The sequence below is a fragment of the Aythya ferina genome (assembly GCF_964211825.1).
Source record: "Aythya ferina genome assembly, chromosome: 12".
Taxonomy (NCBI): Eukaryota; Metazoa; Chordata; class Aves; order Anseriformes; family Anatidae; genus Aythya; species Aythya ferina.
The window spans coordinates 2,548,138-2,681,025 of NC_140308.1; the positions used below are offsets into that span (position 1 = coordinate 2,548,138).

Genomic DNA, 132,888 nt, shown 5'->3' on the forward strand with positions numbered 1-132,888 from the left:
GCTTCCAGGGCCGCTTTTGGGGGCCAGGATCATGCTGTGGGGTGGCCCCGAGGGTGGCGAGGAGCGGGGAGCTCCGTGCCAGCCCAGGCACCGTTGCGGTGACTTGCCATGAATGTGGCTGCGTTGAGCATCCCTAGTTTTTATATATATATTTTTAATATCCCTATATTTATAGGTTTTTTTTGCTCCCTAAGCCCCGGGCGCAGCTTGCCCAAGGACAGCAAAATGCTTGAGCAGCACTAAAAAGCTGCCGGCGGGCTGGGAGGCAGGTAGGGAGGCTGCGGGGTGATCGCACGCCTGGCTGAAAGGCGGCCAGCTCCGGCGGAGAACACAGCAGCTATTTAGCAGCGAGCGGCGAGGCGCTGCAGCGTTTTTAGGATCGAGGGGGAAATGGGATCTGGTATCGAACTGGAACGGCGGCCGGGCTTTGAAATGGGAAATAAATTACCGGGGCTGGCCTGCCGTGGGGGCGCCGGGTTAAGAAGGGTGGGTGTTGGTGACATCTGGGGGGACACGGCCCCCATGGGAATTACAGGGTCCCTATAGGGCACAGCCCTCTATAGGGCACAGCACCCTATAGGGCACAGCCCCCCCATAGGGCACAGTGACCCCCTTGGGACATTACCCCCCCCTTGGGACCCATCCCCCCCGCGGTGCCACTTTTGGGGTGCGCGCTGCACCAAGCGCCATGGCACAAAGACGGGGTGCGGGGGGGGAACGAGGCATGGGGACCCCACACGGGCTCGGTTGCTGACACCCCCCGGGGGGGGGCTCGCTGTGTGCCCCCCCAGCACCCCCTCACCATGTCGGGACCCCTCCGAGCCCCGTGGGCTGCGCTTGCGGACGCCTCCCCGTGGGGTCCCGGCATGGGCAGGGGGGGCCCCCCCCGGGCAGGTCTCGGTGGGGGGCGGCGCGGGGGGGGGCGGCCGGGGAGGGGCCGGGCGGGGGCTGAGCTGCGGCCCGACCCCAACTGCTCGCTGCGAACTTTTTGATCCCGCGCCGGTGGCTTTTTAATTATTTATTTCGTTAGGGCTTTTTTTTTTTTTCTTTCTTTTTGACTTTTGCTTTTTCCACCCTCCCACGCTTTTTTCCCCTTTTTTCTTTTGCTTTTTCCCCCTTTTTTCTTTTTCCCTTTTTTTTTCTTTTTCCCCTTTTTACTTTTTCCCTTTTTTCTTTTACTTTTCACTTTTTTTCTTTTTTTCTTTTTTTTTTTCTTTTTACTATTTTTCTTTTTTCCTTTTCTTCTTTTTTTTTTTTATTTTTCTTTTATTCCTTCCCTTTTCTTTCATTTTCCCCAGTTTTTCCTTTCTCTTTTTCCCTTTTTTCTTTTTCTTTTTCTTTCCCTTTCTCTTTCCCTTTTTCCTTTCTTTCCCCTTTTCCTTTTTCTTTCCTTTTTATTCCTTTTTTTCTTTTCTTTTTCTTTTCTTTCCCTCTTTTCCTTTTCCTTCCCTCTTTCCCTTTTCTCCCCCTTTTCCCCTTTCTTCCCCTTTTTTCCTTTTCTTCCCCCTTTTTCCTTTCTTTTTCCTCCCCCCACCCTTTTCCTTCCCCCTTTTCTTCCCCCCCTTCCCCTTTTCTCTCCTTTTCCCCCTTTTCTTCCCCCCCTTCTCTCCCATTCCCCCTTTTCTCTCCCTTTCCCCCTTTCCCTCCCCTTCCTCCCCTTCCCCCCCCCAATTTCCCACCCCCTCTCCCTTCCAACTTTCCCCCCCCTTCCCCCTTTCCCCCCTCCCTTTATATCTTCCCCCTCTGCGGCCGGGGGGGCGGCAGCAGCTCCGCGTGTGTGTGCGCTCTGCGTGTGCGCCCCGTGCGCGCGTGTGCCGTGTGTGCGTGTGCCGTGTGTGTGTGTGTGTGCGCGCACGGGGGGGGGCGCGCCGGGCAAACCCGCCCCCCGAGCCTGCGTGGCCGCCGGAGCCGCGGGATGAGCCGGGGGCGGCGATGAGCTCGGCGGGGCCGGGGGCGGCGGCGGCGCCGCTCTCCCGCAAGCAGCGCCTGATGGCCGCGCTGGCGGCCGGCGAGGGGGGCCCGGCGGCCGCCGGAGCTCCGGCGAGCCCCTCTCCGGCTCTCTGCTGCTTCATCTGCGGCGGCGGCATCAGCCGCGGCAAGGAGCTGAAGCTTCAAGTGAGGCCCCCCCGCGACCACCGGCCCTTTTTCCCTTTCCTCCAGCACCAGGAGCCGGCGCCCGGCGCCCGCGCCGTCTCCGCCGAGGGCTGCGCGCTGGTGTGCGCCGTGTGCCGCTGCTTCCTGGGCGAGCAGTGGGACTCCTTCGAGCGCAGCCGCACGCCGGTGGAGAAGCGCATGTACTGGCTCAAGCGGCCCCACCAGTGCGAAGCGGCACCGGGGGGCACCGGGCTGCGCAGGGGGGCTCCGGGCTGGGACCCCGCCGCGGCTCCGGGACGCCGGGAAGACGAGGAGGAGGAGGAGGAGGAAGAGGAGGAGGAGGACGAAGGGCCGGCGGCCGGCTCCGAGCTCTCCGAGCTGTCCGACGCCGAGCCCCTGTCGGAGGCCGAGGGGCCGGGAGGCACCGGCAGGGCCCCCCCGGCGGCGGGGGGCAAGCGGGGGCCGCCGTGCTGCTCGTCGGAGGACAGCGAGATCAACATCACCAGCGAGGAGGAGGAGGAGGAGGAGGAGGAGGAGGGAGAGGAGGAGGAGGAGGAAGGCCGGCGGCCCGCTTGGGCGGCGGGCACCGCCTGCTACATCTGCGGCAGCCCCTTGGCGCCCGGCGGGCAGCACCGCGTCCACGTGCAGAAGCAGGAGAGGAGCTCGCCGGCGCCTTTCTTCCCTTTCCTCTGGCTTCACAGCCCCCCGCCGGGCGCCCAGCCCCTCTCTCCGGCCGGCAGCACCTTGGTGTGCCCCTGCTGCTTCGCCTCCCTCATGCAGCAGTGGCAGAGCTTCGAGCTGGCCAACGTGCCGGTGCTGCAGCGGCTCTACGTGGTGCCCCTCAACGCCGCCGCCGCCGCCGTGGCCCCCAAGGGTTGCCGAGGGCCGAAGGAGGACGGGGCGAGCGCGCCGCCGGCACCCGAGGCTTGCTACCTGTGCGGGGAGGAGTGCGGCAAGGAGGCGAGGCCGGTGGCGGCCAAAATCACCAACGGCAACGCCAAGAGCACCATGCACTTCCCCTTCCTCAGCCTCCTGCCTTGCCCGCCCGGCGCCAAGGGGCTGAACAAGCACTGGGAGGTGAGCAGCTGCCGCAAGTGCTACGGGGTCCTGCAGGACCTGTGGGCCATGTACAGGGCCTGCCACAACGAGGAGCTCATCGCCTCGGTGCAGAGCTTCCTGGGGAGGTACCACCAGGTTTTCTCCGCCGGAGAGCCCGGCGGTTTGGCCGGCCACCCCGGCGGCAAGCCGGGCCCCGGCTCCGTCTGCTACATCTGCGGGGCCGAGCTGGGGGCAGGCAAGGAGTTCCAGCTGAACGTCAACCCGCCGGGGCGCTTCGGGGAGAAGGAGCCCTTCTTCCCCTTCCTCACCGTCTACCCGCCCGCCCCGCGGGCCCGGCCGGCCGATTCCACGGGGCTGGTGGCCACCTGCGTGCTCTGCTACCACGACCTGCTGGGCCAGTGGCTGCAGCACGAGGGCAGGAACTCCCAGCACCCCAGCAGCGCCTGGTCGCGGCAGTACAAAGTGGAGACCTTCGTCTGCTTCTTCTGCCGCCAGGAGAAGAAGCGATGCCTTGGATTAAAAGCGGTGCAGGTGGCCCGGCTCCCCGTCTTCCTCTACACCCTGCGCGTGGCCAACAGCCTGCTGGTGGACGACGGGAAGCAGCTGACCATCGGCGCCTGTGCCGACTGCGGGGCCGTGGTCCTGGCCGGTAAGAGCGTGGCCCCCCCGGAGCTGCTGGCTGCTGCGCCCCCGGCTCTGCTCCCCAAGGTAAGGCGCTGGGCCCCGAAACCTTCCCTCCACACCTCTCACTCCCCACCCTTTCCCCCTGCCGGGACGGTTCTGGCACCGAGCGGGAGGCAGGGTGGGGACACAGATGGATGCTCTCCTTTTGGGTTCAGTCCCAGGGGGGTGAACCTAAGGGATGGGGTGCCTTTAGCAATGAACTTTTGGAGCCGTCAAGCCAACAAGGAACGGATCAAAACCCTTCCAAGAGGCTCGGGAGAGCCAAGACCTGTCCGCTTGCAGAACCATATATCTGCGCCGCTGGCGCCGGCTCTTTTGGAGCCCCGCGCGAAGGAGGTGGGGTTGTTTGTCCTCCGAGGTGGCCAGAACGGAGGAAATCCTGGTCTTGTACCGCCCGCAGTCCGGGATAACCAGAGAGCCGAGGGCGGGCTGCCCGTGCCCGCCGCAGCCGGCATCCTCGGGAAATTCCTCCGGCCGAGGGGAGCGCGCAGCCAGCCTGCGCCGCCGAGGAAACTTCCCGAGTTATCTCCGGTTTTATAGGGCGCCCGAATCAAAGGGTTTCCTCTCGGAGAAACCCGAGCCCTTCCTGCAGCTGGGAGGCTGATGTGCAGGCTCGGGGGCGAGCCCAGCGGGGTTACGCGGGGCGCCGCGGGGGCACCGCCTGGGAAGTTGCGCGAAGAGCAAAAAAGATTTCCCCTGGAGTTCGCCTTTCTGGTGGGACGGGGAAGCTGCTGCTCCTACCCCGAATTTCCAGCTCGTGGGAGCGTGGCTCCTGGAGAGCAGCTGCTCTCTATCTGCAGGCCAGGCCCCAGACCGGGCTCTGTAAAATACCAGCATCCCAAATCCCCAAATTACTTTTCAAAGCCTTTCGGCTCCGTTCGGAGCCAGAACCCCGCGGCTCTCCGAAGCGCTGGCATTTTCTTTAGAAATGCAAAACAGCCCTCCCGAGGCAGCGCTCCTTTGCTCTCCTGCTCTCCCCTGCCCCATTACAAAAATAATTTCCCTGCCCAGGGCCTCGTGGCTCCGTGTCCGGCCGTGCCAGGGGGACCCCACCAGGACCCCGAGGGTCGGCGTGGCCGTGCCAGGATGGCGCAGGAGGTGGGCTTGGCACCGGCGAGGGGAATCCTCTGGAAACCCGTTGCCTTCAGGAGGTTTCCCCTCATCAAGGGGGCCTGATCCGGGCTGCTCATCCATCGGGGTGGCTCGCTCGTGGACGAGGATGGTTCGTTCCCAAGCTCGCCCTCCTGGGAGGCCGCTCCCAGCTGATGCAACTCGCAGCGCGCAGGGCTTCGAGGTGGAGGCTCGCGGGACGCCGGAGCCAGGATGCTTTTGGGGTCGTGCTTATGGCTTTTTTGTCCATCTGTCTGCCTGTCCTGGTGTCTGCAGGAGCTGGTGGCACTCACCCCGTGCTGTCCGGTGGCCGCAGAGGGTTTGGGATCCAGATGAGGGGTGCCCACCCCGGAGTGCTGCTCCAGAAGGGGCCGGGAGGGTACAGGAGGGAACACCAGCGGGTATTTCCCACCTCTGTCCCTGTAGGGTCCCCAGGCCACAGCGTGGGCACGTGGTGCTGGTGGCCGTGCTGGTCCTGAGCGGCTCTGCCCCAGCTCGGACTCCAGCATTTGGTGCTCGGGGATTTCCTGCCCCTTTCCCCTGGAGCCGGGCATTTCCCGGACACGCATCCTCGTGTCCTCGTCCCCAACCCCAAAACTTCCCCTTGGCTCCTGCCTGCAGCCCCGCGTGTGACCCGAGCAGCTCTGCAAAGCTTTTGTGTGGGGTCAGGAGGGGCAGAGGGGGAGGAGGAGGAGGACGCCCGGGGTGTCCTGGGGTGGGGATGCCATTCAAGTCCTCCCTCTTGTTCCTGGGCGTGCTAATGAGCAAATTGAGGGGCTGATACAAGGGCACGGTGCAGGAGCTGCTTGGGGAGGGCGGGCACCGCTTCAGTTTTTGGGGCTCTTCCAAGTCCTGGGGGGCACTTTTGTGGTCCTCTCACCGTCTCCCTCCCCACCTTTACGCTCTTCCCACCCTGTTAACGTGGAATCAGGCAGGATCCTGCTGGACCAGGGGGCTAAACCCATCGCCCTGCCCCTCCTCGCAGCTCTGCTGCTTTTTTTTTTTTACCAAATCTTCATGGTTTTTTTTTATTTCCCATGCCCAGGACGGACACCCCCTGTACCCGGAGCTGGTGGCTTGCTGCTGCCCTGCCCGCAGCTGGCCGACCCCATTGGTTTTGGGTCTGGACCCCAGACCCGGTACTGGGTAACTGCAGCCAGATGTCCCCGTGGAGGTTGGGTCCTTTCTGGGGCAGCTTGGAGCTGCTAACGAGGGAACCCAGCACCCGGAGCTCATTAGGGGGGAGGCAGCTCATTAGGGGGGTGGGCTGGTGCCTCTGCTGCTGGTGGGGAGGTGGAGAGCGGGGGAGGGGGCAGGTCCTGCTCAAGGAGCCTCTCTTGGTTATCTCCAAGCTCCTTGGGGCTGCCACAGCCCCTGCTTTTGGCTTTTGTAGGGTGGATTTGGGTTTGTGGGGCGGATTGGGGTCAGTGGGGCGGATTGGGGTCAGTGTGGGTGTCTGCTGGCTTGCCACCCTCGGTCCCCTCTGAGGTGCGCACCAGGAGAGCGCATCCAGCTCTGCCCCTTGCAAGGGGAATTTGTGGGGCTGCCTCATTTTGGGGGGGCTGCTGCATCTGGGGGGGCTGCGGTGCTGCTGGATGGAGCCTTACGAGCAGCGAGAGCCAAGCAGCTGCAGGGGGAATTGCTCCGAGCTCACCAAAAACCGTGGCTGTGAAAGCCTCGGAGAGAACAGGGCGCTGAGCACCCACGGACCCGAGGGGCCAACGTGGGAGGGGAGAGGGGAGGGGGCTGCTGGCCTCCAGGATGCACGGAGGGGATTCCAGCCCGCAGAGCTGCGGGTTTAGGGGGAGGTGAGCACGGGGGGAAGCTGGAAGGTGCCATAAAAGTGCCATCAAGCTGCCCCGCGGTGCCCCTGCTGCCACCGGCACGGCGCGGGTGGGAGCCGTGTCCCTCCTGGAGATGGCTGGGGTGGATGGGATGGGGGCAGAGACACACGGGACGGGATCAAAACAGCCACAGGGGGCTGGCAGCAGCACCCACTGCTCTCTGCTTGCTGGCTGAACCGTCCGGGGGGCTCTGCACCCCGCTGTGGCTCGGGGAGAGCCGCTCCTGCTGCCTCCAGGTGCTGCCGACCCCGCACCCGGTGAGCTCCCCGGTCCTTAAGAGGCTTTGCTGCCTCCTCTCATCCCCATCCTCCGTCGGATTTCGGAGCACACTGCCTGCTGTCGCAGCAGGGCTCTGCCCTCGGGTCACCGCCGCCACGCGCGGGTGTCCCCAAGGAGGAGCCCGTCCCCAGGAGGAGGAGGAGGAGAAGATTTGGGTCTGGGCGAGGTGAGAGCCTGAGGCTGAGCTTTTCCCTGCTACATTCACAGCTCTGGGGCACGTCGGGGCTTGGCAAAGGATCCCTGGTTCTCGTTGTGGGGTGGCACCAGACCCCAGCCCCACAGCGGTGCGGATGATCCCGATCCCTGCAGGGTTTTGCCCCTTCCTTTAGGGCCGTGCCACGGTAACCCCAAGGGGAGCCTCCAGCTGCTGGGAGCATCCTCCCCCGGCCTTTTAAAGAGGTTTCGGGCAGACATCAAAGAGCTTTCCTGCCAGGTCCTGAGGAGTGGAGGCAGTAAGGATGCTGCGAAAGCCAAGCCAGGAGGCGGAGGGCGAAGCCTGATCCTCCTCCCTGCGCCAAATTCCTGGGGAAGGGCCCAGATCTCCAGGTGCGTGGCAGCAGGAGAAGGGAGAAAAACCTCTCGGGCCGGGTCACGGGCCGGGGACCTCTGTTTTCCGTGCGTCTTTTGTTCGTTTTGAAGCAAACTGGAGAAAAAAAAATCTCCCGGCAAGCGGGTGAGGTGCCAGCACCAGCGGCTGCGCTTTCCCTGCCAAGCTGGCTGCTTCTGCGGCTCCGTGTGCGGGCTGCGGAGGGGGGCACGCACCGGGGTGCTCCTGGGAGCGTGGAGGGGCAGAGCAGGTCTCGCTTTCACCTTTTTTTGGGGCTTTTTTTTGGAGCCAGCGAGACGTACCCTTGGCTGGTTACGTCTCGCGCCGGTTGTGCCGTCGCTGATGGTAGCAGATAAAGAGCAAAACGAGGCCGAAGGGGTTTTGAGCCAACTTTTCGGGGATAAACTCGTGGTGTTTGCAATCTGTGTGTGTGTGAGAGATGTTCGCAGCGAGGCTCGCACCACGTTTTGGTGAGGAAGGCTTTCTCTGGGGGGTGGCCTCGGGAATATCCGCGCCCGGCGGTTTCGGCCGAGGTCTCCGAGGTGGCACCAGAATCAGACCATGACTTCATGGCTCGGGGCACAGCCTCCCGCTGGGTCGCGTTCCCAGATGGCGAACAAAGAAACAAGGCTGGGAAAATGTGCCTCCTGCTTTTTCCTGCCGATGAGGTCAGGCTGTTTGTCCGCACTTGGTGCGCACGAAGCTGGGCTGGAAACCCGCGCCCCTCCGCGCCCCGTCCCGCTGCTCAGCCCCTCTCCAACCCCCCCCTGCTGCCCGTGCCTCGTCACCCCGGGGTGCTGGGGGCTGCGTCTGGGGGCGAACGTCCTTCAGCCGTGCCCGGGGGGGGGGAGAGCAAAGGTTTTTTTTCCTTTGGCTGGCCTGACCTTGCCGTCCCAGCTGTCCGAAATGCCAGCGATCCCGTGCCGCTGCCAGCCGCGGCGTCCTGCGGGCCTCGTGCTGACTCCACAGCTCACCAGCTGGCTGCTATATATTTTTTTTTCTAATCCCTCCTCACCTTCCCTCTCCCTTTCCCAAAAGCAGCAGCAGCAGCAGCAGCGCGGGGGGGGGGGAACCGAACGCTGCCTCTCTCCTCCTGGGACACGTGGCAGGATTTGGAGATGCCCCCTCCCCACAAAGAGCGAGGGAATGGCTCCTTTCTCAGCTTTCCCTTCATCCTCTCCCCCCCCAAAAAAAAATAAGTATCCCCTGCAATCCCCACCACCACCCCGGGAGAGGGAAGGGCCGGGCCGGGCTCCCTTCCCCTGCAGCCGCGGCGGTGCAAACGCTTTCGCAACCCCGGGAGCATCTTGCAGCAGCTCCGGCCCCCTCCCCGCGCCTCCTGCGGAGCCGCCGCCAAGTCGGGAGATGGGGCAGAGGCACGGACAGCTCTGGGACGGACGGACAGATGGACGGACGGACGTTTTGTCCAGGAGCTTGGCTCTGCTCCAGCCCTGGGGGCTCCTTTTGGCAGCCGTGTTGGTGCCAGCAGGAGCCGAGCGGGGGTTTGGGTTGCTCCCCGCTGGCACCCTCGGTGCAGGGACAGGATTTGGGATCTCCCTGGGACCTGCTGGCACCACAGGGCACGCTGTCCCTGCAAAGGGACATCAGACAAGTGGCTCTCACTGGTCCTGTGCTGCTGGGCAGGATCAGGCCAGGTGCTGCCCTTCCTCTCTGGTTGGGGTGCTGGGCCTGGAGGGGTGGCGTGGAAATGTCCCCTGGGTGTCCCACGGCTCTCCTGGGGGGGTTTCCCAGCTCAGCCCAGCTGGGAGAGGGCTTGGCAGGACTAAATCCGGGAGGGTGGTGGCACAGCAGCATCCCCGGGACGGGGGCTGCAAGCTGGGAAGGGGACACCGAGCCCCCCGCAGCCTGGGGGTGGCGTGGCGCTGAGGGTGGGAGCCTTGGGGACGTGGGGGGGAACAAATTCCCTGTTCCCAAAGCCGTGGGGAGGCCCCGCCGAGCTCAGCAGCGCCTTGTGCAGCACGCACAGCCCGGCCCTGGCGTGGGGACAAGGCCTCTCCGCGGGGAGGGGACCGGCGCGCCGTGTCGGTGGCAGGCTCCCAGCCGCGCCGGGCTTCCCTCCGCAGCGAGCAGCTGGAGGCGGGAGCCCTTCCAGCGGCACAATCCTCCCCGGGCCCCAGCCCAGGGCTCTGACAGCTCCGTGTCCCCCCCGCCGTCGCCGAGACGGGCTGTGGAGGCGCCTCCTCGAGCGTGCCTTGGCCGCGGGGGCAGCGGTTCCTCGCACAGGGCTGCGCCGGCGCCGCCTTGCAGCAGGTGCTGGCCCGGCACGGTTTGCTGCGCCACCGCGCTGCTCCTCGCCTGCCCTCCTCGCTTTGCACCCCGATTTTCCAAATCGCATCGTGCCCCGAGCTGTGGAGAGCCTGGTTCTCCGCCCGGTGGCACCCGGGGAGGACGCACGAGGGGTGGCGAAGGCCCTGGGTCGTCAGCTGCAGAGCGAGGCTGGGTCCGAGAGGGGGATCCTTGGCTTTTTTGATTTTATTTTCCTCTTTCTCCCCCCACCCCGCGGTACTGCGAGTGCTGCTGCTGGGCTTTAGTAGCTCTCGGGAGGCTGAAGTCATCTGTTTATGCGCGGCGCTGGCGTGGTCGGAGCAGCAGCTGCCCCAGCTTCCCTCTCGGACCTGCTCTGAGCTGTGCCAGGGCACGGCGAGCACCGCGGCCACCCCAGGCTGGTTTGTGTCGTGTGCTGAGCCCTGTCCCCCGGGGGGACACGTGGTGGCACATGTGGAAAGTGGCTGGGGGTGCCCGCACTGCCCTGCAGCGTGGTGCTGCAGGTGTAGGAGCTTTCTCCAGCTGGAGGACGGCTGAGTTCTGCTTTTAGGGTAAATGCAGACACCCGTGCTGCTTTCCAGGCTGCTCCCGGTTGCACCGAGGACCTGGCTCGCTCCCAGCTGTGCAGCACAGCCCGGCTCGGTCCCGCTGCGTACCGGCGAGCCAAATTCAGGGCAAAACCCTCAGGGTTTGGCAGCGTGCACCAGTGCAGCTCCGTGCCATCGCCCTCCCCGCAGGAGCTCCCGGTGCTGGGCTCGGTGCCTCGGGATTAGCTCGGCCTCCGGCGTTGACTCAGGCGCTGTGCACAAACTCAGGAAATCGCCGTCTGGCCCCGCGCTGCCTCTGCCCCGCGCCTTCCGGCACGGGCGGCCACGGCACAGCGCTGGGGGGACCCACGACAGAGCCCCCCCCCCAAAGCCGGCTGCTGCTGGGGCTCTGCCTGGGGTTAAAGGGCTCTTGGTGGGCTCCGATGGGGGGCTTTGAGGGGGGGCTGCCCCATCCTTTGGTGACTTTGGGTCCGGGGGAGCGGGCCCTGCTGGTGGGGGGCGGCCGCTGTGCCAGCTCACCTGGAGCGCATCCCTGTGCTCCCCCAGCCTGAGGGTTGCTGGGGACATTCCTGACCCGTGGGGACATCAGAAAGGGACATCAGACCCCGCAGATATGAGGGGGGAGAGGGGCGATCCCCTCCGCCGTGCATGGCCAATGGGGGTACCCGGGGACACCTGGCGGCGCGGCCGGCTGGGATGGGCGCAGCGGGGTGGTTTCCAGCTGCTGTCAGCACGGAGAGGACACGGGGGGGCCAAGCCAGCACATCGTTAGCCACCCCAGGAGCCTGCGCAGAGCCCGTGCGGGCTGCCCCCAGCACCTCAGCCCCCCCCCGTGACCCTCCTCGAGGCCACGGCCTGGCACCGTCCCCGGCTCTGCCCCCGGCACCTGCCACCTCCTCCGACGCGGGGCCGGGCGATGCCGCCGGGGTCTTGGCAGGGACCTCGGAGCCGGGAAGGTTTTGGCGAGGTGTCGGCCTCTCCTCTGGAGGTTTGCAGCCGTGGCGGGGCTGCTGGAACGGGGAGGGATAGACAGACGGCCGGGGAGGGCCGGACAGACGGCCGGACAGCTGCGCCAGGCGTCTCCGGTGCCGCGCGGGGTGCGGGGGCGCGCAGCAAACTGCCACCACCAAACCCCATCTGCTCGCAGCACGCTGCTGGAAGGCACCGGGCACCCGAGACGCTTTCTGTCAGATGCTGACCAAGTGCTGGTGATTTCAGCTATTAGCCTGGCCAGGAAGAAATCCACGTTTCTGTATTGATGCGCGCGCGTCTCCCGCCCTCCCTCCTCGCCCTCGCCGCTCCAACAGCTGCGTTTTCTTCTCCTTCTGAGTCCTCCCGAAGCGCAAACACGGCGAGGACAAGGCCCTTCAGTTTGCCCGGGAGGTCCCGTGCCAAGGTCAACGCCACGCAGGGGGGGGGACGGGGCCCTGGGGCTGGCGGGTCCCCGGGGAACCGGGGCCGGAGCCGCCTCCGGCTCGCCTCCAGATGCCCCGGCTGCGGTGTCTCCGGAGGGGGGGCCGAGCTCCCTCCTGCCGTCTTCTGTTTCCAGTCCAGAACATCTGCACAGTAACTAGGAAATCTGGGCTTTCTCCGTGTTCTCAGCCAGGTCCTGTCACTTCTTTCCTCTTCCAGAAAGGGCTTTGGGCCTGGTGGTGGTTGTTTTTTTTTTTTTTTTTTTTAATTCCTCCTTTCCTGCTGGTGCAGTGTAACCTGCTCCTCCCTCGCCGCTCGCCCTGGGTGTCGGGGCCGTGCCTGGTTTTTGCTCCGTGTGTTTGCCGCAGCTGCTGCAAGGGGGAATCGGGGAGCCCCCGCTGATCCCCCTGCTCCTGGCTCTCCTGCAGCCCGGGCTTTGGTTTCCCCATGGGGCAGATCCTTGGGGGTGCCAGGAGCCGTCCCCACTCCTTCTCCCTCAGGCCAAGCCTTTTCTTCCCTTTCATTCCCTCTGCTATTTCCCCTCTCTGCCCTATTTCTGGCCGTGCTGGCCCCCTGCCCAGCACCCTCCAAGCGGAAAGAAGAGCTCAGGGAGTGGGGAAGGAGGACAAAGCCCGTGGGATGCCAGCAGAGGCTCGATCCCAGCTGACGAGAGGGCATTCGGGGCCACCACACGGCCCCGGAGAGCCACGGGGGTCCCCGCCTGCCCTGCGGGGTGGCTGCACGGGGTCTGGGGCGAGCTGGGGACCGGGGGCACCCGGAGGCACCTCGGAGGAGCCGGGTGCCACCGTCTGCTGGCCGGGCACCTGGAGGGGCCGTGTGCCATGGCACCGTGCTGGGGACAGGCGCGCGGCGCTCCCAGCTGCTATTTCTGGCGGCCAGGGGCCAGCTCCCGGCAGCTGCTGCCCTTTTATTTTTAATTCTCCCCCCCGTGGGACAAACGGGGACGGGGAGAGGGACGAGGAATCCCCCTCCTTCCCCCGGTGTGGGCAGCGAGAGGACTTTTGGGATCTTCCCCCGTTTCTGCCTTGCTCCCATCCGAATCCCAAATCCGGATCCCTTCGGTGGGCGACCCTACAAAGAGCGTTGGGTTGGGGTTAGGGGGTGCCGGGGAGGGGGCCGGGGCGGGGGGGGGAGGTCCGGTTTCTCCCTTTCCTGGAGGAATTAGGGAGGCCACATGCTGCCAGCAGCGTTTGGCTGGTAGAGGCAAGCGGAGGCTCCGAGGAGGCGAGCAGGCGTCCGCACAGATGGAAATTTGATCACCCACGGCTCAACAGATTGTTTGATTTATTTTAAAATCAAGCAGATGGCTGCAACAGGAGTTTGTTTAAGTTCAGCTCCGAGCTGGGCCAACGGCCAGGATACTCGAGGGGAGGGGGGGGGGGGCGATAGGGGAGAGGGAGGGGGGGGAGGCGTGCCAAAAAATGCTCAATGGCTTTGGTCAGCAAGCACCTCGCCTCCTCCTCCTCCCCTCTGCCTCGCTGCAGCTCCCTCGGGCACCCCGGCTCCCCCTCGTATCGCGTCCCTGCCTTCATCTCTGGGCTCGGGCAGGCTGCTTTGCCCCTCGCACACACGCCTGCCCTCGGGTTTTCCTCCCTGACTGCTCGGCGGGGTCGGATTCCCCCCCAGCCATCTCTTTGCCCTGCCCCTGTTGCGCTTTTGGGGTGGTTTCGGGGGGTCTCCGGGCTGGAGGAGGCTTCCCGGGGCTTTTCTCCTGTCCCCTTCTCCTCCACGTCCCACGGGGAGCTTGGGGACGGAGCTGGGGTCCCGGCTGGGTGCCAGCGGGGCTGTTCCCACGTGTGGCTGTCCCGCTGCAGAGGGACAGCTGGGTCCCCACGTCCCAAATCAGCGGTGGAAACAGGGCGGGTTATTGCTTTGGGGGTGCTTGGGGCGAGCTGGGGATGCCCCCAACACGCGGCCGTGTCCCCTGCTCACGGCTCCGGCCACGTTTGTGGCCTCGCTGCCATATGGCAGGCAGGGAAGGGGCTGGGGGAGCTGGTGGGGAAGGAGCCTGAGAATCGCTAAAATGCCATAAACGGCCTCATTTAGGGGCACGGGGTGGGGGGGGGCTTCCCATGCTCAGGAGCCAGCCTGGAGGTGACCTGGGGTCCTTGGCACGCGTGGCCACGTCCCCTCGCCCTGCCAGGGCACAGCAGGGCTGGGGATGCTGTCCCTTTTTGGGGACAAGCAGCTGGTGGTGGCCTCACCGGGGTGACCGGGGGGACGCTTGGAGAGCTCGGGGCGCCCTGGGGGTGTCCCTGTCCCATAAAGGGGGGGGGGCTGCGTGCCCCCACCGGGGAGCGGGGTGGGAAGGGGTTAAGGCAGGCGAAGGAAAACAAGAGTGCTGCAGGGCCTGGGTGGCTGACAAGCCAAACAACTGTTTTTGACTCACTGCTGCTGCCTTGCCAAGCGCAATTGCTTCCACATTCCCAGCCCCTGGCTGGAGGGGTGCGCGGAGACGTTGGCTTCTCTGGAGGCTGCGGGGAGGGAAGGGGGATGCCGGGGAGGGGGGTGGCAGCAAGGGGGGGGTGTGTCGGGGGGGTGCCTGGCTCTGCACCGCTTTTTCTCGGCTCTTCTCGCCTTTTTTTTCCCCTCCCCTGTGGAGCAGCACGGGCAGGCAGGGGGGCGGCGATGCTGCCGGGGCCGCTGGTGCCAGCTCCCCGTGGAGCATCCCCTGACCCGGCCCCAAAGGTGGCAGTGGGGTTGGGGAGGGGGCTGTAGGGCACCCCAGGGGTTCGGCTGCGCTGTCTGGGTGCAGTGGGGCAGCAGCAGCCCTCGGTGCCCCCCCATCCTGCTCCTGGGTTCCCGTCTCCGCTGGGGATGGAGCCCCCTCAATCCCCTGGTGTCCCCATTGCTGTCCCCTTAGGGACAGGGCATGACCCCATTACACCCCACACGGTGATGGGGAGCACTGTGGGGGGAGCCAGGCGCAGGAGGGGGTAAATTTGGGGGGGGCAAATCTGCCCCAGCAGCTCCCAGGCTGTAAAATCCCCAGGGCTCCGGGCGCTGGTGCCGTCGTGCTGCAGGCAGCGAGAAAAAAGTCCTTGGAGCCCAGGCTTGGTCGTTGCAGGGAAGGTTGGAGCTTCTCGGGGTTGCTGCTTTGTGGAGTTAATTATCTTCTGAGTCTGCTTTTTTATTATTTTTTTTTTATTTTTTTTGTTCCTTGGGATTATTTCCTTGGCAAAGCAGGCGTCGTTTCCAAGCGCTGAGCTCTGCTCCCTCCGAAGCCCTGGCTGCTAAGGAGGAGATCCTGCTCTGAAAAAAAAAACCAACTCGTCCTCCAAAAAAAAAAAAAAAGCCACAAAACAGAGGGGATTGGGGCGATTTGGGCCGGTTTGGGCTGTTTTTGTGGAGCATACACCTCTTGGGGGGGGGGAGCAGATGGGGCTCTGCAGTCACCTGTCCGCGTTTTGGGGACGTCGTGCCGGGGGTCTGTGGTGCTGGGGGTCCCGCCTGGGGGGATTTATCCACGGGGGATAAACGGGTGCCACCTGGTTGATCTCACCCTGCTGCCGCCCCAAGGAAGGGATTTGGCGAGCCGTGACCCCTCGGTGTCCCCACGTCGAGGCAGAGGGGTGCAGCACCCTGCGTCCCCGCGCTCCCCGTCCCCCCGTGCCACCCTGGGGCTGGGGGGGCACTGTGCTCCAGGCTGTGCCCTGTTTTACCCCCGGGGAAGCTTTTTGGGGTGCGTGCCCCCAGTTTTCCGCTTGCACCCCCTTTTTTAACAGGATGGATGGGCGAGCGAGCAGGATGCGTGCGGGTTTAGCCACCGGGGCGCATCCCAACCTCTGATTCTTCCCCTTGCGCCCTCCCAATGCTCCACAAATGCCAGGGGGTGCCCACGTCCACGTGCGTGCAACAGGAGGAACCTCGTCGGCTCCTGCTCGGGGCACGAGGAGGCAATTCCAGGCCGGGATCCCCTTCCCGAGGCCGCAGCTGGGGCCGGGGAGCAGCAGCAGCAGCAGCGCAGGGGCCGGCTCGCAGCGGCTCTGCCTCCTAATGTGTTTGCAAATCCTCCCCAGCTGAGGGGATTAAAGCCGGCATCTGGCTTGCTTTATAATATTAAAACAAAGGGAGTTGGAGGCGCCATCGACGAGGGAGGGAGGGAGGGAAGGAGAAGGAGAAGGAGGGAGGGAGGGGGCTGCAGCCCTGCTCGCCGAGGTGTAGCTGCTGGGAAAACATCGCAGGAATCCTCGCGCGCCCCTGCCCCAGCCCCAGCCCTTCCCGGGAGCTTTTCCCGGGCACCAAACCAACCCCGAGCGCTCCTGGTGGCGCAGCGGGGACAGCTCGGGGACACTGGGGGCATCCTCACCCCCCCGGCGGTGCTGGGGGTGCCGGAGACGGGTGGGCTGGGGGGGGTCTGGGGTCTCCACGAGCTTTTTGCAGCCTCCCCTGCGCCGCACTCGGAGCAGCAAGAATTCAGGAAGCCGGCGCGCGGCGAGTGCCAAGTCGGGGCTGTACCGCAGCCAAGCCCCTGCTTGTTTTCTCGTCTCGCTGGAGCCAGCGAGTGACCTTATTAGCTGAGGGGGCAGCCGCCTTATTAACGCACATCTGGCCGCGGGGAGGCCGCACAGGCCCCGGACTGTCTCCCCCCCGCCCGGCCCTAACCCCGCCGTACCTTGCAGGAATGCTGCCGGGGGGCTCGCCCGGGGGCTCGCGGGGTGGTGGCGGGGCTGGGTTTGCCGCTGGGGGGGCAGGATGGGGCAGGCGGGGTTGGTAGATTATAATTTGGGGTCGTAATCCGGGGGACGGGGAGGCTGAGGATGTCCCCCCGAGCACAGAGGATGGGCTGGTGGTGTTCCCGTGGGGGCTGCCCCGGCCCCCCTGCGTGTTGCCACAGCCCTTTTCTTCTTTCCTACGGGGCTGGCTCTGCTTTTTGGGGCCCTGTTGGGAAGATTTTGGGGAGATTACCCCGGCGTGGCATCCTCACATCCCAGAGAGCAACCCGGGGTGGGCAGCGCGCATCCCCTGCGCCCTGATGGTGCCGTTCCCCTACACCCCCTTCCCAAAGGGTTTCCCTCGAGCGCACAGCGGCACCAGAGCATCCCAAACCTTCGGGGTCTCTCTGCTGGCTCCCCCCAAACCTGCCCCATCCCCACGGGCACTCACCCTTCCTGCACCCCTGCCTCACCCCATGCGCAGGACGTGCCCGGGGAGCCACCGACCACCCACCCACCACCCTCCTGCTGGCTCCCGGCACCGCGGCGCTTCCTCTCCCCGGCTATAATTATCCCCGAGCCAGGGAATGGGGTGTGGGGGGGGACACCCTAAATCTGCTTCGCCCCGGTTCTGGCGGAGCCCTCGTGGGGTTGGGGCTGGGGAGCGCGGGTGCCGGGCGCCTTGCCCGCGCCTCCGCCGCGCAGGGCTGCCCTTTGTCCCTCTTGGCGTGCTCGGCAGCTCGGCAGCTCTTGGCTTCTCCCTCCTGTTTTGGAAATTCAAAACATTTACAGGGCGGCCCACTCGCGCCCTCCCTGCCACGGAGCGAAGCATTTGGCTGACTCCCCTGCTTTCCTTGGCCGCCGCTCCCTCTTGTTCAAGCTCTGCAGGGCTTTTTCTCCACCCCCACCCCCTTTTTTCTTTTTTTTTTTTCTTTTTTTCTTTTTTTTTCTTTTTTTCTTTTTTTTCTTTTTTTTTTTTCTTTTTTTCTTTTTTTCTTTTTTTTCTTTTTTTCTTTTTTTTCTTCTTTTTTTCTTTTTCCCTTTCTTTTTTTTCCCCTCTTTTTATTTTTATTTTTTTCTCCCGTGGTGTAAGCTCACAAAACGACACGCAGGAAAAACCATCCCTGGGGAGGGCAGGATGCGGCCCCACCAGCTTGCCCCGTGCGCTCCGACCTTGCTCCTTGCCGGGAAGGGCACCCCGTGCCGGGCAGCCAGGGCAGCACCAGGCAGCCCCAGCGCTAATGAGCTCTGCCTGAGCAGCAGGATTAATTAGCTCGGGGTGGGGGGAGAGGCCGTGAGCATCCCCTGGTGCGCCCCGGTGCAGCCCTGGCACGGCGCAGTGCCATCGGGGCCATTGCTGGGGGCTCAGGGGTGCTGCGGGGGCCTCATCCTGCACCCCCCCCAGCTGCAGGTTTCCTGCTGCCCTCCCCAGGGAGCAAAAGGAGCCAAAAAGAGCCAAAAAGAGCCACGTTTCTTCCCGAATCAGCGCCGTGGGGCCGAATGGGGAGAGGAAATCCCCGAGCAACCCAGCCACTGGGAAGGCGCAGGAGCTGTGCTGGCTCCTGCCCGCTGCTTTTTCCTCTTTTTCCTCTTTTTTTTTTTGCACCAAAGCACGTGGAGGGGAGGGATGCTGCGGCGTGTTTGTCCCTGTGGTGTCACCCCCCCCAGGGATGGGAGCTGAGGATGGCACCGGGATGTCCCCCGTGGGGTCTGAAATGGCCCCGATGGGGACGGGGTGGGAGCAGGGTGTGGGTTTTTTGGGGAGGGGGGGTGCCGGGGGGGTTGGGCCCCGAGGGGGCGAGCGGGGACGTGGTGTGGAGGCCTGGAAGGTCGCGGGGACGCGGAGCTGGAGCTCGGAATTAGCCGCTAATTGCGCCGTGCCTAATTACAGGGAGCGAGCAAATCACCGCGGCGCTTCAGAGAGCGCCTGACACGGAGTAACGAGGATAATTAGCAATCAGGCAGGAAGCTGCCATCCCGCACGCCGTCCCCACAAGCCCTGGGGAGCGCCCCCCCCCCTCTCCAGCCCCGCTGCCTCCCTCCCCACTCAGTGCGCTCGGGGGCTTCTGTCCCCATGTCCCCACGTCCCCAAACAGGGCACCTGTCCCCTGAACCCCCCTGAACCCCCCTGAACCCCCCTGAAACCCCACGGTGACACAGAGGGTGGCACATAGACAGTGGCTGTGCCCCCCCGAGGAAAAAAAAACCCTTTTGGCTCGCCGTTTTTTTTTTTTTTTGGGGGGGGCAGCAGCGGCTCGAGGCGCACCGTGCGCTGCGCGGTGCCGGCGCTGCATTAACGCTGCCTGTCGCTAGAGCGCACCAGCAGCATGCGGTGACACCCGCCAGGGCCACCTGCACCCCCCCTCGACACCCTTGGGTGCCCTCCAGCAGCGGGGCAGGATCCGTCCTCCGGGCCTCCGACCCCATTCTGGGTCCTGGTGCCCCCCCCGGATATGCTGGGGGTCCCAAATTTGCTCCCCGTGGCATCACCCGCGGCACTCCGGGATGGCAAGGAGCGTTGTCCTCTGGATTAGCCTCGCCTTGCAGTGCTGTCCCCTCATTTTGGGGACACTTTGCAGCCTTTTGGGGCTGGGCCGTGCTGGGGGGGCTCACACCACAGCCCCCAGCCCCGTGTTTTTGGAGGAGCATCCTCAGGGCATCGCCACCCCCGTGGCTTCCAGCCCTCTCCCCGCCCGTGCCAGCAGCTCCGTGCCCCCCTCCTGTCCCCTCCTGCCACCGGGGGTGACATGGGCAGGCAGGGGGCTCCGGGGGGCTCTCACTGGGCACAAAAATATCCAGCCCCAAACGCCCCCCCCAAGGCATGTGATGTTTTTTTTGCGGTGGTTTCGCTCCAGCTCCTGCTTTCCCCAGCCCTTCGGGGCCTCCTGCAGAGGTCTCCGTGGGGACAGCGCCCGTCCCCAACCCGGCACCCATGGGGACACCCCCTCTGCCTCCCTCCCAACCCCTCCTGGGGGGGCGTGGGGTGATTTTGAGGGCAGCTCCCCCCCCTTTGGGGCTGCAGGCACCCCAGGGATGGGTGCGGGTGCCGGGAGGGGCAGGACAGAGACCACCCCCAGCAGCCTGTCCTACGTGCACGTCTCCTTGCCTCCTCGACGCCTTTTTTTTTTTTTTTTTTCCCCTTTTATCCCCCCCCCTCTTTGAGCAGCTGCTCTCTAATAAGCTGTTAATGATGATACAGTAAGTAGGAGCGGAGAGTCCTGCGGGAGCTGCCACGATTTGTGTAATTGGTCTCGGAGGAGACAAAAGTATCTAATATTTACATGCCGGTATTAGTCCCCCGGGAGCGCTGTCTGGGCTGGCACGGGGGGGGGTTTTAGGGTCGGGTTGTGGGGGTGGGAAGCAGCTCCCAGCCTCAACCTGTCTGCTCCCAGCTGATGGCTCATGGATGGGAATTGGGGGGGGGGACACCCTGTGCCACGCTGCTGGTCAGGCACAGGGGTTATGGGGGGGCTGGAGGGGTCCCCAGAGCCTGCCCGGGGGTGCTGAGCATCCCCACGGCTCAGCACCCGGCGGGGTTTTGGGGAGCAATGGGGGTTTTATGGGGCTGCGGGGCGGAGGGAGGGTGCCGCGGCTCGGGGGCGCACGGAGGAGGCAGGAGCAGGGGGGTTTTTCCCCCCGAGGGGGGGGATTTGTGGGGCTTTGTGCGGGTTCCATATGGGCCCGGATTAACGGCGACGGGTTCCATATGGGCAGATTAGCCAGGCATGGCCGGGCTGCCGGGGAGGATGGGGAGCCCGTGGCTGTGGGGTGCCCCAACACGGGCAGGTTTGGGGCAGCGCTGGTGTCCCTATTGGAGAGCCACGGGGCTGGCTGGCTGCTGGCAAAGCCGCCTGTGGGGTGGCCTTGATATTAGGGGAAACTGAGGCACGGAGGGGCTGGGAGCAGCCCCCCTCCAGGCAGCCCCGTGCCCTGCTGGAGTTTGGGGTCAGCGTCCTCACCCCGGTGCCACCGGGGCTTTCCCCCATCCCCTGGGACCTCCTAAATGTCACGGCCCCTAAATGTCACATCCCCAAGGCTTTAGGATGCGCAAAATTTGGGGTGGCAGCCGGGACGGATCCTGCTCCATGGGGGTGCTGAGCGCATTAGGACCAAGCTGGGGCCGCGTCCTTATTCCCCCTGCACCAAGCAGAGGACGGGGACCCGGGGGGGTGTCCCAGCACACGCCCCATCCCCGGGGCTCTGCGTTGGAGCCCAGCACCTCGCCGTGCCCCCGCGGCCCTACAGGATTGTGCCCCCCCCTCCTTTCCCAGCCAGATTCCCCCTTTCCCATTGCCGTGGCAACCCCCGGCATGGCAACGCGGAGCCTTCGGCAAGGGGACGTCTCGCATGTGCCCTCCCCGTCCCCAAGGTCCCCAAGGTCCCCAAGGTCCCCAAGGTCCCTGGGGTCCCTTTTGGGGTGAGGAGGATGCTGGGGCCGCTGGCACAGGTGGCCACGGGGCCGTTTTGGGGGATCTGGTGCCAGATCTGGTGCTGAGCCTGCAGGATGAAGGGCGCAGCGCTGTGCGAGGCGTAACGCCGCGCCCGAGGTTTGTTTGGGGTGGCACCCGCCTCGTCCCGTCCCCATGGATTATTTGGGGGCTTGGGGGGGGGACAGCACGCCGAGGAGCACCGTGTGGCCATCCCACAGCATCCCCATGCCTTGGGGACGTGTGGGTGTCACCTGCCCCGTGCAGGAGCAACGGGGTTTGCAGGGGGTCCCACGGTGGCACCGGGCCACACTTGTGCCATTTTGGGGACAGCGGGGGGGCACTTGGGGACGTGGCACCTGGGCGCTTTGCCCCTTTTGCTGCTGGTGACCCTAGTGGCCGTGCATCCACCGCCTCATTTTTGGGGACCCTGTCTCGATGTCCCCCCTTCCCGTGGGGACATCCTCTCCACGGGGAGGGCTCCTGCAGCCCCCAACACCATTGCCACGGGCTCCCCAGCACCCTGGGCACTCGCGGGTCCCCGCTGCCCCCAAAAAGTGGAGGCCGAGCCTCTGCGTCCCCGGCCTCCCCCCGGCCTTTTCCGACACTCCCTAATCCCCGGCGCTGCTGCTGCCACCTCCCCGGTGCCGGGAGCAGCTGCTCCAACATCCCCGCACTGGGTAAACAGGGACCTCACTGCTGACCCCCCCCCCGGCCCCATATCCATGGGGTTAGGAGCGGGGTGGCTCTCTGGGCACGGGGACGAGGCGCAGGTCCCCGTGTGCCCCCCCCTTGCCTTTTTGTCCTCGGTTTTGCCTCGTCCTGTGCGCCCTGCTGGCACCGTGTCCCCCCCAGTGGTGCGTGCTGGGGGGCTGTTTATTGCCCCCTCTGTGCCCTGTGTGTCTGGGTTTTTTTTTTGGGGGGGGAGCGTCCCCCCCTCGCCTGCGTCCCTGCCTCCCGCGTTATCTGCTCAATCTGCTAAGCAGGGGAATCGCTGCGGCCGCCATCTGTGAGCCTGCCAATAATGGGATTAACTCCTTCCCCCGGCTGGGGCCGAGCCCGCCTGCGTCTCGGGCAGCCCCTTCCAGCACCCCCTCCTTGCTGGGGACACTGGGGTGATGGCCCCGGGGTCACTGGGCTCCCTGGGGACCCCCCCTCCAGGCTCTGCTCAGTGTCGGGGTGGGCTCTTTTTGGGGGATTTAGGGCTGGGACCCGGCGGTGGCTTTGGCGAGGAGCTGTGGGGCCATCCTGCACCCGGCAGGGCGCCTTTTTGGGGTGTTTTGGGGAGTGGGGGGGGAAAATAACAGGAAAATCCTTGCAGAGGGTTGTGAGGTCGGACACCGTGCCCTCATACATCTCCATACAGTATTGGCACGGGGGCCACCTCCTGCCTGCCTCAGTTTCCCCTCCTGCCACATCAGCTCCATTTTTTGGGGAGGGGGCACAGGCTGAGCCCCCCGTCTGCCGGCTCCATGCGTGGCCACGTGCCCCCACCCCGATTCAGGAGGATGCTCCTTGAGCCCCCCCGGGTCCGGGCAGCACCCCAGAGCCGCGGCACGGAGCTGGGACGTGGGGGGGGGGCTCTTTTGGACGCCCCCAGCCCCATCCCACCAGGTTCGGGTCTGGCAGCCCCCGCTAATCCTCTTAGGCTGCACCCGGAGCAGCTGGCGAGGCTGCAGCCAGGACCCAGCCTCCCCTCCCAACAGGTGCCCCCCGGGACCCCCCCCCTCTTGGCCGGGGCTCGGGGTTCTCCCCCCCCCCACCCCCTCCCCATGCCGCAGGCAGCCCCCTCCCCGCGCGGCCGGCCCGGGAGCGCTCATTAATTATCTAATCTTCCCTTTATGTTTAATTTACAGCCCCGCGCGGCTCTGGCCATATGCTGCTTTTGTTGTGTCTGGCTCTTTGTTGTGGCAGGCAGCGTTTGCTGCCCAGACCCCCCCCCCGCCAGCCTTTGATCCCCCCCCCCCTTTTATTTCTCCCCCCCCCCTCGTCCTCCCCAGCGCCACCCCGCAGCCACCCCAGAGGCACCTTGGCGAGCCCCCCGGGGCGGGGGGGGGGAGGCGATGCGGGGAGGGGGGGTAAGTGCCTTTTTGTTGCTTATTAATTTTCCCTGCCCCCCCCCTCGCCCCCTTTCCCCCCCCACACCTCCCTCCCAAGCCCGGCTCTCGCCGGCAGCTCCAGATTTGCCGTGCGCCCGTGCCGCCGCCGCGCCTCCTCCCCGCTCTGCTGCCTCCAGCGGGGCTGCCTGGGGGTCACCGCTCGTCCCCGCGCCCCGCCGGGCTCTGCCACGCAGGTAGGTGCCGGGCAGGCACCCCCCAACCCTCCCCAGGGGTTTTGGGGGGGCTCCGTGCCCCCCCCTCGCTGAGGATCCGTGCTGGGGATGGAGGGACGCAGCCCCTCCAGGACTTGTTGCGCGCCCACTGATGCACCGGGGGGGCCCCAGCTCCAGGGGGGGTGTAGGGACGTGGGTTCCCGTGCCCACCCCCCTGCTGGGTGCGAGCCCACGGGGGGGGCACGGCGATGGAGCCCCCACGTGTCCCCACCCCGCTGCGGGCACCCCGCTTGGCAGGGCCCCGCGCAACTCGCTGCGAAGTTTGCAAAGTGCTGCCGGCGCGTCGGGCGATTTTTTTTAATTATTTATCAAAAAAAAAAGGAAAGGAGCAGCAAAATGGTGCTGGGGCACGCGGGCAGGCCCGGCTGCTGCCTCCCAGGGTGCGCCCGCGGTGCTGGGCAGGGCAGGGTGGGTTTGGCAGGGCAAGGGGTGGGGGTTTGGGTCTGGCTTTTTGGGGGAAATTGCGCTCGGGAGGCAGGCGCAGGGGCTGGGTGTGTTTGGCAGGCTCCCTGTGCAGTGCAAAACCCTTTTTATTTTTAATTTTGAGGGTGTTTGGGGGGAAGAAACTTCCCTCCTGTCCCCTCCGGGCGCTCGGCCAGGCGCGCTCAGCACCGAGGTGGGAGCAGCCGGGTCCCCAGGGGATGCTCAAGGCTGGGTGGCCCCGGCAGTGCCAGAGGAAGGATCCTTGGCAGCCCGGGCTGTGCGGGCGGCCCCGCGGCCCCTCGGTGCTGCCTGTGGGTGCCGGCGTGGCCGGGGGGGTGCTGAGCTTGCCAAACCACGGGCTGGCCTCAGCCGCCGGGAGCCAAGCTCCGGGCGCACGCAGGCGGCGCTACGTGAGGTCACCGCGACCGCCGGGGAGGTGGCCCTGCCAGGGGGAGGTGGCCCTGCCAGGGCGAGCTGGCTCCACGCCGGCTCCTCCGTGCTGGGAGCCACGAGGAGGTGGCGGGGGCCAGCTCCGGGGGGTGGTGGAGGAGCGTGGTGGGAACAAACCCCCCCTTTCACGGCCGGGGCGCACCACCACGGCACGGCACGGAGGGGCCCGGGCGCATCCCCAGGGGGTGCGGTGGTGGGATGGGGTCTGGGAGCGGGGTGGGGGCACCCCTGCTGGCTCCCCGTGTCCTGCCCGATCCCGAGCAGCCCCCGTGTCCCTGCTCGCTGTCTCTGCACGCCTGCAGGAGCTGGTTTGCCTCCAGCTGGGCGGCTGGAGCAGAGGAGGGGCTGTGCAGCCGCTCGCGGCAGGTGGCCGCTGGCTCGCGGGGGTCCGTCCCCATCCAAAGCCCCCCCCGTTTCCCTCAGTCCCTCCCCGCTTGCCAAGCAGGACTCCAGGGCTCCCAGGAAATGGTTTTGCAACGCGTGTTGCAAGCAGCAGCCCAGCTCCGAGGCCACCTTCCCACAGGGGGAGTCCTTCCAGCACCCCCTCTGCGCACCCCTGGGTGCTGAGGGCGCAGAGGGGGAAACTGAGGCAGCGGGGCAGGAGGCAGCCGGTGCCCAAAACGGGGAGAAAACAGGATTCTTGGCGCTGCCGCTCGCTCTGCCCGCAGGCGAGGGTTGCTCTTTGCCTCTCCGTGCCGGCACCGCCCCAGCCCGAGCCCCGCGCTTCCCCCTTGGGTTCTCGGCGATCCCTCGCGGCGAGGACACCCCGGGACCCGCTGCCACGTCCCCGCGGGGCTCTTTTCGGATCAGCCCCCCCCCCCGGGTGCCGGCTGCTTGGTGAAAGGGGCGATTGTTCGCCCCCAGGGGGTGCGGCAGGCTCCGGCGCTGTGTGTGGCCGGGCTGCGGGGCTGGCTTTGGCCCCCTGCCCGTCCCCGTGCCCTTTGCCAGAGGCAGCTGCTTGCGGGCACCGCTTGGCTGCCGGCCCCCCGCCAGCCCTGCAGCCTCGGCCGGATGGCAGGATGCGTGCGGCAGCACCCGGGGCCGCTGCCACGGCTGTCACGAGTTCGCAGCGCCCCGACCCTAAAAGCAGAGAGCCTTGGGGGGAGCTCGGAGGGGCTGCGGCGCGGCCAAAAGTCCCCCTGGGGAGGCACCCGGTGGCTTCATCCCTGCGCGAGCGACGCGTCAGCGCTGAAAGCCCCTGGTTTTCCACCCTGCTTCCCCCTCCCCATGAATTTCGGAGGTTTTGGAGGCGCGGGCATCACCCCCGGGGGGCTCACCGTGCGCCCCGCAGCGTGTAGGGCGGCGAGGTGCCCCGTTCCCTGGCTGCCCACGTGTCCTTCCCCTCCCGGCTCGCTTGCCAGCTAATGGCTCGGCTCCTTCCTACGGCTTTTTAAGCGCCTAATGGTGCACGGGGCTAATGGGGCGGCTCCCTCTGCTCGCCCGTGCCCCCCGGGAGATGGATGGGGCCGGGGCCCTGGCGCTGCCCGAAAGGATGGGGATGAGGACGGGGCCGTGCGGGGCCGGGAGCGGGTGCCCGGCCGCCCGCCTCTCCTGCCGCCTGGGCTGCTATTTATCACGGGGTGATCAAAATCTATTTCCAGCGACCTCTTGGAAATGGCCCTCGTAAAAGCAGGCGGCAGCAGGCGCAGGCAGACAGCGGGGAGGGGAAAATCGGCGCTGCTGCTCCTGCTCCCGACCCCGGCGCAGCGCCGGCAGCCGCCCCCATCCCGCAGCTGCCCCTGGGAGCCTCGAGCATCCCTCCCGGGGCTGCAGCATCCCTCTGCGGGCATCCCTCCAGCCGGTCCTGGAGGATCATAGGATCATGACCCAAGCTCTGCCGGGTCACCCAGAGCCCCCCGTGCGCCCCTGACCCCTCTGCACCTCCGTGGAGCTGCTGGCAGCCCCGTGTCCCCTCCCCAGCTCGGGACCACGCTGTCCCTCCTCCTCCAGCCCCGTCCCCTCGGTGCTGATAGCCGGGTGCTGATTCAGCCGTTTCCCTCCCACCGCTAATTACTCAGCCCCTCGCAGAGCCCTGGCCATAAATTCTGTGGCGGGAGGGGGCTGGGAGGCAGGGAGCCTCCTTGGCTCTCTTCCTCGCTGCCCCGAGCAGGGACCTGTAACCCGGTGCCATTCATCGGCACGCTGCGCTGGCCCCCATGCACCCCGGCAGGACCAAACCCCTGAGTTTCCTCCATCCTCCCCACCTGGTTTTTGGGGTGTAACCCCCCCCCCAGTATCCCTCCTCCCTGCCCTGTGACCCTCCTGTCCCTGTGTGTCGCTCAGCCCAGCTCTCCCCAAACACTGGGGCACCCTTGGTGACCCTACAAACCCCCTGTGCCCCGGGCACTGCCTGCCTCCAGCATCCTGGGGGGGTGCTGGGGGGGTGCTGGGGGCACCCTGGCGGGGCTGGGGGGGTTGGATTTGCTCTCGGGGCTGGATTTGCTCTCAGGGCTGCATTTAATTGCACCCTGAGCTAAGGGCATCCTGCCCTGCCCATGTGTCCCCCCCCAGGACTTGGTGGCATAGAGAGGGCCCCTGGTGTCCCCACTGGTGTCCCAATTTGTGTCCCAAAACCCCAAAAGCCGTGACTTGTGGGCTGCCCCATTGGGTGGTGATGGCTTCGTGCTGGGCACCCTAATGAGGGCCAGCTGGGTGTTTTTGGGGTGCTGGACCCGGTTACCCAGGGCCCTCTCGTCCCCTGGGATGCCTGGGGTGGTTTCACTGCTGCGCCCTGCCCGGGTGCCGTGGGATTTGGCCTTTTGGGAATGCCCCGAGAACCTGAGCCGCCGTGGGGCGGGTGGGATTTTCCAGGCTGAAAAGCCCCTTTTTGGGCAGCCCGGGCAGGTATTTAGCGGGGCAGGGAGCCCCACAGGGACAGGACGGTGGCCGCAGCCTGCCCGAGGCTCCTGGGCTGGAGGTGGGTGAGCTCGGTGCCGCCGCGTCCCCGCGAGGAGGATGGGGAGCACGGGGACACAGCAGGTCCTGAGGTGGGACCTCTGGGGACAGCTGAGGCTGGGAGGGTCCCTGATCCATCCAGGGCGGGTGGATCTTTCTCACCTGTTTACTCTGGAGCCTAATGATGGCTGGGAGAGCACCTTGGTGGATTTAATAGGGTCGGTGGTGCGCACAGCCAGCTCAGCATCACATCTCCGTGCGGGGCTGGGGTGCCCACACCTTCCCCTGCCTCAGTTTCCCTGTGAGCAGGGCGGAGGGGACATTTCCCAGCCTGGCAGACATCGGAGCTGTGTCCCCATCCTGGGACAGGGATTGGGGATCTGCCCCTGCCTTGGGGTCCCATCCTGCCCGGCCACCCTGGGGTGCGGGGAGTGGGCTCTGTGCACCGGGGGGGCAGCACCCCTCGTGCCCTGCCACCAAACGGGAGCAGGGGCTCGAGGAAACCCGGGAGCGAGCGGCTGCGCCCTCCCCTTACCTCCCCCTCTCCATCACCTCCCCGCTCGCTCGCTCACAAACGTCTGCTCTCGCCAAAAAAAAAAAAAAAAAAAAAAAAAAGGGAGGAAAAAAAAAAAAAAAAAAAAAAGAAGTGACAGGGGTCGTCTCAGTGCTTTCCACATGACCTGCCCGGGAACAGAGGACGTCTTTGTTAATCCGCCGAGCTGTCAGTTCAGCCTCTTCACAAAAGGCATAAACCACTTATTGCCGGGCTCACCCCTGACCCCGGATCCGCCTGCGCGGCCTCCATTGTGCCGCCTCGAGGAAGCTGGCAAACAATTTGGGCCGCTGCTCCCCTCCCCTCCCCTCCCCTCCTCTCCCCGCCGGCGGCTGCCTCCCGCCCCGCCGGCCGCATCTGCGCGCCCGCCACCCCGCCTGGCAGCTGCTGCGAGGGGACGGGGGCTGCCACAAAGGGGACCCCCCCCCCCAAACGCACACACGCGCGCACACCGGGCTCTCCATCGCGCTTTTAGGGGCTGCCGGAGCAGCTGGCTGCAGCCCCGGGGTGCTGAGCGGGGCTGGGCGCTGCGCCCCTCGCTTCCAACCCCGTAAGGAGGGGGATCAAAGCTCCTTAGGGCCCCCGGTTGGGACAGGTTGGGACGGTGGCTTTAGGGAAAGCCGCTTAGGGCCGGGCACAAATAGCTCTGCCTCCCGTGCCACTCGGGGTTGGAGAGGGTTGGGGTGATGCCGGCACCCCCCCGACCTCGGGGTGCTCAGCTCTTGGTGCTGAGCCCTTTTTGGGGGTGGTATGGGGGTGCTGAGCACGTGCTGGTGCCGCGTCCTTCTTCCCGGTACCCGGAGCCCGCTGCGGGGCCGGTGCGCGCGGGAGCAATTAGCCGCAGTCACTCGGGGGCTATATATAACCCAAATTGCTGCCTGCAGCTCGTTAGCGAGCTGTCACGGGCGCTGTGGCTACGGCGGGTGACATCATGTCACCAGGGGGGGGGACACACGGGAGGGGGACAGCAAAGGGATGGGGGTCCTTGGGATGGGGGCACGGCCGTGCCGGGGTTCGGGATGGGGTCAGGGCGGGTTCCTTGGGTGCCACCAGTGTGGCACTGGTGTCCCTCTGTCCCCTGTCCCTTCCCGTGCAGGTGGGGATGAGCGTGGCCCCCCCGGGGCATGAATATATTGTGTGGGATCACGCCCCGGCGTCCCGCTGGCGCTGCTGGAGGGCTCGGTGCTAACCACAGCCCCCCCCGTGACAAATGGGCCCCGGCCGTGCCCACGCGGGCACCGTGCTGTGCTGCAGGCTGCCCGCTGGCACCGCCGTGCCATAAAACGGGGGGGGGGGATCAGGGGGGTGCTGGTGATGCTCAGCATCACCCCCTGCATCCCATCGCTGCCGGGGACCACCTGGGTTGGGCACGTCCCCACCTGGGGAAGGGTTAACGTCGCCGGCGTCTCCTTCTGGCGCCTTTTGTTTCTTTTTTTTTTTTTTTTTCTTTCTTTTTTTTTTTTTTTTTTTTTTTATTCCTTTCCCCTTTTTTTAATTACGGGTTAGCGCGGCGGTAATTGCAGGTTCCAACTTTCGGCGAGCAAACACGGCTGGGAAACTTTAAACACGGCGCTGGGCGCTCAGCACCGGGCTCCGGTCCCCCCACAGGGTCCCCGGAGAGCGCAGCGGGGCCGTGCCGGCGCTGAGCCACAGCGGGAGGGGGGCATCTTGAGGCTCAGCCCGCTTTTTGGGGAAAATCCTCGGCTTTTCAGGCCTCAGGAGGAGGAGGGAGGCGGCGACTTCCTGGAGGGAAGAGCAGCTGAAACCGTCTGGCCTAACAAGTGGCTGGGGCTGCGCTGAGGGCGGCAGTAATTGCGCTGGGAGGCTGCCGGCTTGCAGCGATAAAGCCCCAGCGTGAGCTGGAGGGCTCGGCGGCTCCGCCGACAAAGGGAGCCGGGGGGGAGCCTGCTCACTTCAGCCGTAAACACTCCAAATGCCTTTTTATTTTTAGTGCAGCCTCCTCGCACGGCGGCGGCGGCGGCGGTGGTGGCGGGGGGAGGATGGCTGCGGGGATGCGGGGGGCTCGGGGGCGGTTTGCGCCCCGCAAGCCTGGCGCTGCGGCTTGGAGCTGCCTGCGGCACCGCTCCCTCTCCACGCCGAGCCTCCTCCTCCTGCACCCAGCCCTCAGCATCCCCTGCAGGCTCAGGATGAGGCCCCCTCCGCGCCCATGCAGTGCTCGGGCGTCCTTGCTTGCAGGGTTTTGGGTGCAAGGTTTGGTGCCCGGTGCCAAAAGGCACCGCGGGTGCTGCTGCGCCCATGCCGGGGCTCGCCGAGCTCCGGGGTGGTTGGTGCCAGCCAGATTTTGGGTGCCTGGGGGGGACCTGGCGGTGCCGGGGAGCCCCGTGGGAGGCGTCACGGCTGCGCCCAGCCACCCGCCCCAGCAGCAGGTGAAGCTCAGGGGAAGTGGAACGGGGAAGCCGCGCTTTCTGGTGTCCCGAAGGCACAGGAAGCGCGCGGCTGCGTCACGGCACGCGGCAAATCGCTCGCCCCACAGCAGCCCTGCGGCGCCACGGCCCTCCTGGGGCTGGGAAGCAGCACGGCTCCGGCATCCCCACGGCACAGCGGCGTGGGCTGCGTGCTGCCCCTGCGCTCACCCCCTTTGCAGTGCTGTTTTTGCAGCGCTGGCACCCCCGAGCTGTGGTGCGAGCCCTTTGCTTCCCCTCTCCGTCACCACCGTCCCCAGAGCCGTGCGGTGCCGCAGGTATTTGGGCCGGTGACGGGCGCAGGAGGAATGCGCCCTCGGCCAGGGCACGGGGAAGGACGGATGCAGGGATTGCTGCTCCCTGCCCTTGCCTCTCCTTATCCCCTCCCCGAGGCCGTGTTGTGACCCGGCTCCAGGTCTCCCTGTTGTTTGCAGAGAGGTTCTGCGGGTGGAGATCTGGTGGCAGAAGTGGCACGGCGGTGTCGGGGGGAGCTCCCCGTGGGTGCCATCCTCGCCGGCTCTGCTCTGAGGCTTTTCTCCCCACCTTTTATCACCCACAGAATCACCACGACGCCTTCCTCCGTATCCCCTGGGCATGCCTGGCAGGGGCAGGGCTGCAATTGCTCGGTGTCACTTTGGTGTCACCTCTCCATGGACGTGAACCCTGCCTGGGGCCACGACCGGGTCCCCAGCGGGGCTGTCTCAGGCTCCCCTCCTGCCTCAGGGAGGTTTTGCTTCACCCCTCTGCCCACCCGGACCCCCTCACCTCTGCCCAAGCACCTCGGGGTGCTGCTGAGCGGCCGAGCCCCCAAATCAGCCCGCTGGCCTCTTAATTGGGAGCGAGACTTTGAGGACACGGCCAGGGAGGAGGCCCCCCTCCGAGAGGGGCTGCTGGGCGGCTTTATCTGGGCGGACAGATCCCTCCTAATTGAGCAGATATTCCATGTTCGCAAACAGATGGCTTCTTTGCATCAATTATTCCTTATCTGGGGAGCCGGGGATGATTTGCTGACAGATAGCGCGGGGTGAAGCCCAAGCGAGGAGGAGGCTCGTGCTCCGCGCCGCCTCTTGCCCGGGGCTCCGGCTGCTCCCTGGGGGGTCCCGGGGGGTGCAGACACCGATAGAGGGGGGGTCCCGGGTGCCTTTTGGGCAGGCAGCACCCGTCCCAAAAGGTGGGTTTGCATCTTGGCATCTCCTGGTAGGAAAAGAGAGGGGCTCGGGGCTCCCCGGGGAGCAGGATGCACCCGTGTCCCCCAAATCCCCCTCCCCACCTCGCCCCGGCTGCTGCTCCCCCGTTGCTCAACGCTGCTGTGACGCATGACCGGGGATGATTAATGTTAATTAATGATTAGTTCCTCTAGGTATCAAAGAGTGCCTCAGCCCTCTCCCTTGCCCACAGGTAGGGGATTGCTGCGGCTGCACCCCCGGGGATCCGGGGCTTCGCCTGTTTTTTTTCCCCGGGCACATCTCCCTCGCGCAGGGCAGCACTCGGGGGGCTCCTGGCACCGCTCTCAGCTCTTTCGGGGTGGGGACTGCTCCCTGGGCTTGTCCCCTGCTCGTTTCAAGAGCCTCTTTCTATTAATCCTCGGGAAGGGAAGGAGCATCCCGGGGCAGGCGGTGGCACGGCGCCAGTTGGAGCCAGCGCACGGTGCCACTCGAGGGCTCGCGGGAGGCGTCGGGCGCTGGCGGCTGCGCGGCGCTGCCATATGGATCCCATAAATTAAACCTTTCCAGGAAGCAAGCGGTAAATTTATATGTCTGCTCACATGTGTGGCTTGTTGAGGCTAAGGGCTTCCCAGCAAAATTCATGTGCCATCCATCTCACTTAGGCTCTCCGGGTTTATAGGACTAATCCTGAGAAAAAAAAAAAAAAAAAAAAGAAAAAAAGACAAAACCAACAACGGGATCGACGTAAAATCCCCACCACCTGCACCTCTGGTCCCAAAACCGGGTGCTGTGGGGCAGGAGGGGATGTCACCCACCCCGGTGGAGCACCGTGCCCCGTGTCCTGCCGTGCCAGGAGCTGTAGGATTGCTGCCCAGTGTGGATGCAGCACCTCGGGGATGTTTTGCCGGGAGCCACGGGGGTCGCCGGGCGCGAGCAGCAAACCCCGCTCACGGCCCCGGAGCGAGCAAAAAGCAACAGATCTCCTTTTATTTTATTTTATTATTTTTTTTGAATGTTTATTTTCAGGGCTGCGAAAGCCACTTTGGCAGGGAGCGAGGGCGCTGGGGGTGTGAAAACCCCGTCCCCACCGTTGGCGGCGCGGTGGCCTCCCCGCAGCCCGCTGCCGCCTCTCCCAGCAGGAAAGGCGAGGGGGAGTTGTTGATCCCGGGTAAACACCGGCCGCTTGAGTAATCGGTAGCAGCCTTCCCGGCCAGCTGCTGCTCGCCGGCAGAGGGGACGCCGGCTTTGATTCATGGCCCCCCCCCGGCCCTCCCTCTGCCCTCCCCCTCGAAGCCTTTTCCTTGTCTCCAGCTGTAGCCCCGCGGCGCGCGGCTCCCCGCGCCGGCCACGTGCATCTGCCGCCAGGAAAACAAAAGCATCCCCTGGCCCCGTGGCCCCCGTGGCCCTCTGCGTCCCCGTGGCCCCGTGGCCGTGCCCCCAGCGCTGAGCCGTGTCCTGCTTTTCTTCCAGGCGGCCCCCCCTTCCCTCGAGACGCCCGTCGCCAAGCCTGCCACCGCCGAGCCCCGGCACCGGCTGCTGGGCACCAAGGAGAGCCCAGGCGCAGCCCCGGATCCCGGCCCTGAGCGCAGCCAGAGGACGGCTTTGGATGCAGAGGGTGCGGACGCCGGAGCTACAAGTAGGTGCTGCGGGGCACGAGGGGGTCCCCGAGCCCCCTCGCCACGAGGAGGTTTTGGGGATGGGGCGCCGAAAGGCACTGAAATTTTGGGGAGGTGACCCCGGTGCCCTGCCCGCCGTCCCCAGGGCCGTGAGTCAGGCCACGGGCGCCGCGGGGAGCCGCAGCGTTGGGCAGGCCCCGTTGGGGGCCGAGCTGGGGGGAAGAGGGAGAAGCCCAGGGGCTGGGCCGGGCCGCAGCTCCCAGGACTCGGCCGCCTCGTCCGTCAGGAGCGGCAGCATTTTTGGGAGAGGCATCACAGCACGCCTGCTTCCCGCCTGCCGCCTCCCAGGACCGGCTGGTTTGCCAGCCCTTCCCGGCAGGCGCGCCGTGCCGTGCCATGCCGTGCTGTGCCACACCGTGCCGTGCCGTGCCACGCCGTGCCGTGCCGTGCCGTGCCGTGCCAGGCTGCTTTGATCCAGCAGCAGCTGCCAATGCCAGCTCCTGGCGCTGCGCTGGGGACAGCCGGGCACCGCAAGGTGCAGCGGGCAGGGAGCCAAGGCAGGCAGTGCCACCCCCCCGGGGCGCACGGGAGGGTTTTGTGCCCCCCTCCGGCCCCCAAGAAGGGCAGGGCTGGGCGCTGGGGCGCCGTGGGCAGACTCAGCCGTGCGGCAGCCCGTGCGCTGCGTCCCCGAGGGAGGGGGGGACCGAGGGGAGAGGGGGGGGGCAGGCTGCATTTGCAAGCTGCTCACAGCCCGGTGCGCAGGCAGGCTGGGAGCTGTGGCCTGGAACGGGCCTGCCGGAGTCAGCGCTGGATTTATTACCCTGCCAGTGGCTGCCGGGCAAAGGTGACAGTGACTAATGGCTTGTTACACGCCTGCCACATCTCATCTGCGCGCCGCGGCCGGGTGCTGGCGTTCCCAGCCCCGGGCTCGGCGTGTGGGCAGCCTGCGCCCGCCCTGCCTGCCCCTCGGGGACGGGGGCGAGCCGCCCCCCTCGTGTCCCCCAGGCAGCTCGGAGCGGGTGCCGGTGACATCTGGGCACGGGAATCCTCAGGCAGCCGTGGCTGAGCCGCCGGCACCGCGTCCCCTGGGGCTGGCACAGCTTTGGGGACCCCGGGGTGTCCCCAAGGTGCCACCGCCGTGTCCCCAGGCGGCCCAGCCGGCCAGATGCTGGCACAACCCGGAGCTTGCCGGGGAGGGGCCGGCTGGCCTCGTGTGACACCCGGGGCTTTCCAGCACCGATGAAACTCCTTTGTGGTTGCAAAAGCAGAGCCACACTTGTCACCTCTGTCAGCGCTGCCGTCCCCTCCCGCTGCCACCGGCAAAGAGCGCAGAGCCCAAGCCTTCAGCCCCATGCGGGGGGCAGGTGACAGCCCCCCGGGGACGTGGGACCTGCTCTGCCACGGCCACCCACTCCTCTCTTTGCGTCCCCTTAGCTCCCTTCCCCTTCCAGCTCTTCCCTGCATGGTTTTGGGGCAGAAAGCTGCTTTTTGCCCAGTCATGGAGGCAGCTAGAGGGGGCTCGGTCGGGTGCTGGGCCCAGGATGGGGCTTGCTTTGTGCCGGCTGAGGTTTGGGTGAATCGGGCTGCCAGACTTTAACGAGCCTGAAATCATTTCGTTATTGCTTTGGAACACGTTTTCCAGCGGGCGCTCACTTGGCCAGGTACAGGCAGGGTTTTGGGGAGCCAGCTCCTCCTGTCACCGGGATTTTTCAGCACTGTGATCCTGGAGGCTTCTCGGGGAGATGCTGGGGGGTTTCTTGCCTTTTTTATTATTATTATTATTATTATTTTGGAATATACACACCCCGTATTTCATCGTTGGAACCGGCCAAAGCTCCAGCACTAGTTTTGGAAAGCCGGCTCGTGGAGGCACCCCAGCGTGGCACATTTCAGCCTCAGGAATTCGGGTTCGGGTCTGGCAGAGTCCGGAGAGCTGGGAAAGGGGGGGCTGACAGCGGGAAATGCTGAGGGGGCTCGGGCGTCGCCCCCATCCAGGCCAGCTCCAGGTGCAGGCGTGCGGCACCGTGCGCGGGGACGTGTGTGTGCGTGAGCGTGGAGATGCTGACAAAGCCATAAACCCATTCACTAGGAAAATTAAAAAAAATTAACAGGCATTGGCTCACTCTAGATTAGTAAAGGCAGCGAGATAAAAGTGGCTCTTTATACCTTGTGAGAATTGCTGATAAGGGCATTTGTTCCTCCGGATCCTGGAGAAAGAATGCCATGAAAATTTAAAATAGAATGGGGAAAAAAAGGAGGGGGGGGGGGAGGAATGGTGGGGCTGGGGGAGGTGGGGGCGTCACGGGCAGGGTGGGCACCACGGGCAGGGGGGCACCATGGGCAGGGGGGTGCTGTGGTTTTGGAGGGGTTGTGGCTGGATGCTGCCCTCCAGCCCCTCTTTTAGGGTTTGGGGGCACTCGGGCTGGGTGCACAGCAGCCCGGGTCTGCCCCCCCCAGTATTTCAGGGGTTGTTTTTCCCCGCTGTGAAGCCGCCCCTGCTGTGGTCTCTGCATCTCCTCCCGGAGAGCTGCAAGTTCATGGCCGGCAGCACTGGGCCCAAATTCCTCTCCGGAGCCTCGCGGGCTGCCCCGCACGCCGGACAGGCTCGGCAGGACCTCGACCTTCCCCGAGGACTCGTGCTGCCTGTTAAGGACCGGCGGTTTCCCTCGCTGGCCACACAGCTCATTTTTGGGGGCTCTCCGAGCCCCTCGGTCACCAGCGTGCGGGCAGAGCCCCGTGGAGTTGTGGTTGGGGTGGCACGGGGGTGGCCACCGCCTTCCCATCCCCAGGGAGGGTGCTGGCTGCTGGGTCCCCCTTCCTGCGCCCTGTGCAAGGGGTTTTTGGGGTGCACAGAGCGGGCTGGGTGCCAGCATCCTCACAAACAGCACCCCGAGGTGGTGCCAGCCCCGCGCCCGCCCCTGTGGGGTCTGCGCTGGTGCCAGCCCTGGGTGCGTGCGGTGGCACCTCCGTGGGGTCCTCCCCAACCAGGAGGGGATCCCACCCGTGCCCTGGGCTTAGATGGAGGTCCCAGCATGTGGGGAGGGGGGGGGAAGACCCCATTTGGGGTGGGGGTGGAGGCGGTGGCCCTGCTGCCCCTATCCTTTGCCCCCCCCTCCCCACTGATGCTGGGTATGGGGTCAGCACCCAGCTCCTCACCCCACGCAAACCAACGGCTGCCCCCCATTTCCCCCCAACCCCCCCACCCCCCTTTCCCCGCTCTGCCATCATACAGCCCCCCCTTGGCACCCCAATCCCCTTGGGGAGGTGAGGGGGGGGTCCCTCAATCCCCTTGGAGAGGTCCCTCCCCATCCCCACCTCCCCCCCCAACCCCCCAGCTTTTCCAAGGGGGGCGCGGGGGGGGGTTGACCCCAGCTCCCCTCGGGTCCTCCCCCCTCGGGAAGGTGCCAGCCGGGGCCGCCCCCCCGCGGGGCGCTGCCCTGCCCGGCCCGGCCCCCGGTGAGTCACGCTCCAGCCGTGCGCTCCCGGGGCGGCGGGCGGGCGCCGAGGGAAGCAGGAAGCGGCGGGGGAAGGCACGGCACGGCTCGGCTCGGCACGGCTCGGCACGGCTCCTCTCCGCTCCCTTTCGCCCTGCCGGGCCCCGCTCCGGCGCCTCCCGGTCCCCCCCCGTCCCCTCCCCATCCCTCTGCGCGCAGCGCTCCGTGCCCATCCATGGACGAGCGCGGCCCCCGGTGGACGGCGCGGCCGCTGGGTGAGTGCTGCGCCCCCGTGCGCCCCCCCCCGGGACCCCCCCGGGTGCCCCCGAGCTCTGTTGCCCCCTCCCCGCGGTCCGTTTTACGCCCCCCGACCCCTTCACCCCATAACAGCACTGGGGTGGGGTGGGTGCCCCCGGCCTCTCCGAGCCCCCCCTCTCCAAGCAGGAGGGGTGCTGGGGGGGGGCAAGGTGTGGGGGTGACAATTGGGGGGTGCCCCCCCTCGGTGACCCGCCTGCTGCGCCCCAAGGGGGGCGCACGGGGTCGTGGCACCCGGTGGGTGCTGCCTGGCTCTTGGTGGGTCACCGGGTCCTTGTGGGGGGGGACAAGGGGATTTTTGTCCCCAAGGTGAGGACACAAGAGGCCACCCCCGCTGCGCCGGTGTCAGGGTGCTGGGGTTACCCTGGGGGTGCCACCAGCCTCTGGCAGTGACCTTGGCACGGCTCCGTGCCCTGCTCTTGGCACTCTCCCCCCCTCGTTGTAGGGCTGGGCCTCGGTTTCCCCACGGGGCAGCGGGCAGCCCGTGCCTTACCACCGTCCCCAAACGTCCCCGGCCACCTCCGGGAGCCTTTTTCTGCCCTCTCCGTGCCGGGGGGGGAGCCCGGCTAACGTGCGCTGCGTCGCCCTTTCCGCGGGGTGAGGTCACGGCCTCCCAGTCTCGCCCATCTCCCGGGCTAATCGTCTCCCGGCGTGTTTATCTGCTCGGCTCCAGCCTCGCTCTTCCAGCCCTGCCTTGCCCTTCGCCCCGGGGCCCGGCGGGTCGCCTCGCCGGCTCCCTAATAACCTGGGCGCTTCGGCACCTGGGTGCCCTGCCCCGTCCCTGCTCCTGCTTTGCATGGCGAGGCCGCGGTGGGTGCCAGCACCCGAGGTGGGTGCCAGCTCCCCGTCCTCTGGAGAGCACCCGCTGCACCTCCTGGGTGCAGCAGAGCGAGTGCCTGGCCTTCCTCTTCCTCCTCTCCTCCTCCTCCTCCTCCAGCCAAGCGCGGCGGAGGCTCCCCAGCGGTCGGAGGGTGCCGAGGGGGTGCTTGGAGGGGGGCGTCGGGGTAGCCGGGCGGGAGCTGCGGAGGAGTTAATGGAGGGAAAAGGCAGCGGGAAGGCAGCGGCGCCTCTTCCTGCGAGCGCCCGCGCGCCTGCGCGCCGGCCGAGCAGATGGGTGAGCCTGTGTGGTTTGTGGGTGTGCCCCCGCGGGGCCGGCTGCGTGCGAGGCAGGCGTGCGCGAGGCCGCGTGCGTGTGCGTGTGCATGGGGTGTGTGTGTGCGTGCGTGTGTGTGAGCCCGGCAGTGTTTGCCTAACCTTGCGGGGAGGTGCCGGGTTTGGGGAGGGGGGTTTGGCACGGCCACGCTGGGCCAGCTGGGGTGTGAGGCTCCCGTGCAGCGCAAGGGGGGTGTTTGGGGTGTGCGTGCACACGCGTGTGCGAGCATTTTGAGCCCTGAGGGCACGCTCGCAGCTCCGGGTGGCGTGTGCTGAGCGCTGCTGGGGGGGCCGCGCACCCAGGGGGGCGCAGCCGCGTGTGCGCACCGGTGGGAGCGTGCACGAGCGTGCACACCCAGGCCTTTTGCAACGAGGGGAGCGTGTGTGCATGCGTGTGCGTGTGTGTGTGTGTGTGTGTGTGTGTGCTGGCTCCGGGGCAGGGAGAATTACAGTGGAGACAGTGGCTTTGGCGGGGGGCCAGGGCTCCCGCCGTCTCGGGGAGGGTTGGGGGGGGAGACGGGCAGGGTGCCGCGGGACGCGCAGCTCGGCGGCGGCAGCAGGACGTTTTTATCGCTTCCTGACACGCTCGCGGCCCTGCGTGGGGCTGCAGGTTTCGGGGGGCAGCTCTGGAGCAAGGGGTTGGGGGGGTGTTTTAAATCTCCCCTCTCCTTGCTCCTTCTCCAGGCCCCCAGGCCCTCTGTGGCACCAGAGTGGGGTCGGGCAAGGAAGCGGGTGCTGCAGCAGGAGGAGGGCTGGGGGTCCTGGGGGGGCTTTATTTTGGGGTGGGGGGGTCCCCACCCACGCTGGCTGTGGCTGGTTGGGGTGTGCTGGGCGCAACGGGGCGCTTCGGGGTGGGGAGCACCGTGCCGGGGGTCACGCTCCCGTCCCCAACTCCTGTCCCCAAGCCCCAGCTGTGGGTGTCCCGGGGAGGAGGGGAGGGGAACCGCGTGCCCTGGGGGGGTCACGGGGCAGCTTTGGGGTTGGCCAGAGGTGCCGGAGGGGGGGGCGAAGGGCAGCGAGGCCAGGGGTCGGGGGGGGCCGCGGGGACAAAGCTTGGCAGGGCGCGAGCGCGCGTGGTTCGGTGTGACCGCTCCGGGAAGGCTGCCAAGGGGATTGCCCTTGAAATAGCACTTTCCGTGCCCTGGCTTCCCTCGCTGCTCAGCCCGGGGGGTGGGGGGGGGGCCTGCGGTGACGGTGACGGGGGTGTGGGGGCCTCTCAGCTCCCTGCAGCCCCCCCCCTTTGCCATCCCGGCACCCGAAACGCAGGCGGTTGCAGCGGGAGGAAGCGCCCCCGTTGCTCCCGCGCCGATAACGCGGGCGCCTTATCGCGGGGCCTCCTGCGACACGGCCCCCCCCCCCCTTGCCACCAACCACCCCCCTCCCACCCCGCTCCCTTATCTGCCTCCCCTCATCTGCCTCGGCCGTTGTCCCCGGCTCTGCTCACGCCCCCCCCTCGGCCCCCACAACGCCCACGGGGTCGGCCCTTGGGCGGCCGCCGCGGCCCCGCTGCTTGGCAGCCTGCCCCCTGGCTCCTTTTTGAAGTTGGAAATCCATTTAAGTCAAGAGGAGGGAAAGTTATTGCCGCTAAAGCCCCTCGCCTTTAGCACTAAATCCTCTTTGCTGCTCCGCCACAGCCTCTTAGCACCGGCGGGGCCGTGCCGGTGTCTCCACGGGGGGGGGAACCAGGCTGCCATGCCCCCCCGTCCCCGGCACCCCGCAGCCTTGCCGTGCTGGGAAGGGTTTTGGGGCTGGCAGCGAGCTTTGGGAGCATCGCCACAGCCTGCTGCCACCTCCTTGCCCACGCTGACCCCGTCCAGAAAGGGGTTTCTCCTGGTGGCACCGCTGCTTTGCCCCCCCCGTGTCCCCATGGCCCCTGTGGGGTGGGTGGCACAGCGCGGCAGCTCGCCCCCCACCCCGATCCCATGCAGCGGGGGCAGGCTGAGACCATCGGGGTGAGCACCAGGAGCGCGCCTCCGGCCCTCTCCCCGCCATCCTTTTGCTCTCAGTGCCCCAAATCCCTCTCCACAACCCCAGGAGCCCCCCCCTGTGCCCCCACACCCCCCCATCCTGCCACCCCCCGGGGGCTGCTCGTGTCCCCAGGTGCCCAGGCGAGGCGGGGGCCGCGCTCCCCCGGGCGCCTTCGTGTCTCCAGCACGGAGAGCTCGCTGGGGCGGCGCGGCAGCGATTTGATTTGATTATTTTCCCTTCTCCAGAGCTGGCGATATTTAAATATTAATGCCTGCCTCTAATTGCTGTGTCAGAGGAGCGGGTGCAGGGTGGGGGGGGGGGAGGTGGGAGGCAGCGCCAGCTCGTTTTTTTGTTGTCTGGGGGAGTGTTTGCAGAGGGGGAGCTGTTTGGGTGTGTGTTTTTCCTCCGCGGGGATCCGCTCGGCCCCGGAGCAGCGCCGCGCCGCCGCCGCCTGGGTGGCACCTCGGTGTTGGGTGGCCTCGGGTGCTGGGGATGGGGACAGATGGGTGGCAAAGGGAGGGAGCAGCGCGCCCGGAGCCGGCGTGCGGGTGACAGCCGGCAGCTTCCTGGGGCCGAGCTCCTCCTCGCCCTTGGACACGTCCCCGCTCCCCGGGAAGCCGCCGCCAGCAGGAGGAACGCAGGCGAGGTGCAGCAGGCGCCGTGGGCGGCGAGCTGGGGCCGTGCCCGGCGTGCTTCAGCCTGGCAGATGGAGGAGCCGAGGGGGATCCGTGCCCCAAAAACTGGAGGGAGGGGGGCGAGGAGCTTGGAGGAGAAGGAGGTGCCCCGTGAACCCCATCGGGGTGCGCGCCGGGGTGCCATCGGGGTGCCACCCCTCCGCAGCCACCCCGGAGGGCACCAAACCGTTCCGCCTGCCCGGCCCCCGATATTTACGGCATCACCAAATCGTGCCACCCCGTCAAAAAGGAGCTGCGGCGAGCCCAGGGAGCTCTGCACGTGGCGGGGCTGCGCGAAAACGGGGGCGCGCGCGCACCGCCGGGGCCGGGAGAGTTAACCACAGCCTGGGGGGGGGGGGGGAGAGAAAGAGAGAGAGAGAGGGAGGGAGAGCGCAGTCAGATGCTTGTGCGCTCGCTTCCTGTAATAAAGCGCACGCCGGCGTGCTTGTCACCTGCTCTCTGTTGTGCTGCCAAGCAGCAGACATGCCGCTTCTTGCTGCGGGCCCTGGCGCGCTCTCCTCGCCGCCTCTCCTCCCTCCCTCCCGCCCCGGGCGCGCGCCCCGTGCCAGCGCGGCCTTATAGCAGGTGTTTTTGGGGAGGGCGCGCCGTGCCTGTTGCCGCACGCCCCGTGGGGGTGGAGGCTGTTTAACTGTTCCTCGTCGTCCCCCCCCCCCCCCACCCCGCTCCTCTCCGCCTCCCCCGGGGCGTAGCGGCACCGCTGCGGGTCAGGCCGGTGGCGCCCAGCCCGAATTTAGGGTTTGGGGCGGGCGGCACGTGGGGCGCACCGGCAGCTCCTGGTTTGTGGGTCGTGGATCCTCCCGGGGGTTTTATGGGGTGTGGATCCTCTCTGCTCGCCCTGAAAGCTCTCCAGAGCCCCCAGTGGGTCTGATCGCCCCACAACCAGTGACCCCCCCGCTGGGGGAGCAGCCAAAACGTCGCCGTCCCCATTAACCCGCCGGCGCTGCTGACCCCAATTGCGGGGAACTGGCGCCCTGCAGCCTGCTGGGTGGAAGGGCCAAGGCTCCTTTCGGCTCCCAGGGAGGGAATTTTGGTTCTTTTGGCCAGCGGGTGGCTGAGGCATCGCATCCAACCTCTGCCTGTCCCCCACGGGTGTCCCCCCCTTTGGGGACCGCAGCTTCGCGCCCCGGTGCAGCGCCGGCTCCCGGCCCCGGCTTTGTTTGGGCGGCGTTAGGAAGGCGCTGGGCTGGGGTCAAGCCGTGGATTCATCACTTGTTGGAAGACTTTGCGGAACAATAAAGGTGTCTGCCTTTATATCTGCTCGTATTTTATCCCCGCCGCGGCCTTTCCCCAGCGCCGGCCGGGATTTACGGCGGGGGATATTTTAACGTGTCGAGGCGAGATGGGAAAGCCGAGGCCGCCCGCGCCCCCCCAGCCCCCCTCGGCCAGCTCCCCCCTTCCCCACGCCTTTGCATTCAGTGCCTGTGCGCTGAAATATTTACCTTCCAGCTCCTCTGACAGTTCAAGCCGTCTCGTGAAGCAAAGGTTATTGAACTGCGAATGTTATGACATTACATTTTTGTGTCTGCACTTTCAAGATGCGTGATGCAGCCTGAATGATAAGTGATCTCGGGGTTAAGGGTGGGTTGGTTTTTCTTTTTTTTTTTTTTTTTTCTTTTTTTTTTTTTTTTTTTTTTCTCCTCCTCCTCGCCCTCCCTTCTGCTCTCCTCCCCGGCTCGGCGCGGGCTTTTGGCTCTGCTGGGACTTGATAACGCTCCCTTTTATTGCCCTGCCCGTGCATTCCTGCAGACGGGATCCCTGCTCTCGGTGCTGGGGGTGTGGGGAGGGTTTGGGGCCGCAGATGGGGCAGCGTGCCTCAGTTTCCCCATCCCTGGGGAATGCTCGAAGCACTCTGGCCCTGGTGCCTGCTTTCAGCCTCCAGAGGGTGTCCCTGGGTTTGGGGGTGTCACGGCGTCTGCCCCTTTTTTGCTCCGAGCCGTGCTGCGGGTGCAAGAGGCGATGCTCGGCGCTCACCGGCACCAACCTCGCGCCCCCACAGTTTTGGGGACCACCAGGTGACCCCGGGGGGCATCAGGGGATGGGGACAAGTGCCAGCGGGGGCTGGCCCGTCCTGTACACACTAGAGGGCAGCAACCAACTGGAGCAGCAGGCGTGGACTCGGTGGGTCCTGGGGATATTTGGGGGCAAAGCGTCCAGATTTGGCCCCATGCCGCGGGTTTGCAGTGGGGACCTTAAACCAAGCGGAGGCCCTGAAATGCAATCAAGCAGCAGGGCGAGGGCCAAGCAGCCACCCCGACCTGTGGTGTAACGCCGTGCCGAGAGCAAATTAATGAAGTTATCCCACAAACGAGGCCGCTCTCGCTGCCGGTGGATCGCATCTGCCCGTGCCCCCCGGGCTCCCCTCTCCTCGCCGCCCCGTCTGGGCTGGAGCCGCCAGCTCGCCCCCGAGCGCCCGGAGATTTATCTCGGCGTCTGCCCCCGCTCTCTCCGAGATGCCGGGGTCGGGGCCGGCCCGGCAGCGCTAACACAAACCAGCTGTGGCTGCGTGCACGGGGGGGCCGCCGGCGGAGAAAAAGAGGTCAGGGCCCGGGAAATTAAATGTTCATAAATGTAGGCCCAAGCGCTTAAAAAGTAGGGCAGTGCCATTAAATCTCATTAAAGTTTAATACCTATCAGTGCCACTTCAGGCAGCCCTTGGACATTGCTTTAATTTGATGGGTGTTAAGGGAGAATTATCAAATAATTGTGCTGGCTGGGGACTTGCTTTTATCGTGTTACACGGAAAGCTCTCCCGGCTTTGTGCCGCACATCAAAACAGCGCGGGCAGGTATTGTTCTGGGGAGGGGGAGCTTTGTAAGGGGGGGGGCCGCCACCGCCGCCGCCCTCACCGCCGGGCGAGGAGGAGCGAGGGATGGGGGCTGTGAGGGACGATGGATGGGGTTGTCACAGGGCTTAGCAAAGCCCTAATGGCATCACGAGGTGGCACCAGTGGCCCCAAGGGTGGTGAGGGGACAGCAAGCATCCTACCAGCCCCAAAGGTGGCGAGGGGATGGCGAGCATCCTGCCGGCCCCACGGGTGGCACGGGGACGGCGAGCATCCTGCTAGCTCCATGGGTCCTGCGTCCTCCTGGGCGGTGCTCAGAGATGCCAAATTTTGGAGAGGCTGTGGCACAGCAGGAATTGCTGGTAGAAGGTGCACGGGGACAGGGATGGGGCCGGGGACGAGACGCAGGCGCAGCTCCGGGGCCGAGCGGCGCCGTGCGGAGGCGAGCGCGCGGCCCCATGCATTTTTTATAGGGTGCGCCCAGGGTTATTTTTATTTCCTTCTATTTTTTCTCTCCCCCCCCCCCCCTCCGCAGCCGTAAAAGTCCCAATTGATAAAGAATTAGTGCCAGGTCGTTAGTCCTGGTTTTTATGAGATAACCCGGGCGCAAGGTGCTGGCGTGTAAACGCCGGGGCCAGGGGAGCGCGGGGAAGGGGAGCGCGGAGCCGCGGCCATGAATTATTCAGCAGCGCCTGATTTCACATTATTCTCACTGATACTTTTACAACCTGTCAGTAAATAAAAAGATTCTACATTATTTATAGAAATGGACCCGAATTGGTTAGGAGAATTTACTGTTGCTATTATTAGGGGCTGCTCAGCACCGCGTTAATGAGAGCCAGGAAATGGCACGCGCTGCTTTCCGCCAGCTCCGCGGGTCCCCCCCAGGCTCTCCAGGATCTGGGGGTGCCCCTCGGTGCCGTGCCAGGAGATGGGATGGGAATGTCCCCTCTGCCTGGCTGGGACTGGGGTCACCATCAGCCTTGGGGGGGCAAAGGTTGGGTGGGGACATCTCCTCCATGGGGACATCTCCTCGATGGGGACATCTGGCTGGGGATGTCTCCTTTTCTGGGGACATCTCCTCGCTGGGGACATCTCCTTCTTGGTTGGGGACACCTACTTGTTGGGGACATCTCCCTTATGGCCTGGGGCTGTCCCCACACTGGGTGCCAGCCCAGGGGCTTGCTGGAGAGGACGGCTGCCCCATGCACAGTGCGGTTGGCAGCCGGCAGCGGGACGGCTGGAGCTGGCACGGCGAGGTGCCCTGAGGGTTTGTCACCTCGAGGGTTTGTCACCCCAAGGATTTGTCACCCCGAGACTTCACCGTGCCCAAGTCTGGGCCCCCGGGAGGGTTTATTGGGAGTGGGATCACCAGCAGCCCTCCCCCAGGGCGGTGCAGGACGGTGCTGCACGGGTGCCGACCGTCGCGCATTCATCCTCGCATCCCCAAACAGCCCCCGTGGTGGAAGCAACCCCCAAAATCAGACAAGCTGGGGGGCCGGGGTGGAGCAGAGCGGGGATGTGGGACACGTGTGGCCCCCCTCACGGCCACGGCAGCCGGACAAACGGCCGGGCAGCCGAGCCGAAACCCAAGAAGTTAATGGTTTGTTTCCACTGTCCTAAGGTGCCTGCTACAAGCCCGCCGGTGACAGTTTTATTGGCAGGCAGGCCATGCTAGAAGGATTGGAGGCTATTTACAGTGTTGAGGCCGTGACTTTGTGAGCAGACAGTTAACATAAATTCACATGATGGATCAGTTATCACTTCATTGAACTTGTGGCGGATCCATTGAAGGCTGTGCAGTAACATACTGTTTCCTGGCTCTGCGCAGCGCTGGGATACATTAAATACACTTTATTTATAGCTTACCATTGCTGCACTGTGGGCAGGAGAATGCAGCTTTTGCAACTATCATCTAATTTTATGATGAGCATTAAAGCAAGGCCTATAATTTGCACCTTTTTATTCATTAGACACTGGTGCAGCCATAAGTCAAGAATGCCCAGGGATTTAGATGCAGATCCAGAAGATAAACTATTGACAAGCCAGATGTATTTTTACATTAGTGTGCCTTTACAATAGTTTATGTTGAGAGTGGAATATAAATTGCATTATTAAATACGAACCACTCTTGTAACCGCTGCTTTGCCTGCTTATTTGAAGGAAGGATGGGATGCAGCAGAGCCGGGAGGCTTTGCCCAAAAGCCCTGGGTTTGGAGGGCTCGGTTGGATTCCCTCGCGTTTTTTTCGCCCTGGATGCGCTGGAGCAGAGCGAGCCGGGTGCCTGCCGGGGCGTCCGGGCGCTTTCTCCTCCCGCAGCAGGCGTTTAACCTCAATTTCCCCCTCCTCTTTTGCCCTTCTGTTTTTCGTGGCCACGTCCCCAGCGGGCGGCAGGGGCTGGGCCAGGCTTCGCCCCCGGCACCCGTGGCCGTCCCCAGGGGCTGGCGGTGACCAAGGGACCCCGATGGCCCCGCGGGCACCGACCTCTCCCTCCCCGAGCACCCGGCCAGCAGCGAGTTAAATCCTTTTGTTTCCGAGGCAATACAGTTTATATTATGAGCATGAATAAAAGATGGTTGTGCTAGGGGTAGCTGTCAGTATCTTTGCTGTGTATAAAGGCTTCTACTGTAGCTTGACAGTAAAAGACTGTGTTTGGGGACTGATGTGGTTTCTCAAAGGAGCTAAATAAATAAGGGGCGCTTATTTTTACACCAGTAAAGGCTGCTGGAAATTTAAAGCCCTGTTTATCTCTCCGAAATCGTGCTGTTTATTGTTATCTCGTGGAGGGGGAATTTGCATGCTCGCTAATAATTAACCGAGCCCGGCGCTTCTCCCTCCCCTACGTGCTGCGGCTCCGCTGTTATCGGAGGGGAGGAAACGTTGGCAAACCCAAAGGCAAATATTGAAGGAGCCCGGGCCGGGTGCGGTGCCCCCGGGGTGCCACCGGCTGCAGGGTGCCACGGCGGTGGCGGGGCGCTCCCCGTCCCCCCCCTGGCCATGCACACCAGCATTTGGGCAGCGTTTTGGGGGCTTCCTCAGGAGGGTATGGGCAGGGCAGGAGGCTGCGAGGCCGCGGGGCAGAGCACCTGCCCCTTTGTGCCCGGCGCTAACAGGCGTCCCGGCGCGCTCCCCGCGCCACCAGATGCCGCGGCTCCGTGTGGCGGCACCGTCTCGCTAGCGGAGTGTAACGGGGGAGAGCAGTCGGTGCCTTTGTTTCTCGTGCTCCTCGCCCAGCTGTCACTTCCAGTGATCAGTAGAGAAATCATCACCCCGCAGGATCATACATATGGAACGGGGGCTGTGCGGAATATTTATTGGAACATGTGTCGGGGCCGCGCCGGTCACGAGCCCCGGGTCTGCCTCGCCCCGTGCCAGCCCCCCCGTGGGTGCTGTCAGCCCCAGGGCTGTGTCCCCAGGGCGATGTCCCCAGCACGAACAGACCTTACAGCACGTGGGGGCCGTGGGGAATCGGGGCTGGCTGTGCTCAGCTGCCCCAGGTGGTGCATGGGGCCGTGCAGCACCCTCTGCCCCCGGGCACTCGTTGGGTCCCTCGCTTCGCCAGCCTGTCCCCGACCTCGCTGTTCCCAAAGGGTGTCCCCAAACCTGACGGCAGCTTTTATTGCAGTGTGCAGAGCCCCAGCCCTGGGTCCCCTCCCCGCTGAACCCTCCTTCCTTGGGGACAGGCAGCGCCTGGCTGGGGTCACCTATGGGGTGGCCTTTGGGGTCTCCAAATTTAGCCATGCACAGGGGGGCGTAAAGCAGCCAGGAGCCTTGATCCCATCGCCCTCTCTGCGTGCTGGGGCGTGGACAGGGCACGGCCCCGTGCTGCCAGGAGGGACCTGCCTGCTCCAACCCGAGCGGAGACGCTGCCCTCAGGAGCAGCGGGTCCCCAAACGGAGCCTCCCTGGGGACAGGGATGGGGACAGGGAGGGGGAAGTCTCCTGTCTCCGGAGCTGTCAGCTCGGCACCTTTCATGTGTGATGGGTAAACAACACGGAGCGCCCGCCTGGGAAGGCTGTTGGATCCCTGCTGGTGCTAAAGCAGCGTCTGGCGGGGACGGGGAACGTGCCGCCGCCTGCGCGAGGCACCGCGGACGTGACGCCCCGCTGGGGCTCGCTGCCGCCTGCCTCGGCACAGAGCGCTCCCGGGGGTGGGAGCGGGGGAAAACGGAGCCTCTGGGAACCTCTGGGTGGTCACAGAGGTCTGGAGCGGGGACGTTTGGCTCCCCAAATTGTTCTGGGGGGGCGCAGAGCTCCGGGGGGATGCAGCATCCCTCGGAGGCACGGGTGCATGGTGCCAACCAAAACTCAGCACGGAAAATCCCAGCCAGCCCCCACATCCCCACGTCCCCGCGTCCCCAGCCCTCTGTCCCAGCCACCCTATAGTTTCCAGGGCACGGAGCCGGCCTTCCCAGCCCCGTGCCACGTTGCTGTGGGTTTTCCCTCGCCGGGGACAGCCAGATGCTGCGCAGGCAGCGAGGGGGGTCAGCGGGTCCCGCGAGCACATGGCTCGGGGAAGGTGTTGCAGGCGCCTTTTGGCACCCGCCGCCACACGAGCGCGCTCCTCTGACAGCTTTATCAAGCCTCCAGACTTCCCAATTCCATTGTTCCTGACATCTGTTTCGGTAAGTGATTAATTGCAATTAGCGAGCGGTTTGAAAGCCCGTGGAAGAATATTCAGCAGAAAACTCGTCAAGATTAATGAGTGGTGGCAGTTGTCAGAAGGGCTGCTGCCTTGCCGTGACGCGGCGGTGGCATGGAGGTGCAGGAGGCTGGGCACCCCCCCTTCCCTCCTCGTGCCCGTGTCTTTCCCCACATTGTGCCCCCCTCCCGGAGAATAACACGGGATGATTTTTCATCCGACCGCATGAATTATCCGCTAATGCGCTATTAATAAAGCGCCGTGGAGTTTCACCGAGATTAGGTCCTAAATCATGCAGAATGAATTTTAATGAGGCCAAAAGACACCGTCATTAGCCGCTCGCGGGGACCTGGAGAACATTCCGGGGGGGCTCACCCCGGGGCAAAGCCCCCTGGGTTGGGGCAGAGGGCTGGGATGCTCTCACCCAGACCCTTGATTTTTTGGGGCTCGGGGCGTGCCGTGCTGTGCCGTGCCGCGTGCGTGCAGGGGTGCGCGGCGGCACAGCCTTTGTGCAGCCCTGGCGAGGCGGCTGGTGCGCAGGGAATTAGCTCGGCGGGCTGTGACTCAGAGCAGTGAGCTCTCCAAACACCACGGCCTCGCTGCCGTGGAGGCAGCAGCTCCTCACCGGAGCCAGGACAGGCACTCGGGGACGCACGTGCGCGCTGCCTGCCCCGGGCACCCTCCTCCTCTTCCTCCTCCATCTCCTCCTCCTCGCTGCCCCAAGTTCCCGAAGGAGCCGGGGGCCTTTTGGCCCCGCAGCGAGTTTCCCAACCCTTTGCTCTCGGTGTGGCTTTGCCCGTCCGGGGCGCGACATCTGCTTCTGCAAAGTGTTTTTTAACGCTGAGGTCAGGGCAGCTCGGCAGCCGGGGCCTGGGCGGGCTGCGGTGACTTCTGGCCTGCAAGCAGATGGCTCCGGCATGCCCCGGGTTACCGCACCCACGAAATTCCTCGGTAACAGCCCGTGACCGGAGGGTGTGGTGGGGGGAAGCATCCCTCACCCCCCCCCTGCGCTGCTGTGCTCAGCCCGGGAGCGTGCACGGGGCCACGCGCCTGGCCCCAAAGGGAGCGGGGCAGCGGGGACGGGCTCCCTGCCCTCCCCTTCCCCACGGGGAGGGAAATATCCTTGCAGGAGCCAGGCTTTGCACGGCTTTTCCCCCCCAACACAGGCAGTGGGGGCTGTAGAGCCCCCCCGCTTCTCCCCAGCGTTGATTTTATTGCCTGGATTTTCTCCTGGCCCATGTATCCTTGCCCGACTCCAGCTCCCCAGCACCGGGGAGGGCTCGGGGCTTGCGCAGGGAGTCCCCTTCCCCTGCCGCCAGCCTGGCCCTGTCACCTCCCGGTGATTTATTGCTCTTTTGGACGCGGGGGGCAGCGGGGCAGCCCCCGCGGCCGCACAAGCCGCGCCGGAGGGCAAGGGGTGGCAGGGGTCGGGAGGTCTCGCCGCCAGCCGCCCTTTGTCGGTGGCCGGCACAATGACCCGGCGCAGGCTGTTTGCTCGCCACGGCGGGTAATTACCGTGCCGGGAGGGGAGGGGAGGGACACGGGGGGGGTCACACACAAGCAGAGGCTCCGTGACCCGCCGGCGGCGAGGCCCCCGCGAGGCTGGGGCTCGTCCTTCCCCTGGCACCATCTGCTCGGAGGCGGCCGCTCCGCGCGAGCGGCGGGGCTGCGGCTCCGGCGGCGGCGCGGCGCTCAGACGCACGGACAGATGGTGGTGGGTTTGAAGAGGTAGAGTGTGTACTTTGTTCTGGAGAGCTTTGGGGAAAAAAAAAAAAAGAAAAAAGAAAAAAAAAAAAAAAGAGAGAGAGAGAGAGAGGAGAGGGAGGAGGAGACGTCCTCCCGTCTCCCCCCTCCGCCCGCCACCGTGCTGCACTTTGTAGTCGGGAGCTGGGGGCTGTCACCGCGCCAGGGCTGGGGCTTCAGATGCTGGCACCTGCGGTGCTGCTACGGGGACAGGGGGTCGGGATGGAGGGGATGGGAGCTGCGCAGGGTCCCCTGCTCGCTGTGCCCTGAGCCACGGAGCTGTTAGGGGGGGTCCCAGCGAGGTGGCGATGCCCTTACCCCCGCGGGGTCCGACCTTGGCGTGCGTCCTGCTGCCGGCACGGCACGTACCCGCCCGCGAGCGGTGCCAGCTGGGCCGGGGCTGATGCAAGCGGCGTTCCCGGGCGAGCCCGGCCGCTTCCGAACCGGCTGGGGCGGCCGGCGGCAGGGAGGAGCGGGCGTCGGGTCCCTGCAGCGGTGCTGCGGACGCCGGGCGCAGGCGGGGCGACGCGGCGGCTCCCCGGGGCACTGCCGACCGACCCGCCGGACTCGCTGGGGGAGCCTCGGCGGTGGCGTGGCTTGGCGGCTTGGCTCTTGTGCAATAGGTGGGGCCGGCAGCTTCTGCGGCCCCGCAGACGCCTTTTCGCAGCGGCGTCTGCCCGCCGCCGCCCGCCGCCGGACCTCTTTCGACGCCCAAGCAACGGGGCCTCCCCGCGGCCCCCGGCCAGGGTTGGGTGCGCCGGCACCGCGCCCGCCCTCGCTCGCTGCTTGGCTCGCGGGGCGAGCACCCCGGTGGCCCCGTAGCCAACGTGGGGGGGATGCTGGAGCAGCGTGGCCATGCCTGAGCACTGCGGTGATGCCGGAGCAGCGGGTGTTTGCAAAAAAAGGGCTGCGAGCAAGTGGCTTTTGGGGACACGAGGCTTGGGTAAACATCCCCACACGGTGCGCAGGGAGGTGCCTGGCCTCAGCGCGAGGTCCCTGCTCGTGGAGCAGCCGTTTGGGGACCCCAACCCCGCTGCCTGCCCCTGCCCTCCACCCCGGGGCCGTGCACGCCCCAAGCGCGGCCGCTGCACCGCCGCCTTTGCTGCCTGTTAATTACCGCCCGCGCCAGGTCTGGCCCCGCGTTACACTTCATTACGCGATTGCGATCGGGGCCGCTCCTCCCTCCCGGCCGACTCCGGCTGGATAATTAGGTGTGTGTTCTCCCGCGTGCAGACAGACACTTAATACGGCTTTAATCACCTGCTCCGGCGGCTCCCACCCACTGCCCTGCGCCCGCACGGAGCCGTGCCGGAGCCGCTGCGTTTCTGCTGCCGCCTGAAACTCGCGTCCGGGGTAATTACAGGCTGCGGGTGCCCGCTGCAAACGCCCCATGCAAATGCTTGGAGCAGATGCAGGGTGCGAATGCGCAGTGCAAATCAATGCCCGGTGCAAACGCCCGGTGCAAACGCCAGGTGCAAATAACTGGTGCAAATAAATGCCTGGTGCAAATGCAAGGTTCAAACACCTGGTGCAAATGCCCGGTGCAAATAAATGCCTGGTGCAAATGCCCTGAGCAAATGCTAGGTGCAAACGCCTCGTGCAATTAAATGCCCAGTGCAAATGCCTGGTGCAAATACCCGGTGCAAACAAATGCCCGGTGCAAACACCCAGTGCAAATGCCCTGTGCAAATGCCAGGTGCAAATGCCTGGTGCAATTATATGCCCAGTGCAAACACCTGGTGCAAACGCCCGATGCAAACACCTGGTGCAAATGCGGAGTGCAAATACCTTGTGCAAATAAAAGCCTGGTGCAAACTCCTGGTGCAAATGCCAGATGCAAACAAACGCCTGGTGCAAATGCCTGGTGCAAATAACTGGTGCAAATAACTGCCTGGTGCAAACACCTGGTGCCAATGCCCGGTGCAAATACCTGGTGCAAATAAATGCCCGGTGCCAATGCCTGGTGCCAACTCCTGGTGCAAATACCTGCCCGGGGCCAGTGCCATCGGGGCTGGGGCTCCTCCTGCACAGGGGAGCCGGAGCAGGCGGCCCGCCGGCTCCTCGCAGGTGTAGGCACAGACTCTGCGGCGCTCGAGCTTCTGTGCGGCGGGCGCGTGCCAGCACACTGCTGTGCCTTGCGAAGGTAGCAGCCATCTGCACTGTGATAAAAAGCCCCGAGGATGATAAATAGACAAGTAGCACTTTTATTGGATTGCAGTTTCGAAGCAGCCACTTTGGGTTTGGCACGGTGCTAACGACAGACTCGGCGCGGCGCTGAGCCCCGGCCGGGGAGCAGCCCCTGCTCCGGGGAGGGGGGGGGGGACAGGAGCAGGGCTCTGATTTTGGGGAGGACGTGGCTGTGCCCCACGGTGCTGCCTCTCAGGTTGGGGCGCTCCCAGCTGGCTCTCTCCCCGCTGCGTGTTGCAGGGATGATGCTGCTGGATCTGGGTGACCCAGGAGCGATTTGGGGGGCCGGGGAGGTGGGGGGGGGGGGTTGAGCATCCTTCGTGCCCCGTGCCAGGGGCTGAGCGGGGCAGGCCAGCTGGCACGGCACGGGGCCGGCGCACGCCGCGGTGCCCCAGCTGCCGCGCTGGCCTCGCCGTCACCTGCGAGAAGCAGCTTGTTTGTCAATAATGGAGCAGAGAAAATTGCAGCCGAAATGTGTCTGGGATCTGCTTTGTGTTTCCTTAATGCGTTCACCCCGGAGGTGCCTGCTCGGAGGCGGCACAAAGGCTGCAGGGAGGGGAGGAAGGGCTGGGGGACGAGCCCCAGGCCCCTGCGGGGGCTCTGCTACCACCTGCCCCGGGCAGCCCCTGGTCCCCGTGCGAGGTCTGACCCCGGTGCAGCCACTGCCACGCTCCCACAGCGCCTGGGCATCACCAAATCCACAGGGATGAGCTCCAGCTCCAGCAAGGGGCACGGGGAGCCCTGGCACCTTGGCCACTGGGACTGGGGGTGCTGTGGCACGGCACGGCGGGTGCTGGCTGGGAAATGGTGATGGAGAGCAGCTGCGAGCTGCGGGGCCGGGTCAGGGAGGTGATTTCTCATCTCCCAGTGCAGCCGCCAAGTTGGAAAATTCAGTAGCGGGGACTTCCCTGGCCCCTCATGGCGCAGAGGGGCGCTTGGCTTCATTGGGACCCCCCGCCGGGGCAGCGATGCCCTTTGGGAGCCTCAAATCAGCGCAGAGCAGCCTTTGGGTGGCATCGGGCAGTGCCGGCGTCTTCCCCAAAAGCCCTTCCCAGCCCCGACCGCCACCAAAAAGCACCCAAGCAGCGTGGCTGGGCGGCTCTGCGCCGGCGGCAGGGCTTGTGCAAGGCGGGGTGACGCTAACGGGGAGCCGGGAGCAGCCTCCCTGCACCTTCTGGCCGAGCAGCAAGGACCTGCCGGAGAGGTTTCCAGCTGAGCTGGCTCCCCCGCCGTCGGGGCAGACAGCTAGGCAATAAAACACGGGAGTTTGGGCTGCGCAAAAGGCCCGGCCCAAGCATCCCAGAGCGGTGACACCGCTGCAGCCCTCGGGGCGGTGAATTCCTGCCTGAGTCACGGCTGGGGAAGGAGGAGAGGAGCTTTTGCTCTCTTTGCTTCTTTGCTGCCTCATGTGCCGAGAGGCTGGGATGCCCCAGAACAGGGCATGGGGCGGTGGTGGGTAGGTGATAGCGAGGTCCCCAAATCCCCCTGCCCTGTGCTTTTGGGGTGGCACGGCAAGGTTGGTGAGTCCCCCACCCGCTCTCCGGTTTTGGCAGGGGGATGTTGCCGTGCCCCCTGCATGGGGAGCTCCTGTAGGTGTGTTGGTGTGGATGGGGGCATCCCTGTACCCATCCCCATCCCCATTTTTCATCCCCATCCCCAATTTCCAACCCCATTCCTATGAGGACCAGCTCACGCCCAGCACAGAGCACGGCCACGGGGTGCTGCCAGCTGGTGACACCATTTTGGGGCTGCTATAGTACAGAACATCTCGCTGGCCCAGATTTAGCCAGAAAACCCCAAATTTAGCCATGACAGCCAGCCGCCGAGCAGCAGAGGAGCCTATCCCCACGGTGGGGGGGTTTGGGGTGGCAGGGGGGTCTCGGGGTGCCGTCCCCACGCCGTGCCAGCCCCACACCTGCGCGCAGGGGCCACGGCGGCGGCGCGCAGCTGCCTGCCCGGGCGTGCATCCCAGGAATTTGGCAGGGCTGGAGGGCGCTGGCTGCCTCCCCGCGGCCTCTGACCCGGCGCGATGATACAAGCCGTCTTCTGTTTCTCCTCAGCCTGACTGCGGGGTCAGGACAACGGCTCTCGCTGTCTCCCTCGCCGTGATAAAGCGGCTCAGGACACAATAGAGCTGTCAGGCTGCTGGCATGGCCGGGGGGCCCCCGGGGAGAGGGGGAGCGGGGCCGGACGGGTGCTGGGGGTGCCCTCGCAACCCCGCCGGGGCCGTGCCGGGGGTGCCCCGGTGCCTCCTGGCTTTGGCACGTCGCTGTCGCGAGGTTTGCCCGGCCTCGGCACGGGAAAGGGGGGGGCACGGTTGGGATTTCCTGGCGGCGCGGGGCTCGCCCGCCCCAGCCCCGGCGGGTGCTGGCACGGGGCCGTGCTCTGCTGCCGGAGACGCGGCCACGCGGTCCTGGCTCCTCGCCCTGCCCCGCTGCTGCCCTTGGCTCCTCCTCGCCGGCCAAAAATACAGTCGGGAGGGCTCGGGGAAACACTCGGCTCCTTTCCCCAGCTGGGCGAGGAGTTTTCCCGCTGACTTCAGGCCACGCTGCTGGCAGCTCCCGCGGCACCTCGGCACTGCCCGCGGCACCCCTGTGCCAACAGGGCAGCGGGGCGGGACGGGGGCTCCTCTCCCCGTTCCAGAAGCCATCTGGGATGAGGGAACCCCCCGGGAAAGAGCGGGGCAGCATCCCCCTGGCACCCCCAAGCCCCAGCGTGGCGGCTATTGAGAAATCCGAAAGCAGCTCCAATTAGAGGCGGCGGTGCCGCGCGCTCGCGGCGAGGCACTTGAACTGTCACTGCGCAGCCTTAATTAGCGGCGCCGGGGCAGGGGTCAGCAGCAACTCAGCAGTCCTGACAAGGCTGCTATCAAGTGCAAGGAGGGAGGAGGAGGGAAGGGAGGGAAAAGCAAAAGCCCCCCCCCCCGGTAACTCAGCCCCGGGTCTGAGCCGTGGGGAGGGGGAGGAGAGCTCGAAGGAGCCGCAGGCTGAGTTAAAAGGGAATAAAATGGTTGCTGGCGCCCGCCGCTGGCTCTCTTTGCAGCCCAAAAAGGGGCTTGGAAGCTGCTCGGGGGGGCCCCGCACAGCCTGAGCGCCGGGGGGGGGGCGGCGGAGGGCGCGGGATCCGCGCGGGGCTGGAGATGAAGAGCTGGGCGGCCTTGCTGCAGAGCCTCAGTGAGTGATGGGGGCTGCCGGGGGGGGTGCCCGGGGGGTGAATCCCGTGGGTGCCCCCCCCTTTGGGTGCGCACAGGGGGTCCGGGGGTTGTTTGAGCAAGGGGAAGGCTGGAGGATGGATGGATGGGTGGAGGGATGGAGGGATGGATGGAGGTGGTGGGTGGGCGTCAGGGCGAGGTGCACGGAGCCCCCCCGTGCCCCCGTGCCACCCCGTCCCCTCCCCGCCATCCCCGCGTCCCCCCCCCTTTGCCGTCCCCGTGTCCCCCCGCGTCGGGGTCAGCTCCCGGCCGCGCCGGGCTTAACCTCTGCCCTCCCCCTGCCGCCCTGCAGCCCTGCTGCCAAGGGTTTAACCGCGGAGTTATTTGATAGCTAATCCTTCACCACCCCCCCACTGCGCCCCGCAGCCCCCCCAGCCCCGCGCTGGGAGGAGGGAGGGATCGTGGCACCGGGTCCCCCCCCTCCCCAGCCGCCCGCCCGCCTCCTGTCGTGTTCCTTGCGGGGTGACACCTCGGGTGTGTGTGTGTGTGTCCCCCCCCCGCCCCGGTGTCACCAGCGGTGCTGGGGGTCAGGCGACTGCCACGATTTGGAGTCCGGCGGGTGAAAAGAGCTTAAACAAATCCCAGAGCCGTCAGATGCCAGATTAGGCGGTTGGAAACGCGCTGCGAGCCACCGCGGGGACCCGGAGCGGGGGGGGGGACACAGAGCTGAAAGCACCGGGAGCTGTGGCCTCAGCATCTCCTTCTCTTGGTTCAGCTCTCGTCACCCCAAAACCCCCCAGCTGGTATTTTTGGGCCACTGGGTGATGACAGCCCCCCGGTGGGGTCTGGTGGCCCCACGGTGGCGCGGAGCAAACCACGAGCCCCCAGCTCACCGCGTCCCCTCGTGTCCCCAAGGAACCGGGCTGGGAGCCAAGGATGGAGGTGCTGTGTGGCTGTGGGGGCGCACAGGACCCCAGGACCTTTAGTTCCTAAGGGTTGGGGGGTGGCTGGGCTGCAGGGGGGGCCTGGGGACCTGTCACTGTCCCCAAGCAGGGGGGCAGGATCCTCTCCATCTCCATGCACCCTCCATCTCTGTGTGCATTTCCTCGCACCCCCCGGTGCCCACCAAGGACAACCCCGGTGCCAAGGCTCGGGGTGGGGACCCGTGACCACTGTAGGGTCACAGCCGTGCCCCCCCTTCCCCCAGCTGCCCCCTCTGCTCCCGGCCAGCCAGGATTAAACGTGGGGAGGTCGAGGAACCAAAGGGGAAATCCAGAGGAGAGCGCAGACCAGAGGGGGTTGCTTCAGCTTTGGGTTCTCCATACGGGAGCAACCTCCCCGTCCCCAAACCCTCCCCAATTTTCGGGCCACCTGAGCCCCGGTGACAACCCGGAGACCCCCCGAGGGACCTGCTCACGGTCCCTTGCGCTCCCCAGCTGGGTGGCAAGGCCTCGTTGTCCCCACGTCCCCGAGCCCCGGCGGGATTAAATGACACGGCGGCGGGGCCGGCTGCACACCTGAGAGCGTGCCGAGGAATGTGTTTACTTAATTAATTGGCGATGTGAGAGCGGGAGCGCGCCGGGGTGTAAATCTAGCGCGGGCCTTGGCAGCTTGCAGCGCCGCGCACGCAAGACTAGACTTTAAATAAGGGTGCAATTATTGTCTGAATAATTGACGAGCCACGGGCGCGCGGCAGCGCTCAGCCCGATGGGCGCCGAGCGCGCGGCGGGGTGCGGGGTCGGGGTGCGGGATGCAGGGTTTGGGATGAGCAGGGTTTGGGATGAGCAGGGTTTGGGATGAGCAGGGTGAAGGATGCGGGATGCGGGATGTGGGATGCGTGGGGTGAAGGGTGAGGGATGTGGGGTGTGGGGTGTGGGGTGCGGGGTCAGGGTGCGGGATGTGGGGTTGGGGTGCGGGGTGTGGGATGAGCAGGGTGAGGGATGCAGGATGTGGGAAGCGGGATCTGGGGTGCGGGTATGGGGTGTGGGATATGGGATATGTGGATATGGGATCTGGGGATGCAGGATATGGGATGTGAGGTGCGTGGGGTGAAGGGTGAGGGATGTGGGGTGCGGGATGTAGGATATGGGATGTGGGATGCACAGGGTGAGGGCTGCAGGATGTGGGATGTGGGATGCAGGATATGGGATGCAGGGTGTGGGATTTAGGATGCAAGGTGTGAGATTTGGGATGCAGGCTGCAGGACGTTGGGTGCGGGATGCTCACGGGGTTCCCCACTGTGATGGGATGGGGACATGATACGACCCCTGGCCCCTCTTGGGGTCTCGGGGTGCTGCCCCCGACCTGGTGCTGGGGTCGGAGCCCCCCGCGGGTGCTGTAGGGTGCTCGCCCCCCACCGCTGCGGGGCCGGCAGCGGTCGCAGCGCGAACCTCGCCCGGCAATTGATTTAAATCATTTGATAGAGGACCTATGGAAAATAAAAAGCCTTTAATCACATTTGTATCCATTTCCAGCCTCGGTAAATCAATTTGGATCGAGCTGGGTGCCACGGTTCCAGCTGATTAGTGTGCGCCGATGGGGTCACATTAATGCTCGCCGGGTTCGCTTAATGGGGTCACCGCCGCCGGCTGCGTGCCGGGGGGGAGCGCCGAGCACGGGGCCACCGTGGGGCACCCCATCAGCTGCAGGTTTCCCCTCGAGCCCCCCAAAACCATGGTGGGGGCCCTTTGGGCTCCCCCACCTCCCCATCCCAGCCCTCCTCCTGGTGGCTGACCCCATTTGGGGCCACTCACCCCGCGTCCCCCCGCCGAGGAGCCATAAACAGGTCTTTGCGCCCCGGTGCCGGTTAATTGGTTTTCAATAGGTTCCAATCAATTAAACCCGGGCTCGGCCAAGGGAAAAAGTGGCCCGGTAATTGGGGGAAATAAATCACCGGCTCCGGCGCAGGCGGGGTGGCGAGGAGCCGGGGCTGCGTCTGCGTGGCACCACGGCATCGGGGCCGGGGGGCTGCGGGGACATTGGGGACACCGTGCCCGGTGCTGAGCCACACGGAGCCACCCTGGCTGCTCCCTCCTCGCCACCCTATGGGGTGATTCTGCCCCCGTCCCCGGCCCTACAGAGCCCTTTGGGGTCCCCAGCCCTCTCCACCCGCAGCCCCTCCTGTAATTACCGCGCGCGGCGCTTTGCTCGCTCCCTTCCAATTAATTAAACACGGCGCTGACCCAAATTATGATCCCTTGTCTTGTACGGGGCCGTATCCTTAACCTTAACCGTCTGGGGCTGTGTTTAGATTTCCAATCCGGGCAGAAGTGTCACCCGGGGAGAGTGACTGGTGTTGAACCGAGCCTTCCCGTGACAAAACCTGTAATTAGAAACCCTCGCGTCCCGGAGACGGCTCTTTAAAGCTGTCAGAAGCCAAGATGCAGCCAGTCGATACCAGGCTAGCGTTACCGCCCCGAACCTATTAGCTGCAGGTAAATAACAGGCTGCGCCGGGGCCGGGGAATTGGCCGCCTCTTAATTAGGAGCAGCGGTGCCAGGGCCGGGTTCCCCCTCCCTTAATTCCCTTTTGGAGGGGCTGCGAGCGGGTGGGCTTCATGGCATGGGGCCTCCCCGTGCCCAAATCCCGTTCCCTGCACGGTGTGGGGTTTGGGGACCCGCTCCTCCCATCCCCATCCTTGTCCCGTCCCCATCAGGGGGTGATTTGGGACCCGTGGTGCGCCCGGGGGCAGCAGGCGTTGGGCTCCTTGTAGGGTCTGGATGGCACTAACCCCCCCGCTGCCTGCATCCCCCCGAGGGATTGATGGCCCCCGGCCCGGGCTGGGGATAAATCTGGCCCTGCGGCAGCTTTTAGAGAGCTTGTCTGGGTGACAGATCTGCTCGGAGCGGGCGCCTGGGTGGAACATCAATCACCGGGGCTGCTCCCGGCCCCGCTGCCCCCTTGGGTTTTTTATTTGCCAGGCTGCGGGTCCCGGGCACGAGGATCCGGCTGCGTCTGTGCCACCTTTGTCTCCCCGCACTGGGGAAGCCACCCAGCCCCGCTGCACAGTGCCCAGCACCCTGGGTATAGGGTTTTGGGGGGCACTGGGAGCAGCTCGGTATGGGGATGGCCCTGTCCCCATGGGGATCGGTGCCTGCGCTGCTCTGGAGTGGAGAAACCCAGCTGGGGAGACACGGGGGGAAACTTTATGGGGAAACTGAGGCACAGCAGGGGCGAAAAGGGGCTGGAGAGAGGAGAAGGGATGCGTGGAGACCCTGTGTGGCGGGTATTTGGGGTCCTTTCCCTCTCTGCTCCGGGAGGACCCCGCTATCCATCCTATAGGGCTGGCGAGCGCCGTGGGGCCGGCAGGGTCCCCCAGCCGTGCCGCGGTGCCGCCGTCCATCCCTCGCCCTGCTCCCTCTCCCGCCGCCACGGGCTGACAAGAGCCATTTCCAAGATGGATTGATTCAATTTAGCACCGATTTTTATTTTATTTATTTTTTTTATTTTTTTTTTTCTCTCTCTTCGCCGGGGCCGGTGACGTACGGCTCCCCAGCCGGCGCTGGGCTGCACGTGACTCCCCAGCGCCCGCCGTCATTAGGGCAGCTCAGCACCGGCTGCTGCCGCCCCACGCGTGCCACCGCCGGGGAGGGGGCCTCATCCTGCCCTGCCGTGCCCCCCAATTTGGGATTTATCCCTGGGGGGGGGCGCGCAGGAACGGTGGCGGTGCCCAAAGGTGGTACCCGGGGGGTGCTGGAGCCGCCGGCGGGGGGGATTTTGTTTTGTTCCGCTGTTTTGCTGGTGCTTTTTTTTTTTTCCTCCAGGCTTGATGAGTACGTCTGGTTCTCTCTCGCTGTCTGTCTTCTCCTCTCTCCTTCCTTTTCGAGGCAAATGGCTGACTGATTGCTTTTCATCTCCCGCTCTGAGGAGCTGTAAGAGCTACTTTATACAAACATCAATTACAGGCACGTAATAAATTAAGGCTCCCTTACACCGAACCCATTAGAGTCCACTCTCATATCAAAGCGCTCCCATCACACGCGGATTGGGGTGGAGTGGGGGGGAGGAGGGAGAGGGAGGAAAATGCCTTATTAGCCGGCAGATTGTTAGCAGAACACTGATTTAATTGTAGCTCCGCGCCCCAGCGCGGGAGGAGGACGGGCAGGGGGGCGCAGGAAAAAAAAAAAAAAAAAAGGGAGAGGGGGGGCAGCACGCACGGGGCCTGCCAAAAAAAGAAAAAAAAAAGAAATGCCCGGGGATTGTTCCCTTCCCCGAGGGGCTCGGGGGCGGCCCCCTCCTGGGCCTGTCCCCGTGCCAGTACTGGCTGCCAGCGCTGCTCCTGGTAACGGCCTGGGGGGGGCTGGATGCTGGAGGAGGTGCCCCCCCGGCTGCTTGCTGCAAAGCCCAGGGGCTGGGTGCCCACCCGCAACCCTTTGGGATCCACCTCCAGCCCCTTTTCTGGGCACACGCAGCCGGGGGGGCGATGCCAAGGGGCCCCCCCGTTGCGCAGAGGCCGTGGCAGCCTGCTGGCATCCCCTCGCTGCGGGTTTGGGGACATGGCGACGAGGCCTGCGGTGGCACAGCGCGCACACGGTGGCACCTGCAGCCCCCCCAGCCCCCTCCCCAAAGTTTGGGACCCCCGTTTGTGGGGTGCGCCCCGCAGCAGGGCTCGGGGGCAGAAAGGGAGGCCGGGTGAGAGCGGGGGCAGCCCGGAGGCGGCCGGGAGCGAAACTTCCCTTTAGGACAAAGGCGCCTGCATCCGCCAGCAGCTCCCCGCTGCCTCTGCCTGCGAATAAATAGCCTCCAGGCTGTCAGTCTGGCACTACCCCCGGGGCTGGAGGCTCTCGGAGAGAGGAACGGAGCCCGGGAACAGCAGGCAGGGCTGGAGCGCTGCCCGCCGGGGGCTTTGCAGGCGCTGGCACGCTGCGCCCAGGCGGGGCCGCCTCCAAAAACCCGCAGCGCCCGGCGGCCTCTCCACGTGGCCGTGCCGTGGGCGCGGGCACGGGGCCGTCCCCCGCTCGATGGCACAGGTGGGGGGCAGCGGGGGGGTCCCCGCAACGGGCTGCAGCCCCCCAGGGCGTGCGCCGTTGGGGTTGTGAGCTGGGTGCCATGCGCGCAAGGGGGTCCCATGTGCACGGAGAGGGTCCCACGTGCACCAGGGGGGTCCCACGTGCACCGGGGGGGTCCCGTGTGCACAACGGGGGGGTCCATCCTGCAGAGATGCTGATGCAGGCTCTGCAGAGGGCATGCTGGGCGGCTGGGGGCGTGCAGGGGGTGCACGTGCACCCCATCCCCACCCGGTGAACGTGCCCGCGTACGCGCACCCATCCTCCTGCTGCCCCCAGACACAGGTGCCCGGCGAGGGGGGGTCCCATTCGTCGCCCTCCCTTTCAGGGCCGGTTTTATCTCCCCTGCAGCCCGCCGTTCCCTTCCTGCCCTTCCGAGGCTGACATTTACATATTAATATTTTCCAGGGGAGGCAGCGCGTTGCGGTGCAAGTGTCTGCATTGTGGTTGCACATAATGTAAAGTGAGATAAAGCGCCCGGCTCCGCTATGAATAACTGCAAATGAAAACCCATGTGGCCATAAAAGCCTTCACATTTGCCCTGTCAGCATGTGGTACATCGGCTAAACAACTGATTTAGCTTCTCTCCCTTTTTTTTTTTTTTTTTTTTCCTTTTTTTTTTTTTTTTTCTCGAGGTTTATCGCCACTTACAGAGGACATGCTCTTTGTGTACTGCCTGTCGCTTTCTGCTCAGCTTCCTTGTCGCTTCCTGTCGGCGTCCTCCCCGTCAGGCCCCGAAACGATGCTCGGCCCCTAAAGCGCCCTGACAGCCCCTATTAGCTCCGAGCCGAAGCCATCTCCTCGCTGCTGGGGCTATTTATCTCCGCGGCGCAGGGAGCTCTTATCATCTTACCCGCCCGCTCCCTACGGCCCCCGGCGTTTGCTTCTGCTGATGGCGGGGATTTGGGATGGATGGGGGCCTGGTGGGGATGATATTAAGGGGGTGAGGCAGCACCGCAGGCTTTTGGGGAGCTGGAGGGGCCGGAGAGGACCCCGCTGGTGATTTTCCCTCTTCCCAAAAGGGGCTGGGGCCGGCCCCCAGGGTTTATTTCGCTGCGCCTTCTGCGCCGTGGGGTGCAGCCGGAACGCCAGCGTGGCGGTTGTGGCAGGAAGAAGTGTGTGTGTAGGGCGGGGGGGGGCGCAAATTAAAACCGGTTAATGAACTCCTGCGCTCTGAACACCGCCGCCCCGACGCGCTGCTGTCACCCGAGGCACGGAGGTGGCCCCCCGGGCGAGGGTGATGTCCCCGCGGGACCGCTGGCACCCTGAAGGCGCCGGCTCGGGCGCAAGACCTGAAAGACTGGCGTGGGGTGGGGACGCCTCCTTGCCCCCGGCCAGCGTGGGGTGGCACGGCGGGCACTGCGGCGAGCAGGAAAAACAGCTCCGTGCTCCGGCCGGGCGGCTCCGAGGGCGCCAATTTGGGGCTGTGGAGCCGGGGATGGGTGTCCCCAGCCCCACGTCCCCGGCTCGGCGCCCGCGGAGCCGCCTGGCCCCGCTCCAGGTAACTGGAGCTCCCTCCTCGCCTCCCCTCGCTGTTATTTCAGCAGGAGGACGCAGCTCGGTTTACGGGGCCGGGCAGATTTTTATCGGGCCCCTCGCTCCACCCGCTTGGGGATGGGAGCCGGTAGCGGGGCCGCGAGCAGCGGGGCCGAGCGGTGTGACAGCGGGGAGACCCCTGCGGGGCCACGCTGCCCCCTGGGGTGCACCGGTTCCCAAAACCAGTGGGATTTGCTCCCTTGGGGACTGTGCCACCCTGTCCCCTGCATCACGAGGTGCTGCCCTGGCTGGGGCCGTTGCGAGCTTTGCATCACCCTGCGCGGGGAGCGAGCGGCCCCAAGGCGCAGGAACCACAAGGGTGCAGCACACGGGGGGTCCCCCCTGGCCACCGTTTTTTTTTTTTTTTTTTGGTGGGGGGGAGCCCTCCCCAAGCCTCATAACAGCCGTCGGGGCTTGCATCAGAGCGCGCCGGGGCGGCGGGGGGGAATTTCACAAGCGCTTTCCTGCCTCAACCTGCCCCTAGCTGCTGCCCCGGGGGGGGGGCCGTGCTGGGCAGGGGGTGGGAAGCAGGGGCTGGGGGGTTGTTTACAGCAGCAGAGCTTGTTTCCTTCCACCTGCCTCGGGGGAAGCAGTTAGCAATTTGTTAGTCAAACCAGATGAGCCTTCCTGGAGCCGGCTTCCTGCCAAGCCAGCCTTCGGAGCCGGAGCATCGCCCAGCCGGGCTCCCCCCCCCTCCCCGCCTCTCCGTGCACCCCGCCGCGGCGGTGCCGTGTCCCGCTGCCCACGCGGGGCCGTAGCCAGCGGCGTGGGAACTACAAGTGGGGAGAGGGGCAAGACTGGGGCACAGGCAGGATTTGGGCATGCTGGCTTGGGCTTTTCCAGCCGGGAGCACCGGAGCCGGCGGTGCCTTACAGCGCCGTGGCCGCGCTCGCTGCCTGCGCCTCTCCCCACATCCTCCCGGGGAGGTTGTGCTGGGAGCTCCTTGCAGGGTGGCGAGCTTGGGGTTGGGAGGGCGCTCTCTCGAGGTGTTTGGGTGATGGTTGGGTGCTGGTGAGCTTGTTACGCCGTGCTGTGGGGTGCTGGGGGAGCATGATGGGCACCACGCGCCGTGCGCCGTGCACTGAGCACCACGCACCGTGCATCCAGCAGCGTGTGCATTGAGCACCATGCTTTGAGCACCTAATATCATGCTCTGAGCACCGAGTATCACGCTTTGAGCACCGAGTATCACGCTTTGAGCACCCAGCACCACGCTCCACGCATCCAGCACCCGAGCACCCTGCGCCACGCACGCATCCAGTGCCGCTGCCCCAGGAGCGCAGGCACCACCCAAGCGGGAACGGGGCCCACGCGAGGACGAGGAAGTGCCAGCCCGCGCCCCCTCGCTCATCGAGTGGCGCCGGGTGATAAATAAGGAAGTTAACACCCAACCCGGGCTGCTAATTAGCTTTTAACCTGTACTAGCAGTTAACTACAAAAGGCAGTCATTTGTTCCGGGGAGCTGGTAGCGTAGAAAGAACGAAACACGGCCAATTTTGTTCAGGATGAATTAAGACTTGCAAATGTAAAATGAGTTCATCTATTTAATTAAGTAGCGGCAATATGGATGTTAAATTAAGTTAATGGCAGGCATGCCAAAACAAGGTTATAAAAAGCCTGGCCTGGCGGGGTGGGTTCCGGATCCAGCCCCCGGTGGGGGACGGGGGGCCCTGCCCTGTGCCCGGGGGGGGGGGGCTGGGGGATGCTGCCCCCCGGCTACCCCCCAAATACCCCCAGGATACCTCCAGGGTACCCCCAGGGTGCCCCCAGGGTGTCCCCAGGGTGTCCCCAGGGTGTCCCCAGGGTGCTCCCCAGGCTGTCCCTGTCCCGGTGGCTGCTGCGGGGAAAGGAGAGGGCTGGCGAAAAGCAAAAGCAGCGCGGGAAGGCGTCGCGCCCGGCACCGCAATCTTATCGGGGCTGAACTTTACTCTCCTGCTAAAGATATAGGATACTTTAGGGACATCGGAAAGAAATAATAACCCTCTGATTTGTAGCTCTCGGGCGCCGGCAGCCAATGGGAAATGAAGACTGTCTGCTGCCATTACCATTTTTTGTATGAACTATTCCCCAAAGAAATCAAACCCTTGTAAAAGCCCTCCCGTGCGGCAGCCCCTGCTCCCGCGCTGACCCGAGCCGTGCGGATTATCACCGCGCATCGCAGCCGGAGACAGGAACATTCATTAAAATTTGAAACACAAATGGAAAATTGCTACTTGAAGCCTCCTTGCCAGAGAGCCAGCCGGTTGATCAGAGACCTCATTAATGTATCTAATGTGTAAGGAACAATTAGACTTTTCAAAGACATCCTTTTCCCCGCAGCCGCTCAGCTCTGTCCAGGGGAAAAAAAAAAAAAAAAAAGGGAAAAAACCTGACCCCCCCCAGCCCAGCCCAGGAATTGCTGCGAGGGATCGGGGCGCACAACCTCAGTGGGGGCCTACGAGCCACCGGAGAGTCTCTGGTGGCACTACGGGGCCGTCCCGGGGCGCCGCTGGTGCCCGAAACGCCCGTTTCTCCTCAAGTTTGATGGCGAGGAAAGCGAGATGATTAAAAAGCTGATTTCTTTTCCCAGCGACCGGCGGGTTTTGCCATCCTCCCGTAATTAGCCAGTTACACGGCCGTATGTTTTATTTATGAGCCGAGGGCGGAGGGAAGGGGAAGCGGAGGAACGACCGTGCCCTATATATCTGCAAATAAAACACTTCATTTCCCTCCTGGGGAATGTCACCTCAAGAAACCATCGCTTTCCTGCTCACTACCCCGTCCAAATCGGAGGCTGTAAATGGCTTTGTGGGCCTGGCTGGCGCTCAGATGGGTTTAAAATATGGATTTATGTCTTTATTCTGCATAGTCAAAGGTCAACAAGAGCAGGAAATCATTGCTGAGCCGCTTATTTACTGCGGGAGGCCGGCGCTCGCTCCGCTTTGATTATTCGGCCCCGTGCGCCGGGGGCTGCGGGTGGGGGGTCCCCGCCTGCGTCCCCGCCCGGGACCTAATTTTGGGGTGCTGGGTTGTGGGGTGCACGTCGGGGAGGACGGCATCCCGCGTCACACACGGGCTTGGCAGGCTGGGGAGGAAATTGTTTACGGAGCGGTGGGAACGGGCCGTGGTGATTATAGGGTCATAAATATCACGGGGGAGGCCGAGGAGCTCGTAACGGGATGTGCTTGCCCCGGGCCGGCGGGGACCAGGCGCGCACAAGCTCGCCACGGGATTTTTGAGATTAAAACCCCCCCGGGCAGGACGTGGGTGGTGAGGAGCTGCTGCAAGGCCGGTGCCAGCCATGGGGGACCGGCCGTGCCTCGTTTTCCCCAGGGTGAGGTGGTTTGGGGTCAGCATCCAGATCGGTGAGGACCGGAGCGCACAAGGATGGATGTGGCACCCTGTCGGGACACGCGTGTCCTGGTGGGGCTGCGGGTGCCTGCGGGGAGGTCGGGGATCCCTGGGGAGGTCAGGGATCCCTGGAGAGGTCGGGGATCCTTGGAGAGGTTGGGGGGGATGTTGGGGATCCCTGGAGAGGTCGGGGATCCCTGGAGAGGTCGGGGATCCTTGGAGAGGTTGGGGGGGATGTTGGGGATCCCTGGGGAGATCAGGGATCCCTGGAGAGGTTGGGGATCCCTGGAGAGCTGGGGATCCCTGGAGAGGTTGGGGATCCTTGGAGAGGTTGAGGGGGATGTTGGGGATCCCTGGAGAGGTCGGCGATCCCTGGAGAGGTTGAGGAGCCCAGGGGGAGTTCAGGACCCCCCCCGGAAGAGGTCGGGCACCCCTGGGACATCCGCGGTGCCCCGGTGGGGAAGGTGGCAGCCGGCCGAGCGGGTCGGAGGAGCTGGGAGCACCCGGTGCCACCCCCGGCCACCTTCTCCCCGTCTCGCTGGTGCTGCGTGGGCCGTGCCGGCGGCGAGCTGCGCTCTCATGCTTTGCTAATGCCGCCTGGCACCTGCCCCAGCTCCCGGCGGCTCCGCGCGAGCGGGACCCAATTAATCCTCCAGGCGCTCGGGGAACTGGGTCAAGGCTCGTCAAGGCTCCCGCTAACGAGGGCCGAGGCGAGGCGCAGCGCAGCCGGCTGGCAGGTGCCCGCGTCCCCCCCGCACCCCGCGGGGCGGTAAGTGGGTAAAACCCAGGCGGGGCGTTCGTTGGCCATCCAACCGTCCCCGTGTGCCCCCCCCCGTTTTTTTTTTTTTTTTTTTGGGTTTCTGCGAACCGGGGGCCTCCGAGGAGGAGGAGGAGGAGGAGGGTGGCGGAGAATTCGGTTGGGCCGATGGCGCAAAGGGGCTGGTTTCCCAACGGGGCGCCGTGCCTCGGTTTCCCCATCCCAAAAGGGGGCCCCAAGGGTTACGGGAGGGGGGGTGGTTCCCTAAGGGGGGCGGGGGGGGTGCGGGGGGGTGCTGCTGCCCTCCAGGATTTTTGGGCTTCCCCCAGGGGCTGCAGGGAGCGGAGGCAGCGTGCCCCTTTGAAGTGGAGCCCAACTTCCAGGAGTGAAGCAACGCTCGTTTGCATAATGAACAAAGGGAGCAGTGGAGAGGGAGGGGGGGGGAGGTAAGGGAAAAGGGGGGGGGGGGCAAACCCCAAACCCCAACCTGGCAGGCTGGCGCGTCCCTCCCTCGCAGCCCCGCTCCGCCATTGGCCTGTAATTACAGGTTTATTGCCTGTACAGCTATTGTGTAATGACATGTTTGCAAATTAATTTTTATGGCTCATGCCATCGGTTGGGGAGGGGGGGGGGGGGGGGACGGGACGGGCAGCGCGGGGTGGGTGAGGGGGGGGGGCCCCTGTTCGGCGCCGCCGATGGTTGCGTGAGCCCAGCGGGTTGCAAACCCTATAAAAACCCCACAGCGGAGATCAGGGGGAGATTGGGGTGAGGGTTTCGGGGGGGGGGGGGGGTCCTGGGAGAGCCCCCCACCCCCAGAGGGTGCTGATGGGGATGCGCTCCTGGAGGGGGGGGGGGGCAGCTGCGCGTCCCCGTGCGCGTGCCCGCTGCCCCCTGCCCCCTGCCCGTGCCCCCAGCGGCGGGGCGGAAGGCGGCGGAGTGGAGGGGGGGGGGGGGGGGGGACGTGGAGGGGGGGGGTGGGGGGGGCGGTTTTTGGCACAGGATGTGGCCGGCCCTGCACCGAGCGATAGCGCACGGCGGCGGCGGCTCGACCCGAGGCACTTTGGGAACAGAGGGGCCGGGGGGGGGGGGGGGGGGGGCGGGCAGAGGGGGGGTGAGAAGCGAGCCCTCAGCGCCCCCCCCCACCCCCCCACGCCCTCCCTCCCCGTTTCTCCTTTCCTTAAATCAGGCCCCCCCCCTCTCCGGACCCCTCCATGGTGCTGGAGCGCGCCCCCCCCCCCACTCTGTGCTTGTTTTTTATTATTTTTTTTTTCCCTTTCTTCTTATTTTTTTTTAATTTTACCCCCCCACCAGCATCCCCGGGGGGCTCCCCCTTTGGTCCAGGGGCTCCCTTTTTTTTTTTTTGGGGGGGGGGGTCTCTCCGGCTGCCCCCCCCCCCCCTCCACCCGGTGCTGGATGCTGCATGGGATGCGATGGGCAGGCAGCAGGGAGGGGGGGGGGGTGGGCGCCGAGCAGCTGCCCCCCTCCCGCCCCCCCCCCGTTCATTAGGGGAGACAAATCTGCTGTCAGGCCGCCAGCTTGCCAATTTGCCGATAATGATCCCTGCATGGAAATTGATCGAGGGGCCAGCCTGCCTTCAGCCTGCCTTCCCCGCCGCCTGCTCAGCCTAGCCCGGGGGGGGGTGTGTGTGTGGGGGGGGCACTTTTCTGCCCCCCCCCCATCGCTTTTCCCCCCCCTCTCCATCCTTATTTTATCCCCATCCCCTCCTCGGGCATGGATAGGGGAGGGGGGGACACCCCAATAACGGGGCTCTCCGGCTTCAGGGGGTGCCCCCCCGGCTTCGGGGGGGGGCTGCCGAGGGTCCCGCCGCCTTCCTCCTCCTCCTCCTCTTCCTCCTCCTCCTCCTCTTCCTCCTCCTCCTCCTCTTCCTCCTCCTCTTCTTCCTCGCCCCCTTTTTGCGCGCGTGCCGGCCGCGTCTCGGGGGGCGCAAATAAAAAAAAAAAAAGGGAGGCGGGGGGGGCGCAGGGCAGGCTCGGCACCACCCGGCACGGCTCGGCACGGCTCCGTTGCCCGGCTCAGCCCCTCTCAGCCCGGCTCAGCACCCCCCCGCCCGGCTCTGCCCGGCCGTGCCGCTGCCCCCCCGGCCGCCCCCCGCCGGCGCCCCGCGCTGCTGCTGCTGCAATTTGGATTCTTCCTCCTCCCCCCGCACTCTCCATTTGCCCTCCTCCTCCTCCTCCTCCTCCTCCTCCTCCTCCTCCTCCTCCCCTCCCCTCCCCTCCCCGCCCCGCGGTATTTTTTCGCTTCTGGTTTATTTTTTTTCCAACCCCCCTCCGTGTGGCTCGCCGCTAATTTTTTGGGGATTTTTTTTTATTTTTAATTCTTATTCTTTTCTTATTATTTTTTTCTCTCCTCCTCCTCGCTTCCCGGCGCATCCTCTTCGCCTCGCCTCGGCTGCTTTTTTTTTATTATTGTTTTTTTTCCGCCTTCCTATTTATTTTTTGCCCCCCCCCCCTCCCGCACCCCTCCCGGGCCGCAATGGAACTGTAGCGTTAAATCATGTTCGGCTTGAAACCACCCCTCTATTACTTACCAGGTAAGCCCACGCGCGATGTGACCCCCCCGGGGAGGGGGGGGGGCTCCTTGGGGTGTCCCCCCCCCACCCCCACCTCGGGGCCACCTCTCTCCCCTTTGTCCTCAAAGCGGGGGGGGGGCAACTTTCTCCGGCAGCGTTTTGGGGTCCGGCCAGCTGTAGGGCACCCCCAGAAGGGTTTTTTATTTTGGGGGGGGGGCGTTTTCTTCCTCCCTTCTCCTCTTCCTCCGGGAGCCCCCAGGGTGTCGCCGTGCCCCCCCCCGTCTCCCCCGATGGAAAAAAGGGGGTTCGCTGCGTTTGGGGGTTCCGGGGAGGGGGGGGGGCGCATCGGGTGCTGCCCCCCCCGTGCCACTCCGCGCGCAGGGGACCGGGGGGCACCAAACTTTTGCTTTTTCGCCCCAGCCGGGAAAAAACGACCCCTGCGCCCCCCCCCCAAAGCGGTGTCGGGTGTGTTTTGGGGGGGGCGCACGCCTCGGGGGCGCGCTCAGGATGCGCGCACGGGATGGAGAGCGGAGGGGGGGGCGCCCCCCGGCAGCCCGGAGGTGGATAAGGGGGGGTCCGCCGGGACCCCGTCTCCCTTGGGGGGGGGCCGTGCCCTGCTCGGCGGTTTCCCCGGCGGTGTGGTGAAGGGGGGGGGACCCGTGTGGGGGGGCTGTTTGTTTCAGGAAATGGCTTTTGCATGTGGCGGGTCGGAGAGGAGACAAGCCGCTGCCGAGCGCGCCTGCGCCTCCGCGCACCGGGGGGGGGCACCGGGCAAAACGGGGAGCCCCGGTGGGGGGGGGGGCAGAGGTGTCACATCCCACCTAACCCCCCCCCAGAGCTTTGGGGATGCTCGCTGGCTGCTGGCACCGAGCAGCGATGCTGCCCCCAAACCCCTTCAGGGGTGCTGCCACCCTCAGGGGTGCACCCCGGGGGGGGGGACACACGACTCCTGGTGGGGGTGGGGGGCACCCGCGTTGGAGAGGGGCTGGGATTTTGGGGGAATTTCGTCCCGAGCTGTGTTTACCGGCGGCTCCTGTTGCGTGAAACTTCTGGCTCACCCTGTAATTGCTCGGGCACTAATTCCTGCCCCTCGGAAAACCAGGCAGCCTTCGTGCTGGGAAAACGGGGGGGCAAGCTGGGGAAAGGGGGGGACAAGCTGGGAAAAACGGGGGGTGCCCAGAAGGAGCCCCCAGCCCCGCCGCCCCTGGCTCAGCCCCCCCAGCTCCGGCTCGCTCGCAGCATCCATCAGGTGGTCGATTTGCTTCCCAGGCAGCTCGGGGAAAAGGGGAAAGGGAAAAAAAAAGGAGAAAAGCATAAAAAAAAAAAAAAGAGAGAGAGAGAGAGAGAGAGAGAGGAGCGTGGAAGTGTCAGCCCGGTGAGATTTCAAGCAATTAAGGAAAACGCTGTTGGAGGGGCTGTCAAAGCCAGCAGGCGCCGCGCACCGCCGGGGCTGCTCCCGGCGCAGGTGGGGGCAAAGAGGGTGGAAATTTCAGCCCCCCCCCCGCGGCCCCGGGTTCGCAGGGGCTCCGCCGAGCGGTTTGCTGGTGGCGGTGACTCAGCGGCAGGAGCCCTGCTGGGGACAGCCACCTCCCCGGGCTCTCCCCGTGCCCCACACTGCGCCTCGCCGCGTTTGGGGCTGGGACGGGTGACGCCGGAGCGGCTTTCCCGGAGGTGATGCTGGGGTGGCTGTCCTGGGGACAGCAGCGTCCCTTGGGGACAGAGAGCATCCCTCGGGGACAGCAGCATCCCCTGGGGACAGCAGCATCCCCCGGGGGCCTGGTTGTCCTCACCCTGATTTGGCACCCTGATGCGCGTGGCCCTTTGGGGCTCCCCATCCCTTTAGGACCCCCCCTATTTGGGCACTCGCTCGGCCTTAATAAAAGGGAGCTCGCCGGCAGCTCTGCCACGGGGCCAGGCTGGTCCCGTGGCTCCAGCAGCACCGAAAGAAACCAGCAGGGGAAAAAAAGAAAACCCCAAAAGCCTCCTCCGCGTCTCATGGCAGCAGCCGGCGGCGAGGTTTTCCCCCGGCGGAGCAGGACGGGGCCCTCGGTGCCTCCCCGTCCCCGGCGGGTGCCGGCGCGCAGCGGAGGATGCTGCTGACTCAGGGCCTTCCTAAATGGTTCCTATTTTTACGCCGGGGCCGGCAATATTTAGCCCGTGGATCAAAGCAGATGGAGGTATCTGGGTGATGCCGCGTAAACACCCGCTCGGCGTGAGTCACCGCGCCGGCCCGGCTGCTTTCGGGTGGAGACGGCCGCCCCCGGCTGCTTTTGGGGTGCTCGGGGACGGCCCCCCCGGCGAGGGCAGCGTGGCAGCCCTGCCAGGAGCCGGGTTCTTCCTCGCCCTTCCTCTTCCTCGCTGGGTGTGGGAGCAGGGGCTGCGTTATGGGGTGATGCTCTTGGGGTGCCGGGTGGCGCCGCAGGGCGCAGCGTGCCGGGGAGCCCTCCTGCCTTCCTTCCTCGCCCACCCCGCTGTCCTCCTCCTCCTCCTCCTTCTCCTCCTCCTCCTCCTCCTCTCCTCGCCAGTCCTAAATTCGGTCGCCATGGCAACCATGTCAACCACTTTCCAGCTTCCCCGTGATTATTTGACAAGGGGAGGGCGGGGAGAAAGAAGGGGGCGAGGGGAAGGGGATGGCTGAGCGCGGCAGAGGGCGAGGGCTGCGCGCCGGGTGGGGACCGGGGACAGCGCCCCGGGGACGGGGGTGACGCTTCCCCAGGGCTTTTCCCTGCCCAGTGGGGCTGACGCCAGCTCAGTGCCTGCCCAGGGGCCAGCTCTGTGGCTGCTGCTCAGGGCTGGGGCTCGTTTGGTGCCCCCCCAGCTCCACACGGGCACGCAGCCGGCACCGGGGGCTGCCCTCTCCAAATTCAGGGCCACCCTGCGCTGCCCCTGCTCGTGCCAGGGCCCTGCTGGCACCTGGAACACCCGCAGCTTGGAGGAGGGCGCGGAGGGGAATTATTCCCATTCACCCCCTTTTCCTCCCTCTTTTCTTCCCCCCCCTCCCACCCACCTTCTCCGTAATCCCTTTATTCCTGGGTTAAGCCTGGTTCCCAATGGTTTTAAGGACAGATTTACCCGCGGCTATATAGGACAGGGTGGAACGAGGGGCTGCCGCTCGGGTGGGCGCACAACATCACCCCGACATCACCCCGGCGGGGGTCTGTCCACCCCCAAAAACGGGTGCAGGCAGCGAGCTTTCGGGGCTCTCCCCAGCATCCCCACCCAGCTGCGCACCCCGTGCCGTGGCGCCGCTCCCGTGTGCCGCTCACCTTCAACCCCGCAGGGGGTTTCGGGGCAGCAGGTGCTTCCTTTCTTCGCCGCGGCCCCCCCGCCTCCGCCGCCCGCTGCTTTGGCACCGGCTGGTGGCACCTGCCGGGGGCCGGGGCCGCTCCTTGGCACGGCGCGGCGGCACGTGCGCGGCACCGGCGCTCGAGGCTCAAAGCGGGGCCACCCCTGCCCCAGCCTGGCATCCGTGCTCACCCCCCCTCTCTATTTTTATGCGCTTTTCTATCATTTTTTATTTATTTTTTATTTTATTTCCTCCTCCCACGCCGAATTAAGCACCGCTGCCTGGTGGCACCAGCCCACGTTGGATATTTCTGACACCTCCACGCTGCCAGATGTCAAAGGCCGGCGTGCTTCAAAGAGCCACCGGCCGGGAATAAAAACCCTGATGCACGTCTGCGACGGGGGGGGGGAAGCAATGGGGCCCCCGCAGCCGGAGACGTGTCACCCGTGGCAATATCCCCGCCAGGAATTATTTAATTTAATGGCACCCACCTTGGGGTGCAGCCTGGCCCCGCTGCGAGCGCGCGCGCAAGGCGGAGGGGAAAAGGGAGAAGGGGGGGGGCTGCGTTTCTGCAGGGTTTTCTCCTTTTCCCCCCTTCTTTTAATAATAATGCTTTAAAGATGTTTGACATCTGTAACAAACAGCTGGCATCCTGTTATGGAAGAATGTCCTTTTATTTCCGAGCAGGTTGAACTGTCATTAATAGTATAATTAGGTGATTATCGGCGTACAGCAGAAAACTGCTTAATTGCACGGCGAGCTGCGCGAGGATCCCCGGCTCCTTTTATTGCCGTATTTGTTTTAGCCGCCTGAAATTTTTCGCGCTGCGTTGTTGTTTTTCCACATTGATTATTATTTTTTAATGCCTGTGACAGCTGTAGGAGCGTGGCAGGCAGCACCGGCGCTGAGCGCGCCGGCGGCGAGAGGGGCGCAGGGAAGAAAAGGGGGGGGGACACCCCGCGCTGGCACCCGTCCCTGTCCCCCCCCCGCTCTCCCTCCCCTCCCCAAGGGTTTTATTTGTTAACCCCGTGCGTGCCAGGCTTGGGAGATGACGGGGATGGCATCGAGGCGGGGAGGGGGGCACCCTTGGGTGGCAGCGAGGCGCAGATTTGGGCGGCAGGGGGTGCGGGGAGGCGGCGCTGGAGCCCGCTGCTGCTTCTCCCCCCCGCCTCGGTGAGCACGGAGCACGGAGGGGAGATGCTGAGCACCAGCTTTGCCTCGCCGTGGTGCTTCCCCTTTGGATGCAGATGAAAGCCCGAGATGAAAAGCCGGCCCCGGCGCATCCCCTCGGCGAGTGTCAAGCGCCGCGGCTCCCCCGACCGAGCCGTCCCGCGTGGCAGGATGAAAGAGCTGGGAGCAAACGTGCCTGTCTCGCCTGCAGCGGGAATAAAGGAGACATCCTGCCACCTCGGAGCCTTTGTTAGTGCTGCCGTGCCTTCGGCTGCCAGCACGGAGCGAGCGGGGAGCCAACGGAGGAGCCGTGGAGCTGGGGCACCGCTCGGCGCGGGGTGTCCCCTCGTGCCATCCCCCCCCGGGTGGCTCTGCTGCCTCCCGGCCCCTCTCCGTGCCCCCACGCGGGGAAAACACCCCCCGGGTGAGCCGCACGTGGCCGTCCCCTTCGCTCCAGGCCGTGGGATGGAGACGGAGTGTCCCTGTCCCCATGTCCCCGTCCCCGTGTCCCCGTCCCCATGTCCCCGTCCCCGGGCCATGGCGTTGTGGCCGAGCAGATTTTCTGTGCCCGCCAGACAATGGCGCTTTGTATCTCCCCCCGGTGCTGCGAAACACACTTGTTAGCGCCGCATCTTTGTGCTGTAAATTTCCATGGAGTAATTACGGCTTAATTTATGATAATCCCGGGCGGGCAGGGGGAGGGGGGGGGGGGGCGAGCGAGCGCCACTCCACTTGGGAAGTTGCCGGCCCTGGCCGAGGGGTCCCCGCATCCTGCCCGCCAAACTTCCCCCCCCAGCCACCCTACAAACCCAGGGCATGAGCGTCCCCAGCCAGGGGCTGATGGCACAGCCGGGTGCTGTCCCCGAGGACAAGCAGGGATCATTTTGTGCCCAGCCACGGCGTCAGGATGGTCCCCAGGGTGTCCCGTGGGGACGCTGCCCGTGCCACCCCGACGAGAAGCTTGGGAAGCTGTGGGTGTGTGGGTTTGGGTTGCCCTGGGGTGCCGTGCCGTGCCGTGCCGTGCCACCAGCACCCCGAGCAGGATGAACCCACCCTGCCCCTCGCCACGAGCCCTCTCCGGGTGCCTCCTCAGCTCAGCACCACCGAGTGGCTCATCCTGCCTTTGTCTGCGGGGCTTCTTACCCAGCCAAAGAGAGGCTCTTTTCCCTCGGCCTTCCAGGCAGGCAAATTAGACGCTTTGGCAATTTTCAAGAAGTATGGAGGGAAGGAGGGGAGGGAGGCGAAGCAGGGGAGGAAAGTCTTTTATCTCCCTGCCGGCAGCCAGCAGGTTGCATGCGCCGGGTTTCGGCGTGCTGAGTAAATAGCCTGACCTGGCCCTGGGCGGCTCTGCTGGTGCCTGGCGATGGGGCGGGAGGCAGAACGGGTGCCCCGTGGGTGGTGGGGGGACACCGGGGGCTGGTGGAGGGCATTTGTGGGGTGTTTGTCCCCCTTCCTGCCCAACCTGTGCAGCAGGGTTGGAAACGAGATGCTCCTCGCTCCCCGCGTCCTCCTGAAAGCCGTGGGGTACCACGCTGCGTTATGGGGTCAGCCGTGCCATAAATCCTGCCGGGCGAAGCGATTTGGGGACCGTTTAATGCCCCATGCGCAGCGGGAAGGTCTGGTGGCACCTCAGGGACCCCAGCAGGGACACCAAGAGCCTGGTGCCCGTGCACCTCACCAAATGAGGCTCTTGTGGGGGCCTGTCCCGTGCCTGCCACCTCCTGCCAGCATCCCCGGGGCTGGGGGTGTCCCCAAGGGGGGGATAAAACCCCGGGGCTGCGCCCGCCGCACCTGCAGCCCGGCCCCCGTTCGGAGGCAGAGCGCACCGAGTGACATTTGCCAAGCGTAAAAATTCAATTAATTCCAGCAGGCAGATTAAATATAAGTGAATTTTAATAATTTGCTCTAAAGGCTGAGGATTACTGTAGGCAAAAAAAAAAAAAAAAAAAAAAGAAGAAAAAAATAAAAAAGGGAAGGAACTGCACGCGCGGGGGCACCGGCTAGCCTGCCTGGCACCGGCACGTGGGCTCGCCGGCGCTAATCGCGCTAATTCCTGGCGCGGGGGAGGCCGGGGAGGGGGCGCCGGGCTCCCAGCCCGCGGGGGGGGCTCTGCGGGAGCCCCTTCCCTGCTCTCTTCCCAGCCTCTTCGCGCCGAGCTGGGCAGGGGCTGGGAGGTGGCGATGCGCCATACGCTCCGGCGCCCCCCAGCACGTCCTCCCCCGCTGCTCCGTGCCCCCAAACATGCTCTTTTTTAAATTATTTCTCTTTTTTTTTTTTTTTATTATTTCTCATTTTTCTTCTTTTTTTCCTCTTTTTTTTTTTTTCATTTTTTCTCTTTTTTTTTTTCCTTTTTTCCTCGTTTTTTCTTTTTTTCCCCTGGGTTTCAAAACCTTTGCAGGGTGCAAACGCACAGCCGAGCGCAGCGCAAAGCTCCGCTCCTCCGCCCAACCCTCTTTTGGAGGTGCCAAGGCGGAGGGCGAGCCCCTTTTGGGGACCCCCACGGGGGATTTGGGGCGCACGGGGGGGCTGTGGGGCGCAGGGTGTCTCCCAGCCATTGCTGGCAGATGGCGCCGGTATTAGGGGAACGAAAATCCGCGCCGTAAATTTGCCGTTTGCCAGTGTTCATTTCTTCTCCCGAGGTAAAACCTGCCCCCCCATCCCGTGCCGTGCCAGCTGCGGCTTCATAAAACGTGCGGCGGCGATGGAGGGGCAGCGTGGGACCCTCAATGCGCTCAGGGTCCGTCTGTCTGTCCGTCCATCCATCCATCCATCCCGCCGGGTGCCCCCTCTCCGCCTCGCCCCCTCCCCAGCCCTCGCGGCGGCGCGGCGCGGCCGGGATTGATGGAGATTGCCCGCGACCTTTGCTAGGACAAGAGGCATTACCATTAATACTTCTGTATTTCCTGGGTTCGCGCGGCGCATAAATCTCCTATCAAGTCAGGCGGGCCGGGTAATCTGCCAGGCTGCATTATTCATACCCACCAACCCCCCCCCCCCGGTGCTGTAAGCTCTTTGTTGCGCGCCCGTCGGGGGTGCTGAGCCTTTTTGGGGTGGGCACTGATGGGGTGCAGTGGGGTCGGGGAATCCTTGGTGCTGGCTGAGCTTTCTGCTGGGGTCCAGAAGCAATTGGGGTGGCCCCAAAGGGCTGGGGACGTGTCCTGGGGCTGGTGGTGGTGCTGTGGGGTCGGGGCACTGCTGCTTGCCCCGTGCTGCGGCTCCGAGCATCCCTGGCACCGGTGGGCAGCGCTATCCTGGCCCCCCCCCAGCCCCTAACCACGGGGGATGCTCTCATTAACCTGAAGCATTAAAGGGTGAGGGTCACCAAGCTGCTGGGTCCAGCCCTGCTCACCTCCTGGCTGCTCGGAGGTGCCTGGATTTTGGCTACAGCCCCTCCTGGCCCTGCTGGAAGGGGCCGAAATGCCCTAAAAGCATCGGGATGGAGGGAGCCAGCCCCTCACCTCGCCTCCCTGCCTCCCAACTCTGCCCCAGAGCCCCCGGCTCTGCCCCTGCCCCGCTCGCCCTTCGCCTCCCTCCTGCCCCGTGCAAGACCCAGCCTGCGCGAGAGCCTAATCTCCAATTTTATTCGCTCGGCTCCAGCCGATTTGCATAATCCACATAATCACCCCGGTTTTAATTGCCCGCAACTCTGCAGAAAGATCATGTGGTTAAGTGGTAAATCATAATTAGATAAATAATTGGCTTGGCCACAGCAAGCTGCTTTGTTATACCTGCCATCTGCTGGGCAAGGGCTTCGCGCGCCGAGAACAATGCGCCGCTGACGGCAAAGCGTGCGCGGCCCGCGGCGGGGCCGGGCTGGGGGGCACGGGGATGGGGCTGGGATAGGGTTGGGGTGTGCGGGGTGATGCCCACCCCCTGCTCGTGGGGTGCCCAGCAGTGCTGTGCGAGGCTCAGCAGCGCTGTGCAGAGCTGGGCCACGAGCCACGCGATGCCCGGCGGCACCAGGCGGTGCGCAACGGTGCCACGCGACGGAGCCTCCGTGTGTGCCCCCCTTTTCCCCAAAAAGCAGGGGGCTGGCTGCTCCTCTCCGCTGCTGGTGGAGGTTTTCTGGCCGCAGATCTTGGCACACGTGCCCCCAAAGCCGGGTGGTTTTTGTTTTTTAAAAGTCCTCGTGCTGGTGCCGAGGCGAGGCCGGCCTTGCGCCCCCATGACCCGGCACCGTCCCGAGGTGCATGGGGTGAGGAGAGGCTCAGGGGCTGGCAGCATCCTGTGGATATGTGAGGTTTTGGAGCCTCCAGCTGGCACGGGGCGTGGGGAGGTGGGGGCTGTGCCTTGGGTGCGCTCAGCCGGCCGAGGAAAGTTGCCGTGCAGTGACCCACAGGGCTGGGGGCAGCTTGCAGGGGGGCGCATCGAGGGCCACCCTTGTCTCCAGCTCTCCAGGAGGCCGTTGCCACGAAAACCCAGCTGTGGCTTTGCAGGAACCTCCGGTGTGATTTCCGAGGGGCCTAAAAAGCCGCCCTGGCTCACTTGGTGCCCTCCATCACCTTGGCGAGGGCAGGTGAGGCAGGGAATGAAACCACAGGAGCCCACGGGGTGGTGGTAGCACCACGCCACCCGTCCCTCTCCGGCTCTGCTCCCCCCTCAGGAGCCTTCATTACTTTGCTCGCTGCCGTTTGCCGGATCAATGAGCCATGGAGGAAAGATCGATGGAAGCCAGCGGGCTGATAGCACCGTGCCTGGGGGGCTCGCTGCTCCCTGGGGAGCCCCCCGCTCCTGGCCCCAGCCATCGGGGTGCTCCCGGCCCCGAGGGAGTCACCCAGACCCCTCTGTGGGTGCTGGGAAGGGACCTCTTCATCCTGGCTGCTCCGGGATGGGGTTGTGGAGGGTGGCTGGACACGCTTGGGGACATTTGGGGACACTTGGGGACACGGAGCGCGGCTGTGGGGACAGGCGCCGTCGTTTCGGCTCGTTAGGAAGCGGCTGCGTGCCAGGTGGCCGTGCCACGGGGAGGGGTTGGGGGGGTGGGAGGGAGGGCAGGAGCTGGGGCTCCGATCAATCAATTAATTAATTAATGGAGCGTGTCGTAGGTGCGGCGGCAGAGCTGTTTTAATGAGGGCTGATGGAAAATGCGCGGCGGCGCGGCGGGGAGCTGGCTGAAACGTGGCCGGGGAGGAGGGAGGGTGCTGGGTGGGGGAGAGGCGGTCCTGCTGCCTGTCCCCTGCTGGTGGAGGGGCCAAATCCTTCTCGGGTGCTGGGTTTGGAAACCCATATTCCTCCCCCGTGGCCAAGGAGCATCAAACGTGGCCCCCGTGGAGCTCAGCATCACGCCTCCACCACCCCGAGGCGCTCGTGCCACCCGGATCTGTCCCCATGGGAGCGCAGGGCTTGGCACGTCGTGTCCCCCCGGTGTCCCCCTGCTGTGTCCCCCCCCCCGGGGGCAGGCTCTGGAGGGGGGCACGTGGAGGGGCCGGGTGCTCGCTGCTCGCCCAGGCTCTCGCCCAGGCTCTGGGCTGCTGCATTCAGCCGGGGCTTCACAAAGCGAGGCAATTAGCATGGAAAATGTATGCAAAGCAGCTGTTCCCCGGGCGAGGGGCGTGCAGCTGGATGCCGGCTCCAGATTGGGAGCAGAGGCGGTGAAAGGAGAGGAAGTATCGCTGCAGCCCGGGGTTAAGAGGCAGAGCAGGAGAACAAAAGCCAAAGCGGGCGCCCGGGGCCTTAACCCCTTCGCTGGCCAACCCCGGGGCTCCCCGTGGGGCTCCCTATGGGGCCGCGGCTGCAGCCGGCACCCAGAGGGACCCCCCCATGGCACCTCCTGGCCATGGGGACCTCCTGGGGTGCCCCTGGGAACCTTTGGTGATGGTCCTGGGGACCTTCGGTGGTGGCCTTGGGGACCTTCAGTGGTGGCTCTGGGGACCTTTGGTGGTGGCATCGCCCACCCTGCCCCACTGAGGTCCCTGCCCTGCCCGGGGGGGCTCAGCAAAGGGCAGGGGGGTGCCCGCAGGAGGGTGCTGGGTGGCTCCAGGTGCGGGTCCAGCCCCAGGGGGGGACACTTGCTCCTCGCTCTCTCAGCCTCCCTCTGCGCCGTGTTTTTTTTTTATTATTATTTTCATTTTTTATTTTTTTTTTCCCCGCTCCATTTGCCAGGGGCTGGAGATGCTGCCTGATCGTATTTGGTAATAAATTATTAGTTCCACCGCTTGTGCACCCGGGAGCTGAAAATAGCTGCTTTTAAGCAGGCGGCTGGTGCAGGGCTGGGTTCAATGGCAATCTGCTCTGAAGGGCACTCCACGCTCATTAGGGGCCTTTCAAGGTGCCTCCGCCGTGCCGGCAGAGGGGGGGCTTCAACGAGGTGCTGAACCTGCCAGCACCACGGTTCCCGGCAGCCTCCTGCATTGGGGGGGGACAGGGACAGCGGGGACAGCAGCTGGGAGCTGGCAGTGGCACCTGGATGCCCTGGGATTGTCCCTGTGGTCTCCCTCCTGTGCGCCCCCTGCCAGCACCCCAAAATACCCAGGGCGCTCCCCATCCTCCTGCAGCTATCCTTGTGGCCTCGGTGCCACCTCTCCTGTCCCTCTCCCGGTGGCAGCGACGTGGCTGGGGGGGATTTTGGAGCTCCAGGACCCTCGTGTGCCCATCGGGGCGAGGTGGCACAGGGGGACACGGGTGGGGAAACCGATGGCAGGAGGCGAGGGTGCAGGAGGGGGGCGCGCACCGCTGTGCGCCCCACGGGGCCGTGAGCCCTGCGGTGGCACTGGTGACACTGGTGGCACTGGTGTGTCACCAGTCACTCCAGCAGCTGCAGCCCGCTGCCTTCTAGTGGCTGCTGACACGGTGCCACCCTGCCCACGCGTGTCCCCTTTCCCCACGTGTGTCCCCTCTGCCCACGCGTGCCACCCTGCCCACGTGTGCCACCCCTCCCAGTGCGCCCTCAGCCTCGCAGGTGACACCGGTGACCGTCCCCACTTGCTGTCAGTGGCACGAGCGAGCATCCCTTGTCCCCAGGGAAGGCTCCGGGTTTTGGGGTACGGGATGGCCGGGGGGGGGGGACGTCCCCACCACCTCCCCACCCCTCAGCCGCCGGCGCCGAGCGCCCACGTGCTCCGTCCCATCCCGTCCCCGCCGCTCCCGCTGCCCGCGGCTGCTGCCACCGCCGTGTTTATTTGTCTCCGGCCCCAGCAGGCAGCCAGACTGGTTCTGCTCCCGCTGCTGGAGGAGCGCCCGGTGCCAAAAAACCCGCCAGCGTCATCGGGAGCAGATGGAGGGAGGATGGCACGCTCCCAGCGCGGGGACGCGCCAGCGCCGCGGGAAAGGGGTGCCGGGTCGCAGGGTGCCACCGTGTCCTGCCACGGGGGACAGCAGTGGCCTCGGCCATCCCCTGAGCCACGTCCCCACAGCCCCCCAGTGTCCCCTGGAGTCCTCGGGTCCCCGGGGGCTGGCACCTCTTCCTGTGCCCCTATAGGGCTGGGGGCGGCATTGGGGCGCCCTGCCCTGTTTTGGGGTTCGGCCCCCACCCCGGTGATGCGGCTGGCGCCGGTGACGTGCCCCCCGGGTCTGGGACCTGTTTTTCAGCACGGGTTTGCCTGCTGGGAAGAGCAGCTGGAGGCAGGGGAGGGGAGGGAGGATCGGGAGAGCTGCGGCGCGCCACCGAGCCGGGGGGCCCGGGAGAGGCCCCACCTCGTTGTGGGGTGGGGATGGGGACAGGGATGGGGACAGGGACAGCTCGGAGGCACCCAGAGTCCCAAATCCCTGTGCCTGGCCATCTCCCTGCCCGCCGTGCCTCAGTTTCCCCATGCAGGGCAGCTCTCCCAGGGGACAGCGCGGGGATGGGGACACCTGGACAGACAGACGCCACCTCTATCATGGGGGCAGGCTGAGCGGTGGCACTGCTCGGCCCCAGCCTGGGCAAAAAGGGATTTTATCACCAGGAAAGAGCAGCAGAGAGGGTTTGGAGCCCGGCCGTGGGGCAGGGATGCAGAATTTTCCCAGAATCAGCTGGGAAAAAGGCTGGCGAGCTCCCTGCGCGCATCCTGGGGTGCCGGGGGGGTCCCCACGGAGCTGGAGCTCGCGGCTCCCCCCATGCAACCAACCAGACCCGGCGATCCCTGGTGCTCCAGGGACGTCCCCGCTTCACGGGCGAGCGCCGAGCGTGCCGAATTTTGGGGAGGAGGTGGCTGGGGCTGCAGCCATCAGCTGAGCATCACATGCTGGTGCCGCGCGCGCCGGGCGCTTGCGGGATGCTGCCGTGTCCCTGGATGGGGTTGGGGGGGGCACAGGAGGGCAGACAGAGCTTGGCACCGGGCCGGGGGGTGGCCAAAATTTCCCCCCCGCGCCACGGGGCTGTGATTAGAGAGAGCGTGGAGGTGGCAGGGCCGGGTCTGGTGGCTGCGAGGAGCCGGGGATGAAAGGGAGGAGTAATTACAGAGCCCGCAGCGGGAGGCAGGCGCAGCGCTGCTCAGCAAAGCGTCGCCAGCCTTTATTGGGGCCGGGGGGGTCGGGCCGGGGGTTAATAGCTGCCGAGGAGCCCCACGGGCTGCTCGGGGGGCTGCAAACCCCCAGGATGGTGCCAGGCAACGCACCCAGCACCCCGCTCTCCAAGGGGGGCGCACCCAAGCTCGACGGGGAGGTGGAAAGGGAGGGGGGGTCCGGGGTTTTGGGGGGGGGCTGCTCTGAAGCCCAGGGGTTTGCTTCCCAGCTGTTGGCGTAATGAATTTACATGAGCCCGGCGTGTCGACAAGGCTGCAGTCAATGGCTGAGAGCCCCGGAGTTAATAAATGCTGGGATAATGAGGGCAGAGGGGAGCGCGCGCCGCCGCGCCGGCCGCCTCTCCAGGGGCCGGGGGGGGGCAAAGATTAATCAGTGCCGAGTGGCGCTCGGCGCCCCCCCCGCCCTGGCCCCGTGGCCTCCCCTGCTCTGCCCCAGCCTCCCTGAGGCTGGCAGAGGGGACGTTTTGGTGGCCCTGGTGGCCCAAGGTGGCCGTGCTGAGCCCCTGGGGGCTCACGGGGTCCTTCAGGACCCCCCCTAGCGGGCACGGCCCCCCCTCCCTGCCTGCCCACCCGGGAGCGGGGCTAATTTTAGGCCGGCGTTAATGAAGCTGCTCATTTGGAAGTCTATTTTAAGGGCCCTGACATCAGCAGTTGCTGTTTTCGGAGGTGGAGAGCCCTGGAGCACGTGGCTGGGACAGGCACGGTGACGGGGGGGGGGGCACGGGCACCCCAGTGGGGTGTGGGGTGCGCTGCGCCCTGACGGTACTGGGACCACCCCCCCCGGCCCTATAGAGCCACTGGGCTGCGGGGCGCAGCCACGGGGACCTGGGGGTGTGATGGTGAGGATGTGGGGTTGAGCTGGGGGGCTTTGGGGGTGCAGGAGGGGGTTTTGGGGTGCTCGGGGGGCGCGGTGGTGAAGGTGCGATGGGGGGGATTTGGGGACGGGGTGGTGCGGATGGGGGCCACAGTGGGGAGCTGGGGGCAACGGTGGGGATTTGGGGGTGCAGCGATGGGATTTTGGGGTGCAGCGATGGGATTTTGGGGTGCAGTGGTCAGATTTTGGGGTGCAGGGTGACGATTTGAAGGTGCCGTGATGGTGATGGGGGGCACGACATCACCCCGGGGGCGTGCAACCGGCGACCTGATGGCGCGGCGGCGGGGATTTGGGTTTGGGTCCAGCGGGCTCCAGCAGCATTACTCCGGGTTTCGGCAGCAGAGCACTACCCGGGGGGGCTCCCTCCTTCCCCAGCAGGGCGCTGCCATCCCCGTGCCCCCCCGGGGCACCCCTTCTCTCCCTGCCGAGCCCCCCCCCGTGCCGTTATCCGCGCGCGGGCAGGGGCTGGCGGCTCAGCGGGGCCATGTGATGCTGGCGGCAGCTGGTGGCCCCGTGTCAGCTTGTTTGCTGCAGGCGAGCAGCCCGCCTGCTTTGTTAGATAAGCTGCCGCCCCGTAAGCACGCGGGGAGCTCAACGGGGCGGGGGGGGGGGACACGGAGGGGGGCTCGCACCCACCCCCCGGGGGCTGCGTCCTATTGCATGAGCCCCGGGGGCGCTTTTTGTGGTGAGGGGTGATGGGGGTGCGCGGGGATTTGGTGCGGATCCCGCTTTGGGGTGGGTTTGGGGTGGGTTTGGGGGGGCTGTTTTGGCTTTGGTGCTGAGGGGAGGGGGCGCGGGGGGGTCCTGGTGCTGTCCCCATCCCCTCCCCGTTGTTGTCCCCGTTGTCCCCGCTGCCCTCGGCGGCGCTGACCCCGCGCGTCTCTCGTTGGCAGGCATGAGCCATGAGTCGAAGTCGCCTTCCCTAGGAATGCTGTCCACCGCCACCCGCACCACCGCCACCGTCAGCCCCCTCACCCCCTCGCCTCTCAACGGCTCCCTGGTCCCCAATGGCAGCCCGGCAGCCAGCAGCACTTTGTCCGTCCAGGCAGCACCTTCCTCCAGCTTCGCCGCCGCCCTCCGCAAGCTCGCCAAGCAAGCCGAGGAGCCCAGAGGTACGGACGGGGTCCTTGGGTTGGGGACTTGGGGACTGGCACACCCCATCAACCTCCTCCAGAGCCTTCCTCTGCGAGGACGCACGGGAACAACATTCGGGCCACCCCGGGGCGCAGCGGAGCCGCCGTTTCGCCCCAAATCCTCGTGCGCCACCGCCGCGTCCCCGTCACCACCCCGCGCCGCCCCGACCTCCCCTTCCTCCTGCTCTCCTCGCCATTTCCCGGCCTGATGTCTCCTCCTCGGCGCCGTGTCCCGAGGGGGCAGTTTAGAAATTCAATTCAGCCGGCGTGATCCGAGTGCCGGATCATTCCCTACCCCGGGAGGAAGGTTGGAGAGCGCGCGGGGCGGAGGAGCGTGTCCTCACCTCCCTCTCCCCTGCGCCCTCCCCGCCGTGCTGCGCTGCGACGTCCTTTTTCCCGAGGCTCCTCTGATGTGTTCCTTCCCCAGCCTGATTTCCCTGCGAAATAACAACCCCGGGCACCAGCACGGAGAGGCACGTGTGGGAATGGAGATACCCGGTGCCTTAACGGGAGCCCCGTGGCAGGGGATGGAGCAGGGAGGTGCAGCACGGGGCCCTGTCCCCATCCCGTGGCACCCCACAGCACCCCCAGGGCTCAGCCTCTGTCCCTCTCTGCGGGGTTTCAGCTCTTGAAGGGGTCGCCAGGGGGGATTTGGAGGTGCCAGGGTACATGGGGTTTCTCCTAATGTTGCCCCCGGTGGGTCGTTACCCAGCCCCTTTTTGCAAACACCATTTACCAGATCCGTGAAATGCCACGAAAAGCCAGAACCCAAAGCCTCAGGCACCAAACGGTCCCAGGAAGGACCTGGGGGTGTGTTTGTGGCTGGCTCCCCCCCCAAAAAATGCATCCAGTCCCATTAATCCCAGGGCGCCAGGTCACAGGGGGGCTCAGCTCCCTGCTGCCAGCTCCCCATCTACTTCCCTCGGGGCGCTTGCACGGCTGTGGTTATTTTTTAATTTCTGGTTGTTTGACGATTTTGCCTTTTCCTCCCCCGTTCCCTCTCTCCTCACACCTGCAGCCGCTCTCCCTTTGCATCCTTCCCCAGCAACCTGCCCCAAAGCTGGCTCGGGGCCAGCAGCCGTGCCCAAATTGGCTCATCCCCGGGGGTTTCCGTGCGCGTGGGCTGCTGTGTGTGTGTCTGGGGAGCTGTTTCTCTCCGAGCCGTGGATTTTTCCCCCCTGGGAATCCGCTCCTCATCCCGTTTCCATCCCAGGAGGTGCGCACGGTGGCTGCCGTCCTGCTCCCCCCCCGGGCTGCACGGACACAGGGATCAGCCCCAGCGGGTCCACGTGGCTCTGCCATGCTCCACGCATGCGTGGGGATTTTCTCATCCCAAAAAACTCCCAGGGTGCGAGGGGACCTGGCCGTGCCCTCCAGAGCATCCCACATCACCACGGGGCCGGGCACGTTGGTCCCATCGGAGGGATCAAAGCACAAAGGAACCCCAAAGCCACGGGGGCCGGCTGGGGCATCCCGCCTCGCCCCCTGCCCAGGTTTGCCTGCAGGGGATTTTTTTCCCCCCTTTTTTCTTTTTTTTTTTTTTTTTTTCCCCCCTCCTCCTTCAGGGTCTCAGCTGTTAATTACATTTGCCTGTCAGCCCCGGCTGCTAATCTGCTATCGCCGAGCGGAAAGCGGGAGGTCAGAAAACAAAGGTGACACCATCACACTGTGCCTCTTGTCATCTCCAATCCAGATTAGTTTCATTGACTAACTCCTGGCTGAATACCGCCAGTTAATTATAACGATCACAAACCCTCCCGTTTAAAGCCACACAGCGAGAATTAAGGTTCTGAAGTAAGACTTTAGCTTCATTAATTGCCGGGCTCATTGTGATGGTATTGATTGTTAACGCTATCGCGTGGTGAGTAATGGCTTCCCAGCTCAGAGGGGATTAGGCTGCTAATTGTTGTTGGCCTTGCGCTGACAAGATAGACTTCAGTGGGTGTCAAATCCGTATCGCCTGCCTCCTTTGTCGCGGGCAGCCTTTCTCTCCCCGAGCCTCGCCGCTCTCCAAATGAAAGCGATTCGGAGCGAGGCGGGAATAAGTAATAAGGCGGCGTGGCCGGCAGCTTGTCCTGCCCCACTGCTGGCCTTCCAGGTGCTGCCGTGGGTTTTCGGGGGCCAGCTGGGGTGCTGGGGGGGCGAGCAGGCGGCTTGCACACCCGCGGGGTGAGCAGGCAGCTTGCACGCTCAGGGGAGCCGCCGTGCTGGCGGGGCGCGGGGCCAGCTCACGTGCGCACGGTGGCTTCGGCCACCCGTGGCTGGTCCCTGCCCGGGTGCCACAAAGCAGATTTTGGCCCAAATTCCCCGCTGGGGGGAGGCCACCAGCCTGCTGCAGCTGGGGCCGGTCCCAGTTTGGGAGGATTTTGTGCTGGGGGGGTTGCTGCAGAGCGCAGGGCGGCTCGCCGTGCCGTGGTTGGCGTGGGATTGGCACCGCTGCTCCTGCTCGGCGTTCCTCCCCGTGCCGCGCTCTCTGCTTCAATTCCCGTTTTTGGAGGGCTTCGTTTCTCCCTCCAGCATCCCCAGAGTGGGTGTGATTTCAAATACAGACGCCTCCTGCAAATAAAAGCCCAAGCTTTGCCCAAGGGGTACGGGGAGCGACCGGTTCATCCTCCTGCGTGCGCCCCCGGCTCGCGCTCAGCACCTTTCAGTGCCATCGCCTCGGTGGATGCTCGCCCTTTCCCCCGGGGGCTGAGCTGGATTTCCCGGTGTAATGAGCCGGGTTTCACCTTACTTTTCCCGGCGCCTCGTGGGGCAGCTGATGGCAGCTGAGTTTCCAGAGCGATGGGAATGAAACCCCAAGGAAAAACCGAGCGCCCCCATCACCACCAGAGCATGGGCGCAGCCACGGGGGGGTCCCCAGGGCAAATGGCTGGGGACATCCACTCCTCCTGCCCCACCTCTCACCCCTCCAGATGGGGAGGGTGGTTTCACTGCCTAACTTTGCCTTTTTCCCCCTTTTTTTTTTCCCCTTCCCCAGGGTCCTCGATAAGCAGTGAGTCGTCCCCGGTCTCGTCGCCGGCCACCAACCACAGCTCGCCCGCCAGCACGCCCAAGCGCGGCCCCATGGGCCCCATCATCGTGCCCCCGGGGGGGCACAGCGTGCCCAGCACCCCCCCAGTCGTCACCATCGCCCCCACCAAGACGGTCAACGGGGTCTGGAGGAGCGAGGGCAGACAGGTACGGCCAGGCTGGGCGCACCAGGGGGGTGCCCGTCCCCAAAAATCACGGGGACGGCGGCGGTTCCCATCCCGGTGCCACCCGGTGCTGTCCCCCTTTTGTCCCCTCTCCCCCCCCGCCACGTCCCCAGGCTGCCATCAGGAGAGGAAGGCAGCAGAGGCGGAGGGAAAAGAGCCGGGGGGGGGGGGGGCAGAATACGACGATGCCGGGGACGCGCCGGCTAATTAAGAAGCATCGTTAGTGGTTCTCTCCTCTCCTCTCGCATGTTACGAGCAGATTCCCGGGGGGATTATGCCACTTGGAAAGACTAATTAAACCACAAAGCGGGGAGGCGGTGGGAGGGGAGAAAAGAGGAGGGGGGGGGAGGAACAAAACGAAATCCCCGGGGTGCGGGGTGCCTGGGTGCCGCCCGCCCCGCCGTGTCCCCCCCCCCCTCACCAAATCCCCTCGGCCTCCTCTTCCCGAGTGACCCCGGAGGAATCTGGGTTAACCGAGCGTGCTTTATTGTCTGGCAGAGCCGTGCTCGCAGCGTGACGCCCCGAGACGAGGGGGGGGAGGTAATTAGAGCAGAGCCTGGCGCGCACAATGAGCCCTGATGCGCTCGGCGGGGGCTGCCGGGGGGACGCCCTTTGTGCCGGCTGCGGTCACCTTGGGACCGTCCCCGATGGCTGGGGGGGGGCTGCACTGGGGCTCCTCCGGGAGGAGAGGAGATGAGGAAGGGTCTGGATCCCGCTGCCCCCGCCTTGTCCCCAAATTCCCAGCTCGCAGCCCCCGCCAAGGGTCCCCCCGGCGTCACCAAGGGTCCCCCCCGAGCTGGGGGTGTTGCGAGCAGGGGGTGCTGGAGAGCTCTGGGGAGCAAAGCTGCCTCGAAATCCCTCTGCAGGTCCAACGTGTCCTGTCCCCGGCACCTGGTGTAGCCCCCCCCAGCCCCCAGCCCCGCCTATAACAGCACGGATGCTCCGTGGCTGCTCCCCACGACCTTCCCAGTGGGACCCCATCCCCTGTGGGGTCCCCACCGTCCCCTAATGCTCTCCCCCTCCCCTTTCCCTTCCAGCAAGAAGCGGGCTCCCGAGGCAGCAGCAGCAGCAGCAGCCGCGAGCGCCTCATCTCCGAGCCCCCCCTGGCGCAGGAGAAGGCCGGGGGGGGCCCCTCGGTCCCCTCGCACCTCCTGGGGACACCCTACTCCTTCGGGCTGCCCCCCAGCTCCGTGGTGCAGGACTCCCGCTTCCCTCCTCTCAAGTGAGTCCGCGGGCGACGGGGATGGATGCGGGACGCGGGTTTCCCCCCCCCCCAAGGTCGGGGTGCTCGGGGTGGGGGCCGCATCTCCCTGCTCCTCACCTTTCCGTCCTTTTTTCTCCCCAGCAGCCTGCAGCGCCCCGTCCACCACGTGGTGCCCCCCAGCGCCGTCACCGAGGACTACCTGCGCAGCTTTCGGCCCTACCACACCGCCGAGGAGCTCCGCATGTCCTCCCTGCCTCCCCTCGGCCTCGACCCGGCCACGGCGGCCGCCTACTACCACCCCAGCTACCTGACCCACCACCCCTTCCCGCACCCTGCCTTCAGGTGGGCATCTCATCCCATCCTATCCGGGGCGAAAAGGATGAGCACCGGTGTCCAAAGGGCTCGGATCCCCTCTCCGTGCCCCTCACGTGCCATAAAGCCCCCGTGCCACGAGTTCCAACCCTCCAGGATGGAATTTCTCCCCTTTATGGCCATTTTGGGGGGTTCTGCACCCCGCTCAGCACCCCTTTTCCCCCTCCCTCTCCCCCCGCAGGATGGACGACTCGTACTGCCTGTCGGCGCTGCGCTCCCCCTTCTACCCGCTGCCGGCGCCGGGCTCGCTGCCCCCCCTGCACCCCTCGGCCATGCACCTGCACCTCTCGGGCGTGCGGTACCCCGCCGAGCTGTCGCACTCCTCGCTCTCGGCGCTGCAGTCGGAGCGCATCTCCAGCCTCGCCGCCGAGAGGTGAGCGGCCACGGGGGCGGCCACCGCGGCAGGGATGGCACGGGAACCCCCCCCCCCCTCCGGGGATGCTAACGGGCACCCGCGTGGGGCTGGGGGTGTTTTTTTTTTGTTTTATTTTGCAGGCTGCAAATGGACGAGGAGCTGCGGCAGAGGGAGCGGGAGCGCGAGAGGGAGAGGGAGAAGGAGAGGGAGCGGGAAGCCGACCGGGAGCGGGAGAAGGAGCGCGAACGGGAGCGGGAGCGCGAGAAGGAGCTGGAGAGGGAGCGCGAGAAGGAGCGGGAGCGGGAGCTGGAGAGGCAGAGGGAGCGCGCCCGCGAGAAGGAGCTGAGCATGGTGAAAGCCATGGAGGGGCCCTTCCTGCCCATGGCCGAGCTGCACGGGCTGCGGGGACACCCGGCCGAGGAGCGGAGCAAGGCGGCGGAGCCGCTGGCGCCGGGCAGAGCAGGTAACAACCCCGCAGGTGGCGGCGGGGCCGGCCCCTCGTCCCTTTTTCCCTTCTCCAGATGGCAAAGCCGAGGGGGTCGGGGACTGTCTCGAGTGGCGGGGGCCAGCTCGGGCTGCGGGCTGGCTGTGCCGGCTGCCAGCTCGCTGTGCCAGCAGCCCAGCTGCCGCGGCGCGCTCAGCGGGGCCGCTGCGGAGCGCGGGGGCTGTTGGAGAGGCGCCGCGGGGTTTGTGCCGCCTGACTTCACCCCGGCACGCCAAGCAGCTGGGCTGGCAGCGGGTGGGCAGCCCCCCGCAGCTCCCGATACCTCGTACCTGTGGGGCTGCTCCCCAAAAAGCCAGGCGGGGTTTGGCGTGCGCCCTCCTGACACCCGGTTCCCCTTTGTGCCCCCCCAGAGAAACTGAAGGACTCGGTGCTGCCCACGCCGAAGCCCATCCAGCACCCGCTGCACCCGCCGCCGGCCTCGCACCACCCCGTGCCCAGCCTCATCCCCAACCACAACGTGTTCCCCCTGCCTGGCAGCAGCGCGGCCACGGCGCTGCTCATCCACCGCACCAACGAGGAGGAGAAGTGGCTGGCGAGGCAGCGCCGCCTGCGCCAGGAGAAGGAGGACCGCCAGTCCCAGGTCTCTGAATTTCGGCAGCAGGTGCTGGAGCAGCACCTCGACATGGGGCGCACCCCGAGCCAGCCCGAGCCCGAGCACCGCCCGGAGAACCCCAGGTAGGGCCCCTGCTGTAAGCCCCGCACAGGGCGGCGTCTCCAAATTCATTTCCACCCTCTCCGAGGACGGAGCTCGCCCTTTTCTGCGATCCCTGCTCCCGTTCAACATCCAGCGGGGGTTTTCCCCTTCCTGCTTCTTCTCCCCACACCGTGCGCCCCCCAGGAGCTGGCTCGGGCTCCCCGTTAGCTCGCCGAGACCCCACCTCTCTCCCAGCCGCCGGGCGAGCAGAAACGATTCCTTTTTCCCCGCTGCCAGCAGGTCCCTGCCGCGCGGTGCCAGCCGTGCCGGCTGCGCTGGCAGCTCCGGCCATCGCCGGTGCCCGACATCTGCGCGGCGGCAGGCGGCGAGCCCGGGAGGTGGCCGGGGGCCAGCGGCGAGCGGCCAGGTGCTGCCGAGGCGGCGGCACCGCTGATTGCAGCTCGCCCTCGAGCACAGCCCTCGCCCCAAAAGCTGCTCCCCCGCAGCGTGCCGATGCGAGGGGGGCACCCCCTGTTTCTCCTCCCGGCTCGCTGCGGGTTTTCTCGCTCGGTCGCCGCGCGCTCCGGCACTGCAGGCTCCCGCGGGCGGCTCTGCTGCTGGCTGCCATTGTTATTTTTGGGTATCAAGGGGATTAGCGCGGCTAATCGAGTATAACAAGGAGCGGATTGAGGGGCTGCAGAACGGCAAGTGCCTGCTGCAGCCGCCCGGCCCTCTCCGGAGCGGGGAGGAGAGAGCAAGGTCACCCTGAGCACGGCAGCACGCGGGGACAGGCGGCCCCATCCCCATCCCCATTGCTATTTCCATCCTGTCCCCAAACCAGCACCCCGCACAGCCCCTCCAGGGTCTGCTGGTGCCCCCACAACCCATCCAAACAGCCCGGTGAGGAGGGACAGGGACCGATTTTGGCCGGGGCAGGGGCTGCTTTTGGTCAGGGTGCCTCGTGCCGGGGCTCGGTGGAGCTGTGCCACGGCTGCTGCTGTGATGCGCAAGGGGCCGGGGCGCTCGGGCGGAAAAGCGTTAAGCGCCCAGCTCCGGCGCATGAAATGTTCCTCCTGTTGGTCTGCTCCTTCCTGGGGGGTTAGGGATGGTTTTTCCGGGGTGTCCACCTCTCTCCTCACCTCTCCACCCCTCTCCTCTCCCCGCAGGTCAGGACCAAGCCGCCACGAGCCGAGCGTCCGGGAGCCGGGGCAGCACTTCGGCGGCCCTCCACCGCTCATCTCCCCCAAACCCCAGCACCACCCCATCACCACGTCCCTCTGGAACCCCGTCTCCCTGATGGAAAGCCCCCCGGACCCTCCCCGGCGCCTCCCTGAGCCCCACGCCCTCCACGGCCACCCGGCCCCCTTCGAGCCCAGCCGCCAGGGCATCCCGCTGGTGAAGGTGGAGCGGGTTTTCTGCCCCGAAAAGCTGGAGGACGGGGCGAGGAAAAGGGAGGCGCTGGAGAAATACCCCCCGCCGCGGGAGCCCGGCGCCCCCGAGCACGGGGGCTTCGCCCACGCCCCCTTCCTGGCCGAGCTGGAGAAATCCACGCAGAGCATCCTCAGCCAGCAGAGACCCCCGTTAGCCCCGGCCGCCCCCTTCGGCGAGGCCGCCAAGCCCAGCTCGCCCTACAGAGCCCCCCCGCCCCGCGCCCAGGACCCCATGTACATCTACGACGAGTTCGTGCAGCAGCACCGCAGGCTGGTCAGCAAGCTCGACCTGGAGGAGCGCCGGCGGAGGGAGGCCCGTGAAAAAGGTGAATTGGGGGCTCACAGAGCTCTGGGACCCCCCCTGGGGGTGCCCGGGGGTCCCCCGGGGTTGCCGGCAGCCCAGCCCGGTGGCCAACCCGGGGGCGCGCGGTGTGACCCCTCCTGGGAGCCCAAATCAGAGCGGCTGGGTAAATCCTCCGCTGGAGACATGGCCAATTAATAAATGATGAACCGAGGCTAATCAGCTGCTTTAAATATTAATAGGGCCGGGCGAGCGGGGAGGAGGCAACGGAGCTCGCTGTGGGGCAGGCGTTGCCGTGCCCCCTCCGGCGGGGATGGGGCAGCTTCTCGGGGTCCCTGCGTGTCCCCCCAGGGCTGATGCCAGCCTCTGCCCCCTCCCCAGGTTATTATTACGACCTGGACGACTCCTGCGACGACAGCGACGAGGAGGAGGTGCGGGCACATCTCCGCTGCGTGGCCGAGCAGCCCCCGCTGAAGCTGGACACGTCCTCCGAGGTACGGGATTAGGATTGGGATAGGATGGGGATGGGATGGGGATGGGATTAGGATGGGAATGGGGATTGGGATGGAGATGGGATGGGGATGGGATTAAGATGGGGATGGGGATGGGATTGAAGATGAAGATGGGGACAGTGATGGGATGGGGGTGAAAATGGAGGTGTGGATGGGGACGGGGACCGGGACGGGGACGGTGCTGTGCCAGTCTGGAGGTAACCCCGCTCCGCTGTCCCCTGGCGCCCCAGAAGCTGGAGTTCCTGCAGCTCTTCGGCCTCACCACGCAGCAGCAGAAGGAGGAGTTGCTGAGCCAGAAGCGGCGCAAGCGGCGGCGGATGCTGCGGGAGCGGAGCCCCTCGCCCCCCACCGTGCAGAACAAGCGCCGCACCCCCTCCCCGCGCCTCCCCCTCTCCACCCGCTACAGCCCCGACGAGATGAACAACAGCCCCAACTTCGAGGAGAAGAAACGCTTCCTCACCATCTTCAACCTCACGCACATCAGCGCCGACAAGAGGAAAGGTACCGCCCGCTCCCCGCGCCCCGCTGGGGTCGGGAGCCCCTCTCCTCCCGTTTTCGGGGTGCCGCCTCGCCCCGCGGGGGGCCGGGAGCTTGCCCCGCTGAGCAGAGGCTCCGCTAAAACCTCAGCTTCCCACGGGGCAGACAAGGAGAAGCTGGTGGAGATGCTGCAGGCCATGAAGCAGAAGCCGGCGCCGGGCGGCGTGGTGGTGAAGAGCTCGCCGCGGGACAGCCCCAGCGGCCCCGTTGCCGGTGAGCCTCTTTGCCCCTTTCCTCGGGGCCATTTGGGAGCGTCCCTGCGGGACACGGGGGATGCAGGGCGCGGGGTTCTCACCCTCCTCTTCCTCCCGCAGAGCCGCCGCTGCAGCCGCTGCTGCTGGACCCGGAGAAAGCCGCGGGCATCGCCGAGAAGGCGGCGGAGCCGGGGCGCTTGGAGCAGCTGCGAGCCCCCGAGCTCGCCAGGGTTAAGGAACCAGCGGCTTTGGGGGGCGAGAAACCCCCCCGGCTGAGCGACGGGCACCCCGGGAAGAAGGCGCTGAGCATCCTCGGCTACGTGCGGGGCCCCCTGCCCAAGGACATCCCGGTGCCGCTGTCCCACAGCGTGAACGGCAAGAGCAAGCCCTGGGAGCCCTTCATCGCCGAGGAGTTCGCCCACCAGTTCCACGAGTCGGTGCTGCAGTCCACCCAGAAGGCGCTGCAGAAGCACAAAGGTGCGGGGGGGGTGCAAGGAACGGGCAGGAGACCCCCCCCCCATGAACCTATAAACCTCCCCAAAGGGTTGGCACCACCCAGGGCGCATCCTTGCGGGGCAACCCGCCCGTGACCCCGCTCCCGGAGCATCCCGGGGAATTATCCCCGGCTGGCACTGCTCCTGCGGTTATAGGGGAGGGTAAAAGGGTTGGGAAATCACGTCCCCTTTGCCACCGACCCCACAAATTCCAGCAGCGAGGCAGGTGGAGGGGGGGCTGGAGGGCAGGGGGCTGACGCTCGGTGCCCGCAGGGGGGACGGCGGCGCTGACGGCGGAGCAGAACCACAAGCTGGACGCCTCCATCCACTACAACATCCCCGAGCTGCAGGCTTCCAGCCGCCTGGCCCCGCACAACGGCACGGCCGAGGGGGCACGGCTCGCCCCGCAACCGGCCTCCGAGGAGGAGGAGGAGGAGGAGGAGGAAGAAGAGGAAGAAGAGGAGGAGGAGGAGTGCCCCAGGCCCAAGTGGCGAGGGATCGAGGCAATTTTTGAGGCTTACCAGGAACATATAGAAGGTACGGTGGGATTTTGCTGCTTTGTGGGGTGGGGATGGGGGTTATGGGGACGCGTGGCCACGCACGGACCCGCGGAGCCCATCCTGGCTTCGTGGCTTCCTCGTTCCCTTGCCCTGCAGCTGGGTTAGGGAGAAACGAGCTGGTTTGGGGGCTGGAGGAGGTCGTGTCCTCCCCGGGAGGACGCGGGTGCCGGCACGGGGCTGGGTTTTGGGGCGCTCAGCCCGTTCCCCGTGCCTTGCAGAGCAAAACCTGGAGCGCCAAGTGCTGCAGACGCAGTGCCGGCGGCTGGAGGCGCAGCACTACAGCCTGAGCCTGACGGCCGAGCAGCTCTCGCACAGCATGGCGGTGAGTGGGGGGCACCCCAAAAGTGGGGGGGGGGCCCTGTCCTCCTGTCGGGGCGCCCCTCCTCCTGCCCCATCCTCCTGCGGTGCCCCCATACACCTGCAATGCCCCATTCTGCAGTTCCCCATCCCCCTTTAGTGACCCCATCCCCCTTTGGTGCCCCCATCCTCCTGCAGAGCCCCCATCTTCCTGCAGGACCCCATACTGCTTTGGTGCCCCCATATTCCTGCAGTTCCCCATCCCCCTTTGGTGTCCCCATCCTCCTGCCATGCCCCCGTTCCCTTTTGGTGCCCCCATCCCCCTTTGGTGCCCCCATCCACCTGCAATACCCCGTTCTGCAGTTCCCCATCCCCATTTGGTGCCCCCATCCCCCTTTGGTGCCCCCATATTCCTGCAGTTCCCCATCCCCCTTTGGTGCCCCCATCCTCCTGCCATGCCCCCGTTCCCTTTTGGTGCCCCTAACTCCCTTTTGGTGCCCCTAACCCCCTTTTGGTGCCCCTAACCCCCTTCGTTACCCCCATCCCCCTTTGGTACCCCCACCCCTCACCGCACGGCGCAGCCAACCCAACCCCTCTCCCCGCCACAACCCCCGTCCCCACCCCACAACCCCCCTGACCCCACTGTTCCCCCGCAGGAGCTGCGTTCCCAAAAGCAGAAGCTGGCCTCGGAGCGCGAGCGGCTGCAGGCGGAGCTGGATCACCTGCGGAAGTGCCTTGCCTTGCCCGCCCTGCAGTGGTCTCGGGGTTATTTCAAGGGGTACCCCAGGTGACGCTCCCCGGGCTGGGCCAGAACACATAGTCTAGAAATAATAATCTATTTTATTACCTGGAATATTTAATATTTTTCACTGGGAGGTTTGAAGCTAAAAAATAATAAAATAATTAAAAAAAAAAAAAAAAAAAAACACAAACAAACAAACAACACACACACACGAAAAAAAAAGGAATTAAAAACGGAGAATGTGCCATGCATGAAGCAAAAAGGAAGGCGGGAGCCGGGCGCTCACCCCGGCCCCGTCCTTGGGGGCGACCCCCCCGCACCCCCAACACTTTATATAGCTCATTTTTTTGTTTTTTTAATTAAAAAAATCCGATTATAAAAACTCCGCCGACAACACTAAAAGCCGGAGGAGCCCCACGGGGCCGGTGGCGGGGGCAGTGTCGCCCCCATACACCCCAAAACGTGTCCCCACCCCCCCCCCCTTACCGTGGGGTTTCCCCCTGGAAAATGCACTTGGCTCTCAAATAAAGTCCGTGAACTCCTGGAGGCACCTTCTTCTTCCTCTGCGGCAGGCGGGGGGGTTTGGGGTTGTGGGGGTCTTTTTTTTCCTGCAATTCGAGTCAAAAAAAAAGAAAAAAAAAGGTGCTTCAGCCTTGTACTGTGTATATATATTAAAGAAAGACAAAGTTTTGTATGTTTTGATTGCTTTAATTGTTGTTATAAAAAGCTTGCCTTTTTTTTTTTTAACGTTTCTGCTTTTTTTTTTTAATTTTTTTTATTTTGGCCTTGGTTTCCCCCCTTTTTCTCTCTTTTTTTTTTGGCACAAGGACTTGCTTTTAGCACTGGTGCTGCTGCTGGTCAGGGCGGAAAAGCTAGAAAAGAAATTGAGAAAAAAAAGAAAGAATTGAAGAAAAAACAAATCCCTTTTCCACTGGGGCAGGTGCTTTCACACCGCAGCCCCCCCCCCTTTCCCATCCTTCCAATTCTGATGATTTTTTCCCTTTTCCCTTTGGTTTCTGTTTTTTTTTTTGGGGTCCCTTCAAGTGCTGGGGCAGCTGCGGTGCTGCATGGAGGGGGGCGAGTCCCAGTGCCCCAATCCTAAAACCAGTGGGGGCTGCACAGGGTTGGAAAGGGGCAGCACGGGGAGGGGGGACCCAACCCCACTGCAGCGGGCACAGCCCCAAAATCCCCCCAAATCCCCCCAAATCCCGAAACAATCAGACAGAGCAGAGGGAAGGCGTTTGGGCAGGGGAAATGGGGGCGCACCCCGAAGCTGGGCGCACTCCTGGCTCCTTGGGGTGCTCCCCAGGCAGAGGAAAACCCAACTCCAGCCCTTCCTCACCCCTGCTGCGGGGTCAACACAGCCCTGCCGGGCTCCTGACACCGCTCCACGCCACCTGCGGTCGCTCTGCCCAGCAGCACACACCTCGGGAAGCTCGTTTCTGGAATAAAAATAGAAAAAAAAAATATTTATTTGTTTTAATTTTGCCACGAGACGGGCTCGCCTCTGCGGGGAAAGGTGACCTCTGCCTCCTGCTTCCCAGCCCCTCATTGCGCTCACAAAGGAAGCATTAAACTCCCCTTTTTCCCTTTGGTTTCACAAAAAAAACTGAGATTAAAGAGCAAAACGCCCCCGTGACAGAAATTGGCCTGAGCCCTAAATCCCCGCTGCATCACCAGCCTCTCTGGCCTGGCCCCTGCCCGTTCCAGGCTCCGTGATGAATTTGGACGCAGTGAGACGCTCGCCTTCCCCTTCCCCGAGTGCCAGGCTGGGAAAAAGAGGTTGGGGATGGAAAAATCGTGGGCAAAATTTCTCCCCCGCATCTCCCACGCTGAGATTTCCCCCCCTCAGCAGCCCAAAATCGAGTTTTTGAGCTGGTGCTCGCAGCTTCTCAGGAGGATTCCCCCCAGGTTGTGTCTCTTTGTCCCCACCCCGCGTGGAAATCACTGGAGCGGTAACAGGCAGAGCCAGGAGAGGGCAGGAAAGGCAGAGAGGTGACAGAAAACAAGAAAATAATGGGGAAAAAGAAGAAAAAAACCACTAAACCTGTTCTATCTGTACCTCTTTGGATTAATTGTTACGGAATATATCATTTATTGAATGTAGTGGTTAGCTATTTATGAACACATGGCTGGAATTGCTGGAAACATCCAGGGAAATAAAAGCTTCAACGATGGCAAAGGATTCTTCCTGCCCCAGCAGCCAGGGGGAAGCTGCCCTGCTCCCAGCCAAGCTCAGCTCACGTTGCTTGCCCCCCCCCAGCACCTTTTGACCCCCAGGTGGAACAAAACGCCGGGAGAAATTCAGCGCAGCTCGCTCAGTGGCCGCTCGGTTCTTTATTTTTAGTTTCAGCCACAAATAAAAAAATGAGATCTAGTACAAAACAGCCCGGGCGGGAGAGGGAAAACCCTCTCCTTTTGTCCTCCTGCACAGGGAGCAGCCGGAGGTTGCTGATCTCCCCGGCGCACACGCCTCTGGCTCCTCTTCTCATGGCTCTGAGCGGATTCTCAGCAAAGCACCGCCTCGAAATTCCTCTCTCCCAAGCCGGCGCGTGGCCTGTGCTGCCCTCAGAAGTTCCCTCTCCGAAGCACAGCCACGCCGGGCAGGGCAGGGAGCTCTGCCTGCCGCCAGAGAGCAGCCGAGCAGAGAGCAGCTCCCCGGCAGGCTCCGAATTTCCTCCCCTCCGGGGGAAGGTTTGAGGGTGGGCGCCTCAGAAATCCTGCGACTGGGAGCTGTGGGCGGGCTGCAGGTTGGTGCGCAGCTTGTACATGTGGTCCAGGGCTTGGGTGAGGAACGTCCCGATGGTGTTGATCTCCATCAGGGTCAGGTTATCCAGCTGGAAAGAGAGAAAAAGCCACAAAATTTGAAGCCCTGATGATGCGGGAGATGAGGAACCCTTCCAGCAGCTCCACAGCGCTCGTTTTCCCTCGGTGCCACCCCAAAGGACAACCCGGCTGCCCCCCTCGAGCAGGAGAAGTGCAGAACCTGCAGGATTTCTCTTCCCACCCCTCGGGGAGCTGCAAGCAGAGCTGGCGAGCCCCTGACTGCCTCCAAACCTTGGCGTGAGCCTCCTGCTGCCGGACGAAGCTGTCGGCGGACAGGCGCAGCTTGGCCATGCGCGTGTCCCACGTGTCCTTCACCAGCGTGCGGATTTCGTCGGCCTTGGGGATGTTGTCGGAGGCGCTGGGGGGAAAAAAAAAAAAAGGAGCAGAGCAGGCTGCTGCCAACAAAACCCTGAGAAATTGTCCGGGTGAGCACGCACCCCAAAATGTCCCCCCGCTTACTAGTTTAACAGCAGCTTCGTCAGCTCCATGTAGTAGGGGCTGGGCATGGGGGTGAAGGTGTCCTCTTTGCGTTCCTGGTCCCGCATTTCCTCCAGTTTTTCTGCAAGGCAGCCAGGAGCGGTCAGGAGGAGAAAAAAGGGTAAAAAGGCAGGTTGGTTTTGCAGAATCGAGCCCGTGAGCTGAACTCGGGTAAATGCAGAGAGTGTGAAGGGAGAAAAAAGGTTCCCGGGTGAAGGAAAAAGCCCTAACGCCCATCCCGGGGGCTGGCAGCTGCTGTGCCAGGGCAAGCTGTGCCTGATCTACCCGGGAAGATTTCGGTTTTTTGTGAAAATAAATCAGAGGAGGGAAATCGGATCCTTCTCTCAGCGTTAACTCGTGTCTGGTGAATTCAGCTCCACGTTAGCGGCGGATGCCCGCAGGTTTTTGTGTTGCCCTCGCCCCCGCTGAAGCTCACCCACATCCATCCACTCCGGGGGCACCAGGCGGCATTTCTGCCTCTGCTTCAGGTTGATGGCCAGCCACACCGGCACCTCCACCGGCAGCCCGGGATTGAAAGGGCCCAGGTCCCCCTGCAAGAGGAATCGGAGAGGGAAATATGATGAGGGAAAGGGCTCGGGCACTGCAGCGCTCTGCTCGCCTGGCCTCAGCTGCTTCTGGGGAGTTTTTAGGGGATTTGGAGAAGCCTGAGCCGGGCAGTGCCTCAATTTCCACCTCCTGCTCCCCGCGCCCCCTCCCAGCCCCTGCCCCTTCAGTCCCCCCACACCTCCACCCCCCAGCCCCTGAGCCCAGCCTCCCCTAACCCTCACTCCAAATCCCCCAACTCTGGTCTCAAATGCCCCGATCCTGACCCCAAATACCCCTGACCCCAAATCCCCTCAGCCCCAGACTCAAATCCCCTAGCCCTGACCCCAAAATCCCTGATCCTGGCCCCAAATTCCCAAACCTTGACCCCAAAACCCCCAGCCCCTGACCCCAAACCCCCCATCCATGACCCCACATCCTCCAAGCCCCGTCCCGCCAATCACCTTGGCCCCAAATCCCCACCCCTGGCCCCCAAACTCCCATTTCTGACCCCAAATCCCCTGATCCCGCCCCCAAGCCCCCTCAGCTCTGTCCCCCTGATCCCCCAACCCCTGTCCCCCAAAACACCTTTCCCCTGGCTCTAAATCCCCCATCCCTGGCCCCAAAATCCCCATCCCTGACCCAAAATCCCCATCCCTGACCCAAAATCCCCATCCTTGACCCAAAATCCCCATCCCTGACCCCAAAATCCCCATCCCTGACCCCAAACACCCATCCCTGACCCCAAAACCCCCCTCCCTGACCCCATATCCCCGAATCCTGCCTCTAAACCCCCCCTTCCTGCCCCCAACCCCCCAATCCCTGCCCCCAGCCCCCCTCAGCTCCACCCCTCCCAACCCCCAACCCCTGTCCCCGGACGCGGCCTTCCCCTGACCCCAAAACCCCCATTTCCGACCCCAAAACCCCCATTTCTCACCCCAAACCCCCGTTTCTCCCCCCAGGCCCCCCGTTTGTGCCCCCGGCCCCGCACCCCGATGAGGTGCACGCGGTCCATGCTGAAGCTGGGCACGATGGTCACCAGCTCCTGCTCGGCCAGGAACTCCGCCTCAGCCGGCTCCATGGCGACGGAACCGGAACCGGAACCAGAACCGGCTCTCGGCCCGCCACGCTCCCGCCCTCCCCATTGGCTGCACGGCCCCTAAGCCCCGCCCACCTCTCCCGCTTCCCGCCGCCGGCCGCTTTTTCGCGGTCTCCGCTTGGGGGCGGGACGCGGCGTGGCTCGGAGCTCTCTGATTGGTTCTCCTGTCTTGCCCTTGACTTCCCATTGGCTGTCGCGCGGGGGGGTGGGGAGATGCGCGCCGCTAGCCGCGGGACCAATCCGAACGCCTCCGCGGGGGAGCATTGACCAATCAGCGCTCAGCACTTGTTGCCAGGGCGCCGCGGGGGCAGACTCCCCCTCCCCGGTGCTGCGCATGCGCAGTGCGCCGCGCTCCCTGATGCTCACTGCTGCCCCCTGGCGGCCGGGGCGGGCAGCGCCACACAGGGACCCCTGGGACCCCCAGGACCCCCCGGGCCCCCCCCAGGACCCCGTTGTGGGGCCCCCCGTCCGCCCCCAGCCCTGCCCCTGTGTCCCCGGGAGGCTGCACACGGGCAGGCGCTGCCTGGTGTACAGGGGTCTGCATCCCTGCTGCTGCACGGGGATCCGTCCATCCATCCATCCATCCGTCCATCCAACCATCCAATCTATCCATCCATCCATCCATCCCTCTGTGCATCCCTCCATCTATCTATCTGTCCACCCATCCATCCATCCCTCCATCTGTCCATCCATAATCCATCCACCCGTCCACCCACCCACCCATCCATCTACCCACCCAGTCACCCACCCATGCTCCCATTCAATCACCCATCCACCCACCCTCCTATCCATCCATCCATCCATCCATCCACCCATCCATCCATCCATCCATCCATCCATCCATCCATCCATCCATCCATCCATCCATCCATCCATCCATCCATCCATCCATCCTCCCACCCACCCACCTACCCAACAATCCACCCACCCACCCATCCATCCTCCCACCCACCCCTCCACCCACCCCACCATCTACCCTTCCAGCCACCCATCCATCCACCCACCCACCCACCCACCCCTCCACCCACCCACCCATCCATCCATCCATCCATCCCTCCACCCACCCACCCACCCACCCACCCCCCACACCCACCCCTCCCCACACCCCCGTCCCCCCACCTCTCCCCACCCCATCCCGGGGATGCCCCCGCCGTGGCGCGGTCCCCTCGGTGCCACCAGCGCACACCGCGGCTCCTCGGGACGCTTTATGAACGGCTGTGCCATGCCGCGAACACACTCGGGCGCCTTTTGCCATCTGCTGCTGGCATTAAAAAATTAAATTTCCATCTGCTTTCGCACACCAGCCTCTCGGGGAGGGGGCGAAGGGGGCTTCTTGGCCAAGCTGCTCCCCAAAAAGCGTTGTCCCCGGGGTGATTCTGGGGTCTCCGGTGCTCCCCTGAGTGCTCAGCGCCGGCTGCAGGGTGGCGACGTCCCCCCGGTGGCTCTCCGGGTGTCCCGGGACAGCGTGGCCCCCGTGGGCGTGGGCGGCGTGACGATGATGGAGGGGACGTGCAGGTGTTTGTCACCCGCTGCCGGGACCCCCCCGGCGCCGTTCCCGCTGCTCACGCACGTCTTCAAGCCTAGGGGAGGGGACAGCATCGTTGGCTCAACCCTATACGAGCCACCAGAGAATCCCCGCATCCCATTTCCCCATTTGCCCACCCGCCCCGCTGGATGCAGATCGCTTTAATCTGATTTTTTTTTTTTTTTTAATCAAGAGCAAAGCCCCAGCCCCGCGCCCGGCAGCCAGGTTTTAACTCCTCTCTGAAGCAGGAAAACGCCCGGCGGGGACAAGCCACCGATATTTTTAATCTCTTTTTAATTAAGGATAAAGCCCTGCCTTATGTAAGGGAGCCGGGGAGGGGATGGAGGGAGGCGGGGGGGATATTTTATTGCGGGCTCCGAGCCTGCCTGTTGGAGCTGAGGCTGGTTTGGGGAATGAGGGGGGTGTTTTGGGGCTGCGCCCCCATGGTTTTGACCCCGTTTTGGGGTGTTTTGGGGACCCCCAGCCCCTCTCTGCAGCCACCCTAAGGTTAGGGGGGGGTCTCTGGGGTTCCCTGCGGCAGGCTGCCTGGCGGCCCCAAAATGGGGAGGGGGCACACGGGTGCTGAGGCTTCGTCCTGCTTTGGGGTGGGCTAAATGGGCAGAAAACAGAAAGGGGAGACAACTCTTTAAAATTCAACTGGTTTGGAGGGTTTTGGGGGAAAAAGGTGGGTTTTTTTGAGGGTTTTTGAGGGATGGGGACCCCAGGATGGGGACACCAGGATGGGGACCCCATGGATGGAGACCTCGTGGACAGGGACCCCATGGGTGATGTGTCCCCTCTCCTCCAGGGCCCTGAGGGCTCATTTTGAGGTGATGCATCACCGGGGACACCCTCGGAGCCCTGCTGTGACAACGGGGCCACCGCTTCCCAAATCTCCCTTGGTGCCACCCCGGACCAGGCAGGGGATGAGCCCCCACGGGTGCTGGTGCCATGGGGTCAGGAGGCGGCCACCACCCCCTGCTCGTCCCTGCAGCCCCCTTGGGCCGTGCCACAGGTCCCCAAAACCACATCCCAGCCTCTGCCGAGCGGCACCGGGAGTCCCACATCCCCCTCTCCGAGCCAGAGCTGAGAAAAGTGAAGTTTGGTGCAAAAAAAAAAAAGTGAACTTTGGCGAGCTGCCCCGTGCTGGGCGCTGCCCCCGAGCACCCCAACCCTGAGCATCCTTCCCACTGAGCAAACCCCAAGCCCAGGAAAACAACAGCGAGCTCAGGACCATGCCCCAAATCCTCCAGGTCTGGAATAAAAACCCCGGTGTCCCTTTGCACGAGCTGCAGCATCACCAGCTCGGAGCCCAAGCCCCGTGCTTTGTCCTTTAGGAGTCAGCAAAGCTCCTTCGTGCGCGGCCTCCCCAGCCCTCCCCGCGCTCAGGGGACCCTCCCGGACCCACCTTTGAGGCAGGACAACTTGAGCCCCATGTTCTCATCCTCTTGGCGGGGCCTCGCCGCGGCGCACGGCTCTCCGGCCCCGCTGCCGGCCCCGGCTGCGAAAAGAGAGAGGCGAGGGCTGCAGGAAAAACGCTGAAGGGGGGAACCGGGGCTGGAGACGCCCTCGAGGAGGAGGAAGGAGCGGGAGGAAGGAGCGGGAGGAACGTGGGCACCCTCTGCGCCGAGGTGCTTCGCGTGGAAACGTAAATAAAGAGAAAGGTTTGAGCGCGGCGAGCTGCCGGGGCACAACAGGAAGCCCGGGCGCTCGGCGGAGAAACCACGAGCTGATGTCACGGCCGCTGGCTGACTCAATCTCGGCCTCCGAGTTTCGGGAGGAACTTTTTGGGGTGGGAGGAGAAGGAGCACAGAGCCCCACGCGGTGTCCTGCCCGCCGGGGGTGACCCCCGGTTCGCCGCGCGCACGCACCGAGAGGGTTTTGGAGAGGTGTGAGCAGGACTGGGATGGGGATTGAGGTGTTTTTAGGCAAAGCTTGAGCCCACGTGCAAGAAATCGAGGGATGCCCAGCTGCAGAGTGTGTGCCTGGGGCTGGGGGTGGGGATGCTGCACGGTGCTGAGTGCCGCGGGGCGAGGGAGCGCAGGATCCCGACCCCACCAAAGGCCTCGGTGCCACCGCGGGGTTCCTGCGGCACCCCCAAAGCTCTGAGGAAAATTCAGGTGGGAAAATCCTGCAGCTGGAGGGAACGGGGACAGCCCCCGCATGGGATGCAGAAGCAAGGTGTGAGGGTGCAAAAAAAAAGGACAGAGACTGAAATTTCTGAGCTGTCGGGCACCGCTTTTACAATTACCCTCGGCAAAATCCCTTCCCTGGGAAATCCGCATCGTGGCAGGGCCGGGATAGGAGCTGGCGAGGAGCAGCAGGAGCTTCTTGTAGGGTCCCAGCTGCCCACCCCAAAACCCAGCCTGGCAGCGGGGGCAGGCAGAGGGCTTCTGGTGACAGCTCCAGCTCCCGCCCCGCTGCGAGGACGCCGGGGCGAGCGCCCTGAACGCCTCCTCGCCGCCCTCGCCTGCATTAAAAGCAGCCCCAGGATTTTGCATATCCGCCTCCTCCGAAGCCACACGCGGCCCCAGGCAGCCCCTTTGGAGAGAAAGGAGCCTTTCACACCCAGGGTGTGAGGGGAATCCCGTCCCCGGCTCCCCACGCTGAGCCCTCCTGGGCTTTCGCTCTCACCGATGCGCACCCAGGAGAGCGGAGAGGGGAAGCGAGCGGCTCTGCCCCGCTTTCTGCTGCTCGTTTGACACCAAACAGACGCACACGGGGCCGATTTCCTCAGCTGCTGCAGGGCTCCCACCTCAAGGGCTCGGGCGGGCCCTGCAGCGCTGGGCGCGGAGGCTGAGACCTTTGCAATCCGCGGCTCGGTTTTACCCCAGAAAAAAAAAAAAAAAAAAAGGACAAACAAACTGGTTTAGAAATTTTCCAGCCCGTTCAGCGGCAGAGATGAAGAGCCAGAGGGCAGGGCCCTGCAGGCTCCAGCTTTCCACCTCCCTCCCCAGGCTCAGCATCCCTCGGGGATCCCATCCTCACCGGGATCCCATCCTCACCGGGATGCCGCCCACCCCAGCTCCGGTTTCAGCACACAAATGGGGCTGGTGCAGCAAACCCCCCCCTGGTTATCTACCTTGCTGCCCCTCTGCAACCACCTGCTCGTGCTGCTGGGCGAGAACAAACAGCCCCAAACCCAGGAGCTCTGGATTTAGCCCAGCCCGGAGCAGTTTTAACTCCGTTTGGAGCTAAAACTGCACCAAGAGAGCAACCGAAAGCGACGGCCAGAAATAACAGCAGGCTGCGCTAGCTGTGGTTAGCTCTGCGGGCTGCTGCACGTCTCCAGCTGGCGTGGCGATGCCTGACACCCAGCACAGCATCCTGAGTCCCTTCCCCTCCTCCCCATGAGGCTGGAAGACGACGGCACCCGTGGGCGAGCTCCCGGGGCTGGGCACGGGGCAGGGACCCCTTGGCACGGAGAGGAAAGCCCCACGGGGGCTCCTCGGTGGTGCCACGGGGCAGGGAAATGGGAAGAGGATGGGGTCAGCGAGGAGCTGGCTGCTTCGTGGGGAAAGAAAAGGGTCTGGGGCCTCGCTGGGGTCTCCTGGAGACCCAGGGCAGGCAAACGAGACGCTAGGTGTGGGAAGGGAGGAGGAGGAGGAGAGGAGAAGCAGCTGAAGAGGAAGGCTTGGGGAAATGGGAGCAGCCCCAGCAGATCGAACAGCACACGGCCCCCAAGGGGGCACGGCAGCGGCCCCCAGGAGCGAGCGGGAGGCGAGCGGGGAGGCGAGCACCTACCTTGAGCACAAAGCCAGGGGGTGCTGGGCTCCCCGGCCACGAGCACATCCAGGGCGAGCAGGGACCCAGCGGGCAGCTCGGAGGCCTGGGCTGGGAACTGCCTCGGAGCCCTGCCTGCTGCTCGCCGGGCTGCAGGTTAATCTCAGCCCAGCTTTCCCTTTTATCCCCTCGTACAACCTCTATATGTTTGTTTTTTTTTTTTTTTTTTTTCAATTAGGTCCCTCTCTCTCTTAAGCTCCAGAGTGCATTTCTAGGAAGGGCTGCGTTGTTTCTCCAGCCTGGCACCGCTCCCTCCGCCTAAAGCGCTGCCGTGATGCAGCTCGGGGGCGTTCGGGGAGCTCCCCGTCACCCCCAGCCCACCCAAATTTAGGGTTTTAGGGGCAGCGTGCCCTGCTCTTCTCCCCACAGCTACACCCAAGCCCTCTGCCAAGAAACCTGCAGGTGAGGGCGGATTTGGGGCCCTGGCTGCCCAGCCCCACGAGGAGGAATTTCACCTCCTGCGCGGGGCTGCTGTGGAAAACCCCAGCCCGTGGCCAGCAGCCTGCCCCCGGCCTCCCCGAGGACGCAGCCCCGAGCCAAAACCAAAGCAGATAGGCAGGCAGGGCGCGCTCTCGGAGAAGGCTGGGCGAAAACACAGTCTAAAACCAGGAGCAAAAAAAAAAAAAAAAGCAATAAAAATCGATGGAGCCCTCGGCTTGGCACGGCGGGATCGCTGCCGGCTCCAGGAAGGGCGAGTGCAGGGCTCCTGGAGGAGCACACGGGGATTTTGAGGATGCTCGGCTCTGCTCCGGGGGCTGAATGGAAGCAGAAACCCAAAGTGCAGCTCGGCAGCAGCAGGCTGAGCGCCTTTTTCCCCCGAGGACATCTCCCGAGCTGCAGCCAGCCGCGAGGCCGGGCGGCTCCTGGGCTCCTCCATTAGCAGCCCCGCGCTCTTTCCGCCTGGGTAATGCCTCCTCGGCCCGGCATCTCCGGGCGTTTGCACCAGGAGCAGCAGCAGAGTGCAGCGATTAGGCCCGCAGCCAGCAAGAAAAGTGAGAGCTGAGGCTGCTTCCTGCATCCCTGCCACTTGGAGGAGGAATTCGGGGGGCAGCGGGCACCTCTCCGAAGAAATTCGGGGGGCAGCACGCGCGGAGCTGCCGTGCCCGCGGACATCTGCTCCAGGCGAGGAGGTTGCGGTCCTGCCAGCTGAGCTGCTCGCATGCTCCAGCCCTTTTCAGCCCCAGGACAGGCTGCACGTGGCTGGGATCTGCTGGTTTTTATGCTGGTGTGGGCTGGGAAGCATCCCAGGAGCAGCTCCGGTGGCACTGTTTCGCCCGCTGAATTAAGAAAAAAAAATCCTTGTGTATAAAAAAAACCAACAAGCTCAGAGAATACAACGTGGATACTGCACCAGGAGCAGATAATTCGCTTTTGAGCATCCCCAAACCTGCTGACGAGGCAGACACCACATCCCCATCCGTCCTCTGCACAAACTGGGGGAGCAGAAAGCGCTCTCGCCGCATATCTACCCCCAGACACCCGCTGCTTTTCTTAGCAGCTCTGAAACGCTCTCATTTCTGGGTGAAATTTCTGATTTCTGGGTGAAAATAGCACCGCCAGGCCCCCAGGCTCTCTGGCTGTTCCCTTCTGGGTGTCTGGAGCTGGTCTCTGCATGGTTTTTGACCCGGCATCCAAATGCTGGAAGCGTCCAGCCTCTTCCTTCTCCCCCTTGCGACCGAAGGATTCAAGGTGGGCACCGTGTGGGTCCAGCAAAGCACAACCAACATCCCCCCACGCAGAAACCCAAGCACTCTGCGCTGCTATTTTCAGACACTTCTGAAATATAGGGGTTGAGAATAGAAAAAAACACACTGGACGTGATGTCTTTTCAATTGCTTTAGGTCCCACGAATGAGGTAAAGAGCTGGGGGTCGGCTGCCCGGGCAGGTAAACTCTAAATCCCCAAATCTGAGTTAATCAGGGAAGGAAAAAAAATAAAAGTTGACACCTCTGCATGTTGCTAGCTGCTAACCAAACAAAAAGGTGACTCCAGGACACCTTTCCCCAAGCTTTCTTCCCCCAGAAGATTTAAAAGGAGTTACCTTGAGTTCCTCTGAAGGGGCAGCTGATCTGCCAGCCAGCGTTTGTGCCTGCGGGCAGGGTCTGTACAGCAGCAGGAAGAGAAAAAAAAACCCGTTGGCTTCCTCATTTTTTTTTACAGGAGTCTCCGGGACTCCAGGTGCCTCGCCTTTATGAAATTATTGCTTTTTGTCCACCCTTCAATGCAAACAGGACAGGTGAGATAAGATCTGAGCGCCGCAGCGCTCGTCCTTCGTGCTTAAAGCTCGCCTGGGCCTTGGCTGGTGGCAAAGGGCTCGCGGGGTCCCATTTAAAAGCAAGAAGATGGAGACAAAGCGTTAAAATCTGCCTCCCTCCCAGCAAGGCGTCCCAATTGTTAGCCACAGGCACAGTTTCCACGTCTGGTTACAGGCTGAGGAATGCATTTGTGGCTCAGGAGTCACCAACCTGGGCTAAGCACCTCGCAGGGCTTGGCTAACACCTGGCCCTGCGACAGCTGCCGAGGTGTTGGCACAAAGCACGAGCCCTCTTCCTGCAACAGTTTGCAGTTTGCTCCAAACACCACGCTGCTGAAGCAGTTTCCAGGATATAAAGATGTTGATATTTGAAATACAGCCTTGGATGTGTTGTGAGACACACCGAAACGCGCTCCTCTCGCCGCTTGTGAGCTCGATTTGTGTTTTCATGCAGCAAGTGAAAACATTTCCCTTTCCTGCGAGCGCATCTGACTCATGCTTCAGAGGCTGCTGACTGCGTGCCAACGCCTCTGGTAATGCCCAGCACACCTTAGCGGAGTAGGAAGACAAACAAAACCGCTCGGGCCAAACCTTTATCTCCCCCTTGGACATTTCTCTCCCCCTCACCACTTCCAAAATAGGACTTGGACTTTGGGATCTTCATTGTAAAAATATTTGTAGGAAGAAAGAAAAATCTAGAGAATCTAGAATCTCCACCACCAGCTGGTGACTAAGACTGTTTCCTTCCATTGGAAGCAGCTAGTGGTAAGAAGTGTTGAATGTCTTAATGAATTTGGAGGATAAATATTAAATTCATTGGTAAGTTGTTACAGAAATGCAGTGAAAAGCAGGCAGAGGTAAGGTACAGTGCCTGTGGCGTACCTGATAAAAAATAGTACAGATAATAAAAATAACCTAAGAGGAAACAGAGCTACAAAGCTTCCTCATTGACAACTACGCTTATTCTTAGAAACAAATGAAGATTAGAAAGGCAAAAGCTGGGCTAAGTGCAATCTAGAGTCCTCGACACAGCGTACTCAGACGTACTTGGATATTCACCTTCAAATTTAGGCTTACTTGAATGAATACCACATGAACCAGATGAAAATTAGAGCTGTTTAAAAATAGACAAAAAAAAATCCATGATACGATCATATTTCGTGCTCTTTTTTTGTAGTCTCAAACTGTTTTAGTACTCCCATTCAAAATCATTATTCCATTATTTTTTTTTTAAAGCATTATGCGAACATCTGATTTTACTTTGTGTTTAATGTTCTCAGTCAGTAACTGCAGTTGTATGCCTCAGGACAGCAGGAAAATCTTTGTAGCATTTGAAAATGCAGTTTTAACACATTTTCTGTGGCTGTGCCATACAAAACCACTGCAAACCAGGTGACAGGTGCATGGAAAAAGTCATCTTCAGCAGTTTGCACTTGCTGTACTGATACAATGCCATTTCCAAGCCACGAAAAAAACAAAACAAAACAGTTGACCTTAGATTTTGTTTATGTATTTGACCTCAAAATACCCCATCTGAGGACAAAACCCATCTTTTGAAAGTTATTCTCAGAAATCTTTTAAAAATCATTCTCTCTAAGGAGTACAAAAGCTTAGTCAAAACTTTTAATATGAACACCGGGGGATAAGCAGAAGTTGTTCTGGTTTTGAAGGAACAGCAACATTCACTACACCGGGGAAGGCATCCACAGGGGCAGCTGTACCTGACGGCGTGCAGCTCTTCTAAGGAATCTCAGGAAAAGGATTCAACAGCTTACGGACACGTCACCCTTGGCAACGCGCCGCGCCACTCTTTTAATCAGCCAGCTTTCCACACAAGGTACTGAATATTACTCTATTTACATTCAAAAATATCATTTTTATGTCTTCAGTACATAGTGGGAACGCCCGTAAGTTAGTCAGTAGGAATCCCTCTAACACAGGTGGAGGACGGCTTTGTTGATCTCCGGATTTGTCCAGTCATTCCGGATGTCATCCAGGTGATTATCAAAATCTACAAGTGTTTCGTAGGACTTGCTGTCCAAGAGCGACGCAGCGATCCTCTGGGCTTCGTTCCAATCTTCGCAGAAATCGCTAGGATGGCAAAACAACCGGAAATTAATAATGATCACAAAGAAAACCCCCACCATCTCCTCCGTTTGGGAAGATAAAGCACATTCTCTGCAACGCAGTCGTGGCTAGGAGGCACACGGCTGCCTGGCCTCAGCAGCTGGCTGCTCTCTCCCTCCCTCTCCTCACCCCTTTTTCTCCCTCCCTCTCACTACAACGCAGGCCTCAAAGCACAAAGCCCTTCTCCTCCCCACCTCAACGCAAACAAACGCTGTCGTTTACTCACACGTGTGGGTCTTTGCACCTCCACTTGTTCTCATGGAGCTCGTACACGTGGATGGCCGGTTCTACGCACTCCATCGTGAACTTGGTGTTATCAACCTGGCGTGCGGCAGGAAAACACTCTCGTAAGCCTCCCCGAGTAAAGAGATGAAATTGAAAGCAAGGTTTGACAAACAGGACACCTTAAACTGATTCGTGCACCGGTCTGCTTTCATATGTGGCAGATTCTCTAGGTTTAAGCCACCAACGCTCTTTGGCAAGGACACAGAGCTCAATTTGTTTCATGAAAGACAAGGATTTAAGTCACTGGAAGGGGTCCTAAATAGGGAACACGCTAACTGTGCTCAAACCCCATAATCAGAGAAGGTCTCCACTTCCTTTGAGGTGACAGCGAGCTAGCCACAGCCACTTACTGAGAACTACACGGGCCACAAGTCACTGTACCTCTTCCCCAAATTGGGGACAGAGCAAAGGGGTTACTTCGCTACAGGACACTCAGAGCTGCACGTAAGTGGTTAGCCCAGCACCACAGCCCCAATGTCAACAATACAGAGAGGAAAAGAGAGCACTTTACCATGATGAGCGCCGTGTCGTTAAAGCCCTCTGCGATTCTGGAGGCCACCTTTTCAGCCACCTGGTTCGGACTGCAGCGGAAGGTAAAGGGGATTGTGTTATTTGAACCGTGCCGCCTCAGCCTGCAGCAGCAGGAAACGTGCTCGAGGAGCTGTGAGAATTACAGGGCACGCTTCTAAACAGGAACAAGGTATCGAGCTGATGCTCCACTTGATTGAAGGCAGATGGCCAAGAAAGCCTCAGCTCCTCTCTTGCATGTGACCTGAAGCTCAGCTATGCTGAGGCAATGTATTTCTGAGCAGCGAAGTGCTCGCTGCAGGCTGCGTGCAGATTTTGTGACCTCCCACCTCCTTCCACCAGCCCGAGAACCACAGCCTCCTGCGCCCCGACAGGCATTTCAAAAAGAAACTTCATCTGAGCCTGTGTTTGAATTCCCTCACTGGCCAGCTTCTCTACGGAACTGGATAATCTTCTAAAGAAAAGCCTTTACTGTTTCAAAGATGGCAATCTCTACGTGGTGCCAGAGTTATCTTCAAAAAATGAAGTCTGGCTTTAAAAGAAACAAGCCCACGACAGTCCTTCAAACCCCGAAGGGAACAAACTGCCTCTTCTCCTTCAAAAACGTCACCAGCAGATCTGCATTTCCCTTGTAAGGAAAGGGCAACGTCGGCATCCCTGCCAGATACCCAAGCAATCCCAAGTGCTAGTTAAAAAATATACTTGAGGCTCCAAGATAGGCATCAGCAAAGTAGCTGGAACGGAGCAGAATGCTTTAAACAAGTTGTTCAGAGTTATTTTAAATGCAATATGACGCGCTCTCATGAGTCTTGATACTGGATTTGCCTGATAGAGGGGCACATATCTGTCTGACACACGCATCTAGAACTAGACTGCAGCTCCACACGAAGTTTATAATAAACACAGCTGTTTGTTTGGTGATTTGAGTTAGCTAGCAGGGGGGGAAGGGAGAAAAGGAGGAGGAAAAAAAAAAGAAAAGAAAAAAGAGACTATTCCCAGGGAGAATAGTATGTGAAGAGGATCTCTGCTTGACTGACACCCTCTTCCATTTCAAGACTGCACCTCTACCGTGTCAGAAAGTGATTCAAAACGACAACCACAACCGAAACCAGAGACGGTTCAGCAGTTTAGTAAGAATTAGGTCACTTCTAAGACCTTCCAAAAAGATACGGGGAGTTGTTTGGGTTCACGAGATATTCACAGCACCAGCAAATGCCAGCTATTGCCCTGACAGCCGCAGTTACACTGGCACCACGAGGACAAGAGGGACACAGCTGGCAGGGCGGAGCAGCACGCAGGTTTTCTGCCCGTGATGGCCCTTGGCAGAGCACAAAGCGCGGCGCAAGAGAGCGAGCGGGAGGGAACGTGGCCCCAACACACCTGGCGTCTTTCACGCGCTCGTTCGCCTGGTAGTAGCCAGCGATCACGTAGCTGTTCTCCTTGCACCACGAGTCAATCTGGAAAAGGAATGGGAACAATTAAGCCTGGGAGAGAAAAAAAGAAAAAAAAAAAACACAGAAATAAGGAAATCCCCTATGGGGAGCAACTGGCAAAGACATCTCTGTGTGCACGCAGACAGCTCGATTTACCTGGGCAGAGAAATGAAGCTGAACCTTTGGGGAATGACATAAAATTAACCCATTTCTTGCTCTTTTGCTCATTTATCCCAGCCCAAATTCGAGCGACAGGACTGAGCCTGGGAGAGGAGCCCAGGTCCCACCTCTTTGTGGATGTTTTGCAGCACTTGGGGGCACAGCGTGAGCGTCATTTACCTAATGAGCAAACAAAGCTCCAAGCGAGAGGTAAACCCGTGGGCAGAAAAAAGGTCATGGGCAGAAAAAGGTCACGGCTTTTACCAGTTTTTCAACTCCCTCTGGTGCAAAAAGGCTTTTGCAACCCAAGTGTTTCTCTGAGAGGTCGCCTGCAGCGGCAATTAACCACCAAAGCCCGGGGGAGGATTTGCATGCTTTAAAACCTTCCAGCCCAAACCCAACGCCCTGCTAAAAACACGCCCCAGCTCGGCCACCAGATCAGGGCTTGATAAAGGAGCTGCTGCCGTGCTTCTCTGCCCCGTCCCAGACGTGGCTGTGCTTTGGGAACAGGGACACGAGGGGATTCCTGATAACCCAGCACAGCAACAAGAAGGGAGAAGGCAGCTGGAACCTTCCTGGGCTGTCCCTAGAGAGCGGGCATCAGAAAAACCTCAAGGGCTGCATCAAAATGGATCCAAAAATGCATCTGTGGCATCCTGCAAGTGAAATCAATCGCAGTTTGAGGAATAATTACAGCATTAGGCTGCAGAAACACAAAAGCCACGTAAATAATCCCCCTTCTACGAGGGATGACATGGATTTACGTGGTAAAAAAAAAGCTACATAGCCCTGCTAAAGCTGCAGGCCAACTGCTGTTTCAGTTACAAAGCCATTCGGAGGCTTTTGGACTCTGATTTTAATTGGTAGTGGGGTGAAAGCTTGGCATTAAGGCCAAAAGCCCAGACACTAGCATAAAGCAATAATAATGATGAAGAAATAGCAACACTAATAAAGAAACGATCGCTTTAAAAATAAAAAAATAGTCTTAGTTTTTGCTGCCTATTGAAAATGGTCTTAAAGAACCCACTATGCTTCAGTTCTGAGCTCCCTAAGCAACTTGGGGAGGATAAAAATAAAAGCTCCTGCGTCTGAGGCTGCCCTTACGGACCCCTTGCTGCCGAAGCGCCGCTCGCAGCCTTCAGGAGGTGCCACGGGTCGGATTGGAAGCACTGTGCTCCACTGCGTTATTTTCTGATGAAATACAGAGAATTTTGGTCCCTTGTGGTGTTCTGGGATAATTCAGGTCAGAGATGAGGACGTAAAAGGCCTCGGGATCTTCTCAAACGCTTCCAGGCATCCTAAGAGGCATCAAACGCGCCTGCGGGCTCCAACCTGTCTCAGCAGGTCCTAATGAACGTGGGCAGTGTCGCGGCGTTCCCCATCTTTGCCTTTTTCCACCCAAACCAAGGAGCAGCCACAGAGCAGCGCCGTCTCTCTGGTCCTGCCACAACCTCGGCTGTAAGCCCAGCGGGTGCAGGCGGCAGGGTTTATTCCCCAAAACACCCCGGGGAACCTCAGCCAAATCCCGCTGCCACCTGGCCGGCCGAAAGTGACCCATCCAGGGGCTGAGAACCCCCCTACACCCTCCTACCCCCCCCTCTGCACCCCCCTACCCCTCCCAACAGCCCCACCAGGGGCTGAGGACCCCCCCAGCAGTCCCCCTTTCCCCCTCAGCACTCCACTTAAGGGTTTAGCCCCCCTCTACTCTCCCTGCACCCCAGCCAGGAGCTAAGAACCCCATCCTGCGCCCCACTACCCCCCTCCTTTAACCCCCTTATCCCCCCCAGCAGCCCAGGCAGGAGCTAGGGCCCTCCTCCTACCCCCCCCCCCCACCCCCTTCAACAACCCCCTTACCCCCTCCAGCAGCCAAATCAGGTGCTGAGGACTCCCTCCTGCACCCCCCTACACCCCCAGCAACCCTCTTATCCCCCCCAGCAGCCAAACCAGGGGCTGAGGCCCCCCTCCTACATCCCCCTACCCCCTCAGCAGCCTAACCAAAGCCTGAAACCCCCCTTTACCACCCTTTAACCCCCCCAACCCTCCTGTACCAGGCTGAGGGCCCCTTCCTGCACCCCCCTACCCCCTACATCATTCCCCCAGCACCCCAACAAGTGCCTAAAACCCCCCTTAGCCCCCCCAAAAACCCCCGTACCAGGCTAATGACCCCCTCCTACGCCCCTCTACCCCCTCAGCAACCCAACCAGGGCCTGAAACACCCCCATAACCCCCCCTTTACCTCCCCCAACCCCCCCATACCAGGCTAATGACCCCCTCCGACACCACCCGACCCCCTCAGCAGCCCAACCAGTGCCTGAAACCCCCTTTTAACCCTCCCAACCCCCCCTTTAACCCCCCAAACCCCCCGTACCGGGCTCATGACCCCTTTTTACACCCCCCTACCCCCACAGCAGCCCAACCAGGACCTGAAACTCCCCTTTAGCCCCCCTTTAACCCCTACCCCCCCCCCATACCAGGCTAATAACTCCTTCTTACACCCCCCTACCCCCTCAGCAACCCAACCAGGCCCTAAAACCCCCCTTTAACCCCCTCAAACCCCCCGTAACCCCCCCCTACCAGGCTGAGGGCCACCTCCAGCATAGGCGCCAGCGCCAGGGTGCCGTGAAAGAGGGGCACGCAGTCGACGAAGAGGGCCGGGCCGGCGGCCTGCTCCCTGGCGGGCCGGGAGGCGGCGGGGGGCGGCCTCTCGGCCACGAGCAGCCCGTTGACGGCGCAGTGCGGGTACTTGGCGCCGTGCAGCACCATCTTGCAGTAGGCCTGCGTGCTCAGCCTCATCCTGACGGGGCGGCCTCCTCCGCCGCCAAGCGCGCCGCCGCCGCCAAGCGCGCCCCGCCGCCGGGTCCGCCGAGCTGTCGTAAAACGACGTAAAAGGAAAGGCGGAGAGGGGGACGGTTTGGATGGCGCCGTCTCGTTGGTCCTGCGGCCGGCCCGGCGTGCATTGCGCTTCCGGCCCGGCGGCTCCTTCCGGTGGCGGCCCGGCGTAGAGGACGGTCGGCAGGTCGGAGGGGCGGCCGGGCTGGGGGGGGCCGCGGGCACCGGGAGGGGGCCTGGAAGGGACCGGGGGGGACCGAAAGGGACTGGGGGGACACGGGGAGGTCGTAGGGAGCCGCTCGGGACCGCCCCGGGTGGGGCCGCCCCGGTGACCGCTTGTGGAGGGGGGGGGGTTGGGGGGGGCCTGCGGCTGAGGGGAGTGCTAGGGGATGACGTCATGTTGGCGTGACGTCACGTTGGGGTGAGGGGGGTCAGGGGTTAAATAGGGGGTGCTGGGGTGGGCTGGGAGGGGGTCAGAGCTCGAATATGGGGTCCTGGGGTGGACCTGGAAGGGGTCTGAGCTTGAATACAGGGTCCTGGGTTACATTTGGAAGGGGTCAGAGCTCAAACATGAGGTCCTGGGCTGGGCGTGGAAGAGATCAGGGCTCAAATACAGGGCATCAATGGAAAACAGGGTGGGAAGGGGCTCGTCCGAGCATCTCCCTGCTAACCAGGAGCATCTGCAGCCTAAAAATGGGCTGCCCCTGAACTGACTCTTCTATAGGCAAATAGAAATGGGTTTTATGGTTTTATTTCCAATTTCTGTGTTTGCTGACCTCTATTGTCAGTGATTGACCTGCTGTTGTTTTGCCCTGGCAGGATGTTGGCTTCAAGGGCGTTCAGCCTCATCGGGAGAAGGGCCCTTTCCACCTCCATCTGCCTGAGGGCCCACGGGCACGGTAGGTGGCACTGCTCCATTTTCAGCAAGGACAACAACAGGCAGAACGTAAAACGCAGCCGTTGGGGACCTCACAGCCGAGGAGAGCTCTGTGCCAGCTACGAGCTGGCTCCCAGCAGCACGTGGAGCTGCACAGGGTGCTGTGAGAAGCTATCATCATGCAGGGATCAATATATTTTTTTGGCCTGCTCGCTCTGTGGCATTTCCTGATGGAGGATGGCACCCGCAGCTGGGATGGGGGTAGGGAAGGATGCAGGATGGGCAGGGCTGGCTCCTTGCCCTGATGGAGCAGCGCCCGTGGGGGAGCTTTGTCTTTTCCTTTCTGGGTTGCTTAACTGGCATCGTGTTTTTTTGGGGGTATTTTAACTAGTAAGAGGTGTTTGTGCAGCAGGCAGGAGCTTGATTCTGTGTCTCTGTTCCCGATGGCAGCTGGTGTTGTCAAAGCCGAGGACTTCAGCCTCCCAGCGTACGTCGATCGCCGCGATGTTCCCCTGCCTGAGGCAGCCTTTGTCAAGCAGCTCTCTGCTCAGCAGAAGGCGCTGAAGGAGAAGGAAAAGGCGTCCTGGACCGCTCTGTCTGTCGATGAGAAAGTCGAACGTGAGTCCTGAAATCACCTCGCAGCCAGCAGTGCTGGGGCTGAACCTGCTGCACCTTCCTGCTGGCTCCCTCCCAGACAGCCCCAGCACGGCTCGAGGCCGCTCTGCTCAGCGCCTTTGTGGTCAGGCTGCAGCCACGACAGAGCTGTGTTAATTTTGTGCTAATTAACCTGGTGTGGATGCGGGTGGAGATGAGTGGTAGGTGCAGCAGGTGTTCTAATTACACCTCTTGGTATCTGGAAGGTGCCTCGGGGCACGTGGTGCCTTTCACATGAGGAACTTAGCGGTAATTCAAGCTCAGCAGCCTCTTCCCTTTCCTCCAAAAATACCCAGCTGGTCCTTTATTGCAATCTGTTAGCAACAGGCCAAAAAAAAATCCCTCTTCTTGGTAACAAGATGTAATCCTATTAGTCAAGCTGAATGAAAGGAACCCCGTGTGCTCTAATGCAGGACCTGTGAGCAGCGCAGTGCCCACCTGCGGCAGGCAGGAGGTGTAAAACCCTCAGGCGTTCATAAACACTTTGTAAATCTGATGCTGCTCTGAACTCCAAAGCCTTTTAAACACACAATTCCTGCTCAAACCTCTAGAGTTAGGGAGCTGTGTGATAAATGGTCGTACTGGGAATTGCAGGCAGGGAAGGAAATTTGTTTCTTCTTCCTCTTTGCCTCTTATGCAACCTTTGTACAACTGCACGGTCGTTTACAAAGCGAGACCAACACTGTCTTTGCTCACGAGAAGCACAGAAATGATGTGAAATACAGCTCCTTTATTTTGGCACTTGATCTTTGCATGGAAAAGGCCAGCTAATTCCAAAGCTATCCCAACATCCCTTCCATTTCAGACCGCTTTAGGCCTTGGTCACCTCCCTCTAGCAGGTGCGGTGTTGCCTGCAAGATGCAGGAAAAATAAAAAATAAACAATTTGCTTCGTTTTTTCCTCAGTGTACCGCATCAAATTCAACGAGAGCTACGCAGAAATGAACAAAGGAACAAACGAATGGAAGACTGTCCTCGGGGGAGTGCTGTTCTTTCTTGGCCTAACTGGTGTCATCCTCATCTGGCAGAAAATTTACAGTAAGTGGGCGCTGAGGGGTGTTCCCTGTCATGATTTGCGAGCTCAGTTGGTATCTGAGGTAGGAAACTTGCCATAAATGGGTTCAGGGTTTCAAAACGGTGTGTGCAACGGGAGCTTCTGTTTGGTAGCCTCGGAAAACTCAGCTCTGGGGTTGTGACCGGATGGATACAGGTGGGTACAGAGCAAAAATGTTCAGCAAATCGACTCGTGGAGAGTTAAATCTCGTGGAGGGAGCTTTGGAGGAAAGGGAGGGGAAAGAGTAGCTATAAATTAACAATCCCAGACCTTCCCTCTCTGTGAAACCCGCTGTTGCACGAGCTTATTGCCTTTCTGGCTATAAACATTTGGGTTTCTGCCACCTTTGGCTTCCCTCCCAGCCTAAGGTCCTGCCGCAAGGGAGCCCCCCAGCGGCTTGGGGCAGCGCACGAGGTCGTGGGGGGCCCAGCCAAATTTAGGAGGAGGCTCTTGGTACAAACAGAGAACCGAGGTGGGAATCTGCTGAGCTGAAAGCTTCAAAAATTGAACTTGGGGAGCTTTGCTTTGATGGGTGATGGCGTGCACGTGGTCAGAATTGATTGCTTTTTGGGGGGAAAAAGCATTTTGTTAGCAAAACGTGTCCCCCCACCGCCCATTGGCTCAGCTTGTCTCTGTTCCTCCCCCGTGGCAGTGTACGGCCCTATTCCGCACACCTTCTCCGACGAGTGGGTGTCCATGCAGACGAAGAGAATGTTGGACATGCGAATTAACCCCGTGGAGGGCATTTCCTCCCAGTGGGATTTCGAGAAGAACGAGTGGAAGAAGTGAGGCGACTTCAGTGGAACCTGCTCTGCTTGAACATGAAATGATTCCATCACCTGCGTGTGACCTCGTTGCTCATGTACTGGAACAACCTCTCCACCTAAATAGATGATAATAAACCTCTGGTTAACTTGAAGGTTTCCTTTTTATTGACCTGCGGGTGCCTTTGGGACGGGAATTTGTAGAGCAGCGTGAGGGGGAAGGGTTTTTCCAGGCAGTCCTGTCGTGGCTGATGTGTAGGGAGTATTAATTGGTAAAAGGGAATGAAACACTCGGGTTTCTTGGGGGAGATGAGTAAGGTGACAGTCAGTTTGCTTCAAACACAACACTTTTCATTGAAAACACTTCAGATTGTCAGAATTGAAGCAGCAAAAATCTCACCCAGCTCTGCAGGGGGCTGGTGTTGAGTGTTCAGCCCAGACGCTGCTTTTCTGGGGCAGGAATAGGTTCCTGGGAGGAGCGCTGCCTTTTCCCTCACCTCTTTAAGGGCATGATTCTGGGATCCAGCCAGGAGTCGCGCTGCAGAGGCCCGAGCTACGTGTAAGGCAAATGGATCCCAGCTCCGTGTCCCATAACAGCCCCAAAAATAGCTCGGCAGAGCTCCGCGAGGCAGCGGGGTGGATCAGAGCAGGGCACGTGGTGGGGATATTCCACTTCTCCCTGCGAAGGGAGCCCGGTTCTGTGTTGTTTTTTTCTCCACCACTTTTCCAGCTGCGGCTGAGGGCAGGGACACAAACGCCACCCTTTGTGGGAGCAGCCCAGGCCTTTTACTGAACGCAGAGCGAGCCCTGCTCGAGAGCTCAGGCACAGCTTGGTGTTTTCAGGGCCTGAGCCATGAAGCCTGGCGCCTCTGCTCTGCCTGGGGCTGCCAAATTTCACAGAATCATAGAATCTCTCCCCCTGGGGCTCCCCACCAACGCGTGGCCTGGCTTCCTGCAGGCAGGCTCCTGCATTTGGCTTTAAAGCCACCTCCAGAGATCAAAGCCATTAAAAGGAGCCCTGGCTTCCATCTCCTCGGGTCCTGGTCACCGGGCTGAATGGGTTTCCACCCCTTCAGCTGCTGTGGGGGCAGTTTGAGGATCTCCAACGCCTCTGCTGGCCCGAGGGGCTGGCTCTGGAGGAGGGGGCATTCAGCAGGACCTACGGTGACCGCAGGGGTTTTGCTCTGTGAGCACTTTGCTTCTTTCCTTTCCTTTTTTTTTTCTATTATTTTTTTCCCTTCTTTATATAGCCTCTGACAGGCCAACAGCATCGATCTGGGAGGCTGGGCTGCTGGATAAATCGTTGAGGAGTGATGTTTGGAAGCGTGTGCTGGGGTTACGAGCTCTACAGCTCTCCCCACCTCCCTTGCTGCAAGGAGGGGGAGATGGGCTCGTCCCTGCTGCTGCTCCAGCAGCCTGCCACGCTCTGTTTTGTTGAGGTAAGTGCCTCATTCTGCAATTTTTATTCCCATTCCTGCGACTGGGAGGAATTAGCCTGACTGGGAGAGTCACTCACCGCTTGCACCAGCTCGCAGCATCCCAGGCGTCCTCTTCTTCCCTCTCCCCAAAACACCGAGCCTCTGCAAAAGCCCTGGCGAGCCGGGGAGTCCGGAAGGGAAACCTGAGCCTCGCCACGGCCCCGGGTCCTTATTTTGTCCTCCCCTGCCCTACAGCAGCCGCTGGCCCCGATCCCTTTGCCCAGCAGTGTGGTGGCGAGGAGCTGGAGCAGCTCTCAGTGGGGCTCCCCGTGCTCCCCTCACCTGGGATTTTGGGGTGTTTATTTGCAGATAGCCCTGGATACCGAGAGGCCGCCCGAGTCCTGAACCCGGGGAGAGAAAAACCATGGGGAGCGGGATGAGCAAGGTACTGGGGGGACTGGGAGGTACTGGGCCCTTCTGCTTTATCGGGGGATGCCACCGTGGTGCCCTAAACACATCCATTTCCACCTTCCCTTTCTCACCCCCCTTAAAGCTTCAAGCACTTAAAGGGAATTCTCCCCACCCTCTTTAAAGCACCGACCCTGTTTTATATCCCAGCGGTGAGCTCGGTGCCTCGGGGTGCCTAAAAAGCAGCAGCTGGCTTTGATGCTCGTCCTGCGGGTGGGAACTCCACGGCATTAAAATCCTTGGGGCTGCCGGGGGTCCCAGGGGGTGTGCAGGGGGAATATTCCTCCCCTGGTCACCTCCTGGACGTATCCGTGCCCGGCTGCAGGGTGCTGTGAATGGGCAAAGGGGGGTTTCAGCTGGTGCTTGGTGCTCAGGGCCGGTGGAGAGGATCAATTTCTGTTTGTGCCCTTAAATAGCTGCTCACGATGTGCCTCGCCTGGTATAAAATTAAACTCTGGGACAGCAGCGCTGCAGCACGCGGGATAAATGTAATTTGTAAACCGTGGCAGAGAGCTGGAGACAAAATCAGCGTACCCAAAGGCACTTACTGCAACATCTCGGCCAGAAAATAACCACAAATAGCCCGTGCTTTTGCCCATCTGTCCCCAGCTGGCGGAGGCAACCTTTGGAACCGTTTGCAGGAAGAGGTTGCCATAGAAAAGCGAACCACAGCCCGCTCCCGGGGTGATGGGGTCCTTGCTGGAGCTGGTTTGGGACGAGCATTTGGGGTTTTGGGCCTCAGGAAGCAAAAATACGGTGTGGCACATGGAGGGCCAGCTCTGTTTCTTGTCCCCTCTGTCTCCTCGCAGGTGGTGACGGGTCTCTACCTGGGGAACATCCGTGGTGAGTGCGCAGCCCCCCGAGCGCCAGCTGCCCCCGGGGCATGGGAAGGGGACACCCGTGGGGTCCCCACAGCCGAGCGATGAGGACCCCACTGGCTGGAAGCCTCCCCTGTGTTTTAAATGGCTTGGCTTGGAAAAGACCTTAAAAATCGTTCAGTTCCAACCCCCAGAGAGGGTTTTGCCAGGACAATATTTACAGCGGGGCTGACACCTGGCTTGGGTTCCATCCCGCTCCAGGGTTAGGGCCATCCTGGGAGCTCTGTGCCACCCATTTTGGGTATTTTTCACCCACGCCTGGCCTCCATGCATCACCCGGGGATGAGAACGATGGCTGTGGGCTGTGGTGAGGGCTCGGGAGTGCCACCTCTCACACCCCTCTCCTGCTTCCAGACTCGGAGGACGCGGCCAGCCTGCGGAGGCACGGGGTGACACACGTCCTCTCCGTGCACACCGGAGCCAAGCCGGTGCTGGAGGTGAGTCTGGGGGCTCGGGGGGGCTGCGTGGCGAGGCCGGGACGCGGTGCCAGCTGGTGCCAAGGGGACGCGTGCCCACCTCCTGCTGCACGGCGAGGGGATGGAGACGCTGCCTTGGCACCGAGCGGTGCCAAATTGCGCCCAGCGCTGGGAGCGGGGGAGCTGAGGACCACGGCTGCTTCCTGGCAGGATTTTGGGGAAAAAAATCCAGCTGGAGGCCGGGGGTGCCCGGCCCCGTGGTGCTGCCGTGGGCAGGGGCCACGAGAGGGCAGCGGTGCCCCGCGCACGGCAGCGCCGGGGCCGCCTCCAGCCCCGGCCGCGCAGGATGGGGATTTTGGGGAACCCCCGGGGCTTGTTGTGCTCCCCCCTGCCCCGGGGCAGCCTGTGCAGCCCGTGGGGACCCCCCTCGATCCTGGGCTCCCACCTCATGCATTCATTTTTGGTGCTGCTGTGCTTCTGGGGTCGGGTTTGGGGCTGAGAAATGAGGATCCCTAAAAGCACAGCGGTGGCAGTCCTGTCCCCGAGGTCCTGGTGGCACCCCTGGGTGCCTCCACCCACTGTGGTCCTGCAGGCAGGGCAGGTGAAAGGGTCTGAGAGGGGAAACTGAGGCAGAGGGGGATGTGGGGTGGGTGTGGGGTGCTCGGCCGGGGCTGTGCGTGTGGGTGAGCTGGTGCACACACGAGGATGAGAGATCTTGGGGGCTTTGTTGCTCTTCTTGGTGTGGATCTGCACAGTGTGCAGCTGGAGCTGAGCTCCGTCCTGGCCCCGAAATCCTACAGCAGGCAACGGGGACGGCTGGGATCCCGCTCTCCTGGGCCCCCACTCTGTTGGGACCACCGAGGGCGAGTGCTGCCCGTCTCTGCCAGGCAGCCCCAGCTCGAAACAACCCCTCGAGGCGTTGGGTAATGGGGAGAGGAGAAGGAAGATGCACCAAACGGGGGGCAGGGGAACGGCCGGCTCGGGGTCGGGCGGTGCAGCTGGAGCTGCTGGGGCTCCGGGCACGGCCAGGCGGGCAGCAAACCGCACGGGCAGCGGGGCTGGAGGAAAGGGGAACAGGAAAAGCATGGTGGGTTGAGCAATGTGTCAATCACGGCCCCCGGCCGGGGACCGCAAACCCCAGCGCTGTTCCCAGGCATGCAGCACGGCTCCCCTCCCCGTGCCGGGATGGATGGGGGGCACCTGGGGGGCCGTGGGGAAAGGGGAAAGCTGCTGGGAGCCCTGGTGGGCTCTGCCTGTGTGGCTTGGCAAAGTGGCTTTCACCAGCACGGTGGCTTTCCTGGTGCGGTGGCTTTCCTCACCTCCTCAGGTGCCGGGAAGCCGCAGCCCGTGGTGGCTCATCCCGTGAAATCTGCTGCCAGCTGCACCACGGCTCCTTTTCTCCTTCCCCTGTGTGCCGGAGAGCCGTGGTTTGCCAGGGGATGAGGAACCCAGCTGGCACGCCACGGGGAAGGGCCGGGCACACGGGTGGCCCCTCGGCTTCATCCCACAGGGGTGAGCGCAGGGAGGGTGTTGGGATGGAGGGGGGATGCTCGGAAAAGCCCCCGCATGCTTCTCCTCACAACGTGGGTCTTTCCAGCCTGGGAATGTCCCCACCATGGCCGTGCCTGTCCCGTTCTACCTTTCTCTCCTTCCCTTTGCTAATTCCCTTGGGTAATCAGCTTTTTTCCAGCCTTCTCCTTTGGCCTGGGCTGGGGGGAAGCGAGGGCGGCCTCGGGTCGCGGCGACACGAGGATGGGGATGGGGCAACCCCTGGCGTGCTGGTGCTCGGCTGTGCCAGCCCCATCTGGCAGGATTCCCACCCGTTTTGCTAAGAAAAATTAAAAAAAAATTAAAAAAAGCAAAACTCAGATGAAAAGGGGCTAATTTTAGCTCAGAACAGGATCAAGGAAGCGACGTTTTCAAGCAAGCTGACCTCCAGCGACGTGCGGCGGGGTGATTTATGGTGTATTAAAAGGGACCAGGAGGAAATAACTCATTGATGAGGGTGACCTCATGAGTGCGTGCTCGCACACGTTGTCCTGCCGGGGCTTAGCAGCCGCCGGAGAGGGGACAGGGACAGGGCTGGGACCTGGGGAGGCTCCAGGGCATCGCTGCAGCACCCTTGGGTGCCTCTGAAATGTGGCTGGGTCCGGCCTGGTTCCTACCTGAAATTACGGGGAAGAGCTGGGGAAATCCTGCCTCTGAAAAATCCTGCCTCTTGAAAATCCCATTTTAAGCGGTTTTACCCCTAGAGGCACCTACTCCAAGCCTCACGTAAAAAAAAGAAAAGAGAAAATGGACGAGGTTGTGGCTCTCCACGGGGTTTTATTGCCCTCACTGCCTTTTCATTGCAGGACATGACCTACCTCTGCATCTCGGCCTCGGATTCATCCAGCCAGAACCTGTAAGTCCCCGGCACCCCCTTTGCCTCCCAGGGTGGCGTTTTGGGAGCTGTTGGTCAATAAAAGCCCAAATTCTGCACTGTGTGTGCTTGGGTCGGTCACACTGCCAGCATTTTGCTGGTGCTCAGCCTGGTGAAAGCCACAGCTCGTTCTCAGGCACTGAGTGGTGTGTGTAGGGGCTGAATCTGAGTCTCAGAGTGTTCACAGTACAGTTAATTTTCCATCAAAAATCAGAATTATTTTGTTAGGTGGGGCTTGAAATTGGAGCATGCTTCGCTGGCGTGGAAAGGCAACGATTCGTATCAATTACACAGTGACTTGTGTCGCTCTCCCAGGTATTTTCCTTGGGAGAGAAATGAAATTTTGATTAAAATGAGTATTTCCCCCATCCAACACATAACTCCTTTAAGGATGATCTCAAGAAGCGGAGACGCTGGGGCCGTGCTGGCTGCAGGCACTGCGTGCTGCCCGCTTGGGGCAACGGGCACCTGAGAACCACCCGCTGCAACCAGAAAACGGGCGATTTGGGGGATTTTTTCTTACCAACCCAACCCTAAAAGGCCAAAAGGTCCCCGTGCCGTGGCCCCGTTCGTGGAGGTGCTGCTTTCCCAGTGCCGCGTGCAGGATTCTGCTTGCTCACGCTGCCGCTGAGCAGAAAGAGAAGCTTTACAAGAAAGCCCTGCCTCAGCAAGAACACGGGGGCTGGGGTTATTTTATTTTATTTTTTTTATTTTTTTCCCCTCTCCTCGCTTCACATTTGCGGCGTGTCTCCTGAAAGGGGACGAGGCCAGGGGCCGGAAGGAAGGCTTATTCAGGGAACTATTTTCTGCTCCTCGCTTTGCGCCGGGGGTTTCACAACCCCGGGGAGCCTGGCGGCCTGCGGGGCAGCTGCTCGTGACTCGGGGCTCGGCCTTCCCAGTCCCGTGGGCTGTGGGACCAGTGGGAGCTCTCAGCTGGGGGACCAGTTTGGGAAGAGCCGCCCCCCCCCCCAGGAGAGGGTGGTGAGGGTGGGAGGGGGTGGCTGAGTGCGGGGAGGGTGTGCCCAGCACCAGGCGGGTCCCAGCCAAGGGATGAAGAGGAGGACTGGGATTTGGGGCTGTGTGGGTTGAGCAGGCGGTGCTGGCACGCCCTGGCTGCTCTGTGAGGATGAATAGGATGAGGAGAACCCCCCAGGGACACGCTTTGGGCCAAGAAAAGCCCCCCAGGAGGTGCTTCACTGCCTGCGGGGGTGCAGGGGGAGGCGCATCCATAGCCCACAGCGAGCGGTGGATTTGACACCTCCCTCCAGGGCCGAGAAATTAAACATTTTTCTTCTAACCACAGCTTCAGAGAATCCCCCGGGTCTCCTCCTGCTGGGTCTCGGGCAGCAGAAACCCCTGCTATTTTTGGGTATGTCCTGGGTTGGCTTCTTAGAAGGCACCCGAGCCCTGCGCTTCCAGGGAAGGGCCGCGAGCATCCCCGGCGGGCAGGCAGAAGGCAGGGGGGGAGTTTTTGGGTGGGTTCTGCCTTGCTCCGAGGGGGTCTCAGGAGGATGCCACGGGGGCGAGAGGCGAGCCTCTGAGCTTCTGAGAAAGCAGGAAGGCTGCGTGGGCGCTGCCCCGGCCCCGTCACGCGGAGGCAGCAGAGGAAGTCCAGGACCCAGCACCCACGACGGGGCTGACCGGGACCCCGGGGCTTGGTGCGAGCAGGATTTGTTGCAGATTTGTGTCAGGAGCCCAACCAGCAGCTCCGTGGGCTCTGTCCGAGGTGCTCTCTGTCCTCAGAGACAGAGAATTGCACCCGCCTCTAATTCATCCGTGTATAAAGAGTGATTTTAACCCGTTTTCCATCTCTGGGTCTTTCAGGAATGCAGGTTTCAGGAACGCGCCTCTCCCCTGCAGGGTGGTTTTAGTGCTGGGGTGTGCGTCCCATGGGTGCCAAGGGGGGGACTTGGCCCTGCAGGCAGAGCCACCAGGTCCTCCCCGGGCTGGCTGAGCTGCTGGCATCACCCTGCTCCATCCCAGTGCCTCGGGAAGCAGGAAATCCCCCCAAAAAAGCCTCTCAGGCCTTTTCCTTCCTGGCTGCTGAAGTCCGGTCCCTTCCTCTGGCGGGGGAACCCTGCTGTGGCTCCCACCCTGCGCCGGCCCCAGGGAAATCCTGGGGAGGACTGTGGCTGCTGCTGGCCTCACTCTGCTGCCTCTCTCCCCGCAGGATGCAGCATTTCAAGGAGTGCATCAAGTTCATCCACGAGTGCCGGCTCCACGGGGGAGGCTGCCTCGTCCACTGGTGAGAGCCTCCAAACGGCCTCGAGGCCCCGCTTTTGGGGGAAAAGGGTCTCTGCCGGGGGAGGTGCAGGAGGGAGGGAGGGTCCCCGGTGCTCGCGGGGGCTGCGCAAGGGTTGTGGGGCCGGGAGGTTGGGGGGTGGGATCCCAAAAAGCATCCTGGGTGTGGAGCATCGCTCGTGGTGGGGAGGGAAAGGAGATGAGGAACGGTGTAAGGGCAATGCTGGGGACGGTCCGTGCCCCAAAATCTCCATCCAGAGAGATGGGCAGGGCAGGGGACACGGGGATGTGGCCTGCCTGGGGCCACCAGATGCCCCGGGCACCTCCAGTGCCACCATGCCCGTGCGCCTCCATCCCCTACCCACAGCCGGGCAAGCATCCCCGGCCCTGCGAGGAGCCACCCCATGGGCATCCCTCATCGTGGGGCTTCCGTGGTGGTGGGGACACCTCCTCCTGACACCTCTCCACCGCCCCTGGCAGCCTGGCCGGGGTCTCGCGCAGCACCACGGTGCTGGTGGCTTACCTGATGACGGTGACCGAGCTGGGCTGGGAGCGCTGCCTGGCCGCCACCAGGGCCGCCCGCTCCTACGCCAGCCCCAACCCTGGCTTCCAGCAGCAGCTGCGGGACTACGAGAGCACCCTGCTGGACGAGGTGGGGTCCCCCTCGCTCCAGCCTCGTGCCAAAGGCCGGGCTCCGCAGCTGGAGCTCCCCTCGTGTGCTTTGCAAATAACCGCGGCTGCTTTGCCTGCGTGCTATTTATTACCTGCGGGGTTTGTTTTTGCATGCATGCAAAATGAAAAAGCGCCCAGGCATTATGTGAGCGTGCTGGAAGAAGCTGCTGAAAGCCCCGGTGCTCTTGTTTTATTCAGGGTTTTGCTAGGGCACGGTGGAGGTGGCGCTGAGCTGGCACCTGGGGTGCACACGGCAGGGGGCAGGAGATGGGGGGAGGCTCCTGCAAGCCTTGGGGTGCCTTGGGCGTCCTGGGATGGGGCTGGGCACCCTCTGACAGCCTGCCCCCTGCTTTCCGAAGCAGCTGAGAGATGGAGACGTCAAAGGGATGGTTAAAAAGTTCTCTCTCCTACCCCAAACGAAGCACATCATCGGGATTTAGCGCAGCAGCACCCTACAGGGTGGCAAAACCCCAATGTCCCCATTTGCTGCAGCCCAGGGCCACCACACGAGGACGAGGAGCGTCTGGAGGGGATTTCTCTCCCCTCCTCCCAGGCCGGACAGCATGTGACAGTGGCCCAAGTGTCAGCCCCTTCCTGGCGCTATCACATGAGGGACGTGGCCCTGCGGGGCTGTCACCGCCTTGCAAAAAAACGCCCCGTGGAAGGGGGGAGAGTGGTCCAGGGCATTGCAAAACCCCCGGTGCTGGAGATTCCCTGCAGGGCTTCCCCCGGCCGGGCCAACGATCCCCAACCCTGCCCTGGCCACGTCCCAGTGCCCGCTGTGACACGGGGCTCGCCGTGCCCCCGGGGGCTCCTCCTGGCCACTTATTCCTCCTGCCCACCAGCTTTTGGGTGGCCTCAGCAAACACCCCTTGCCCTTCCCCTCCCCTTAGAGGTCACGTTTTCTTCGGGTTTGTTTTTTTTTTTGACTTGAAGTTTTGCTGCGGGCTTTGCAAACGCTTCCTGGGAAGCACCGGCGGCTGCGTCAGGCTGCGCGTTGGTGAGACGCAGGGTTTAAAAAATGGCATTTGCCTTGCAAGGGCTGCCTGTTTTTTTATTTTATCTTATTTTTTTTTGAAAAAATGGTTTCATCTGGGGTGGCCGAGGCTGGGCACTCTCGCACTGCCCAGCCCCAGCTGGGTTTCAGCAAAGGGAAGCGCCAGGATTTTAGCGGTGTGGATAGGAGAGAGGGCACAGAGCTGTCCCCCTGCCCCAGGGTGTCCCCAGGTGCTCGTGGGCCACCATGGGGCTGCCTCCCAGCTGGGCTGGGTGCTCCTGGCCCCGAGCAGGGTGGGTTTGGGGTTTGTGGTCGGTGCTGGATGGGTGCTGAAAGCCAGCACCTGGTGGATGCGTGCCCCTCACCGCTGTGCCACAGGCACCAAGGCACCACGCTATCCCCGTGGGCACCCAGCGGCTGTCCCGGTGGTTGTAGGGCGGGCAGGCAGCTCCAGGCACTGGCCAGGAGGAGGAGGAATCCAGTCCGGCCTCTGGGATATCCGCCCTGGGAAGCACTGAGGCTCCCAGCCACTGTTTTTTAGCAAGGAAATTGTCGCTGGCCCCCACCCCGAGCAGCACCGGGGCTTCCTGCCCCCGGCACGCAGCTGCCGGTGAGTCCCGCCGGCGGGGTGAGTGGATTTGGGAACTCCAGGCATTCCCACTGGAAATCCCCCTGCCCGAGCTGATTTTCCCCAGCTGTAGGAGTGGCGAAGCCACCGGGGTTGCTCTCAGGCTTTCTCCTGTCTTTCCCCTGATCCCAGGAAGCCGGAGCTGTTTGGGGGGCACCTCGTCTGGAGGCACCGAGGCCGGGGCACGTGGGAGCTGCCAGCCCCCAAAAACAAGGATGTTTTAACAGCCCCCTGAAGCTGACGCCTGTCCCAGTGCTCCCAGCTATTGAATGCCGGCCCTGCTGGCGGCACCCATGGGTGCTGCCGGGGGCCGGACACTCCACCCTTTTCCCCCTGCAGCTTTCCCATCCCTGGCCGCTCGCTCCATGCGCTTTGCAGAGCGTTTCGCACCGCTGGGCACAAACCAGCCCTCTCTGGCCGCTCCTCCCCGTGCGCCCTGCTGGCTGGGTGCCTGCTGGCCGGGTCCCCGCTCCTTTGCCATGCCCTGAAGCCGTTCCCAGGCACGGGGCGGCAGGCACAGCGGCTCCAGCTGAGCTGCCCTCCCCTGCCCACGCTTCTGGGCAGGGATCCCGCAGCTCCGTGCCGCGGCGGTGTCGGGAAGCCTCTCCACGGGGCCATCTCCTGCTCCGAAGCCGCCTCCGGATCTCCGCCGGGTGCCAGCTGGCCCCAAGCCACCTGGACGCCAGCGCAGCCTCTGCGGGGACGGGAGAAGGGCTGAGATGAGCAAAGCGCTCTGCAAACAGCCCTGCTCAGCCTGCAAGAGCCGACCTGCCCGCGGCGTTTGGGGCCGCGAGGCCAGCCTGTCCCAGCAGGGAGAAAGCGTGGGGACGCTTTGCTTCTGGTAACTCAGCCCCGCAAGGAGCTGAGCAGCTTCCTGGCAAGGGAAAGTGAATGAAGCTGCTGGAGGCTGCACCACGGGGGGAAAAAACGGGGCTGCTGCCAGCTCTGTGGGTCTGGGGTGCTCCGAGGGGCTGGCTGGTGTTCCCGTAGGGTTGGCTGTAGGGGTCGCATGTTTCATGTGATGCGTGGACGCTGCATGGTGTGGCTGCTCCTGCCAAACAGGGACTGGGTCTGTGGCCACCCCGTGTCCTGGTTGGGATGCCCTGCCTTGATTTAGGGCTTTGCACCACACCGGGGGGGGTCCGGCACAGCCCCTGGTGACCCTGACCCCTCACCTGGCTCTGTCCCAGCAGTACCGCGCCTGGATCCGCCGGGACTACGGCAGGAACCCCTTCAAGGACCAGGAGGAGCTGCAGCGCCTGCTGGCCCTACAAGAGCAGGGGGAGCACAGGGAGAGCTCCTGGGCTGCCCCCCTGACACCCACCCCTCCGCTGCCCCCCAGCCGAAGCCGACGGATGAGCAGCTGAGCTCAAACATCGGCCCTGGGGCTGGCAAAATTCGGTATCCACCTTTCCAGACACTCCTTTTGGGGCTCGCAGCGCCACGGTGAGCCCAGCTGGAGGGCTGGAGCCGGGGGGGAGCAGGACTTGCAGCCCCCCCTTTGGCTGCTGGCTCCGTCCTGAGGGATTGGTGGCATCGCCCCGAGCTGAACCCATGGGGATAGGGAGAACTGCATCGGGCTCCGTGCTGGAAAAGCATTCACATTTCCAAAATGTGGGCTCCCTGCCTGCTTTTGCCAGGGGAGCAGCCCCACGGGGGGGCCGTGCGGGGCTGGAGCTGCTCCACTTGGCCTCGTGTCCACCGGTCCCAATGCACAGGAGGAATAAATCATTCCCAAACCAAACTGTTCCCGTTCACCCTGAATTAATCCCTTTCCAGGGTCCTTTTCGCCCCAAGAGGACCCGGTCCTTTATTTGCTGTGGATTTCCAGCCGTCCCCCCATCCATCCATTGACACAGATGCTCTGTGTCCCAGCAGCCCTAAACACTGGATTTTATTTTTTTTTCTATAATTCCTTTGCTCAGCTTCTTAAAAAATCGGTTCTGTGAAAAAAAAAAAAAAAGAAAAAGAAAAAAAGAAAAAAAAAGCGTTTCAAATATTTCCGGGAATTCCCTTAATGACAAATTCTGGGTACTGGAGTCTCCAAGGGTGACAACGTCGGGGACAACTTGCCAAGCTCGTCCGAAAAGGGAGGCTGATTAAAGCCAGGGATGGATCGACACGGCCGCTGCGCCCTGATTTCCATTTTCTCCATGAAAACCACCAGAAAAAAATTCCAAATTTTGAAGAGCTGCTGCTCAGCCATAGCACGCGGGGTCCTGGGAGAAGAATTATGATTTTTTTCCCTATTTTTTCACGTCGAGGACAGGGCTCCTTTGCTGCCTGGTGCCCTAGAGCTGCCATGGTTTGTAGGGGGGGGCAGGTGGGGAGCTGAGCAGACCTTGCAGGTATCGCCTCCAGCACCTCAGCTGTCATTTTAGGAAGCAGAAAAATGGAACCGGGGCGCAGGAAAACGAGAAGAAAGCCGCTTTCTGGTGTCAATAGGAAGTCATCGGAGATGTGAGATAAGCAGAGATTAGAGGTGCAGGAGGTGAGATAACCTCCCAGCCGGCGCTGCGTGCGGCCGCTCCAGCACCCGCCCCGTGAGTCCCACCCACCCCAAAAACACCCCGGGACCCCAGCATTTCCCCCAAAATCGCCCCGAGCTTTGGGAACCGCGGGGGAAACCCCATTAACTGCAGCAGGGCTGTCCCGGCGGGGGGGGGGTATCGCATCTCCTGCACCCGGGCCGTGCCACGACCACCAACCCCCAGCTGACCCCAAACCCCCTGACCCCGGTGCCCCCTGACCCTGGTGACCCCGGCCACATTTCCCCCTTTATAACCCACGACAGCAGCCCCGGCGGCGGCTGCAGTTCCACGACAGCGAGCGGGATCGGGACGGGGATCGCAACTTCGCTCGCTATCGCGACCTCGCCCGCTATCGCGACTTCGCCCGCTGTCGCGACAGGGATCGCGACAGCCCGGCTCCGTCTCCCGGGCGCCGCCCCGCCGCGCCGCGCTGATTTCCCGGAAAGGCGCGCGCTTCACAGAAAGCGGCGCGAGATCCCGCGCGCGCTCCCACTGGGCGGCTCCCCATTGGGCGAGGGGCGAGGCAGCGCGGCCGCCCATTGGCTGAGAGGAGAAGGGGCGGGGCTAGGCGGCGGGCGCGCCCTGCGGGGGGCTATAAGGGCGCGCCGGCGCGCCCGGGTGCGGATAGCGCGCAGCGGGGCGGCGGCAGGTATGGGGCGGGGGTGTTTATGGGACCGTTTGGGGGCTTTAACGGGGGTTTTGGGGCGTGGGGGGGTGAGGGGAGGGGGTTCGTAGGGTGGCACAAAAATGGGGGTTTTAGGGGAGTGGGGGTGTAAGGGGATGGGGGGTTTTGGGGTTGCACCGGGATGGGGGTTTTAGGGTCGTGGGGTGCAAGGGATTGGAGTTTTAGGGTTGTAGGGGTGCACGGGAAAGGGAGTTTTAGGGTTGCATGGGGATAGGAGTTTAAGGGTCGCGGGGGTGTATGGGGAAGGAAGGTTTAGGGTTTAGGGTCATGGGGTGCATGGGGAAGGGAGTCTTAGGGTCGTAGGGGATGGGGCTTTTAAGGTCGTGGGGTGCAAAGGAGTGGAGTCTTAGGGTTGTGGGGGCGTATGGGAAAGGGAGTTTTAGGATTGTGGGGGTACATGGAGAAGGAAGGTCTGGGGTCATGGGGGTGCATGGAGAAGGGAATTTTAGGGTTCTAGAGGTGTACAGGGGTGGGAGCCTTCGGGGATGGGAGCTTTAAGGTCGTGGGACTTATGGGGAATGTGAGCTTTAGGGTTGTGGGGAGTGCAGGGGATGGGAGTTCAGTGTCACAGGGGTGCACAGGGAAGGGACCTTTAGGGTCATGGGTCTGCGTGGGGATGGGAGTTTTAGGGCTACAAGGGGGTGCAGGAAATAGGGTTATGGGGGTTTTAGGGTGCTGGGGGTGCAGGAAATAAGGTTTTAGGGTGCCGGGCAGCAGTCCTGATGCTGAGAAGTTCCGAGGTCCTGGGCAGCGCTGCCCCTGTTGCTCTGGGACGGGGAGGGTTTGGGTGGGGGCTGTTTGGTGGCCCCAGCCCCATGTGGAGGGGAGGCAGAGCCTGGCCTCTGCTGGTGCTGGGAGTGGGGTTTTTTGAAAACGGGCTGAATTTGGGCCCTGTGTCACCGAGCGTCTCAGAGGGGGGCTGTGTGTGCCCCCAGGGATGGGGTCCTGAGGGTGCTTTGGGGTGCGTGGCTCTGCTGTGACCCCCTAAGAGCAGGGGCTGCGCTGCGTGTCTGTGCCTTGTGGGGTG

General features: G+C 63.5%; 7 protein-coding genes and 2 long non-coding RNA genes across 19 annotated transcripts in view; 4 read left to right on the forward strand and 5 right to left on the reverse strand.

Moving 5' to 3' along the window:
* Positions 1-1,882: 1,882 nt before the first annotated feature.
* On the forward strand, positions 1,883-95,983 carry GSE1 (Gse1 coiled-coil protein; the record flags this gene model as incomplete). 7 transcript variants are annotated; one of them, XM_084533200.1, is made up of 17 exons in its annotated part: positions 1,883-3,861; positions 32,680-32,845; positions 83,716-83,934; positions 86,936-87,135; positions 88,190-88,374; positions 88,501-88,698; positions 88,910-89,101; positions 89,224-89,546; positions 89,939-90,263; positions 91,389-91,978; positions 92,335-92,447; positions 92,696-92,966; positions 93,093-93,215; positions 93,317-93,673; positions 93,964-94,227; positions 94,469-94,572; positions 95,204-95,983. In XM_084533200.1, 17 exons carry the CDS (start codon positions 1,933-1,935, stop codon positions 95,336-95,338), a joined length of 5,694 nt encoding a protein of 1,897 aa, XP_084389326.1. In that variant the 3' UTR covers positions 95,339-95,983. The 7 variants fall into 7 exon arrangements, with proteins under 7 accessions (XP_084389326.1, XP_084389327.1, XP_084389328.1 ...); XM_084533201.1 differs by having other exon boundaries at positions 1,898-3,861; positions 92,699-92,966; XM_084533202.1 differs by having other exon boundaries at positions 1,901-3,861; positions 93,108-93,215.
* On the reverse strand, positions 34,568-41,975 carry LOC311443218. 2 transcript variants are annotated; one of them, XR_014697127.1, is made up of 2 exons: positions 41,829-41,975; positions 34,568-35,032 (listed from the first exon to the last, which is right to left on the reverse strand). It is a non-coding gene; the product is annotated as an uncharacterized lncRNA (long non-coding RNA). The 2 variants fall into 2 exon arrangements; XR_014697128.1 differs by lacking the exon at positions 41,829-41,975 and adding an exon at positions 37,068-38,200.
* LOC311443216 lies at positions 59,437-62,127 on the reverse strand. The gene is made up of 2 exons (XR_014697126.1): positions 61,550-62,127; positions 59,437-59,774 (listed from the first exon to the last, which is right to left on the reverse strand). It is a non-coding gene; the product is annotated as an uncharacterized lncRNA (long non-coding RNA).
* Positions 95,984-97,588: 1,605 nt separating the features above from the next.
* GINS2 (GINS complex subunit 2) lies at positions 97,589-100,292 on the reverse strand. Its single transcript, XM_084533235.1, has 5 exons — positions 100,127-100,292; positions 99,029-99,143; positions 98,575-98,674; positions 98,347-98,473; positions 97,589-98,126 (listed from the first exon to the last, which is right to left on the reverse strand). The coding sequence occupies exons 1-5, from the start codon at positions 100,214-100,216 to the stop codon at positions 98,001-98,003; spliced, it is 558 nt and encodes a 185-aa protein (XP_084389361.1). The 5' UTR covers positions 100,217-100,292; the 3' UTR covers positions 97,589-98,000.
* Positions 100,293-101,426: 1,134 nt separating this feature from the next.
* On the reverse strand, positions 101,427-107,714 carry LOC311443213 (uncharacterized protein C16orf74). Of its 3 annotated transcripts, none has more exons than XR_014697122.1 (3): positions 107,584-107,714; positions 103,168-103,260; positions 101,427-101,814 (listed from the first exon to the last, which is right to left on the reverse strand). XR_014697122.1 is itself a non-coding variant. In XM_084533237.1 (3 exons), exons 1-3 carry the CDS (start codon positions 104,042-104,044, stop codon positions 101,639-101,641), a joined length of 303 nt encoding a protein of 100 aa, XP_084389363.1. In that variant the 5' UTR covers positions 104,045-104,116; the 3' UTR covers positions 101,427-101,638. The 3 variants fall into 3 exon arrangements, 1 of the variants encoding a protein (XP_084389363.1); XR_014697123.1 differs by lacking the exon at positions 107,584-107,714 and adding an exon at positions 105,504-105,607; XM_084533237.1 differs by lacking the exon at positions 107,584-107,714 and adding an exon at positions 104,011-104,116.
* A 1,333-nt stretch (positions 107,715-109,047) lies between these two features.
* On the reverse strand, positions 109,048-115,220 carry EMC8 (ER membrane protein complex subunit 8). The gene is made up of 5 exons (XM_084533234.1): positions 114,903-115,220; positions 112,117-112,193; positions 110,720-110,789; positions 110,150-110,244; positions 109,048-109,887 (listed from the first exon to the last, which is right to left on the reverse strand). The coding sequence occupies exons 1-5, from the start codon at positions 115,119-115,121 to the stop codon at positions 109,728-109,730; spliced, it is 621 nt and encodes a 206-aa protein (XP_084389360.1). The 5' UTR covers positions 115,122-115,220; the 3' UTR covers positions 109,048-109,727.
* Positions 115,099-118,660, forward strand: COX4I1 (cytochrome c oxidase subunit 4I1). Its single transcript, XM_084533236.1, has 5 exons — positions 115,099-115,344; positions 115,977-116,056; positions 116,485-116,652; positions 117,594-117,725; positions 118,394-118,660. The coding sequence occupies exons 2-5, from the start codon at positions 115,978-115,980 to the stop codon at positions 118,528-118,530; spliced, it is 516 nt and encodes a 171-aa protein (XP_084389362.1). The 5' UTR covers positions 115,099-115,344; position 115,977; the 3' UTR covers positions 118,531-118,660.
* A 1,091-nt stretch (positions 118,661-119,751) lies between these two features.
* LOC311443209 (dual specificity protein phosphatase 22-A-like) lies at positions 119,752-130,827 on the forward strand. Of its 2 annotated transcripts, XM_084533233.1 has the most exons (8): positions 119,752-119,944; positions 120,293-120,368; positions 121,201-121,234; positions 121,624-121,706; positions 124,040-124,089; positions 126,278-126,352; positions 126,829-127,000; positions 129,839-130,827. In XM_084533233.1, the coding sequence occupies exons 2-8, from the start codon at positions 120,348-120,350 to the stop codon at positions 130,010-130,012; spliced, it is 609 nt and encodes a 202-aa protein (XP_084389359.1). In that variant the 5' UTR covers positions 119,752-119,944; positions 120,293-120,347; the 3' UTR covers positions 130,013-130,827. The 2 variants fall into 2 exon arrangements, with proteins under 2 accessions (XP_084389359.1, XP_084389358.1); XM_084533232.1 differs by lacking the exons at positions 119,752-119,944; positions 129,839-130,827 and having other exon boundaries at positions 120,259-120,368; positions 126,829-127,999.
* Positions 130,828-131,776: 949 nt separating this feature from the next.
* Positions 131,777-132,888, forward strand: part of IRF8 (interferon regulatory factor 8) — an 8,297-nt gene continuing 7,185 nt past the window's right edge. The window contains exon 1 of the mRNA XM_084533219.1: positions 131,777-131,825. The gene's annotated coding sequence lies outside the window, so the exon portion shown is untranslated. The remainder of the gene's footprint in view (positions 131,826-132,888) is intronic.

What these genes read in the sequence shown, in the direction of transcription:
- EMC8 (XM_084533234.1), bottom strand. Translation starts at nt 115,121, where the DNA reads ATGAGGCTGAGCACGCAGGCCTACTGCAAGATGGTGCTGCACGGCGCC. An exon ending in ACGACACGGCGCTCATCATG is followed by an intron (nt 110,245 to 110,719) that starts GTAAAGTGCTCT and finishes GCCGCACGCCAG; the next exon opens with GTTGATAACACCAAGTTCAC. An exon ending in AGGTGCAAAGACCCACACGT is followed by an intron (nt 109,888 to 110,149) that starts GTGAGTAAACGA and finishes TTGCCATCCTAG; the next exon opens with CGATTTCTGCGAAGATTGGA.
- GINS2 (XM_084533235.1), bottom strand. Translation starts at nt 100,216, where the DNA reads ATGGAGCCGGCTGAGGCGGAGTTCCTGGCCGAGCAGGAGCTGGTGACC. An exon ending in CCCGGAGTGGATGGATGTGG is followed by an intron (nt 98,675 to 99,028) that starts GTGAGCTTCAGC and finishes GCTGCCTTGCAG; the next exon opens with AAAAACTGGAGGAAATGCGG. An exon ending in AGCAGGAGGCTCACGCCAAG is followed by an intron (nt 98,127 to 98,346) that starts GTTTGGAGGCAG and finishes CTCTCTTTCCAG; the next exon opens with CTGGATAACCTGACCCTGAT.
- LOC311443213 (XM_084533237.1), bottom strand. Translation starts at nt 104,044, where the DNA reads ATGCGGATTTCCCAGGGAAGGGATTTTGCCGAGG. An exon ending in GGGAAGGGATTTTGCCGAGG is followed by an intron (nt 103,261 to 104,010) that starts GTAATTGTAAAA and finishes CTCTTTTCGCAG; the next exon opens with CCGGGGCCGGCAGCGGGGCC. An exon ending in CAAGTTGTCCTGCCTCAAAG is followed by an intron (nt 101,815 to 103,167) that starts GTGGGTCCGGGA and finishes CCCCTCCCCTAG; the next exon opens with GCTTGAAGACGTGCGTGAGC.
- COX4I1 (XM_084533236.1), top strand. Translation starts at nt 115,978, where the DNA reads ATGTTGGCTTCAAGGGCGTTCAGCCTCATCGGGAGAAGGGCCCTTTCC. An exon ending in CCTGAGGGCCCACGGGCACG is followed by an intron (nt 116,057 to 116,484) that starts GTAGGTGGCACT and finishes TCCCGATGGCAG; the next exon opens with CTGGTGTTGTCAAAGCCGAG. An exon ending in TGTCGATGAGAAAGTCGAAC is followed by an intron (nt 116,653 to 117,593) that starts GTGAGTCCTGAA and finishes TTTTTTCCTCAG; the next exon opens with TGTACCGCATCAAATTCAAC.
- LOC311443209 (XM_084533232.1), top strand. Translation starts at nt 120,348, where the DNA reads ATGGGGAGCGGGATGAGCAAG. An exon ending in TGGGGAGCGGGATGAGCAAG is followed by an intron (nt 120,369 to 121,200) that starts GTACTGGGGGGA and finishes GTCTCCTCGCAG; the next exon opens with GTGGTGACGGGTCTCTACCT. An exon ending in GGAGGCTGCCTCGTCCACTG is followed by an intron (nt 126,353 to 126,828) that starts GTGAGAGCCTCC and finishes CGCCCCTGGCAG; the next exon opens with CCTGGCCGGGGTCTCGCGCA.